Source organism: Ranitomeya imitator, chromosome 1 (genome assembly GCF_032444005.1).
Source record: "Ranitomeya imitator isolate aRanImi1 chromosome 1, aRanImi1.pri, whole genome shotgun sequence".
NCBI lineage: Eukaryota > Metazoa > Chordata > Amphibia > Anura > Dendrobatidae > Ranitomeya > Ranitomeya imitator.
The window spans coordinates 1024517576-1024661754 of NC_091282.1; the positions used below are offsets into that span (position 1 = coordinate 1024517576).

Below are 144179 nucleotides of genomic sequence, written 5' to 3' on the forward strand. Positions count from 1 at the left end.
AAAAACCAGACGGACGCCAGAATAAGTACAGAGGCGCAAATATGACCGTCAGAGTGAACGGCACACCACAGATCAAGGACAATCCAAGGTACATGGAAACGAATAAGTACACCGCCTATATCTAAGCATATGCATATTGCTGAGGAGTGGCCTAATGGAAAAGCAAAAAACCTCCTCTTGCTAGTGAACTTATACAGCAAAGAAGAAATAAGCCCTAATTTGTGAAGTACATATAACATGCCAGTTGCACTGCCCACAATCCAACCTGAGTCATATCTACTATATAAAGCTGAATGTGTGTGTGTGTGTGTATGTGTGTGTGTGTGTATGTCCGGGATTGGCATCTGCACCGTCGCAGCTACAGCCACAAAATTTTGCACAGTCACACGTCTGGACCCCGAGAGCGTCATAGGCTATGTTGTGAGGCGAAATTTTAACCCCGCGCGTTCCAATTCACCAAACAATTTTGCCCCTATCTACATAATGGGGAAAAAAGTGAAAGGAAAAGTGTTGGAGGCGTCGCAGCTACAGCCACAAAATTTTGCACAGTCACATGTCTGGACCCCGAGAGCGTCATTGGCTATATTGTGAGGCAAAATTTTAACCCCGCGCATTCCAATTCACCAAACAATTTTGCCCCTATCTACATAATGGGGAAAAAAGTGAAAGGAAAAGTGTTGGAAGCGTCGCAGCTACAGCAACAAAATTTTGCACAGTCACACGTCTGGACCCGAGAGCGTCATAGGCTATGTTGTGAGGTGAAATATTAACCCCGCGCTTTCCAATTCACCAAACAATTTTGCCCCTATCTACATAATGGGGAAAAAAGTGAAAGGAAAAGTGTTGGAGGCGTCGCAGCTACAGAAACAAAATTTTGCACAGTCACACGTCGGGACCCTGAGAGCGTCATAGGCTTCGTTGTGAGGTGAAATTTTAACCCCGCGCGTTCCAATTCACCAAACAATTTTGCCCCTATCTACATAATGGGGAAAAAGTGAAAGGAAAAGTGTTGGAAGCGTCGCAGCTACAGCAACAAAATTTTGCACAGTCACACGTCTGGACCCCGAGAGCGTCATAGGCTATGTTGTGAGGTGAAATTTTAACCCCGCGCTTTCCAATTCACCAAACAATTTTGCCCCTATCTACATAATGGGAAAAAATGAAAGGAAAAGTGTAGGAGGCAAATTGACAGCTGCCAGATGTGAACAAGGGGGACTTAAAGAATGAGAGCGATGGCGCCAAAGAGTATATACCGTACAGTTGCTAAGGTGGGGCCTCGACATGGGATACTCACCACACACGGGGATATGAACACACACAAAATGCGCCACACACTACCACGTGCTTGAACACATATTACCCTCAGCACACATTTCACCACAAATACACCAACCTCGCCACATAAAAGTCAAAACACAAAAGTCGCCACTCAAAACTCGCCACGCGCAGAACTCGCCACATGCAAAAACTAGGCTCTTGCAAAACTCGCCACAAGTGCAAAATTCTCCTCATGAAAAACTCGCCACACGCAAAACTTGCACACGCGGAAAAATTGCCACATGCACAAAAGTTGCAACACATGCAAAAGTTGCCTCACACAAAACTTGCACATACTCAAAAGGCACCACACATAATACTCGCAACGCGCAAAACTCGCCATGCGCAAAACTTGCTGCACACAACTTGCTACACTAACCTGTCACATGCAACTCGACACACAAAAAGTTGCTACACGCATGTTGCTACACAAAACTCATCTCACAAAAGTCGCTACATGCATGTCGCCACACGCAAATCAACACACACAACTTGACAAACGAAACTCGCCCTAAAGCACACACAAGTCTGGTATTATCCTTCAAAAATAAAAATCTGATTAATAAGCAGACAAACTACAACAATTGCACCATATAGGAAATACGGCAGCTGTCAGTCACATGACCTGTCTATTATGTGTATGTGTGAGCTAATATATACTGCCAGGGGGAGGGCTTCCTGTTGGCTGGGGATTTATCAGGCTGCCAATTTAGCTTACAAATACTGAGGTAAAAATACTGAGCAAATAACGTGTGAACGAGGTCTAATACAGGAGGAGATGACACACAGGTATATACTATATACAGGGGAGATGACACACAGATATATACTATATACAGGAGAGATGACACACAGGTATATACTATATAGAGGAGGAGATGACATATAGGTATATACTATATACAGGAGGAGATGACATACAGGTATATGCTATATATAGAAGATGACATGCAGGTATATACTATATGCAGGAGGAGATGACACTCAGATATATACTATATACAGGGGAGATGACACACAGGTATATACTATATACAGGAGGAGATGACATACAGGTATATGCTATATATAGAAGATGACATGCAGGTATATACTATATGCAGGAGGAGATGACACTCAGATATATACTATATACAGGGGAGATGACACACAGGTATATACTATATACAGGAGGAGATGACATACAGGTATATACTATATATAGAAGGAGATGACATTCAGGTATATACTATATATAGGGGAGATGACACACAGCAGGTATATACTATATACAGGGGAGATGACATACAGGTATATACTATATACAGGAGATGACATACAGATGTATACTATATATAAGGGAGATGACAAACATGTATATACTGAGGTGAAAATGAGAGGTGTGAGGTGAAAATGAAAAGGTGTGAGTGCAAAATGAGAGGAGTGAGGAAAAATAGTGGAGTGATCAGAAAATGACAGATGTGAGGTTGAAATGACAAGTGTTAGGGGGGAATGAGAGGAGTGAGAGAGAAAATGAGAGATGTGAGGGGGAAAATGAAAGATGTGATTGGGAAAATGAGAGGCGTGATGGGAAAATAAGAGAAGTGAGGTGCTATAACTAACCACAGATATTTACTATGCCCAGGCAACGCCGGGCTCTTCAGCTAGTAATAAAATAAACGTAATGTTATTAATAAAACACCTAGTGGTCAGATATGATAATGGCAACATGGTCACAACAGGCAAAAGCAGGGGCATGTGAAAACAAGACAAAATATAAGTACAACATAATATGGACATCCAAATTAATTATGCCACAAAGGTACGAGTTCCTGTAGAATTTTTCATGTCCACTTGTGGTGCCGCACTTCTTTCTTCATACTGCCGATATAATGCGAACCACCAGTATTCAAGATATAAATATATGAGACTACGGATCCTAAACAACAGAGAATAAAAAAAGTGTTAAAATCAGATAAGAAAACATGATGCGGAAAGGCAAGACAAGGCGCAGCAGTGCGACGACTACAGATAAGGGGCATAACTAATATTCTCGTTCAAGCCAAATGGGCACACTGTATTTAATAACCAAATCCAGCATGTCTCTAATTGGCCGAGGCGCTTAAATAAATTCCCCCCGCGGATATTGACATTCAATATGTCAATACCGCGGACCCTAAGGAGCGAGCTATTACTTTGATGTAGGGCTAAGAAATGCCTAGGGATGGTCTTCAATAAAGATGTATCATTCTGGGTAGCAGCTGCCTCGATCCCTAGGACATGCTCCCTAATTCTGACCTTCAACTGCCTAGTGGTCATCCCGACATAAATCAATCCGCACGGGCAGGTAGCGTAATAGATTACATATCGGGAGGTGCATGTAATGCATCTCCTGATAGTATACTCTTTGGACCCATTAGAGTTCAGAAATTTGTCACATCTCTCCATGTTCGGGCATGCGACGTAACGGCCACATGGTGCAGAGCCCCCCGGGGCCGGTATGTCGTCTAGGAAAGTTCTAAGACCCTGCCCATCATAGTGACTCTTAGTTAAGAGGTCTCTAAGGTTCCTCGCCCGCCTAAAAGTGAGGTCTCTTTGGAAGAAATTTTCCAATGATGGGGTCGGTTTGCAAGATAGGCCAAGCTTTGGTCAGTGCCGATCTTACTCTGTCAGCCTGGGGGTTATAGGTTATAATAAACCGAAGTTGGTCACCACCATTAGTTCAATCCTCACCCTGTGGTCTATATACGGACCAAGATGGGGTTGTAAGTTTGGGTGAGACCCTCGATCAGCCCGGGCATTTGGGGTCTATATACGGACCATGATGGGGCGGTAGGTTTGGGTGAGACCCTAGCTCAGTCCGGGCACTGGGGGGTCTATATACGGACCATGATCGGGTGGTAAGTTTGTGTGAGACCCTCGCTCAGTTCAGGCATTGGGGTCTATGTACAGACCATGATGGGGCGGTAGGTTTGGGTGGAGACCCTCGCTCAGTCCGGGCACTGGGGGTCTATATACGGTCCATGATGAGGCGGTAAGTTTGGTTGAGACCCTCGCTCAGTCCAGGCACTGGGGTCTATATACGGACCATGATGGGTGTGTACGTTTGGGTGAGACCCTCGCTCAGTCCGGGCACTGGGGGTCTACATACGGACCATGATGGGGCAGGTTTGGGTGGAGACCCTCGCTCAGTCCGGGCATTGGGGGCTATATACGGACCATGATAGGGTGGTAAGTTTGGGTGAGACCCTCGCTCAGTCCGGGCATTTGGGTCTATATATGGACCATGATGGGGTTGTAAGTTTGGGTGAGACCCTTGCTCAGTCCGGGTACTGGGGGTCTATATACGGACCATGATGGGGCGGTAGGTTTGGGTGAGAGCCTCACTCAGTCCGGGCACTGGGGGTCTATATACGGACCATGATGGGGTGGAAAGTTTGGGTGAGACCCTCGCTCAGTCCGGGCATTGGGGTCTATATACAGACCATGGTGGGGCGGTAGGTTTGGGTGGAGACCCTCGCTCAGTCCGGGCACTGGGGGTCTATATACGGACCGTGATGGGGCGGTAAGTTTGGGTGAGACCCTCGCTCAGTCCGGGCACTGGGGATCTACATACGGACCATGATGGGGTGGTAGGTTTGGGTGGAGACCCTCGCTCAGTCCGGGCACTGGGGGTCTATATACGGACCAAGATGGGGTTGTAAGTTTGGGTGAGACCCTCGATCAGTCCGGGCACTGGGAGTCTATATACAGACCATGATGGGGCGGTAGGTTTGGGTGAGACCCTCGCTCAGTCTGGGCACTGGGGGGTCTATATACGGACCATGATGGGGTGGTAAGTTTGGGTGAGACCCTCGATCAGTTCAGGCATTGGGGTCTATGTACAGACCATGATGGGGTGGTAGGTTTGGGTGGAAACCCTCACTCAGTCTGGGCATTGGGGGTCTATATACGGACCATGATGGGGTGGTAAGTTTGGGTGAGACCCTCGCTCAGTCCAGGCACTGGGGGTCTACATACGGACCATGATGGGGCGGTAGGTTTGGGTGAGACCCTCGCTCAGTCCGGGCACTGAGGGTCTATATACGGACTATGATGGGGTGGTGAGTTTGGGTAAGACTCTCGCTCAGTCCGGGCATTGGGGTCTATATACGGACCATGATGGGGTGGTAGGTTTGGGTGGAGATGCTCGCTCAGTCTGGGCACTGGGGGTCTATATATGGACCATGATGGAGTGGTAAGTTTGGGTGAGACACTCGCTCAGTCCGGGCATTGGGGTCTATATGCGGACCATGATGGGGTGGTAAGTTAGGGCGAGACCCTCGCTCAGTCTGAACATTGGGGTCTATATACAGACCATGATGGGGCGGAAGGATTGGGTGAGACCCTCGCTCAGTCCGGGCATTGGGGTCTATATACAAACCATGATGGGGTGGTAAGTTTGGGTGGAGACCCTCGCTCAGTCCGGGCACTGGGGGTCTATATACGGATCATGATGGGGTGGTAAGTTTGGGTGGAGACCCTCGCTCAGTCCGGGCATTGGGGTTTAAATATGAGCCATGATGGAGTGGTAAGTGTGGGTGAGACCCTCGCTCAGTCTGAGCATTGGGGTCTATATACAGACCATGATGGGGTGGTAGGTTTGGGTGGAGACCCTCGCTCAGTCTGAGCATTGGGGTCTATATACAGACCATGATGGGGTGGTAGGTTTGGGTGGAGACCCTCGCTCAGTCTGGGCTTTGGGGTCTATATACGGACCAAGATGGGGCGGTAAGTTTGGGTGAGACCCTCGTTCAGTCTGGGCTTTGGGGTCTATATACGGACCATGATGGGGCGGTAGGTTTGGGTGGAGACCCTCGCTCAGTCTGGGCTTTGGGGTCTATATACGGACCATGATGGGGTGGTAAGTTTGGGTGGAGACCCTCTCTCAGTCCGGGCATTGGGGTCTATATACAGACCATGATGGGGTGGTTAGTTTGGGTGGAGACCCTCGCTCAGTCTGAGCATTGGGGTCTATATACAGACCATGATGGGGTAGTAGGTTTGGGTGGAGACCCTTGCTCAGTCTGAGCATTGGGGTCTATATACAGACCATGATGGGGTGGTAGGTTTGGGTGGAGACCCTCGCTCAGTCTGGGCTTTGGGGTCTATATACGGACCATGATGGGGCGGTAAGTTTGGGTAAGACCCTCGTTCAGTCTGGGCTTTGGGGTCTATATATGAACCATGATGGGGCGGTAGGTTTGGGTGGAGACCCTCACTCAGTCTGGGCATTGGGGTCTATATACGGACCATGATGGGGCGGTAAGTTTGGGTGGAGACCCTCGCTCAGTCCGGGCATTGAGGTCTATATACGGACCATGATGGGGCGCTAAGTTTGGGTGGAGACCCTCGCTCAGTCCGGGCATTGGGGTCTATATACAGACCATGATAGGGTGGTAAGTTTGGGTGGAGACCCTCGCTCAGTCTGGGCTTTGGGGTCTATATACGGACCATGATGGGGTGGTAGGTTTGGGTGGAGACCCTCACTCAGTCTGGGCTTTGGGGTCTATATACGGACCATGATGGGGTGGTAGGTTTGGGTGGAGACCCTCGCTCAGTCCGGGCATTGGGGTCTATATACAGACCATGATGGGGCGGTAGGTTTGGGTGGAGACCCTCGCTCAGTCTGGGCTTTGGGGTCTATATACGGACCATGATGGGGTGGTAGGTTTGGGTGGAGACCCTCGCTCAGTCCGGGCATTGGGGTCTATATACAGACCATGATGGGGCGGTAGGTTTGGGTGGAGACCCTCGCTCAGTCTGGGCTTTGGGGTCTCTATACGGACCATGATGGGGTGGTAGGTTTGGGTGGAAACCCTCGCTCAGTCCGGGCATTGGGGTCTATATACAGACCATGATGGGGTGGTAGGTTTGGGTGGAGACCCTCGCTCAGTCTGGGCTTTGGGGTCTATATACGGACCATGATGGGGTGGTAGGTTTGGGTGGAGACCCTCGTTCAGTCTGGACTTTGGGGTCTATATACGGACCATGATGGGGCGGTAGGTTTGGGTGGAGACCCTCGCTCAGTCTGGGCTTTGGGGTATATATACGGACCATGATGGGGTGGTAGGTTTGGGTGGAGACCCTTGCTCAGTCCGGGCATTGGGGTCTATATACAGACCATGATGGGGTGGTAGGTTTGGGTGGAGACCCTCGCTCAGTCTGGGCTTTGGGGTCTATATACGGACCATGATGGGGTGGTAGGTTTGGGTGGAGACCCTCGCTCAGTCCGGGCATTGGGGTCTATATACAGACCATGATGGGGCGGTAGGTTTGGGTGGAGACCCTCGCTCAGTCTGGGCTTTGGGGTCTATATACGGACCATGATGGGGTGGTAGGTTTGGGTGGAGACCCTCGCTCAGTCCGGGCATTGGGGTCTATATACAGACCATGATGGGGCGGTAGGTTTGGGTGGAGACCCTCGCTCAGTCTGGGCTTTGGGGTCTATATACGGACCATGATGGGGTGGTAGGTTTGGGTGGAGACCCTCGCTCAGTCCGGGCATTGGGGTCTATATACAGACCATGATGGGGTGGTAGGTTTGGGTGGAGACCCTCGCTCAGTCTGGGCTTTGGGGTCTATATACGGACCATGATGGGGTGGTAGGTTTGGGTGGAGACCCTCGCTCAGTCTGGGCTTTGGGGTCTATATACGGACCATGATGGGGTGGTAGGTTTGGGTGGAGACCCTCGCTCAGTCCGGGCATTGGGGTCTATATACAGACCATGATGGGGCGGTAGGTTTGGGTGGAGACCCTCGCTCAGTCTGGGCTTTGGGGTCTATATACGGACTATGATGGGGCGGTAGGTTTGGCTGGAGACCCTCGCTCAGTCTGGGCTTTGGGGTCTATATACGGACCATGATGGGGTGGTAGGTTTGGGTGGAGACCCTCGCTCAGTCTGGGCTTTGGGGTCTATATACAGACCATGATGGGGTGGTAGGTTTGGGTGGAGACCCTCGCTCAGTCCGGGCATTGGTGTCTATATACAGACCATGATGGGGCGGTAGGTTTGGGTGGAGACCCTCGCTCAGTCCGGGCATTGGGGTCTATATACAGACCATGATGGGGTGGTAGGTTTGGGTGGAGACCCTCGCTCAGTCTGGGCTTTGGGGTCTATATACGGACCATGATGGGGTGGTAGGTTTGGGTGGAGACCCTCGTTCAGTCTGGACTTTGGGGTCTATATACGGACCATGATGGGGCGGTAGGTTTGGGTGGAGACCCTCGCTCAGTCTGGGCTTTGGGGTCTATATACGGACCATGATGGGGTGGTAGGTTTGGGTGGAGACCCTCGCTCAGTCCGGGCATTGGGGTCTATATACAGACCATGATGGGGTGGTAGGTTTGGGTGGAGACCCTCGCTCAGTCTGGGCTTTGGGGTCTATATACGGACCATGATGGGGTGGTAGGTTTGGGTGGAGACCCTCGCTCAGTCCGGGCATTGGGGTCTATATACAGACCATGATGGGGCGGTAGGTTTGGGTGGAGACCCTCGCTCAGTCTGGGCTTTGGGGTCTATATACGGACCATGATGGGGTGGTAGGTTTGGGTGGAGACCCTCGCTCAGTCCGGGCATTGGGGTCTATATACAGACCATGATGGGGCGGTAGATTTGGGTGGAGACCCTCGCTCAGTCTGGGCTTTGGGGTCTATATACGGACCATGATGGGGTGGTAGGTTTGGGTGGAGACCCTCGCTCAGTCCGGGCATTGGGGTCTATATACGGACCATGATGGGGTGGTAGGTTTGGGTGGAGATCCTCGCTCAGTCCGGGCATTGGGGTCTATATACGGACCATGATGGGGTGGTAGGTTTGGGTGGAGACCCTCGCTCAGTCCGGGCATTGGGGTCTATATACAGACCATGATGGGGCGGTAGGTTTGGGTGGAGACCCTCGCTCAGTCTGGGCTTTGGGGTCTATATACGGACCATGATGGGGTGGTAGGTTTGGGTGGAGACCCTCGCTCAGTCTGGGCTTTGGGGTCTATATACGGACCATGATGGGGTGTTAGGTTTGGGTGGAGACCCTCGCTCAGTCCGGGCATTGGGGTCTATATACAGACCATGATGGGGCGGTAGGTTTGGGTGGAGACCCTCGCTCAGTCTGGGCTTTGGGGTCTATATACGGACCATGATGGGATGGTAGGTTTGGGTGGAGACCCTCGCTCAGTCCGGGCATTGGGGTCTCTATACAGACCATGATGGGGTGGTAGGTTTGGGTGGAGACCCTCGCTCAGTCCGGGCATTGGGGTCTATATACAGACCATGATGGGGTGGTAGGTTTGGGTGGAGACCCTCGCTCAGTCTGGGCATTGGGGTCTATATACAGACCATGATGGGGTGGTAGGTTTGGGTGGAGACCCTCGCTCAGTCCGGGCATTGGGGTCTATATACAGACCATGATGGGGTGGTAGGTTTGGGTGGAGACCCTCGCTCAGTCCGGGCATTGGGGTCTATATACAGACCATGATGGGGTGGTAGGTTTGGGTGGAGACCCTCGCTCAGTCCGGGCATTGGTGTCTATATACAGACCATGATGGGGTGGTAGGTTTGGGTGGAGACCCTCGCTCAGTCCGGGCATTGGGGTCTATATACAGACCATGATGGGGTGGTAGGTTTGGGTGGAGACCCTCGCTCAGTCTGGGCATTGGGGTCTATATACAGACCATGATGGGGTGGTAGGTTTGGGTGGAGACCCTCGCTCAGTCTGGGCATTGGGGTCTATATACGGACCATGATGGGGTGGTAAGTTTGGGTGGAGACCCTCTCTCAGTCCGGGCATTGGGGTCTATATACAGACCATGATGGGGTGGTTAGTTTGGGTGGAGACCCTCGCTCAGTCTGAGCATTGGGGTCTATATACAGACCATGATGGGGTAGTAGGTTTGGGTGGAGACCCTCGCTCAGTCTGAGCATTGGGGTCTATATACAGACCATGATGGGGTGGTAGGTTTGGGTGGAGACCCTCGCTCAGTCAGGGCTTTGGGGTCTATATACGGACCATGATGGGGCGGTAAGTTTGGGTAAGACCCTCGTTCAGTCTGGGCTTTGGGGTCTATATATGAACCATGATGGGGCGGTAGGTTTGGGTGGAGACCCTCACTCAGTCTGGGCATTGGGGTCTATATACGGACCATGATGGGGCGGTAAGTTTGGGTGGAGACCCTCGCTCAGTCCGGGCATTGAGGTCTATATACGGACCATGATGGGGCGGTAAGTTTGGGTGGAGACCCTCGCTCAGTCCGGGCATTGGGGTCTATATACGGACCATGATAGGGTGGTAAGTTTGGGTGGAGACCCTCGCTCAGTCTGGGCTTTGGGGTCTATATACGGACCATGATGGGGTGGTAGGTTTGGGTGGAGACCCTCGTTCAGTCTGGGCTTTGGGGTATATATACGGACCATGATGGGGTGGTAGGTTTGGGTGGAGACCCTCGCTCAGTCCGGGCATTGGGGTCTATATACAGACCATGATGGGGCGGTAGGTTTGGGTGGAGAACCTCGCTCAGTCTGGGCTTTGGGGTCTATATACGGACCATGATGGGGTGGTAGGTTTGGGTGGAGACCCTCGCTCAGTCCGGGCATTGGGGTCTATATACAGACCATGATGGGGCGGTAGGTTTGGGTGGAGACCCTCGCTCAGTCTGGGCATTGGGGTCTATATACGGACCATGATGGGGTGGTAGGTTTGGGTGGAGACCCTCGCTCAGTCTGGGCATTGGGGTCTATATACGGACCATGATGGGGTGGTAAGTTTGGGTGGAGACCCTCTCTCAGTCCGGGCATTGGGGTCTATATACAGACCATGATGGGGTGGTTAGTTTGGGTGGAGACCCTCGCTCAGTCTGAGCATTGGGGTCTATATACAGACCATGATGGGGTAGTAGGTTTGGGTGGAGACCCTCGCTCAGTCTGAGCATTGGGGTCTATATACAGACCATGATGGGGTGGTAGGTTTGGGTGGAGACCCTCGCTCAGTCTGGGCTTTGGGGTCTATATACGGACCATGATGGGGCGGTAAGTTTGGGTAAGACCCTCGTTCAGTCTGGGCTTTGGGGTCTATATATGAACCATGATGGGGCGGTAGGTTTGGGTGGAGACCCTCACTCAGTCTGGGCATTGGGGTCTATATACGGACCATGATGGGGCGGTAAGTTTGGGTGGAGACCCTCGCTCAGTCCGGGCATTGAGGTCTATATACGGACCATGATGGGGCGGTAAGTTTGGGTGGAGACCCTCGCTCAGTCTGGGCTTTGGGGTCTATATACGGACCATGATGGGATGGTAGGTTTGGGTGGAGACCCTCGCTCAGTCCGGGCATTGGGGTCTCTATACAGACCATGATGGGGTGGTAGGTTTGGGTGGAGACCCTCGCTCAGTCCGGGCATTGGGGTCTATATACAGACCATGATGGGGTGGTAGGTTTGGGTGGAGACCCTCGCTCAGTCTGGGCATTGGGGTCTATATACAGACCATGATGGGGTGGTAGGTTTGGGTGGAGACCCTCGCTCAGTCCGGGCATTGGGGTCTATATACAGACCATGATGGGGTGGTAGGTTTGGGTGGAGACCCTCGCTCAGTCCGGGCATTGGGGTCTATATACAGACCATGATGGGGTGGTAGGTTTGGGTGGAGACCCTCGCTCAGTCCGGGCATTGGTGTCTATATACAGACCATGATGGGGTGGTAGGTTTGGGTGGAGACCCTCGCTCAGTCCGGGCATTGGGGTCTATATACAGACCATGATGGGGTGGTAGGTTTGGGTGGAGACCCTCGCTCAGTCTGGGCATTGGGGTCTATATACAGACCATGATGGGGTGGTAGGTTTGGGTGGAGACCCTCGCTCAGTCTGGGCATTGGGGTCTATATACGGACCATGATGGGGTGGTAAGTTTGGGTGGAGACCCTCTCTCAGTCCGGGCATTGGGGTCTATATACAGACCATGATGGGGTGGTTAGTTTGGGTGGAGACCCTCGCTCAGTCTGAGCATTGGGGTCTATATACAGACCATGATGGGGTAGTAGGTTTGGGTGGAGACCCTCGCTCAGTCTGAGCATTGGGGTCTATATACAGACCATGATGGGGTGGTAGGTTTGGGTGGAGACCCTCGCTCAGTCAGGGCTTTGGGGTCTATATACGGACCATGATGGGGCGGTAAGTTTGGGTAAGACCCTCGTTCAGTCTGGGCTTTGGGGTCTATATATGAACCATGATGGGGCGGTAGGTTTGGGTGGAGACCCTCACTCAGTCTGGGCATTGGGGTCTATATACGGACCATGATGGGGCGGTAAGTTTGGGTGGAGACCCTCGCTCAGTCCGGGCATTGAGGTCTATATACGGACCATGATGGGGCGGTAAGTTTGGGTGGAGACCCTCGCTCAGTCCGGGCATTGGGGTCTATATACGGACCATGATAGGGTGGTAAGTTTGGGTGGAGACCCTCGCTCAGTCTGGGCTTTGGGGTCTATATACGGACCATGATGGGGTGGTAGGTTTGGGTGGAGACCCTCGTTCAGTCTGGGCTTTGGGGTATATATACGGACCATGATGGGGTGGTAGGTTTGGGTGGAGACCCTCGCTCAGTCCGGGCATTGGGGTCTATATACAGACCATGATGGGGCGGTAGGTTTGGGTGGAGAACCTCGCTCAGTCTGGGCTTTGGGGTCTATATACGGACCATGATGGGGTGGTAGGTTTGGGTGGAGACCCTCGCTCAGTCCGGGCATTGGGGTCTATATACAGACCATGATGGGGCGGTAGGTTTGGGTGGAGACCCTCGCTCAGTCTGGGCATTGGGGTCTATATACGGACCATGATGGGGTGGTAGGTTTGGGTGGAGACCCTCGCTCAGTCTGGGCATTGGGGTCTATATACGGACCATGATGGGGTGGTAAGTTTGGGTGGAGACCCTCTCTCAGTCCGGGCATTGGGGTCTATATACAGACCATGATGGGGTGGTTAGTTTGGGTGGAGACCCTCGCTCAGTCTGAGCATTGGGGTCTATATACAGACCATGATGGGGTAGTAGGTTTGGGTGGAGACCCTCGCTCAGTCTGAGCATTGGGGTCTATATACAGACCATGATGGGGTGGTAGGTTTGGGTGGAGACCCTCGCTCAGTCTGGGCTTTGGGGTCTATATACGGACCATGATGGGGCGGTAAGTTTGGGTAAGACCCTCGTTCAGTCTGGGCTTTGGGGTCTATATATGAACCATGATGGGGCGGTAGGTTTGGGTGGAGACCCTCACTCAGTCTGGGCATTGGGGTCTATATACGGACCATGATGGGGCGGTAAGTTTGGGTGGAGACCCTCGCTCAGTCCGGGCATTGAGGTCTATATACGGACCATGATGGGGCGGTAAGTTTGGGTGGAGACCCTCGCTCAGTCCGGGCATTGGGGTCTATATACGGACCATGATAGGGTGGTAAGTTTGGGTGGAGACCCTCGCTCAGTCTGGGCTTTGGGGTCTATATACGGACCATGATGGGGTGGTAGGTTTGGGTGGAGACCCTCGTTCAGTCTGGGCTTTGGGGTATATATACGGACCATGATGGGGTGGTAGGTTTGGGTGGAGACCCTCGCTCAGTCCGGGCATTGGGGTCTATATACAGACCATGATGGGGCGGTAGGTTTGGGTGGAGACCCTCGCTCAGTCTGGGCTTTGGGGTCTATATACGGACCATGATGGGGTGGTAGGTTTGGGTGGAGACCCTCGCTCAGTCCGGGCATTGGGGTCTATATACAGACCATGATGGGGCGGTAGGTTTGGGTGGAGACCCTCGCTCAGTCTGGGCATTGGGGTCTATATACGGACCATGATGGGGTGGTAAGTTTGGGTGGAGACCCTCTCTCAGTCCCGGCATTGGGGTCTATATACAGACCATGATGGGGTGGTTAGTTTGGGTGGAGACCCTCGCTCAGTCTGAGCATTGGGGTCTATATACAGACCATGATGGGGTAGTAGGTTTGGGTGGAGACCCTCGCTCAGTCTGAGCATTGGGGTCTATATACAGACCATGATGGGGTGGTAGGTTTGGGTGGAGACCCTCGCTCAGTCTGGGCTTTGGGGTCTATATACGGACCATGATGGGGCGGTAAGTTTGGGTAAGACCCTCGTTCAGTCTGGGCTTTGGGGTCTATATATGAACCATGATGGGGCGGTAGGTTTGGGTGGAGACCCTCACTCAGTCTGGGCATTGGGGTCTATATACGGACCATGATGGGGCGGTAAGTTTGGGTGGAGACCCTCGCTCAGTCCGGGCATTGAGGTCTATATACGGACCATGATGGGGCGGTAAGTTTGGGTGGAGACCCTCGCTCAGTCCGGGCATTGGGGTCTATATACGGACCATGATAGGGTGGTAAGTTTGGGTGGAGACCCTCGCTCAGTCTGGGCTTTGGGGTCTATATACGGACCATGATGGGGTGGTAGGTTTGGGTGGAGACCCTCGTTCAGTCTGGGCTTTGGGGTATATATACGGACCATGATGGGGTGGTAGGTTTGGGTGGAGACCCTCGCTCAGTCCGGGCATTGGGGTCTATATACAGACCATGATGGGGCGGTAGGTTTGGGTGGAGACCCTCGCTCAGTCTGGGCTTTGGGGTCTATATACGGACCATGATGGGGTGGTAGGTTTGGGTGGAGACCCTCGCTCAGTCTGGGCATTGGGGTCTATATACAGACCATGATGGGGCGGTAGGTTTGGGTGGAGACCCTCGCTCAGTCCGGGCATTGGGGTCTATATACAGACCATGATGGGGCGGTAGGTTTGGGTGGAGACCCTCGCTCAGTCTGGGCTTTGGGGTCTATATACGGACCATGATGGGGTGGTAGGTTTGGGTGGAGACCCTCGCTCAGTCCGGGCATTGGGGTCTATATACAGACCATGATGGGGCGGTAGGTTTGGGTGGAGACCCTCGCTCAGTCTGGGCATTGGGGTCTATATACGGACCATGATGGGGTGGTAGGTTTGGGTGGAGACCCTCGCTCAGTCCGGCCCCTATACAGACTGTGGAACAGGTGCACGTGAACTTGGCCTCAGACGCCATGCTCTGGTTTCCTTGTTGCTGCATGTCTTTCAGGTTGCCGTCTCCTCACTGTGGCTAGTATCATTCTGTGGGTGACATTATCATGTTAGAAACGTGAAAGAACTAATGATCCGTGTGACTGACGGCGCTCTGTATACGGCCGTATAACATCAGGGCGTCACAGGGTGAAAGCTGCGCCCGCCCGCACCGGGGAACAGACCCGACGTCCTGCATCAATACAGTCAGTCATGGCGCCAAACTAGTTAGAACAATGGATGAGGAAACACAATAATAAAGAGCGTCGGCCGGCCGCCTCCTCCCGCGAGAGTTGGTGGTGCTGAGCTCCCTCCGGAGCCGCTTCCTGGTCTCCTCCTCTCATTCATCATCTGCCTGCTCTCATCACTCAGCACGATTATTAGTACAAGCTGGAAATGAAACTACAGATCCCAGAATGCCGTGCAGATAAAACCACTGCCCCAGTACGAGCGTCTGCACGAATTGCACTCTGGGAATTATAGTCCCACTGTGACAGGATGCCAGAGAATCACTCCGCTTCCATGTAGACTCCTATGATCACAGCAGCTGTATCTGATCGATGTCATTACACAAACCCTGGAGTCAGAGAGCCACTCACTTATAGATCTCGCGAGATCAGTGCAGGCCACGCCCACTTTACAACCTTTTGATTGAAAGGAAAAAAAAGCCGGCAGCAGCAGTAGGAGACTAGGAGCAGTAGCGCGCGCCTCCTCCCGGAGCGACTCCCGCCAGCCTCGTGCAGCAGCGCGCCGCCCCCTCCTGAGCCGGCACCGCTCTAGTATCACTCGTGGCCGTGTACTGAGGAGACATGTCTGAGGGAAGTGCCGAGCAACCGGCGTGCCCGGCCCGAGAGGCTGAGGACAAGATGACGGTAGAGGAGGCGGGGGATGCCGGCGGGAACAAGACGCAGCCCAGCACAGCTGAAGCCGCGGTGCAGGTGAGTGCACGGCCTCCATATCACCGGGCACTGGGGGCACGGTCCTCGCCTCCCCTGAGTACCGCGCTGCCATGGCTGCAGATGCCGCAGACGTGTGTACATGCCGCCAGGTGGGGGACAATGGGACCGGCTGCGCGGAGAGCGCCCACCTGCGGGCACCGCGGAGAATGCCGGGCCGCTGTGGTCCTGTCAGTGCCAGGCCGGTGCCATAATTCCCGGAGGTGTTACTATGACTGGCCCAGAGATCCCAGCTGTCCCTTGTTACACAGGTTCCAGGTGACTCTCCCTATTCCTGTGTCCGCCATTGTCAGGATCTCTGCTTCCTGTCAGTGCCAGGCCGGTGCCATTATTACCGGAGGTGTCACTATGACTGGCCCAGAGATCCCAGCTGCCCCTTGTTACACAGGTTCCAGGTGACTCTCCCTATTCCTGTGTCCGCCATTGTCAGGATCTCTGCTTCCTGTCAGTGCCAGGCCGGTGCCATTGTTCCCGGAGGTGTCACTATGACTGGCCCAGAGATCCCAGCTGCCCCTTGTTACACAGGTGACTCTCCCTATTCCTGTGTCCGCCATTGTCAGGATCTCTGCTTCCTGTCAGTGCCAGGCCGGTGCCATTGTAACCGGAGGTGTCACTATGACTGGCCCAGAGATCCCAGCTGCCCCTTGTTACACAGGTTCCAGGCGACTCCCTATTCCTGTGTCCGCCATTGTCAGGATCTCTGCTTCCTGTCAGTGCCAGGCCGGTGCCATTGTAACCGGAGGTGTCACTATGACTGGCCCAGAGATCCCAGCTGCCCCTTGTTACACAGGTTCCAGGTGACTCTCCCTATTCCTGTGTCCGCCATTGTCAGGATCTCTGCTTCCTGTCAGTGCCAGGCCGGTGCCATTATTCCCGGAGGTGTCACTATGACTGGCCCAGAGATCCCAGCTGCCCCTTGTTACACAGGTTCCAGGTGACTCCCTATTCCTGTGTCCGCCATTGTCAGGATCTCTGCTTCCAGTCAGTGCCAGGCCGGTGCCATTATTCCCGGAGGTGTCAGTATGACTGGCCCAGAGATCCCAGCTGCCCCTTGTTACACAGGTTCCAGGTGACTCTCCCTATTCCTGTGTCCGCCATTGTCAGGATCTCTGCTTCCTGTCAGTGCCGGGCCGGTGCCATAATTCCCGGAGGTGTCACTATGACTGGCCCAGAGATCCCAGCTGCCCCTTGTTACACAGGTTCCAGGTGACTCTCCCTATTCCTGTGTCCGCCATTGTCAGGATCTCTGCTTCCTGTCAGTGCCAGGCCGGTGCCATTGTTCCCGGAGGTGTCACTATGACTGGCCCAGAGATCCCAGCTGCCCCTTGTTACACAGGTGACTCTCCCTATTCCTGTGTCCGCCATTGTCAGGATCTCTGCTTCCTGTCAGTGCCAGGCCGGTGCCATTGTAACCGGAGGTGTCACTATGACTGGCCCAGAGATCCCAGCTGCCCCTTGTTACACAGGTTCCAGGCGACTCCCTATTCCTGTGTCCGCCATTGTCAGGATCTCTGCTTCCTGTCAGTGCCAGGCCGGTGCCATTGTAACCGGAGGTGTCACTATGACTGGCCCAGAGATCCCAGCTGCCCCTTGTTACACAGGTTCCAGGTGACTCTCCCTATTCCTGTGTCCGCCATTGTCAGGATCTCTGCTTCCTGTCAGTGCCAGGCCGGTGCCATTATTCCCGGAGGTGTCACTATGACTGGCCCAGAGATCCCAGCTGCCCCTTGTTACACAGGTTCCAGGTGACTCCCTATTCCTGTGTCCGCCATTGTCAGGATCTCTGCTTCCTGTCAGTGCCAGGCCGGTGCCATTATTCCCGGAGGTGTCAGTATGACTGGCCCAGAGATCCCAGCTGCCCCTTGTTACACAGGTTCCAGGTGACTCCCTATTCCTGTGTCCGCCATTGTCAGGATCTCTGCTTCCTGTCAGTGCCAGGCCGGTGCCATTGTTACCGGAGGTGTCACTATGACTGGCCCAGAGATCACAGCTGCCCCTTGTTACACAGGTTCCTGGTGACTCTCCCTATTCCTGTGTCCGCCATTGTCAGGATCTCTGCTTCCTGTCAGTGGAAATACTGTTGTTGAGGGCTCAGTTACCCATCTGACTTTTCCCGTGTTGTCAGTGGTTCTCGCAGATGGCGCTCCTACTTGTTGTGGTCTATGCCGCCATTCACAGGTCTATGACTTTGTTGTGGAGACAGGTCTGATTTTGACTGTCAGTGTAAGACTATGGGTCTGTGAAAATATTGGATAACACTTAGATGACATCCGAGTGCAGTCTGATTTTTCACCAACTATCAAAGGAGAAGGCGGAGACATTTTTTTTTTCCTCTCTTTTTTTATTTTTATATAAATTTCTCCTCCTACAAGAACTGACACTGGTCAGAATGAGTCTTTCCCCCCCCTCCCCTAACAATTGTGTCCAGTCCTGGCAAATCTATCCATGCCTCATAAGAAGACAAAACCCTTTTTTTTTTTTTTTTTGGGGGGGTTTTTGCTTGCGCTTTTTTCATTAACTTTAATGGGTGGTACACGCAGCCAAAAGGCTGAGAGAATTGCCGTACAGCAGATGTGTTAAAAAAACGCTGTTATAGTTCAGATCTGCAAGGAAATAAGCAGCATGAAACTATAGATATCTTTCAGTGTTGGTTTTCTAAAACGCTGCGTTCTTCTCAGTGGCAAAAACAAAGCATGTGGACAAGCACTGAAATAATGTCGCACAGGTCCTGCCCTACCATTACCTGCCACTCTCCTGCCAAGCTTGGGGATCTCTGAGCAGAACACGAACTTGGCCTATGTATATCCAACGCCATGTGGACATGTGACCACAGCGCTGAAACCTTCAGGCCATGTTCACACTTTGCGGTGGAACCGTGGCGGTTTTGCAGCTGCGGGTCCGCTGCAGTTTCCATTGCGTTTACAGTAACATGTAAACCCTATGGAAACCGCAAACCGCTGTGCACATGCTGCGGGAAAAACCGTGCGGGAACGCAGCGATTTACAACCCGCAGCATGTCACTTCTTTGTGCAGAATCGCGGCGGTTCTGCACCCATAGAAATAATAATAATAATAATAATAATAATTTTTATTTATATAGCGCCAACATATTCCGCAGCGCTTTACAAATTATAGAGGGGACTTGTACATACAATAGACATTACAGCATAACAGAAATACAGTTCAAAACAGATACCAGGAGGAGTGAGGGCCCTGCTCGTAAGCTTACAAACTATGAGGAAAAGGGGAGACACGAGAGGTGGATGGTAACAATTGCTATAGTTATTCGGACCAGCCATAGTGTAAGGCTTGGGTGTTCATGTAAAGCTGCATGAACCAGTTAATTAATTTTTTTTTTTTTTTTTTAAATATAGGCCACACAGGGATCGTTAGGTTAATGCATTGAGGCGGTAGGCCAGTCTGAACAAATGAGTTTTTAGGGCACGCTTAAAACTGTGGGGATTGGGGATTAATCGTATTATCCTAGGTAGTGCATTCCAAAGAATCGGCGCAGCACGTGTAAAGTCTTGGAGACGGGAGTGGGAGGTTCTGATTATTGAGGATGCTAACCTGAGGTCATTAGCGGAGCGGAGGGCACGGGTAGGGTGGTAGACTGATACCAGGGAGGAGATGTAGGGTGGTGCTGAGCCATGGAGTGCTTTGTGGATGAGGGTAGTAGTTTTGTACTGGATTCTGGAGTGGATGGGTAACCAGTGTAATGACTGGCACAAGGTAGAGGCATCGGTGTAACGGTTGGTGAGGAATATGATCCTGGCAGCAGCATTCAGGACAGATTGGAGCGGGGAGAGTTTGGTAAGAGGGAGGCCGATTAGTAGAGAGTTACAATAGTCCAGACGAGAATGAATAAGTGAAACAGTAAGAGTTTTTGCAGAGTCGAAAGTAAGAAAAGGGCGAATTCTAGAAATGTTTTTGAGATGCAGGTAAGAAGAGCGAGCCAGTGATCGGATGTGGGGGGTGAATGAAAGGTCAGAATCAAGGATGACCCCAAGGCAGTGGGCATGTTGCTTTGGAGTAATGGTGGAACCGCAAACGGAGATGGCAATGTCAGGCAAAGGTAGGTTAGTAGAGGGAGAGAACACGAGGAGTTCAGTTTTTGACAGGTTTAGTTTCAGATAGAGGGAGGACATGATGCTAGAGACAGCGGTAAGACAATCACTGGTGTTTTCTAATAAGGCAGGCGTGAGATCAGGAGAAGAAGTGTATAGTTGGGTGTCGTCAGCATAGAGATGGTACTGGAAGCCAAATCTACTGATTGTTTGTCCAATAGGGGCAGTATACAACGAGAAGAGGAGGGGGCCTAGGACTGATCCTTGAGGAACCCCAACAGTAAGGGGAAGGTGAGAGGAGGAGGAACCAGCGAAACATACAGTGAAGGATCGGTCAGAGAGATAGGAGGAGAACCAGGAGAGAACGGTGTCCTTGAGGCCGATGGAGCGGAGCATAGTGAGGAGGAGCATTGATGCATTGATCCGCTTACTTCCTGCATGGGGCTGTGCCCACCATGCGGGAAGTAAGTGGATAATGTGCGGGTGGTACCCGGGGTGGAGGAGAGGAGACTCTCCTCCAGGCCCCGGGAACCATATTTGTGTAAAAAAAAAAATTAAAATTAAAAATGCTATACTCACCTCCCAGCGCTGCACGCGGCCGTCCGGTTTCAAGTTTGCTATGCGAGCAGGACCTGCGGTGACGTCGTGGTCACATGACAGTGATGTCACGAAGGTCCTTCTCGCATAGCATCTCTGGAACCGGACCGCCGCCTGCAGCGCCGAGGAGATCGGGACGTCAGAGGGTGAGTATATCATTATTTTTATTTTTAACATTACTATTGATGCTGCTTATGCAGCATTAATAGTAAAACAAGTGCAGGATAAACCCGCAGCGGAACCCGCAACACAAACCGCGATAAATCTGCAGGGATAACCGCAGCGGGTTTGCCCTGCAGATTAATCAAATCCGCTGCGGGAAAACCCGTGGGAGAACCCGCAGCCCCCTTCCTACATGTGAACATAGCCTCAGGATTCCCTCCCACCACTGAGTATTAGGCCACGTTCTGTATCTTTACCTCAGTATTTGTAAGCCAAAACCAGGAGTGGGTGATAAATGTAGAAGTGGTGCATATGTTTCTATTATACTTTTCTTCTAATTGTTCCACTCCTGGTTTTGAGTTAGATACTGAGGTAAATACTGACCAAATACTGAGCATGTGAAGGTGGCCTAAAAGTGAGTTTATTAATTTGGTGCATTCTGTTTCACCACTGGGCAGCACGGTGGCTCAGTGGGTAGCACTAGAGCCTTGCAGCGCTGGGGTCCTGGGTCCCACTAAGGACAACATCTGCAAGGAGTTAGTATGTTCTCCCCTTGTTTGCGTGGGTTTCCTCCCACATTCCAAAGACATACTGATAGGGAGTTTAATGTGTTCAAACTGTAAAGAGCTGTGAAATATGTTGGCACTATATAAATAAAATATTATGTGATATGGATGGGTCATCATAGTTAGATTGTTGGAGGTCTGACACCCGCCCACACTGATCAGCTGTTTGCACCACCTTCTTGATTAAGAGGTGAACTGCAGTCACTGGGGTGCAGGGCTGTGCTGTTTTGCTCTAACAGCTGGTTGGTGGATGTGCTGGGCATTGGACCCTTCCTGATCTGATATTGGTAACCTATCCTAAATATTGATCAGTATGAATGATGAAGAATAGGCCATCTGCACCCAGTGGTCATTTTGCAGTGGTCGATGAGCATCAGAATAGACCCCTACTGACTGCAGCATCGCAGGATATGTGCACACGGTCAGTAAATGCTACGGGTTGGAAGCTGCGAACTTGTGCATTGTCGAACCCGCAGCATCTAGATGTTACCGCATAGTGTATGGGATTTCTCCAAATTCTGTGTTCACTATGCGTTCAGAGACTCCCGCGGCTCACATGCCGAGATGGACATGCAGCGTCTTTCCAGACCGCAGCTTGTCTATTTATCTTGTGAAGACGTGAAGCTCTGCGAGATGAATCTCACCCGTACATTATATTGGACACGGTGATTCCGCACGGTTCAATGAACACATGTGAATTCACCTGCGCTCAGTAGCCGACAGCGCTTTGGTCGCAGCAGACATGTGCTACTTCCAAAGCACTACCAATTACCGAACGTCTGCACATACCTCAAGAGGTTAAACTGCTGAGATCGGCACGAACTCCACTCATAGCAGTTACTCAGGTGGCGACTGTTTAACGCGGCATGTGAGCCCGCCCCGTATGAAGTGCTGAGGCCTGAGCAGAGTGTGCCTCACCTGTTCCCGGGCACCATGGTTCCCATCACTTGCCTGCATTTGCCAGGTACTTTTGCCACCTCTGCTCACACCTCACTGATTATTTCTACACTCACAGGAACACCCAAATGTCTCGGCGGGGTAAAGATGGAGAAGTCATGGTGGCAACACTGATGGAGCCTGTATGCATTACAGCGTAGTCTGGCCATGGCATCAGGGACTCTTTTCTGGGTGACAGTAAAATCATATTACCTGTGACACTAGTAAACTATAAGCCATCTAGTGATCACTGTAGAAAAAAAATCTTATAGACCGGATCTTTAAACTGGCGGGCTGCGGCTGTTAAATGGCCACTGATCGGCTACATTTAAGGTGGTTTATATAATAGCCTGTTTAGATAGGCTGACTGCGCTTCCATGCCCACCGAACAGTCGTTAATGTGATCTTTCTGTCCTCATAGAATATTATTGTTCTCAGTAGCACGTGCAGGACGATTTTTAAGCAAGCTTTAAATTAATTTAATCTCACAAAGAAGCGTTTTGCTCATCAGTTAATTGCCAGCCTGTCCTAGCTCGTTCCTGATCGGTGATTGTACATGGGCTGTTAGCCCAATACATCTTAGGCTACTTTCACACTTGCGTCAGTATGGGGCCGTCGGCCCGACGGACAGTGTGTTAAATGTAGCACAACGTGGCCACCGGATGCAGTTTTACAACGCATCCGCTGCCCATTGTGAGTACCGGGGAAGAGGGGGTGGAGTTTCGCATATGCAGTCGAAAGTGGTGGACTCGACGCACAAAACTTTACATTAAACATTTTTTTTGTGCGTCGCGGAGCCAAAACACGATGCTTCTGTCGCACGATGGATGTGACGTGTCGGTAATACAAGTCTATGGAGAAAAAACGCATCCTGCAGGCACATTTGCAGGATTCGTTTTTTCTTCAAAACGATGCATTGAGACATACGCCAAACAATGTAAGTGTGAAAGTAGCCTTATCACACCGGCAGTGCTTCTCTCTGTGCTACATTGTATCAGTGTGTGTGTAAAACGTACCAGCTGCTGCTGGGCTGCTCCCAAAAATTGTGGCGAGAGAATACAATTCTAGAAAAGTCAGTTGAGTAGTATGTGGTCTGTACTTATAATATCTGGGTGTAGTGACCATTGTGTACTTGCTGTTTGATTGCTAAAAACACACATTTTGCTGCCTAAAATCTGGTACTTCAGTCACATTGTTGTTAAAGCATAACGTTTTCTGTATATTTGCTATTTGACAAATAAGAGTGATCATTGCAAGTTTACACATCTGCAGAGAGAAGGAAGATCTAATTTGTAGGTGTGATGCAATACTGTACAATAGAGACCCCAAACACCTGCTAAGGAGGGGACGTACGTGTAACAAGGGCTATGGTTAGATGCTGATGTTGGGGGCTGTGGGTACCAGGGCACCCTTGGCAATTGGCTGGAATGACCATGCATTGAATGTCAGACAACTTGTCTTGTCAGACTTGTCTTGGTTTATTTCACGTTTTCTAAACCTGTTGGTTCATTGTTTTATGTAACAAATTACTGCAAGGTTAAACTGATGCAAATCTTGAAATTCAATTTAAGCAATGTTTAGTTGTGTGAAATTAAAACATTGTCCACAAAACAATGTCAACATATTTTTCCACAGGAGCAGGAGTCTGGAAAAGATGAGAATGAGTCCCCTAATAAAACAAAAGAAAGCACTGAAATGGACCCTGGTGGTTATGAAGAGAAAAGGGTAACTTGTATTTCAGCATTACATGAAGACTGTCTTTTTTTTCTAAAGAATATGTGTGCAGTGGAGTTTATAGATACATTTACTTCCTGAGTTTGCCTAACTCAACATGGATTACTTCTGTAAATCCCCTTGTAAAATCTTAAGGCTGACCCTCCAGTGTCAGCTGCAGATCGTGTAAGGATTGGCCCCATTCAATAGAACGTAAAATGTATGTATGATGGTGGCCCGATTCTAACACATCGGGTATGCTAGAATATGTATGTAGCTTATTTATGAAGATTTCAGAATAATGCAATGAATATACAGGATTTGCCCGGCCAGGCGCGACCTAACCGTGAAGCCAGGGCCAGCTGCCACGTAGTATATGGCACAGCCTGCACCACATCGCTGTGTAAAAAAAAAAAAAAAAAAAAAAAAATTAAAATGGTTATATACTCGCCTTCTGGCGGCCCTCGGATCCAGCCCAGGCCTTCAGGTATGCTCCTTTCCCAGTAATGCCTTGCGACAATAACCCGTGATCATGTAGCACGTGATCTGGGATCATTGCCGCAGTGCATTCTTGGGAGCGTCGCAAGGAGTGGGAAAGGGTGCCGTGGAAGGTGAAATTTTTTTTTTTTTTAATTTTTATTATTTTTAACATTATCTTTTTACCATTGATGCTGCATAGCCAGCATCAATAGTAAAAATTGAAGTGGTGTTTAAATCCCGTCCCAATATCGCTGATTGGTCGTGGCCGTCCGCAACCAATCAGCGACCCGGGATTTCCGTTACAGACACACAAGTGGACTTTAGGCAATTATATAGATACTAGATGTTGGCCCGATTCTAATGCATCGGGTATTCTAGAATATGTATGTCAGCCACATAGTTTATACAGTTAGGTCCATATATATATTTGGACAGACAACCTTTTTCTAATTGTGGTTATAGACATTACCACAATGAATTTTAAACAAAACCATTCAGATGCAGTTGAAGGTCAGACTTTCAGCTTTCATTTGAGGGTATCCACATTAAGGCTGCCATCACACTAGCAGTATTTGGTCAGTATTTTACATCAGTATTTGTAGCCAAAACCAGGAGTGGGTGATAAATGCAGAAGTGGTGCATGTGTTTCTGTTATACTTTTCCTCTAATTGTTCCACTCCTGGTTTTGGCTTACAAATACTGATGTAAAATACTGTCCAAATACTGATAGTGTGGCGGCAGCCTAAAATTGGATGAAGGGTTTAAGAGTTTCAGCTCCTTAACATGTGCCACCCTGTTTTTAAAGGGACCAAAAGTAATTGGACAATTGACTCCAAGGCTATTTCATGGACAGGTGTGGGCAATCCCTTCATTATGTCATTCTCAATTAAGCAGATAAAAGGCCTGGAGTTGATTTGAGGTGTGGTGCTTGCATTTGGAAGGTTTTGCTGTGAAGTAAATATGTGGTCAAATGAGTTCTCCATGCAGGTGGAACAAGCCATCCTTAAGCTGCGAAAACAGAAAAAACCCATCCAAGAAATTGCTACAATATTAGGAGTGGCAAAATCTACAGTTTGTTACATCCTGAGAAAGAAAGAAAGCACTGGGGAACTCATCAATGCAAAAAGACCTGGGCGCCCACGGAAGACAACAGTGGTGGATGATCGCAGAATAATCTCCACGGTGAAGAGAAACCCCTTCACAACAGCCAACCAAGAGATCAACATTCTCCAGGAGGTCGGCGTATCAATATCCAAATCTACCATAAAGAGAAAACTACATGAAAGTAAATGCAGAGGGATCACTGCATGGTGCAAGCCACTCATAAGCATCAAGAATAAAAAGGCTAGACTGGACTTTGCTAAAAAAACATCTAAAAAAGCCAGCACAGTTCTGGAAGAACATTCTTTGGACAGATGAAACCAAGATCAACCTCTACCAGAATGATGGAAAGAGAAGTATGGTGAAGGCGTGGTACAGCTCATGATCCAAAGCATACCACCTCATCTGTAAAACACGGCGGAGGCAGTGTGATGGCTTGGGCATGCATGGCTGCCAGTGGCACTGGGTCACTAGTGTTTATTGATGATGTGACACAGGACAGAAGCAGCCGAATGAATTCTGAGGTATTCAGATACATACTGTGTGCTCAGATCCAGCCAAATGCAGCCAAACTGATTGGTCGTTGTTTCATACTACAGATGGACAATGACCCAAAACATAAAGCCAAAGCAACCCAGGAGTTTATTAAAGCAAAGAAGTGGAATATTCTTGAGTGGCCAAGTCAGTCACTTGATCTCAACCTAATTGAGCATGCATTTCACTTGTTAAAGCCTAAACTTCAGACAGAAAGGCCCAAAAGCAAACGGCAACTGAAAACCACCGCAATGAAGGCCTGGCAGAGCATCAAAAAGGAGGAAACACAGCGTCTGGTGATGTCCATGAGTTCAAGACTTCAGGCAGTCATTGCCAACAAAGGGTTTTCAACCAAGTACTAGAAATGAACATTTTATTTAAAATTATTGAATCTGTCCAATTACTTTTGGTCCCTTTAAAAACGGTGGCACATGTTAAGGAGCTTCATCCAATTTTAATCTGGATACCCTCAAAGGAAAGCTGAAAGTCTGAACTTCAACTGAATCTGAATTGTTTTGTTTAAAATTCACTGTGGTAATGCCTATAACCAAAATTAGAAAAATGTTGTCTCTGTCCAAATATATATGGACTTAACTAGCAGAGGCCACGTAACACAGACAGCCACGTAGTATATAGCCCAGCCGCGCAGTGTATATAGGAGCCCACGCGACCGCTAAGTCATCTGGGTAATTTCGCAATGCATCCCTGGGAACGGAAGCTGGCGGTAGCCTCGCGCGCATCGGTGGACGGCGGAAGGTGAGAATAGCACTTTTATTTTTTTTTAAATTATTTTTAAGATTAGATCTTTTTACTATTGATGCTGCATAGGCAGTATCAATAGTAAAAAGTTGGTCACACAGGGTTAATGGCAGCGTTAACAGAGTGCGTTACACAGCGGCATAACGCGATCCTTTAACGCTGCCATTAACCCTGTGTGAGCGTTGACTGGAGGGGAGTATGGAGCGGGCACTGACTGGACGGAAGTAGGGAGGGGCGAATTCGCGGCCGGACTGTGCACGTCGCTGATTGGTCACAGCCGATCAGCGGCGCAGGATTTCTGTTACAGACAGACCGACGGAAGTTCCCCTTAGACGATTATATAGATAGATGTGTGTGTATATATAATATATTATATTATATATTCCAAACCCCCATTACTATAAATTGGATGCTCAATGTTTGTTGATTTGATGGTTTAAAGGGACACTGTCACCTGAATTTGGAGGGAACAATCTTCAGCCATGGAGGCGGGGTTTTGGGGTTTTTGGTTCACCCTTTCCTTACCCGCTGGCTGCATGCTGGCTGCAATATTGGATTGAAGTTCATTCTCTGTCCTCCGTAGTACATGCCTGCACAAGGTAATCTTGCCTTGCGCAGGCATGTACTATGGAGGACAGAGAATGAACTTCAATCCAATATTGCAGCGAGCGGGTAAGGAAAGGGTGAATCAAAAACCCCGCCTCCATGGCTGAAGATTGTTCCCTCCAAATTCAGGTGACAGTGTCCCTTTAAGCAATCTTCCCACAATGAATTTAAGATTTTCTGCACCCATTAGTTATAGGGAACGTGTCATATTAAAATAAATAAATGCTGTTAATAGCGTTCTCAAGCTGCATGGTGTACACACTGAGCGCCCCACTGCTGAGAGGAAATTAACTTTATTCCTCCTGGCAGCCTAGGGCTTTCAGTCATGTGGAATGTGCCAGTGTGGTTTCAGTCACCGCTCGGCGCATAGTTGGCGGTGGCTGTAATCGCACCCTGACACTAACAGCCGGGAATTTGTCTTGCTTAAGTCAAATTTTGATGAAGATTTATCTGTTTCTAATGTGTAAATCTTCATTTATTTACAGATGTGTTTTGTCTTTTAAATTTCTTTGCTTACAGAGCGTAGACAGATCCAACAGATTTGATTACCTTTTGAAACAAACGGAGTTGTTCGCACACTTCATTCAACCAGCAGCACAGAAAACGCCAACATCGCCATTAAAAATGAAGCCTGGTCGTCCTAGGTTAAAGAAAGACGAGAAGCAGAATCTGATATCCGCAGGAGAGTACGTTGTATACACTTATATACAGGTGTCTGCTATGTAGGAATGACTCTGAAATCTAGATGTTTATGTAGACTGTATCCTTATCCATACTAAAGGGAATCTGACAGTAGGATCAATCCTTCTAAACCATCTATATGGGCACTTAACCCCTTAATGACCGCCAATACGTCTTTTAACTGACCTGAGATATAAGAGAATAGCCTCCCCATACAGATGACAATCCAGCATCTGTCGGTTGTACACTATAGCTGACAACTTGCTGTACCAGCCACGATCAGTATTTGCACCATCTAAATCTGTTTAACCCCTTAGATGCTGCTGTCAATAGTGACTACATCATTATAAATGGTTAACAGAGTGTGGGGGCTTCTTCTTTGTCACAATTGGCGCCCTCAGATCATGATTTTGTTGACCTGATGTTTGCCATGGCAATTCATGACCAAATAGCGGCCTTAGAGTCTGACAGCTGTAGTAATCTGTTTAGAAGTTAGCAACATTTAGGTGGTAAAAATACACATTTTCATTTCTGTCATACCACTTTGCTTTAATTCCTGTAAAGCACCTGAAGGGTTAATAAACTACCTGACAGCAGTTTTCAATATGTTTAGGGGTGCTGTTTTTAAAATGGTATCACGTTTGTGGGTTTCCCAATATATGGGACCCCTAAAGTCCCTTCAAACATGGATAAGTCCCTAAAAAAATAAATTTTGTAAATTTCTTTGAAAAAATGAAAAATTGCTGCTACATTTTTAAACCTCCTAAAATGCTAACAAAATAAAATAACATTTTACAAATGGTGCTGATGTAAAGCAGACATGTGGGAAATGTTATTTATTAATGGTTTGCTGTTGTATGACTATCTGGATTAAAGGGATAATCATTCAAATTTAGAAAATTGCTAATTTTTTAACATTTTTCTCAAATTTTTGATATTTTTTATAAATAAACACAAAAAATGTTGAACAAAATTTACCATTATCATAAAGTATAATGTGTCACAAAAAAACAATCTCAAAATCACTGGGATTTGTTGAAGCGTTGCAGAGTTATTACCACATAAAGTGACACTGGTCAGATTTCAAAAATTTGGCTCGGTCACTAAGGGGTTAAATCATAGGAAGCTCAATAACATATCTTCATTTCTGCAATTTTGATGTTTTACTCCGGAGGAATCCTCATTTTCTTAGTGGATCACTTGCATATTAAGAAACATGTGGGATACTCTGGAATAAAACATTTGAACACAGATATCAAGGTATGACTTTATTCAGTTTCCTATGACCTACATGCCCATATAGACAGCTTAGGAGGGTTGTTCCTACTGACAGATTCTCTTTAAAGAATTCTAACTCTCGAAAGGGGTAAAATCTACTATATAAAGCTGTGTGTGTGTGTGTGTGTGTATGTCCGGGATTGGCATCTGCACAGTCGCAGCTAAAGCCACAAAATTTTGCACTCACACGCCTGGACCCCGAGAGCGTTATAGGCTATATTGTGAGGTGAAATTTTAACCCCGCGCTTTCCAATTCACCAAACAATTTTGCCCCTATCTACATAATGGAGAAAAAAGTGAAAGGAAAAGTGTTGGAGGCGTCGCAGCTACAGCCACAAAATTTTGCAGTCACACGTCTGGACCCTGAGAGCCTCATAGGCTATGTTGTGAGGTGAAATTTTAATTCCGCGCTTTCCAATTCACCAAACAATTTTTCCCCTATCTACATAATGGGGGAAAAGTGAAAGGAAAAGTGTAGGAGGCAAATTGACAGCTGCCAGATGTGAACAAGGGGGACTTAAAGAATGAGAGTGATGGCGCAAAAGAGTATATACCGTACAGTTGCTAAGGTGGGGCCCCGACATGGGATACTCACCACACACGGGGATATGAACACACACACAAAATGCGCCACACACTACCACGTGCTTGAACACATATACCACCCTCAGCACACATTTCACCACACATACACCAACCTCGCCACATAAGTCGAAACACAAAAGTCGCCGCTCAAAACTCGCCACGCGCAAAACTCGCCACATGCAAAAACTAGGCTCACGCAAAACTCGCCACAAGTGCAAAACTCACCTCATTGAAAACTCGCCACACGCAAAACTTGCACACGCGGAAAAATTGCCACATGCACAAAATTTGCAACACATGCAAAAGTTGCCTCACACAAAACTTGCACATACTCAAAAGGCACCAGACATAAAACTCACCACGCGCAAAACTCGCCATGCGCAAAACTTGCTGCACACAACTTGCTACACTAACCTGTTACATGCAACTCGACACACAAAAAGTTGCTACATGCATGTTGCCACACAACTCAACACACACAACTTGACAAACGAAACTCGCCCTAAAACACACACAAGTCTGGTATTAGCCTTCAAAAATAAAAATCTGATTAATAAGCAGACAAACTACAAGAGCAACAAATGTACCATATATGAAATACAGCAGCTGTCAGTCACATGACCTGTCTATTATGTGTATGTGTGAGCTAATATATACTGCCAGGGGGAGGGCTTCCTGTTGGCTGGGGATTTATCAGGCTGCCAATTTATCTTACAAATACTGAGGTAAAAATACTGAGCAAATAATGTGTTAACGAGGTCTAATACAGGAGATCACACAGGTATATACTATATACAGGGGAGATGACACACAGATATATACTATATACAGGAGAGAACACACAGGTATATATTACCGTATATAGAGGAGGAGATGACATACAGGTACATACTATATACAGGAGGAGATGACATGCAGGTATATACTAAATACAGGAGGAGATGACACACAGGTATATACTATATACAGGAGCAGATTACCTACAGGTATATACTATATACAGGAGGAGATGACATACAGGTATATGCTATATATAGAAGATGACATACAGGTATATACTATATACAGGAGGAGATGACACACAGATATATACTATATACAGGGGAGATGACACACAGGTATATACTATATATAGGAGGAGATGACATACAGGTATATTCTATATACAGGGGAGATGACACACAGCAGGTATATACTATATACAGGGGAGATGACATACAGGTATATACTATATACAGGAGATGACATACAGGTGTATACTATATATAAGGGAAATGACAAACATGTATATACTGAGGTGAAAATGAGAGGTGTGAGGTGAAAATGAAAAGGTGTGAGTGCAAAATGAGAGGAGTGAGGGAAAATAGTGTAGTGATCGGAAAATGACAGATGTGAGGTCGAAATGACAAGTGTTAGGGGGGAATGAGAGGAGTGAGGGAGAAAATGAGGTGTGAGGGAGAAAATGAGAGATGTGAGGGGAAAATAAGAGAAGTGACGTGCTATAACTAACCACAGATATTTACTATGCCCAGGCAACGCCGGGCTCTTCAGCTAGTATGTTAATATAATGGCACGGCTGCAGTGTTGATATTTGCATAAGGCTTCTTTGCGCCACTGAATTCACTTAATCACTTAATGTTTTGCTGCCCTGTTATAGGATTGAGTCCAGTTATGGCCACAAAGGGTCTCCAAACCCCCTCTCTCTCCCCTCTCCTGTTCAGGGAGCCTGATCATATTACATTAATGGACCACAATATGAGAGCTGTATGCAGTTGCACTGATGTGTGCGACATCCGACATCCGTTGCTGTAGAATGGCGCCTTTCCACAGCAGCAGACGTCATACACACCAGCGCGACTTCATACAGCTGTCTGATTAACAACTGGTAATCAGTTCTGATGAAGGTCTGAATGTAAGGCCAAAAACGCTTAACATCTTTTGACTGCCTAAATAAGAGACTGTATTTACTGCAAACCTACTTGAGATCAAAAGTTTTTCCTCTATTATATATGGGCTGGATACCCTACGTGAGCACCACTTTTCATACTAGGAGTGCTGTATACTACTCAACATTCAAGGATACTGGCATGCATCTTTTAGCTGCAGTCCCAGTTGCAAAACTGTACCAGTTTCTATATTACTGTGTATACTGCTTAAAGCCTTTTAGAATCTACTTTAGAACTCGCTAACAGTAAGCTCACATCTCTGATTTGCCTGTCAATAATCCTATGAATGTTACAAGAAAGACTCCAACACAAGTCAATGTCACTCTTGTAGTGTCATGCTGATTATTCTCAATGCTGTTGCTTAATGCAGGATTCACTAAACCATCTCAGAAAAATGGCTGTTCAGCCTCTGTTTGAAGACTTTCTTTGAAGGAGAACTTGCCACCTCTCATTGATCACCCTCACTGTCAGTTATTTTCTATATCTACTCTGTACCTTCTCCCTTTCAGTTTCATTCCATTGCTTCTCTTGTTTCCATATGCAAATGAGAATAACGATGATCCCTCTATACTGTGACATCCATTCAGATATTAAGTCTCCTCTTAACTTTCTTTTTTGCAAGCTAAACTTTCCAAGATCTTTTAAGCGTTCCTCATAGGACCTACTATGCAGTCCATCCCGGTAGCTCTTCTCTGAACTTGCTCCAGTTTTTCAATGTCTTTTAAAATGTGGTGCCCAGAACTAGACACAATATTCCAAATGCGGCCTGACCAAGGAGGAGTAAAGGGTGATAATTACTTAACGAGGTTTAGACCCTATGCTTCCCTTAATACATCCCAGAAATGTTTGCCTCTTTGCTGCTGCATCACGTTGACTAGTGTGCAGTCTGTGATCTTAGTGTACCCAAGTCTTTTTCACACGTGTTGTTGCTTAGTTCTTTTCCTATCTTTCTACAGGTTTAATTTTATTTTTTCCTGCCCGGATGCAGAATCTTGAATTTCTCCTTGTTAAATACCATTCTATTAAGGTACCTTCACACATAACGATATCGTTGCTTTTTGTGACGTAGCAACGATATCGTTAAGGAAATCGTTCTGTGTGACAGCGACCAACGATCAGGCCCCTGCTGGGAGATCGTTGGTTGCTGAGGAAAGTCCAGAACTTTATTTCGTCGCTGGACTCCCTGCAGACATCGCTGGATCGGCGTGTGTGACACCGATCCAGCGATGTCTTCACTGGTAACCAGGGTAAACATTGGGTTACTAAGCGCAGGGCCGCGCTTAGTAACCCGATGTTTACCCTGGTTACCAGCATAAAAGTAAAAAAAAAACAAACACTACATACTTACCTACCGCTGTCTGTCCCCGGCGCTCAGCTTCTCTGCACTCCTCCTGCACTGGCTGTGAGCGTCGGTCAGCCGGAAAGCAGAGCGGTGACGTCACCGCTCTGCTTTCCGGCCGCTGTGCTCAGTCAGTGCAGGAGGAGTGCAGAGAAGCTGAGCGCCGGGGACAGACAGCGGTAGGTAAGTATGTAGTGTTTGTTTTTTTACTTTTACGCTGGTAACCAGGGTAAACATCGGGTTACTAAGCGCGGCCCTGCGCTTAGTAACCCGATGTTTTCCCTGGTTACCTGGGGACCTCGGGATCGTTGGTCGCTGGAGAGCTGTCTGTGTGACAGCTCTCCAGCGACCACAGCGACGCTGCAGTGATCGACATCGTTGTCAGTATCGCTGCAGCGTCGCTGAGTGTGAAGGTACCTTTAGTCACTGCCCATTGTTCAAGCTTATCTAGATCCTTCTGAATCGTTTGTCTTCTCTATTGTTCGCTATCTCTCCTAGCTTTGCATGTCTGCAAAATTGATCCGTTTACATTCAATTCCCTTATCTTGATCATTTGTCAATGTCGAACATTGAGGCTACAGAGCATTGTAGTACCCTACTTGAAGCACCATTCCAATTGGATGTGCAACCAACCGTTACCACTCTGAGTACGATCATGGAGTCGGTTATGAATCCGCTTAACTTGTAGCCTTGCTGATCCCATACTTGGTCATTTTTTCAATTCGAATACTATTACTGTATATACTCGAGTATAAGTCGACCCGAGTATAAGCCAACCCTCCCTCCCCCCCCCCCCCCCCCTAATTTTGCCACAAAAAACTGGGAAAACTTATTGACTCGAGTATAAGCCTAGGGTGGAAAATGCAGCAGCTACCGGTAAATGTCAAAAATAAAAATAGAAACCAATAAAAGTAAAATTGAGACATCAGTAGGTTGTGTTTTTTGAATATCCATATTGAATCAGGAGCCCCATATAATGCTCCATACAGTTCATCATGGGCCCCATAAGATGCTCCATACAAAATACGCCCCATATAATGCTCCATAAAGTTTATGATGGGCCCCATAAGATGCTCCATATTAAAATATGCCCCATATAATGCTGATTATGGCCCCATAAGATGCTCCATATAACAATGTGCCACATATGCTGCTGCAATAAAAAAAAAATAAATACATGCCTCTCATCGCTGCTCCTCAGCGTCCCATCTCTCCGCAGTGACTGTTCACACGAATACGTCATCGCACCTCTGACCTGAACAGTCACAGCAAGAGGACGGAGCGACGGTGGATTGGGGAAAGGTGAATATGAAAAACTTACCTTCTCCCGGCGCGGTCCCTGGCAGCTTGTCCTGGACAGAAGGTCTCTGCCACCCGCAGCTTCTTCCTCTGTTCAGCGGTCACTGGTACCGCTCATTACAGTAATGAATATGCGGCTCCACCCCTATGGGAGTGGAGTGCATATTCATTACTTTAATAAGCTGTACCACGTGACCGCTGAACAGGGGAAGAAGCTGCCAGCGTCGGAGACCATGGGACATGCAGGGACCACGTCAGGAGCACCTGGAGCAGGTGAGTATGTGACAGTCGTTTCTCCCCCTCACCATCACTCGAGTATAAGCCGAGAGGGGCACTTTTAGCCCATTTTTTGGGGGGCTGAAAATCTCAGCTTATACTCCTCAAGTATATATGGTAGTTACTTTATCAAATGCTCTGCTGAAGTCGAGATATACTATATCCACAGTGTTTCCCTAATCCACCCAGTCAGTGATTCTATCATAGAAGGAAATTAGATAAGTCTGGCATGACTTGTGTGCTACAAACCTATGCTGGCTCTGTTTATTTACTGTATTCTTATTCAAGAACTTGCATAGATGTTTAATTTGTTCAAAGATCTTTCCTGGTATAGAAGTAAGGCTCACTGACTTGTAATTTCCTGGCTCCATCTTCTTTCCTTTTTTGAAGATGGGGACAACATTTGCTCTTCTCCAATCTTCTGGGACTTCTTTCGTCCAAGTTTTTTAAGATTCTAGCTAGTGGTTTTGCAATTTCCTCTAACTTTCTGTACACTAGGATGTAATTCATCTTAAAGACCTGAATGTGTGACTTTCCCCTAAATGCCATATTTATGCTATGTAAATCACACAAGTTTTACTGTATTCCACACTAGTTCACTTTTTGCCCAGATACGCAATTTACGTATAGACATTAAGGCTAAGTGCAGACGTTGCAGATTATTTGCGTATTTTTGCACTATGAAAACGCTATAAAACCGCAAATAATCTGCATACATTAAGCATCCTATCATTTTTAATAAAATCCGCAATTTCTGTGCACATGATGTGCGTTTTTCCGCATGAAAAACGCATTACGGAAAAATAATGAACCTGCTCATGAATTTTGCGTTTTTTTTGCGGTTTTCCCACGGTCTAGTGCATTGGGAAATGTCTGGGGAAAAAACGTGCAAAAAAAAAAAAAGCATGCAGATTTCATGCGGAAGCCTGGCAGAAATGTCCGGATTTCCACAGGAATTTTCTGCATGAATTCCTGAACGTGTGCACATAGCCTAAAACTTCAATTGATTGAAATCTTTATTAGGGTTTTCCAACATCATTTTATTTTTTAAATCAGGTAATTATTATTGAAGAAAAACATTGCATAACCTTTTCCAAAACCTAACAAAACATAAAAAAATACAATACTTTAATATACAATTTTCAAATTACGTTATATGGATAGTGTATTATGTGAACAGTCAAGCCTATTGTCAAACTCTAGTTACAATATTTTCTTTTAGGCAAAGGAAAATTTTCAATCTAACCCCCTGTTCCCACCACTCCTCCCATGTTTTTGTTCAAGTCATATGCAACCTCTATCAGTTTTCCGACATCATTTTTAGTTTAGGCTGTGAATGTTGCCCTAGTTTGATCATGTATGCATAATGTTTCAGTAACCGACACAGAAGGACGGAGCAGGAGGAGGATGAAGAACTTCTAACTGAAAACGCCAAGACTACAAATGTCTGCACCAGATTTGAAGACTCCCCATCATGTGAGTACAATGATATGAAGTTGAACAGTGCTTTCAAGATCGGGGTAATCCATCCTTGTGACATTTTAGTCTGCCTTTTTGCTGTTTTGGGGTATCTTTAGTGACAGGCAAATATTACACTGCTCAAAAAAATAAAGGTAACACTTAAACACATTGTAACTCAAAGTAAATCACACTTCTGTGAAATCAACCTGCCCAGTTATGAAGCAACACTGATTGTGAATCAATTTCTCCTTCTGTTGTGCAAATGGAAAAGCAGGTAGAAATGATGGCAATTAGCAAGAACTCCCCTATAAAGGAGCGGTTCTGCAGGGGGTGACCACAGAACATTTATCTGTTATCCATTTTTGCTGTTTTGGTCACTTTTTGCATTTTGTCAGTGCTCACCCCTAGAGCTACTGTACAGTAGCATGAGGCGGTGTCTACAACCCACAGAAGTTGCTCAGGTAGTGAAGCTTATCCAGCTACTAATGTGAGCTGTGCTTGATGGGTATCTGTATCTGGCAGCAGTGTCCAAAGCATGGAGCAGATAGCAGGACATGGGCCAGTACACAAGGAGACGTGGAGGGGGCCGTAGGAGGGCTACAACCCAGCAGCACGACCGCTACCTCCTTTGTAGAAGGAGTAACAGGAAGAGCAGTGCCAGAGCCCTGCAAACTGACCTCCAGCAGGCCACTAACATCCATGTCTGCTCAGTGTCAGAAATAGACTCCGAGGGTGGTATGAGGTCCTGATGTCCAAGTGGATGTTCTTACAGCCTCACACCCTTTAATGTGGTTGGCATTTGCCAGAGAACACCAATATTATCAGATTCAACACTGGCGCCCTGTTCTCTTCATGGATGAGAGCAGGTTCACACTGGGCAGATGTGACAGTCTATAGATGTTGTGGAGACCATTCTACTGCCTGCAGCATCCTCCAGCATGACAGTTTTGGCAGTGGGTCAGTAATGGTGTGGGGAAGCATTTCTTTGTATTGGCAGCACAGTGATACATGTGCTAGCCAGATGTACCCTGACTGCCATTAGGTACTGGGATGTGGTCCTCAGACCCATTGTGAGACCCTATGCAGTGGACCCTGGGTTCCTTCTAATGCATGGCAATGCCTCATGTGGCTGAAGTGTCAGCAGTTCCTGCATGATGAAAGCATTTATACTATGCAATGGCCTGCCCGTTCCCCAGACCTAAATCCAATCGAGCACATCTGGGACGACATATCTTGTTCCATACACCAGCGCCATGTTTCACCACAGATTGTCTAGGAGTAGTGATGAGCGAGTATACTCGTTACTCGAGTTTCTCCGAGCATGCTCAGGTGGTCTCCTCTGAGTATTTGGATGTGCTCGGAGATTTAGTTTTCGTCGTTGCAGCTGCATGATTTGCGGCTGCTAGCAAGCTTGAGTACATATGGGGGTTGCATGTTAGGGAATTCCCACATGTATTCAGCCTGTCTAGCAGCCCTAAATCATGCAGCTGCGCCAACAAAAACGAAATCTCCGAGCACATCCAAATACCCGGAGACCACCTGAGCATGCTCCGGGGAAACCCTAGTACCGAGTATACTCGCTCATCACTATCTAGGAATTGACTGATGCTTTAATCCTGGTCTCGGAGGAGAACCCTTAGGACATCCACAACCCCATCAGGACCAGACGTTGTAGGAAGTTCATACACACACGGAGGCCACACACTACTAGGCATCATTTTCTTGTTTTGAGGCATTTACACTGAATTTGGATCAGCCTCTAATTTGATTTTCCACTTTGATTTTGGGTACCATTCCAAATCCAGGAAAGATATACATCTTGTACCGTGTTAGCCAGTAGATAGAAAAATATTTAGAAAGGAGTCCTCAGGTAAAAGGCATCAACCACTGGGACTCTCAATTCTAAATATCTTTAATTCCAAATCCAGACATCCATGGGATATTAATTTTGATTTACATAATTTTTTTTAGTGTTCTCAACGCATTCAACTAAATAATGATTAAGGATTTGCAACTGGGATATTTAATTCGGTGATATCTATGATGTGGTATCTTGGTGTTCCCTTTAATTTTTGAGCAGTGTACATGCAGATCTGCTGCAGAGAATCCACAGCACATTTGCTACATGTGCAGGTATGTAAAGGTGAGCAATTCAGTAAGTGATATGTTGGAACAGTTAAAGGCTATGGAGAACAAATTAGTTCCCTTAAGTTATGTATGCTGGAATTTTTAATTCCTTCACACAAACCAAACTCTCTTAAATTTCATCCCCGTCCTCTCTAATCTTCATTTTTGCAAACTGCTTTTATTACCAAGCTATACAGAGATCACTCTTCTCAGCAGTCTATAACCTGTATTACCATATTAATAGCTTAGGTCAGATGTGGTGACAGGTTCCCCTTTAAGGTATCTTCCATTTAAAGCCTATACAGATTTAAGAAATGTATTCTGCTTCAAAACCTCACTAAAAGACATCAATATACAGTGGCATGTGAAAGTTTAGGTACCCCTTGTCAAAATTACTGTTTTGAACAGTTAAGCAAGTTGAAGATGAAATATTCTCTAAAAGGCCTAAAGTTAAAGATGACACATTTAATTTGTATTTTCTGCAAATAAAATTAATCTTTTACATTTTAAAAAATTACAAAAAGGAAAAAAAACTGATGAAATAATTTGGGCACCCTGCATAGTCATTACCTGTAACCTACCAATAGTCTTTCAAGTCTTGTTTGAGGGATTTTCATCCATTCTTTCTTCGAAAATTCTTCCAGTCTGTGAGAATCCTGGGTTGTCTTGCATGCATCGTTTTTGTTGTAGCCACAGATTTTCAATAATATTCAGATCAGGGGACTTTCAGCGCCATTGTAAAACCTTCAGCTTGCACATTTTGAGTTAATATATTGTGGATTTTGACTTGTTTTTAGGATCATTATCCATTTGTAGAAGACATCTTTTCAACTTTAAGCTTTTTAACTAATGTTATGTTTGCTTCAAGAACTTCTTGAAATTTCATTGAATCCATTCTACCCTCTACCTGAGATATGTTCCCCCTGCCATTGGCTGCAACACCACTTCAAATCATGATTGATCCACCCCCTTGCTTAACCTCTTCATGACCTTGTGATTTTTCGTTTTTCAGTGTTCGTTTTTCACTCCCCTCCTTCCCAGAGCCATAACTTTTTTATTTTTCTGTCAATTTGACCATGTGCGGGCTTATTTTTTGCGGGACGAGTTGTACTTTTGAACGACATCATAGGTTTTAGCATGTCGTGTACTGGAAAACGGGAAAAAAATTCCAAGTGCGGTGAAATTGCAAAAAAAATGCAAACCCACACTTGTTTTTTGTTTGGCTTTTTTGCTAGGTTCACTAAATGCTAAAACTAACCTGCCATTATGATTCTCCAGGTCAGTACGAGTTCATAGACACCTAACATGACTAGGTTATTTTTTATCTAAGTGGTGAAAAAAATTCCAAACTTTGCTAAAAAAAAAATAAAAAATTGCGCCATTTTCCGATACTCGTAGCGTCTCCATTTTTCGTGATCTGGGGTCGGTTGAGGGCTTATTTTTTGCGTGCCGAGATGACGTTTTTAATGATAGCATCTTGGTGCAGATACGTTCGTTTGATCGCCCGTTATTGCATTTTAATGCAATTTCGCGGCGACCTAAACGTAATTCTGGCGTTTCTAATTTTTTTCTCGCTACGCCGTTTAGCGATCAGGTTAATGCTTTTTTTTAATTGATAGATCGGGCGATTCTGAGCACGGCGATACCAAATATGTGTAGATTTGATTTTTTTTTTAATTTTTTTTTTTATGGATTTATTTTGATTGGGGCAAAAAAGGGTGATTTAAACTTTTATATATATATTTTTTTTTTCAACTTTTTTTTTTACTTTTGCCATGCTTCAATAGCCTCCATGGGAGGCTAGAAGCAGGCACAACTCGATCGCCTCTGCTACATAGCAGCGATCTGCTGATCGCTGCTATGTAGCAGAAATGGAGGTGTGCTGTGAGCGCCGACCACAGGGTGGCGCTCACAGCCACCGGTGATCAGTAACCATAGAGGTCTCTAGGACCTCTATGGTTACCATCCTGACGCATCGCCGACCCCCGATCATGTGACGGTCGGCGATGACGTCATTTCCGGCCGCCCGGCCGGAAGCGGTAGTTAAATGCCGCTGTCTGCGTTTGACAGCGGCATTTAACTAGTTAATAGGTGCGGGCAGATCGCGATTCTGCCCGCGCCTATTACGGGCACATGTCAGCTGTTCAAAACAGCTGACATGTCCCAGCTTTGATGCGGGCTCACCGTGGAGCCCTGCATCAAAGCAAGGGATCTGACCTCGGACGTACTATCCCGTCTGCGGTCAGAAAGGGGTTAATGGTAGGCAAGATGAATTTTTTTTTTTTTTTTTTTTTTTCCTGAAATTGTTTTTTTTCTTTTTCTGGACACATACCTTTGATCATTGTGGCCAAACAATTCTTTTTTAACCCCTTAGCGACCGCCGATACGCCTTTTAACGGCGGCCGCTAAGGGTACTTAAACCACAGCGCCGTTGTGGAAAAAGTCCATAGCGCCCCCAGAGGCCGATTTTCTCCGGGGTCTCGGCTGCCGAGGGTAGCCGAGACCCCAGAGAACATGATTCGGGGGGTTTTTAACCCACCCCGCATTTGCGATCGCCGGTAATTAACCGTTTACCGGCGATGGCAAAAAAAAAAAAGCGATCTTTTTAATTTCTCTGTCCTCCGATGTGATCGCACATCGGAGGACAGAGAAAAGGGGTCCCAGGTGGCCCCCCCAATACTCACCTAGCTCCCCCGATGCTCCTCGTGTCTCCCGGTGGGCGCCGCCATCTTCAAAATGGCGGGCGCATGCGCAGTGCGCCCGCCGGCCGGCATCGGGAGAATCTTTGGGGTCTCGGCTGCCAGGGGTAGCCGAGACCCCAAAGAGCATGATCGGGGTCGGTATTACCGACCCCTGTTTTGCGATCGCCGGTAATTAACTGTTTACCGACGACCGCAAAAAAAAAAGTAAAGTGTAATTCTCTGTCCTCTGATGTGATCGCACATCAGAGGACAGAGAAATAGGGGGATTCGGGGACCCTAGCATACTCACCTAGGTCCCTGGATCCTCTTGCTGCTCCTCCTCGCCGCTGGCAGAAGAACATGGCGGACACATGCCCAGTGCGCCCGCCATCTGTCTCCATCTGCCGGCCGGCAGGAGAACAGCAGTTGGGGCTAAAATTAGGGGTAGGGTTAGGGCTAGGGTTAGGGCTAGGGTTGGGGCTAAATTTAGGGTTAGGGTTGGGGCTAAATTTAGGGTTAGGGTTGGGGCTAAATTTAGGGTTAGGCTTCTTTCACACTTACGTCGGTACGGGGCCGTCGCAATGCGTCGGCCCGACATACCGACGCACGTTGTGAAAATTGTGCACAACGTGGGCAGCAGCTGTAGTTTTTCAACGCATCCGCTGCCCAATCTGTCCTGGGGAGGAGGGGGTGGAGTTACGGCCACGCATGCGCGGTCAGAAATGGCGGATGCGACGTACAAAAAAGTTTCATTGAACTTTTTTTGTGCCGACGCTCCGCCAAAACACAACTGATCCAGTGCACGACGGACGCGACGTGTGGCCATCCGTCACGATCCGTCGGCAATACAAGTCTATGGGCAAAAAACGCATCCTGCGGGCACATTTGCAGGATCCGTTTCTTGTCCAAAACGACGGATTGCGACGGAGTGCCAAACGACGCAAGTGTGAAAGTAACCTTAGGGCTAGGGTTAGGGTTGGGGCTAAAGTTAGGGCTAGGGTTGGGGCTAAAGTTAGGGTTAGAGCTGGGATTAGGGTTAGGGTTTGGATTAGGGTTGGTATTAGGGTTAGGGTTGGCATTAGGGTTACGCTTGGGATTAGGGTTAGGTTTGGGATTAGGGTTAAGGTTAGGGTTGTGATTAGGGGTGTATTGGGATTAGGGTTAGGTTTGACGTTGGGGTTGAGATTAGGATTAGGGGTGTGTTGGATTTAGGGTTTTGATTAGGGTTATGGTTGGGGTTGACATTAGGGTTGTTTTGGGGTAAGGGTTGTGATTATGGTTAGGGTTAGTGATTAGGATTATGGATCAGGTTGGGATTAGGGTTAGGGGTGTGTTGGGGTTAGGGTTGGAGCTATTATTGGGGGGTTTCCACTGTTTAGGTACATCAGGGGGTCTCCAAACACGACAGCCAATTTTGCGCTCAAAAAGTCAAATGGTGCTCCCTCCCTTCTGAGCTCTGCCGTGCGCCCAAACAGTGGGTTACCCCCACATATGGGGCATCAGCGTACTCGGGATAAATTGGACAACAACTTCTGGGGTCCAATTTCTCTTGTTACCCTTGTGAAAATAAAAACTTGGGGGCTACAAAATCTTTTTTGTGAAAAAAAAAATATTTTTTTATTTTCACGACTCTGCATTCTAAACTTCTGTGAAGCACTTGGGCATTCAAAGTTCTCACCACACATCTAGATAAGTTCCTTGGGGGATCTAGTTTCCAAAATGGGGTCACTTGTGGGCGGTTACTACAGTTTAGGTATATCAGGGGCTGTGCAATCGCAACATAATGCCCACAGACCATTCTATCAAAGTCTGCATTCCAAAAAGGCGCTCCTTCCCTTCCGAGCTCTGCCGTGCGCCCAAACAGTGGTTTACCCCCACATATGGCGCATCAGCGTACTCGGGATAAATTGGACAACAACTATTGCAGTCCAATTTCTCCTGTTAACCTTGTGAAAATAAAAACTTGGGGGCTACAATATCTTTTTTGTGGAAAAAATTTTTTTTTTTTTAATTTTCACGGCTCTGCATTATAAACTTCTGTGAAGCACATGGGGGTTCAAAGTGCTCACCACACATCTAGATATGTTCCTTAAGGGGTCTAGTTTCCAAAATGGGGTCACTTGTGTGGGGTTTCCACTGTTTAGGCACATCAGAGGCTCTCCAAACGTGACATGGCGTCCAATCTCAATTCCAGCCAATTCTACATTGAAAAAGTAAAACGGCGCTCCTTCACTTCCAAGCTCTGCGGTGCGCCCAAACAGTGGTTTACCCCCACATATGGGGTATCGACGTATTCAGGAGAAATCGCACAACAACTTTTGTGGTCTAATTTCTCCTGTTACCCTTGTGAAAATAAGAATTTGTGGGCGAAAAGATCATTTTTGTGTAAACAAAAGCGATTTTTTTATTTTCACGGCTCTACGTTATAAACTTCTGTGAAGCACTTGGGGGTTCAAAGTGCTCACCACACATCTACATAAGTTCCTTAAGGGGTCTAGTTTCCAAAATGGTGTCACTTGTGGGGGGTTTCCACTGTTTAGGCACATCAGGGGCTCTCCAAACGTGACATGGCGTCCGATCTCAATTCCAGCCAATTCTGCATTGAAAAAGTCAAACGGCGCTCCTTCACTTCTAAGTTCTGCGGTGCGCCCTAACAGTGGTTTACCCCCACATATGGGGTATTGGCGTATTCAGGAGAAATTGCATAACAAAATTTATGGTTACATTTCTGTTTTTACACTTGTGAAAATAAAAAAAATGGTTCTGAATTAAGATGTTTGCAAAAAAAGTTAAATGTTCATTTTTTTCCTTCCACATTGTTTCAGTTCCTGTGAAGCACGTAAAGGGTTAATAAACTTCTTGAATGTGGTTTTGAGAACCTTGAGGGGTTTAGTTTTTAGAATGGTGTCACACTTCATTATTTTCTATCATATAGACCCCTCAAAATGACTTCAAATGTGATGTGGTCCCTAAAAAAAAAAAATGGTGTTGTAAAAATGAGAAATTGCTGGTCAACTTTTAACCCTTATTACTCCCTAACAAAAAAAAAATTGTTTCCAAAATTGTGCTGATGTAAAGTAGACATGTGGGAAATGTTATTTATTAACTATTTTTCGTGACATATCTCTCTGATTTAAGGGCATAAAAATACAAAGTTTGAAAATTGCAAAATTGTAAAAATTTTCGCCATATTTCCGTTTTTTTTCATAAATAATCGCAAGTAATATCGAAGAAATGTTACCACTAACATGAAGTACAATATGTCACGAAAAAACAATCTCACAATCAGCGGGATCCGTTGAAGCGTTCCAGAGTTATAACCTCATAAAGTGACAGTGGTCAGAATTGCAAAAATTGGCCTGGTCATTAAGTACCAAATTGGCTCTGTCACTAAGGGGTTAACCTAATCGGTCCACAGGACTTGTTTCCAAAATACATCAGGCTTGTTTAGATGTTTTTTTATACTTCTAACCCTGAATTTTATGGTAAGTACTCTTCCATGAAGGCCATATTTATGCAAGTGTCTCTGAACAGTGGAACAATATACCACTATACTACAACTCCAGAGTCTGCTAAATCTTTCTGAAAGTCTTTTGCCGTCAAGGGGGCGTTCTGATTTGTCTCTCTTGCAATCCTGAGAGCACCTCTCGCTGAAATTTTGCTTTGTTTTCCAGACTTTATCTTGACCTCCACTGTTTCTGTTAACTGGGATTTCTTAAAGAGTTTTTAAGTTGCCCTTTCCTCAGCTCTAAATGTAATTGCCATCTTATTGCCTTCTCCTGCTTTGTGAGCATCCACCATTTTCAGAGTGATAGACAGCTGCTTATGGTGAACAAGCCATAACACTAACAAAAGTCTGAAACATTGGTCAAAGTTATCTGAGCACACAACTATCCAAGGGTGCGCAAACTTTTACATCGGCTCATTTCCTGTTTTTCTAATTTTAAAGTGTGTTATATTCTGTTTAAGTGTCCCCTTTATTTTTTTTGTGCAGTATGTATGTATGTATGTATGTATGTATGTATAGTGGCAAGAAGGTTTGCGGTGTCTGTCAGCGTAGGGTCTAGAGGCTGGAGGCGCTACCAGGAGACAGGCCAGTACACCAGGAGACGTGGAGGGGGCCGTAGGAGGCCAACAACCCAGCAGCAGGACCGCTACTTCAGCCTTTGTTCAAAGAGGGAGAGGAGGAGCACTGCCTGAGGTCCACAGATGGGAAGGGGGGGGGGATCACAGCTCAACACCATGCATTATGCTTGGCATTTGCCACAGAACACCAGGATTGGCAAATTCGCCACTAGCACACTGTGCTCTTCACAGATGAAAGAAGGTTCACACTGAGCACGTGACAGTCTGGAGACTCCGTGGAGAGCGATCTGCTGCCTGCAACATCCTTCAGCATGACTGCCATTAGGTACTGGGATGAGATCCTCAGACCCATTGTGAGACCATATGCTGTTGCGGCTGGCCCTGGGTTTCTTCTGATGCAGGACAATGCCAGACCTCATGTAGCTGGAGTGTCAGCAGTTCCTGTATGATGAAGGCATTGATGCTATGGACTGGCCCGCCCGTTCCCCAAACCTGAATCCAATAGAGCACATATGAAAGACCATATCTCATTCATTCCAATGCCACGTTGCACCACAGACTGGCCAAGACTTCTCTGATGTTTTAAGGAGATCCCTCAGGAGACATCCGCCATCTCTTCAGGAGCGTGCCCAGGCATTGTACAGAGGCCATATAGGCACGTGGAGGCCGCACACACTACTGAATATCATTTCCTTATCTTGAGGCAATTCCACTGAAGTTGGATCGGCCTGTAATTTGAATTTCCACTTTGATTTTGAGCATCATTCCAAATCCAGACCTCCATGGGATATTAATTTTGATTTCCATTGATCCTTTTTATGTTTTAGGGTATGTGCACACGTTGTGGAGTCTCTGCGGTTCGGCATCGTTTTTTGCAGTGCAGAAATGCTGCAGATCCGCAATTGATTTACACAGTACAATGTAAATCAATGAGCAAAAAATGCTGTGCGGAAACGCTGCGGATTAAAAGTAGCATGTCACACTACTTTTTTTGCCGATCTGCAGCGTTTTTGTACCCATTCCATTATAGAAATCCGCAGGGGTAAAAAACGCTAAAAATCCGCAGCAAAACCGCTGCTGATCCACACAAAAAACACGACAAATCTGCCGCTGCGTTCTCTGCCAAGAGATGCAGAATCCGCACCAGAAATTCCTAAGGCTAATCCGCAACGTGAGCACATAACCTTATTATTCTCAACGCATTACACGTGGAATTAATAAATTATTGCAACTGGAATATTTCATTCAGTGACACCTAGGATGTGGTATTTACTGTATATATATATATATGTGTATATATATTTTTGTGTGCATGTATAATTTTTTTTTTGGGGGGGGCCTAAAATACAAGGGAAATTTTTAACTTGCATGCCACTGTACCCTAACACTTAGTGAATGAAGGAAAAGTAGAGTCCCAGAAGCAGCTAGTTTGAAAATTGCTCAGTTTTGCATTCAGGATGCAAATAAAAAAAATAAAAAAATTCAGAACACCGCTCATGCAGCCTGTGTACCTGTCATCTTCTCTAATCAAAAAGTAGTTTAGTTGCCAATCATATTATCACGAAGATACAATTTTACGAATTCCTATTTGATATTGTCAACATTGAGTACGTTACGTTAGGATTTATTCTGATGGTATAACTATTATGTTTCTACAGATGTGAAAGGTGGAACTTTGAGGGACTATCAAGTCAGAGGCTTGAACTGGCTGATATCGTTGTATGAGAACGGCATTAATGGCATACTGGCTGATGAAATGGTATGTGATCAAAATGCTTGTTTTTTTATTCAATTTGGATGGCAGGAGTTTTCCTCAAGAAGGCTTCTGTGCTGTAATTACAACTGTCAGGTCTTTATTTGAAGCCCCACTTAACCAACCCACATGTCCTGGGAGAGCAGACGATGATATTGAGAGAATGGTGTCCACATCAGAGAAGAGTATTGGTTATTATTTTACAGGAAGGAATCTAGTGTTTAAGAAGGGGTTGTCTGAGTAGTGGACCACCCCTTTAAACTGTTATCCTAACTATATTCATAGTCCATTGTTTGTGTAGTAACTTACTGATGTGTAGGATACTAGAGTTGATTGCAAGTGAGAAAATTAATTCTGAGTTCACATTTGCAAATGCAATAGTAATTGAAAAAATTACACCCCATATATTGCAAGATGTGGTGTTAAAATGACAGACATCTTAGTGGGTCCAATGGAGCCCACAAAGTGCAAAGAATGGCATTGGGTATCCGTTACACAGGTCTGGGAAAAAATAACATTTCAAGAGCTGCTTTGGCTATTCCACGTAATCTTTGTTTTTTCGTGTGCTGAATTTGAAAATGACCTCTGTTGTGTCATAGGATATCACGTTTCCTGACGATTCAGGTAACTATGTTAAATAAGGCAATGCCGCAAAATAAATGAAAATTGACTTATAAAATTTTTCTTGCAAATTTTTTTATGAAATTAACTTTTGAGCTGAAATGGGCTTACTAACACTCACTAAAATCGATTTTTTTTTTTTTAATTTTTTTTTTAAATTGTATATAATTTATCCCCCACAGAGGGTCTCCTCTTGATACATTCATGCTTGCGAGTAGCATCTGGAATGACTCTCTGAAGCATCCGACAGAAGTCTGCCATAATTGTAATGCTCCAGTTTCCCTGCTATCTTTTTTTCCATCTCTTTAATGTCCTGGTGGAATAGTTCGGGAATGGAGGAAATGCACTTTCAAACTAATCAGGCAACCTAAAGCTTGAAATGCTTTTAGCATTCGTCCGAAAAATTTTTATTTTTTTTTCCCCTAAATTTTCTACAACCTCTTAAAATGCAATCGACCCTTCTTTTTGAGGATCTGCCATGGTATTGACACTGTCTATCAACTATAAGCCGTCTAATGTCTGTTCCGACAAACACACCTTCCTTCAATTTTGCCTCCGAGAGGCTTGGAAACTTGGTGACCAAGGATTTGAAGCATTCCCCATCTCTTGGAAGTGATTTTAGGAATTCTTCATCAAGGCCAATTTTATGTGGACAGGGAGATAGAAGATCTTTATAGGGAGATACCAAAGTTTAACGAAGGACATTTTTTTTTTTTTTTCCACTGACTGTGCACTTCTTCGGCTGCCAACTCTTGAACCAGTGATTCTGTCATTCTCGACTGTCCCACAGACTGAGAAATCAATGGTATGTGGTATTTGTTTCCCGAGCAGCATGCACAAGACCTTCAAATTCTCACACTTGCCAACCGTGGTCTTAATATTTAAGTTTACGGAGAACCAATTCCAAGTTCTCATAGGTTTCCTTCAAGTGAAGGGAATGACCTGCATAGATGGAAGCGTAAAAACCGCCGTTGTGGAATAAAAGTGCGTTGAGAATCTATAAAAAGATGCCATTGCTCTGAATTATATTGGATTTTGAATTGACCCATTAAACCTTCGACATTGATGCAATGAACCAACTTGTCTTCCTGGGCAAAGTAAGGAACAAACTCCTTCTCGCTATGTCTGAACCTTGAAAAAGACACTCCTGGTAACCATTAAATTCCTGCTTTCGAACCTTGATCTGAGTAACATCTTTGGGAAGATTGAAGTCTCACTAAATCCTTCATCTCCTCCTGGGAAAAATTTTTTGGTCTTTTATCTTCAAAGTCAGACCTTGATTAGTCATCTGGTTCAGGTATGATTCCACCTTCATCGGAGCTAGGTATCTCTTCCAAGGTAGCAGGGGTCTTGTGTACTGGTATATCTGTGCCATGGGGGGTGGGAAGAATTGCTGAGTGAAGATTGGGGTATGAAATGGAATTCTTCCATTTGAAATTTTACCCTTTCACATTCCATGAACAAAAGTAACAGTTGTAACTATGGTTCTTTTGCTCTGGCCATACCATAGGAATCCCATAACTGAGATTTTTTTTTTTTTTCTTCTTACCCTTGAACCAATTTCAGTGGTCCTCAACACACCGATTGCACACTTTGAGGTGCCCACACCTTATCTTGATCTTCAAGTTTTAGTCCGAAGTATACTTTTTTTCACAAAGTCTAATATTCACTGTATATTCGCCACTAATGAAACAAACGCTCGGGCAAATTAACTTCCGCAAAGCTATAACGCTAATTTGGGGACATGCGGTTGATGAATGAAATTCCATTGCAAGTTTCTTGAAAGCATAAGGACCTTTCATTATGTCACTAACCATCTGACTGCCACCTGTCAATCTTGCAGTTCCTATTGATGTTAATGGAGAAAGAAAATAAGCTGCCTGATTCAATTCACACCAGAGCTTGCAGAAGAACCTATAAGTTTGTGGCAAATTCTGACATTTACCATTTTCTTCAATGTTTTTTTTTTCGTTATCAAAACACATAAAAATTATGTGAAAATAATCAAATAGCTTTTTAATTGCAGACCTGTTATGTTCTGATGCTATGCAGATGTGAACAGAGCTTAACCCAATGCATTAGGCCAGTGAGGAGAGCATTTCCATCACTGACTTTTACTGTTATATAATAAGTGTTATTAAAGGGGTAATCCTGCCCTGCTCATTATGCATCGGCTGGTGAGTGGGGCCGATAATGTCACATCTACAAATGTCGCTGGCTCGCATGTGAAAGTGGCAGGTATTCCCCTAATGGAAAAGATAAGTGCAAAATCCCTGTTCCTTGTGCAGCAAGCTGATCAACAGACATGTAAGATGTGACACCCCTAACACACCAATCCCTCTCCACAGATTTGAAGTGAGTGGCTCTGGATTAGACTTATAAGACCGAATTGTTAAAACATGGGTCATACGAGTCAATCTCCCAAATGAATATATCTTATGGATAAAGAGCACCATACACATTAGAGTTTCAACATACTGACTGATTTCAGTTTGACAAGCCCACTACTTCATGTGTATGGGTCTGAGAATTAGGCGTGTTACAGAATGTTCTAGTTATCGAAGGTGGATATATATATTTTTCGAAGGTGGATATATAGATAGACATATATGTATGTGTGTGTATATGTGTGTGTGTAGATAGATAGATAGAGAGAGAGAATTAGTATTTTTCAGAACCTAAGATGCACTTTTTTCCCCCTCGTTTTGGGGGGAAATGGGGGTGCCTCATATGCTCGCAATATACTTACAAATGCTGTGGTGGGGCTCTGTGGCAGGTTGTGCTCCGGGGCAGCGGCTCTGTGCTCCGCCAGCATTTCGTCAAAGCCCCGAGGCCCCTGCACATCCGTTGCTGCCATGATGCGGTAGCCTCTAGGAAGATGGCTGCCGGGCCGGGGGTGGCACATGCTCAGATTCAGATCCCATTGTCGAGATTTGAATCTGAGCATGCGGCGGCCATGTTCCCGGCGGCCACCGCAACATGGCAGCAATGGATGTGCAGGGGCCTCGGGGCTTTGACGAAATGCCGTTGGAGCCCACCACTCAGCACAGAGCTGCTGACCCTGCCCCGGAGCACAGCGCTGCCACCACAGCTTGGGTTGCGATTTCCCAGAGGCCACCGCACCAGTCTGCACCACCAAACGACTCCTGTGACCACTCCTTCACCTGTGCTGAACTCGGACTGTCTGTAAGACGGACCCCCATTTGACACTCTTCTCCCCCCCATTTTCCTTATGAAAATTTGGGGTGCGTCTTATGGTCTGGTGTGTCTTATACTCCGAAGAATAGTGTGTGTGTGTAATATGTATGCTTGTGGGATAGGGAGTGAAATCCTGCTGACAACTTCTCTATAAATTTCATTAGACATTGAGGGAATAATGTGATATATTTTAGGTCGATATCAAATATATTTATTTTTTTTCCTACTTAGGGTCTTGGTAAGACTCTGCAGACCATTAGTCTTCTTGGCTATATGAAACATTACAGGAATATTCCTGGACCACATATGGTATTGGTTCCTAAGTCTACCTTGCACAATTGGATGGCTGAATTCAAAAGATGGGTACCCTCTCTATGTGCAGTTTGCCTAATTGGTGACAAGGATCAAAGAGTAAGTCTCTCATTTGATTTTCATCACAATGATTGCTAGAAATCGATTTGTAAATTATACTATTTTATGTGGTGCTGTATGAAGTTTTCCTAAAATTTGGTAATTCACCTGCTATTATTTTTTATTATGGTTATTGTTATTTATTTTTATCATAGGCTGCCTTTGTTCGAGATGTTCTTTTGCCAGGAGAATGGGATGTTTGTGTGACATCATATGAAATGCTCATCAAGGAGAAATCTGTATTCAAGAAGTTTAACTGGCGTTACTTGGTTATTGATGAAGCTCACAGAATCAAGAATGAAAAATCCAAGGTTAATAATTTCTCAGAATGTTATAAATAAAACTGAGGTGCACTGTATTCTTCATCGATTTTATTTTTATGTTTATATAATTTTTTTTTTTGTACAGCTTTCTGAAATTGTGAGAGAATTTAAGACTACAAATCGTCTCCTACTAACAGGAACTCCCCTTCAGAACAATTTACATGAACTTTGGGCACTTCTGAATTTTCTGCTTCCAGATGTATTTAACTCTTCAGAGGTAAGTGGCATACAGGTGGTTAGCTTTCTGAAAGGATTATCCAGAGTAAAGTACTTTCTCTATCGCCTTTCATTGGGGGACACAGAAACCATGGGTGTATGCTGCTGCCACTAGGAGGCTGACACTATGCAAATAAAAAAGTTAGCTCCTCCTCTGCAGTGTACACCCTACCGACAGGAAGTAGGATATTCAGTTTAGCTTAGTGTCAGTAGGAGGTGGACACGGGTCTTTCATTAGACCCTTATCTACCTCAATGTGCGTCGTTTCTTTTCAGATTTTTCCGGAGGGATACAGGGTGAACAGTCACACCTGTAGTCCCACTATGCGGACTATGAGTACGGTGTGTACTGCCACCCCGTATCCTCATAGATCCCTCTCCAGGACCAAGATCCTAGCACACCAGCGTGCTCAGAAGTCCGGTCCTGGCTCCGTCCCCCACCCACTCGCCCACCAGAGCCTGTCGGTTGGAGGAGACGAGGACGTCCTTCACAACTCCGTGGACGTCTGATACCTTCAGGTTAGTAACTGCGTGGGATGTTTAGGTGAGTATTTCCCCTAAATTTCCAGATCTTCCCCTTACTCTCTCACGGTGTGGGGGAGTAGTTGGCCCTAAATACGCTGCACTATCTTCTATGGCGGCGCTGATTTTATTTTAAAAGGGATCCTAGGGGCACCAAGACGAGCAGTGGCTCTGCACTACGGGCTATCCCCTTCATCGGGGCCGCAGTGCCCTCCCTGCGGCCGCACTGCGCAGCGGCCGCAATGTCACTTTTGTGGCGACGCCGGCACCGCTCCCCCCTGCGGCCGCCCTGCGGGCTTCGGCGCCGCGATCCCCTTTCCAGCGGCGCCGGCCTCTAATTTAGGTCCCGGCTTCTGCCGGGGCCTACTTCGGCGCCACGTCCCGTTCTCCCTGCGGCTCTGGCAGGCTGCCGCGCTGCTCTGCGGCGCACTGTTCCGGGGCCGCGGTTTCTTTTCCAGCGGCGCCGGCCTCTCCTTTAGGTCCCGGCTTCAGCTGGGGCCTACTTCAGCGCCGCGTCCCGTCCCTGCGGTCCTGGCAGGCTGCCGCGCTGCTCTGCGGTGCACTGTTCCGGGGCCGCGGTCTCTTTTCCAGCGGCACCGGCCTTTTCCTTTAGGTCCCGGCTTCTGCCGGGGCCTACTTCGGCGCCGCGTCCCGTCCCTGCGGTCCTGGCAGGCTGCCGCGCTGCTCTGCGGTGCACTGTTCCGGGGCCGCGGTCTCTTTTCCAGCGGCACCGGCCTCTAATTTAGGTCCCGGCTCCCGCCGGGGCCTACTTCCGGTACCGCGCTCCTTCACTTCCGCTTTCTTCGGGCGGGCTTTCTCCCGCCCGACAAACTGTGCCCTGCAAACTCCGCCCACCGGCGCCATGTGGGCTGTCTCCGCCCCTTCCCCCACGTCGCTGCTGAGCCAGGGCAGGAGATTCCAACGTGCCTGCATTTTCTCCTGGGGGCACAGCACATCATCTGCGCGGATCACACCAGAGGCTGCAGGGCAGCAGCTCCATCTTTCTGTTCCACTGCTGTTCTTCTCTTCAGGCCTGCAGTAAGTTCCGGACAAGAGTGCCCCAGATGTGTCTACCTGTTCTCCTAGGGGCTATTGTTCCTGAGGAGCATCTTCCAAGCCGTGCAGCTTTCCATCTGGACACCGCAGCGCCTGCCGTGAGTACCTCTGCACCGCAGTTTGACTCAAACCCCTAATCTTCTGACATTTCCCTTAGGGGCCCGTTCGGTCTAATTTTAAGGGAGGTCGCTCCCGGCCTCCTACCTTTTCCTGTGTCTTGGTGAAACACTTTCAGGGTTCGCCTTGTAACCACAAGCTCCCTTCAGGCAGGCCTGCAGCAACCCACATTTTGTTCCTGCTGCTCCGCCTCAGAGCGAAGTCCCCACCCCAGGTTGGGCCTCCCCTCTGTCTCTATCAGTAGCGGATCTCACACGGGTGTCCCAGACCCTTGTGTCCGTGCTCGATCGTTTGCCCCTGCAGCCTTCCGTAGTAGCCAGCAGGTCGCAGGAAGCCCTGTCCGAGTTTTCCAATACAGGCCGCGAAAGATTCAGTCGGGAACGCCAGTCTGAGTTATCTTCTCGGTCCATCTCGCCCCACGGTCTTTCTCTGTGGTCCCCCCCCCGGAGTCAGGCGAGGCTTTCTCTGATGTGCCTTCGGAGGATAATTTGGGGCCGGAGTCGAACCATATCTTATCATGAGGGATATGGTTCAAAGCCTCATTGGAGCGTCCAATCTGACTTGTGGCTACAAAGATTCCTCTACGAAACCCGCAGATCAGGCGGTTTCGTTTAGACGGTCTAAACTACCTCCCAAGGGATTCGCTCCTCATCCTGAATCGAGGAGCTTCTGGCCAGAGAGAGAGCGAATTCGACCAGACGTTCTCAAAGAGGAAAGCGTCTTGGAGTCTCATATCTCTTTCCTCCGAATCTCATCGCCAATAGACTTGCCACCAACACAGTCCTCACGCTGTCCGATGGGGCGACTCTGACAGGTTCCATCGATAGGATCATGGAATCCTTTGTGAATTCGGCTCTCGAACCTGCCGCATCATCCCTATGCCCGCTTGCACTTGGGTTTCTATCCGAAGGGGCTAAAACAACTCCGTTGGGGCATTCTAGCTGGAGCTCCACCAGACTGGCTGGCGGAAGTTACCACCCAGATTACTCATGCCGGGGAGTAATGTGTTCTCTGGACGTCGCGTCTTCTGCCGCTCAGACACCCGGTAATGTTGTTGCCAGCCGTCGTTCTGTTTGGCTCAAGAGTCATCAAAGAAGTCCCTTACGAGCCTGGTTTTTTCAAGGATCACGTCCTTTCGGTTCCAAGCTGGACCAAATTAATAAGGACGCCACTGGCGGCACCAGTTCTCTTAGGCGGCAACTTCGGTCCTTTTCGGCCTTTTTTGCGTCATTTCGCGGCATCAGATTCCTTTTCGCAACAGAGGCCACAGGCACGTTAAGAAAAGAAGGTATTCTTCGACTCACTCCTTCCTGGCGTCCCCGCTACTCCTAAGGTGGATTCTCCAGGTCCAGGACTGGAAGTTCCACCTAGGCATGACCCACGACTAGACTCTAGCCCGTTTCTCCTGTTCCTCAGGGACGTCTGGGTCTCCTCAGTAGAGGACGCATGGGCCAGGGCACTTGTATCCTCTAGATACAAAATCTTCATTTCACGGCCCTGGGATCGTTTTCTTCGAATCCCAACCTCCAAGAGACCCCGCTCTAGTCCCGGGTTTCTTTACAGCCATTGTTTTCCCTCCTTAGATCCGGGGTAATCGTTCCCGTCCCAGAACAGGAACGGTTCAACGGTTCACAGGCTTCTCTTCGAATCAGAGGACGACAAGGTTCGTCCCAGTCCGGATCTCAATTTGCTGAACAGGAGGTTTCGTCGGAGACACTTCAGGATGATATTCCCTCGTTCAGTAGTCGCTTCCATGGAGGCTCAGGAATTTCGGTTTCAGGCTCCCGAAAGTCTATCCATCTTCCCGACACTCTAGCCGTTGCGGGTGGCTCGTCAACAGGAAGAAGTTCCGTCTTGTTCAGCGCCTCGTATCTCCGGGCATGTTCTTCGACACTTGTCGGACCAGAGTCTTCCTTCCCGAAGACAGGATATCCCTCCTTTCTCAGGAAGTTTGCTTGCTCCAGGGTTTTCGGCTCCCCTCCTTTCCGATGGGCCTTAAAGGTCCTAAGGAGGTTGGTTGCAACATCGGGAGCAATTTCCCCTTCGCCCGTTTCATTTAAGACTTCTTCAGCAGGCTATTCTATCACAGGGGACAGGTCTGTCTTCTCCCTGCATCGTCCGATCCGGCTTTCCCCCGGGTCAAACGGTTCCCCAACTGGTGGCCGAGGTCACTTCTCTTATCCCAGAGTAGATCCTTCACAGCATATCTTTCCTTTCAGTTCCCTGGCAGGTGGTGACGACGGACGTCAGCCCGCTCGGCGGAGGCGCGGGGCTTTGTCACCTGTTCTTTTCAGGGTTGTTGGTTGGTGCAGGAGTCCTCCTTGTCGATCAATGTCCTCGAGTTCCGGATCATCTTTCTGTCTTTCCTTCACTGGGTAAGGATTCTCAGCAGCCTAGACAGACAATGACACAGCAGTGGCATATATCTACCACCAGGGGTGGACTCGGCGGTCTCTGGCCTCGGCCGAGTTTCCAGGATCCTCCTTTGGACAAAGGTAACGGTCCTGGTGAGCTCCGCAGTGCATGTCCCCAGCGTGGACATTTAGGCCGCCGACTTCCTCGGCCGCGAGGGCCTTGTGGCAGGGGACTGGTACTTCAGGAGGTTTCCTATCGGATTGCTCTTCGATTGGGGGACTCCAGATGTGGACCTCATGGCGTCCCGATTGAATAGGAAGGTCCCTTGGGTCGGTCCAAGGTCCCGCGATCCTCTCACAGTAGTGTTAACACTCTGGCCATTCCTTGGTTGCAGTTCGCGCTCCCCTATCGGTTCCCACTCCTTTCCCTTGCTTTCCAAGCTGTCGAAAAGATCAAGGCGGGATGGGTGTCGGTCATTCTGATCGTCCCGGATTGGCCCAGGAGGTCTTGGTTTGCGGACATCATCAATCTTCTCCCGGTCACCCCTGGTGCCTTCCAAACAGACCCGATCTGCTGTCTCAGGGTCCGATCTGCCACCCGAATTATCGGTCGCTCAGTTTAACGGCGTGGCTGTGGACTCCACAGTTCTAAGAGCGTCCGGTCTTTCGGCCCGGATGGGTCACGCTATAATCCAGGCTAGGAAGCCTTCGTCTTCTTTCAGGATCTACTATCGTACCTGAAAGGCTTACTTTCGTTGATGCGAGTCCAACCGCTTTTCACCTATGTCCTTTCCCTGCCTTCCATTTGGTTTTCCTTCAGGCAGGACTGGATTTGGGCTTCGCTCTCAGTTCCATAAAGGGCCAGGTTCCTGCGCTCTTCTTCCCTTTAAGAAGACGTTATCTTCTCAGCCACAGGTTAAGACCTTGCTTCAAGGAGTAGCCCACGCTGTCCCTCTGTACAGGGCCTCTGTGGATTCATGGGATTTAAAGGTTGTGCTGGTTATTCTCAGGGGTTCCCCCCTTTTGAGCCTCTCAGGGAGTTTTCCCTGTCAGTTCTATCTCGGAAGGTGGCTTTTCTCAAGCCCATCTCTTCGATCCGCCGCGTGTTTGAGTTGGCGGCCATTTCTTGCCGACCTCCTTTATGGTTTTTCCACCAGGACAAGGTGGTCCCAGGCCTCCGCCTTCTTTCTTTTCACGAGGTGGTTTTCATCTTTCCACCTCAGCGAGGACATCGTTCTACCTTCCTTTTGTCCAGCTCCGACTCATCCTCTGGAGCGATCGTTGTACAGGCTGGACCCCGTCAGGGCAGTGAGGATCTCCCTGGCTAGCACGGCCGCTTTCCGAAAGATGGATTCTCTTTTCGTCATCCTTGATGGCGTGCGTAGTGACCTGCTGGCTTCCAAGGCGACTATTGTTCGCTCGATCAGAACGGCAATTTTGGAAGCTTACCGGGTCAAGAACAGAGTGCCCCTCCTGAGATAAAGGCTCACTCTACCCGGGCAGTCGGCGCTTCCAGTGTGGTACGTCACAGGGGTTTTCGCCGACGGCTTTGCAAAGCGGCAACCTGGTCTTCCATCCACACGTTTCGCCGGACTACGGCGGACTCCAGCCTGGGCAGAAGGATCCTGCAGGCGGCAGTGGTGAGTCCTCGTACTTGATGGAAGTCTGTTTTTTCCCACCCCAGGGACTGCTTTGGGACGTCCCATGGTTTCTGTGTCCCCCAATGAAAGGCGATAGAGAAAACAGGATTTTTGGTTGCTTACCGTAAAATCTGTTTCTCGGAGCCTTCATTGGGGGACACAGCTCCCTCCCAAGTTGAACAGCTGTTTACTGTATACGTTTGAGTTCTTTGAATACTCTTTGAGTGCTTGAAACTGTTAATCTATGGAGCGCCGTGGAATTTGTTGGCGCTATGTGGATAAAGTTTATGTTATTATTATTCTTTCTCTTTTACACGTTGCTTCTCCTACTGCTTTCTCACTAACTGAATATCCTACTTCCTGTCGGTAGGGTGTACACTGCAGAGGAGGAGCTAACTTTTTTATTTGCATAGTGTCAGCCTCCTAGTGGCAGCAGCATACACCCCCATGGTTCCTGTCCCCCAATGAAGGCTCCGAGAAACAGATTTTACGGTAAGCAACCAAAAATCCTGTTTTCTTTTATTGCAATTTTTTTTATTATAGGATTTTGACTCTTGGTTTGATACCAACAATTGTCTTGGGGATCAAAAACTGGTGGAGCGTCTTCATTTGGCAAGTATTACTCACTCCACTTGGCATTAATCTGAAATAAAATCTGTGCCTTTTTTTAATATGTGCCTTTTATAATATGTAGGTGTTGAGGCCCTTCCTGTTACGACGTATAAAAGCTGATGTGGAAAAGAGTCTACCCCCAAAGAAGGAAGTTAAAATCTATGTCGGTCTTAGTAAGATGCAAAGAGAATGGTAACTGTTTCCTGTTTTCTCTTAGAAAAAAGTATTAAAGAATACCTTTTCTCTAAATCTGTAATTATTCCTTTCTTCATAATGAAGAACTCCTATCCGCAATCATTAAAGGGGTTGTGCCAAGTTTAAAAGTTGTTGTGCTTCCTTACCAAGTAATGGGGAATAATGCCTGATTGCTGAGTATCTGAGGACTAGGGCTCTCACTAATCTTGATAAGAGGGCTCTGATGAGATTAATGGAGCAAAGGACGAGTACGTGTACTTGTGTGCTCCATTCATTCCTAATGCCAGTGCTAGAAACCAGCTCAGCAGAGCGCTCTTCTATCTCTAGCGGTTCCATTGAGAATGAGTGGCGCAGATATGCACATGCTCAATTTCTGCTGGATTCAGATTATGCTCTGAATAGCATCATTCTCAGTATCCGTTGATATCCCAGTGATCAGCAGGTATCCCTTATCCTCTGGATAAGGGATGAGGGCCAGACTTGGCACAACTCGCTTAAAGCAGGAGTCAAGTTGAACCTTCTGTTCAGTGACTTTACAAATTCCTCTGCTCTCACTATTGCACTGGTTGCCATGTATTTTGTGTAGTTAAAGTCCCCGCTCTTAAATTGGTGTGCAAAGCTTTTTGCAATGGTGCACGGTAGTGATAAGCGAACGTGCTCTGGTAAGGTGTTAGCGCACAAGTGTGCTCAGATGATAGAGTATTTTTAGCATGCTCAAATACTATGCTTGAATCACCGCTGCTGCATGTCTCATGGCTGTTTGACAGCTGCAACACATGCAGAGATCGAGTATTGTATTCGAGCATGCCTAAGGCTATGTGCCCACGTTGTGGAATTGCCTGTGGAATTTTTTGTGCGGATTCTGCTTTTCTTGGCAGAAAACGCAGGTGCGGATTTTGTGCACATTTGCTGCCGATTTACTGCGGACTTCTTGCATTTTTTTTACCCCTGTGGATTTCTATAGTGGAATGAGTACAAAAACGCTGAAGATCTGCAAAAAAGTGACATGCAGCGTTTCTGCGCGGAATTTTCTGCACCATTAGCACTGCTTTTTTTTTTTTTTTCTCATTGATTTACATTGTACTGTAAATCACTTGCGGATCTGCAGCGTTTATGCACGGTAAACGCTGCGGAGCCGCAGGAAATCTGCAACGTGTGCACATAGCCTAAGAAACTGATAGCGCTCGAGCATGCTTGGATAACACCTTATCCGATCATATTCACTCATCACTAGTGCGCATTCATTATTACATAGGTTTTGGTTATGAAGGCCTGTGTACATGGTCCATGACTCATACACAACCTGACCTTTTATCACAGATCTTTCCACTCTATCCTTTCTTCAGCTATCTAATGCTGTTTTACCATTCTGACAGTATTTAATCCTGAAATGAAATGCAAAGTGGCTCATGCAGATTTTTATTTTTTTTTGTATTTCCCCTATCCAAAGGGGTTGAGTGCCCTACGAAATGTTAGTTCAAAGTCAATTGTATAATGAAAATATTGGTTTAAGATTTTTTTTCTTTTTTCTTTTAGGTATACAAAGATTTTAATGAAGGACATTGACATCTTGAACTCATCGGGAAAGACTGATAAAATGAGGCTGTTGAACATCCTGATGCAGTTGAGGAAGTGTTGCAATCATCCTTACCTTTTTGATGGAGCCGAGCCCGGCCCTCCGTATACCACAGATATGCACTTAGCAACAAATAGTGGTAAAATGGTCGTGCTAGATAAGCTTCTCCCCAAGCTAAAGGAGCAAGGTAAAGAAACTTTGTGTGTGTGTATATACACATATACTAGCTATTGAACCCGTTCTACGCCCCGGGTGGCGAGCATTTATATTGGTATATGGTCTCCATCCTGGTATGTGCTGCTCCATCCTGCGTCCCCATCCTGTCATGTGCTGCTCCATCCTGCGTCCCCATTCTGACATGTGCTACACCCATCCTGCGCCCCCGTTCTGACATGTGCTACACCCATCCTGCGCCTCTATTCTGACATGTGCTGCTCCCATCCTGCGCCCCAGTTCTGTCATGTGCTGCCCTATTCTGTCATGTGCTGCTCCCATCCTGCACCACCGTTCTTTCATTTGCTGCTCCCATCCATATGCCCCATACGCTGCTCCATAAAGGTTTATGGCCCCCATAAGATGCTCCATAGTATATGCCCAGTACACTGCTCCATTATGGTTGATGGCCCCCCACAAGATGCTCCATAGTATATGCCCCGTATGCTGCTGATATATATATATATATATCTATCATACTCTCCTATCGTCGCTGGGTGCCGAGTGCTGGGGGGCCTGAGCAGGCGGGGACATCGGTGCGCTGTGGGGGGGTCAGGTGCCGGTTTCGCCGCTAGCTCAGGCCCCCGACACTTGCTATATTCACCAGTCTGTCCCGTTCCAGCGCTGTATTCTGCTTCTTCCGGGTCCTCTGTCTGTGACTGTTCAGTCAGAGAGCATCATAGGCAGAGGACCTGGAACACGGAGCTGCACGCAGCGCTGGAACGGGACAGGTGAATATAGCTTATACTCCCCCTCCTGGCGTGTCCCTGCCTCTCCGTTGGAGATAGCGGTGTGCGTTCAGTGTTTACGTATGCCGCGATCTCCTGGGAGCGTCACTCTGTGGGGTCCATACTGCGCCGGTGCTTGCGCAGTCTATAAGGGCTTCGGACAGAGTGACGCTCCCAGCGAGATAGATAGATATAGATAGATATAGATAGATATAGATAGATATAGATAGATATAGATAGATATAGATAGATATAGATAGATATAGATAGATATAGATAGATATAGATAGATATAGATAGATATAGATAGATATAGATAGATATAGATAGATATAGATAGATATAAATAGATATCACATATATAGTACTGTACATATATATATGTGTATATATATAGTACTGACAAAAAGTTTAAACACACTTTCTCATTTAAAGATTTTCTTTATCGCCTCTCATTGGGGGACACAGGAACCATGGGTGTATGCTGCTGCCACTAGGAGGCTGACACTATGCAAATAAAAAAGTTAGCTCCTCCTCTGCAGTGTACACCCCACCGACTGGCATTATACTCTTCAGTTTAGCTTAGTGTGAGTAGGAGGTGGACACGGGTCTTTCATTAGACCCTTATCTACCTCAATGTGCGTCGTTTTCTTTCAGTTTCCTCGGAGGGATACAGGGTGAACAGTCACACCTGTATTCCCACAAACGGACTATGAGTACGGTGTGTACTGCCACCCCGTATCCTCATAGATCCCTCACCAGGACCAAGATCCTGGCACACCAGCGTGCTCAGAAGTCCGGTCCTGGCTCCGTCCCCCACCCACTCGCCCACCAGAGCCTGTCGGTTGGAGGAGACGAGGACGTCCATCAGCCCTGGATGTCTCACCCTCTTTTAAGGTTAGTACGGCGTGGGATGTTTTTTAGGTGAGTATTTCCCCTATCCCATCCCAGATCCTTGTTAGGGGGGGGATTCTTGTTAAGGGCTCCCAGACGGTGACCCTCTCTTACCCGGTCATCGCCTGTATCCTTGCGGCGCGGTCGATATTTTATCGGTTCCTGGAGTTCCAGCATTTTCCCCATTCTGCAAGGGCCTTCTGCTCCAGCGCGGGGCCCTTTTCTGGCCGCAGCGCTCTCACCCGTGACCAGCACCTTCTTTCTTGGCAGCTTTTGGCTGCTGTTCGCTCCTTTCCGCGGCGCACTATCAGCGCTGCGGTTTTTCACTGGGCACAGTCCTCGGCGCAGCAGCCCTGCAGTCTATCGCGCTGCTTATCGCTGCAGCGCATTGCTCCGGCGCCGCAGGAGGTGGATCTGCGGCGCCCTTCAGCGGCGCAGCCTGGCAGGCTGCGGCGTCTGTGCCGCCAGCCTCCCGTCGCGGCGCACTGCTCCGGCGCCGCAGGAGGTGGATCTGCGGCGCCCTTCAGCGGCGCAGCCTAGCAGGCTGCGGCGCCTGTGCCGCCAGCCTCCCGTCGCGGCGCATAGCTCCGGCGCTCTATACCGGCGCCGCGGCTCGTTTCCCGGCCGCCGGTTCCTAATTTAGGCCCCGGCTTCAGCCGGGGCCTACTTCCGGTCTTCGGATCTGTCACTTCCGCTTCTGCGGGCGGGCTTTTTCCCGCCCGACATACTATGACCTGCCAACCGGCGCCTCTGCGTCTAGCTCCGCCCCCTTCCTCGTGGGACACTCGTCTGGTGTGAGCATCGCTTCACACCACAGCAGCAGCCCTTGCAGTGCCTCACGCAGCGCGCCACGCTCCTTCGCCCGCATCTTCTGTGAGCTCGGCACCAGGGGATTTCTCCACCAAGGACAAGTGGGACATCTTCCAGGACCGGGTCCGTGAGTAGCTGCACTGCAGTCTGACACCCCCCTCTGCCCACTGTCCCCTAACCAACTGGCATCTTCAGGGTCCCTCAAAATGTCTTCCTCTAAAGGGGGCCGCTCTCGCCCCCCTACTTCTTCATCTACTACCTTAGTCACGTACTTTGCATGTTCGTCCTGTAACAGCAAACTTCCCTCAGGTCAGTCCTCCCCGCTGTGTCAGTCCTGCAGCAACCCGATTGCTCCCACCGCCCAGGATCCCCCGGCTGTTCCGCCCGAGAGTGATCCCCCCCATCCCAGGCTGGGCCGCTTCTCTGTCACAATCGGTGGCCGATTTAACACGGGTGTCTCAAACCCTGGTGTCCGCGCTGGATCGGTTACCCCTGCAGACCCCTGCAGTGGCCAGCGGGTCGCAGGAACCGCCGCCCGAGCCCTCCTTGATTAGCCACAAAAGGTCCAGACAGGAACGTCGGTCTGAGTCCTCTTCGCGTTCCATCTCGCCGCACGGCCCTCCCCCGCGGTTGGTGTCGCACCGTTCCTCCTCCCCTGAGTCAGGCGAGGCTTTATCTGATGCGCCCTCAGAGGAGATGTCGGAGTTGGATCCTAGCCAAATCGCCACCATGAGTGAGTCGGTCCAGAACCTCATTCGGGCTATAAACCAAACCTGTGGCATTAAGGATCCCTCTACGGAACCCGCAGATTAGGCGGTTTCGTTTAGACGGGCCAAACCACCTTCAAAATTTTTTGCCCCTCATCCTGAATTCGAGGAAATCCTGGCCAGAGAGAGAGAGAATCCGACCAGACGTTTTCAGAGGGGAAAACGCCTGGGGGTGTTATATCCTTTTTCACCAGATCTTACCGCCAATTGGACGGTCTCTCCCTCGGTGGATCCACCTGTGTCCAGGCTGTCCACCAACACGGTGCTCCCACTGTCCGGCGGAGCGTCTCTGAAGGATTCTAACGACAGAGTTATAGAATCCTTCGCAAAATCTGCCTTCGAAGCGGCTTCAGCAGCGCTATGCCCGGCCTTTGCTTCCACTTGGGCCTCAAAATCCATCTCAAAATGGGCCAAGGATATGCGGCGAGGTATCCTGGACGGGGCTCCTCCGCGCAATTAGCGGAACTTGCCAACCAGATTTCCCACGCTGGTGAATACCTGGTTTCCGCCTCCCTGGATGTCGCCTCTTGTGCGGCTCAGGCTTCCAGCAATGCCGTTGCCATCCGCCGGACCGTTTGGCTCAAGGCCTGGCAGGCGGACTTGTCCTCCAAAAAGTCCCTCACTAGTCTGCCCTTCCAGGGCTCTCGTCTCTTTGGTTCCCAGCTGGACCAGATCATTAAGGACGCCACTGGGGGCACAAGTTCCCTTCTCCCCCAGGCTAAACCTCGTCGCCCTCCTCCTAGACGGCAGTTTCGCTCGTTCCGGCCTTTTCGTCGCTTCGCTGCGTCAAACTCCTTTTCCCAGCAGCAACAGAGGCCACAGGCACGTCAAGAGAAGAAGGCGGTGTCCTTCAGGCCCACTCCGTCCTGGCGTCCTCGCTATTCCCAGGGTAGATCGTCCAGGCCCAGGACTGGAAGATCCACTTCCGCATGACTCTCGGCAAGACTCCAGCCCAACTCCCAGGTTGGGGGGCCGTCTTCTCCGTTTCAGGGACGTCTGGATTTCCGCAGTAGAGGATGCATGGGTCAGGGAAGTTGTGTCTTCGGGATACAAAATAGAGTTCGCCTCCCGACCCAGAGATCGTTTCTTCCAATCTCGTCCTCCAAAAGATCCCGCTTTGGTTCCGGGCTTCTTCGCAGCCATCGCTTCTCTGCTCAAATCCGGGGTAATCATTCCCGTCCCAGAAAAGGAACGGTACACGGGTTTCTACTCGAACCTCTTTGTGGTACCGAAAAAAGACGGCAAGGTTCGTCCCATTCTGGACCTCAAATTGTTGAACAGGAGGGTTCGCCTGAGACACTTCAGGATGGAATCCCTTCGTTCAGTAATTGCTTCCATGGAGGCTCAGGAATTTCTATGCTCTATAGATATCCAGGACGCCTACCTACATGTTCCAATATTTCCCGGACATCACCGTTTCCTGCGCTTCGCAGTGCAACAAGATCATTTTCAGTTCGTCGCCCTGCCGTTCGGTCTCGCAATCGCGCCAAGGGTGTTCACGAAAATCATGGCGGCGCTGATGGCCATTTTGAGAGTCAGAGGCTTGGTTCTGTTTCCATACCTCGACGACATCCTCATCAAGGCTCCGTCCTTTGCTCAGGCCCACGAAAGCTTGTCCATTGTTCTCGACACCTTATCCCGTTTCGGATGGCTGGTCAACCGGAAGAAGTCCTGCCTTATTCCTTCTCAGCGCATCATCTTTCTGGGCATGCTCTTCGACACTCGTCAGTCCAGAGTCTTCCTTCCCAAGGACAAGAGATCCACCCTTTGTCGGGACATTCTCTTGCTCCAGGGTCCTCGGCCTCCCTCCCTCCGATCGGCCATGAAGGTTCTGGGGAGGATGGTAGCTACCTTGGAAGCGATTCCCTTCGCCCAATTCCATTCTCGACCCCTTCAGCAAGCCATTCTGTCTCAGTGGGACAGGTCGGTCTTCTCCCTGGATCGGCCGATCAGACTCTCCTTTCGGGTCAAGCGGTCTCTCAACTGGTGGCTGACGTCTCCTCTCATCTCCCAGGGCAGGTCCTTCCTTCCGGTTCACTGGCAGGTGGTGACAACGGATGCCAGCCTGATCGGCTGGGGTGCGGTTTTTCGCCACCTGACGGTTCAGGGCCGTTGGTCGCTGCAGGAGTCCGCGCTGCCGATCAACGTCCTCGAAATTCGGGCCATCTTTCTGTCCCTCCGCCATTGGGAAAGGATCCTCAGGGGCCTTCCAGTCCGGATCCAGACGGACAATGCCACGGCTCTGGCATATGTCAACCATCAGGGGGGGACTCGGAGCTCCTTGGCCCTTGCCGAGGTGTCCAAGATCCTCCTTTGGGCAGAGGCAACGGTTCCGGTGATATCCGCGGTGCATATCCCCGGCGTAGAAAACTGGGCCGCCGACTTCCTCAGCCGCGAGGGTCTCGCGGCAGGGGAATGGTCCCTGCATCCGGAGGTCTTCCATCAGATTTGTCTTCGATGGGGAACTCCGGATGTGGATCTCACGGCGTCTCGGATCAACAGGAAGGTTCCACAATTCGTCTCCAGGTCACGCGATCCTCTCGCAGTGGGCGTCGATGCTCTGGCCATTCCTTGGTCACAGTTCGAGCTGCCCTATCTGTTCCCACCCCTTCCATTACTTCCCAAACTGTTGAAGAAGATCAAAGCGGAAGGGGTGCCGGTCATCCTGATCGCCCCGGATTGGCCCAGGAGAGCTTGGTTCGCGGAGCTCGTCAACCTTCTCGCGGACGCTCCCTGGTGCCTTCCAGACAGGCCCGATCTGCTGTCCCAGGGTCCGATCTGCCACCCGAATTCTCGGTCGCTCAGTTTAACGGCGTGGCTGTTGAGACCGCGGTTCTAAGAGCGTCCGGCCTTTCGGACCGGGTGATTCACACCATGATTCAGGCTCGGAAGCCTTCGTCTTCCAGGATCTACTACCGCACCTGGAAGGCCTACTTCCGTTGGTGCGAGTCCAACCGCGTGCCGCCTATGGTTTTTTCCCTGCCTTCTCTTTTGGCCTTCCTTCAGGCAGGACTGGATTCGGGCCTGGCTCTTAGTTCCCTGAAGGGTCAGGTCTCTGCGCTTTCCATCCTCTTTCAGAAGACCTTGGCCTCTCGGCCACAGATTAAGACCTTCTTTCAGGGGGTAGCCCACGCCGTCCCGCCGTACAGGGCCCCTGTGGAGGCATGGGACCTAAACCTGGTACTGGACGTTTTGAAGGTTTCTCCCTTTGAACCTCTTAGGGAGATTCCTCTATCAGTTTTATCTTGGAAGGTGGCCTTTCTTGTGGCCATCACGTCCATTCGCCGCGTTTCCGAGCTGGCGGCACTGTCTTGCCGCCCTCCGTTTTTGGTTATTCACCAGGACAAGGTGGTCTTCCGACCTCCACCTTCTTTTCTTCCTAAGGTGGTTTCAACGAGGACATCGTTCTACCTTCCTTTTGTCCAGCTCCGACTCATCCTCTGGAGCGATCGTTGAACAAGCTGGACCTAGTCAGGGCAGTGAGGATTTATCTGGATAGAACATCCTCTTTCCGGAAGACGGATTCATTTTTCGTCATTCCTGATGGCACGCGCAGAGGCCAGCCGGCTTCTAAAGCGACTATTGCTCGCTGGATCAGAACGGCAATTTTGGAGGCTTACCGGGTCAAGAACAGAGTGCCCCCTCCTGGGATTAAGGCTCACTCTACCCGGGCAGTCGGCGCCTCCTGGGCGGTGCACCACAGGGCTTCCGCCCTACAGCTTTGCAAAGCGGCAACTTGGTCTTCCATCCACACGTTCGCCAAATTTTACAAGGTCCATACCTACGCATCGGCGGACGCCAGCCTAGGCAGAAGGATCCTGCAGGCGGCAGTGGTGAGTCCTCTGACCTGATGGAAGTCTGTTTTCCCGCCCTTGGGACTGCTTTGGGACGTCCCATGGTTCCTGTGTCCCCCAATGAGAGGCGATAAAGAAAACAGGATTTTTGGTTGCTTACCGTAAAATCTGTTTCTTGAAGCCTCCATTGGGGGACACAGCTCCCTCCCAATGTTTTCTGTTGTTATCTGTTCTATGACTGTTCTCACGTTACAGTTCTCAAGTTTGTGGTTATGGTTTTTCAACCTTGTTTCATTATCTCCTACTGCTTTCTCACTAACTGAAGAGTATAATGCCAGTCGGTGGGGTGTACACTGCAGAGGAGGAGCTAACTTTTTTATTTGCATAGTGTCAGCCTCCTAGTGGCAGCAGCATACACCCATGGTTCCTGTGTCCCCCAATGGAGGCTTCAAGAAACAGATTTTACGGTAAGCAACCAAAAATCCTGTTCTGTATTTTCATAACTATGAAAATTGTACATCCACACTAAAGGCATCAAAACTATGAATTAACACATGTGGAATTATATACTTAACAAAAGTGTGAAACAACTGAAATTATGTCTTATATTCTAGGTTCTTCAAAGTAGCCACCTTTTGCTTTGATTGCTTTGCACACTCTTGGCATTCTCTTGATGACCTTCAAGAGGTAGTCACCGGGAATGGTTTTCACTTCACAGGTGTGCCCTGTCAGGTTTTAATAAGTGGGAATTCTTGCCTTATAAATAGGGTTGGGACCATCAGTTGTGTTGTGCAGAAGTCTGGTGGATACACAGCTGATAGTCCTACTGAATAGACTGTTAGAATTTGTATTATGGCAAGAAAAAAGCAGCTAAGTAAAGAAAAACGAGTGGCCATCATTACTTTAAGAAATGAAGGTCAGTCAGCCCTAAAAATTGGGAAAACTTTGAAAGTGTCCCAAAGTGCAGTTGCAAAAACCATCAAGCGCTACAAAGAAACTGTCTCACATGAGGACCGCTCCAGGAAAGGAAGAACAAGTCACCTCTGCTTCTGAGGATAAGTTTATCCGAATCACCAGCCTCAGAAATCGCAGGTTAACAGCAGCTCAGATTAGAGACCAGGTCAATGCCACAGAGTTCTAGCAGCAGACCCATCTCTACAACAATTGTTAAGAGGAGACTTTGTGCAGCAGGCCTTCATGGTAAAATAGCTGCTAGGAAACCACTGTTACGGACAGGTAACAAGCAGAAGAGACTTGTTTGGGCTAAAGAACACAAGGAATGGACATTAGAACAGTGGAAATCTGCGCTTTGGTCTGATGAGTCCAAATTTGAGATCTTTGGTTCCAACCACCGTGTCTTTGTGCGACGCAGAAAAGGTGAACGGATGGACTCTACATGTCTGGTTCCCACCGTGAAGCATGGAGGAGGAGGAGGTGTGATGGTGTGGGGGGGGGGGGCTTTGCTGGTGACACTGTTGGGGATTTATTCAAAATTGAAGGCATACTGAACCAGCATGGCTACCACAGCATCTTGTAGTGGCATGCTATTCCATCCGGTTTGCGTTTAGTTGGACCATCATTTATTTTTCAACAGGACAATGACCCCAAACACACCTCCAGGCGGTGTAAGGGCTATTTGACCAAGAAGGAGAGTGATGGGGTGCTACGCCAGATGACCTGGCCTCCGCAGTCACCAGACCAGAACCCAAGCGAGATGGTTTAAGGGGAGCTGGACCGCAGAATGAAGGCAAAAGGGCCAACAAGTGCTAAGCATCTCTGGGAACTCCTTCAAGATTGTTGAAAGATCATTCCCAGTGACTACCTCTTAAAGCTCATCAAGAGAATGCCAAGAGTGTGCAAAGCAGTCATCAAAGCAAAAGGTGGCTACTTTGAAGAACCTAGAATATAAGACATATTTTCAGTGGTATCACACTTTTTTAGGTATATAATTCCACATGTGTTAATTCATAGTTTTGATGCCTTCAGTGTGAATGTATAATTTTCATAGTCATGAAAATATAAAAAAACCTTTAAATGAGAAGGTGTCCAAACTTTTGGTCTGTGATAGATAGATATATATATATATATATATATATATATATATATATATATATATATATATATATATATATATATATATATATATATATTTTCAATAAAATAAAGTGAGCACGTAAACAGAATATAACTCTAAGTAAATCAAACATCTGTAAAATCAAACTGTCCACTTAAAATGCAACACTGTTTGACAATCAATTTCACATGCTGTTCTGCAAGTTTAATCGACAACTGATAGAAATTGTTGGCAATTATCAAGACACTCAATGAAGGAGTGGTTCTGCAGGTGTGGGGCCACAGACCACATCTCAGTACCAATGCTTTCTGACTGATGTTTTGGTCACTTTTGAATGTTGGTTGTGCTTTCACACTCGTGGTATCATGAGACTGACTCTACAACCCACATAAGTGGCTCAGGTAGTGCAGCTCATCCAGGATGGCACATCAATGCGAGCTGTGGCAAGAAGGTTTGCTGTGTCTGTCAGCGTAGTGTCCAGAGGCTGGAGGCGCTATCAGGATACAGGCCAGTAGACCAGGAGATGTGGAGGGGGCCATAGGAGGGCAACAATCCAGCAGCAGGACCGGTACCTCAGCCTTTGTCCAGGATTTGGCGGATGCTTTAGTCCAGGTCTGGGAGGAGATCCCTCAGGAGACCATCCGCAGCCTCATCAGGAGCATGCCCAGGCATTGTATGGAGGTCATACAGGCACATGGAGGCAACACACACAACTGAACATAATTTCTTTGTCTTGAGGCATTTCCACTGAAGTTGGATCAGCCTGTAACTTCATTTTTCCACTTTGATTTTGAGCATCATTCCACCTCCAGACCTCTGTGGGATATTAGTTATGATTCACATTGATCACTTTTATGTTTTAATGTTCTCATTTTTTTTTTTTTTTCACTCTTTGCAGAGCTAAAAAGTTAGACTCATTACATATGGCACAGTTTACATTATAATGGGTTAATTTCTTTCATGCTAGGTTCTCGTGTGCTGATATTCAGCCAAATGACAAGAGTCTTAGATATCTTAGAAGATTATTGCATGTGGAGAAATTATGAATACTGCCGCCTGGATGGACAAACGCCACATGATGAAAGACAAGTGAGTATTTGTCTGTTTCAGCTAATATTACAATAATAGAACCGAGCTCTAATGTATGTATTTCACAGGAATCTATCTTGGCTTACAATGCTCCCGGTAGTTCTAAATTCATTTTTATGTTGAGCACACGTGCTGGAGGACTTGGAATCAACCTTGCTACAGCTGATGTTGTTATCATATATGATTCTGACTGGAACCCCCAAGTTGATCTTCAGGCTATGGTATGTGTATCCAATTTATTGTAGACTGTTTTTCATTTTGGCTTGGTGGTAGTAAATAATTCTCATGTGTGAGTGGATGGTCCTCAAAACCAGTGTTCCCCCACCTTCGTTCCTCAAGTCCCACCAGCAGATCATGTTTTCTGGATTGCCTTAGTATTCCTGATCTGTTGGTTGGCCCTAAGGACTCTTCCACCATTAGCAGACTCATATTCTGAGTGTCGACTGTGAATGATGTGCTTGTATCACTATTCCTCCCCATTCATGAATATAGAATAAGTCAACTATACTCCTAGCCAGCTGTTACAGAACATGCACAGTTTGGCAGATTATTTCAGCAAGCAGAATAGATATGGGGATGTGGTGGTTTTGATTTTGAGCGCTCCCAATGATCAGCTGCTCGGCGCCGCAGCTGCTTGTTGCATGTGCATGGAGAGCCTGTGTGTTGACTGCCACACAGCCGTGTCACAGGCATCTGCGGTGCCGAACAGCTGCTCATCGGGAGCGCGCCAGGTAACCAATGCAGCTATTCGGGAAGCGCTATAGCTATTCAGATAAGGACTTATCCAAAGCTATTCGATCAATCCTACTGCCTGTACTCATTTATAGCTGACATCTAAACAAAAGCAAGATTCAAATTACAACAGTTTAACCATTAAGGCCTCTTTCACAATTCCATCTTTCAGCTCCCATCACAATCCGTCTTTTTTTGAGAATGCAGGGTCCTGCATTTTCTCAGACTTGTATTAGCGACAGATTGTGACGGATTGCCATCCGTTTCATCCGTCTTTCACTGGATCCTGCATAAAAAACGGTCCGTCGGGCAGAGAAAACGTTCAGAGGAACGTTTTTTCTGCACGTCGGAAAATCGGTCAGCGACGCATCCTGCACTGCCCGTCACTGGCTACAATAGAAGCCTATGGGCGCAGGATGCGTCACTGCCTGTGGAAAGCAGGAATCCAGCGACTGGTACCGCCTTTTCAAAGAGAGCATGCGTGGAAGAATTTCCCGTCAGGGAAATTCTCGCTCGCTCTTTCTCTTTTTTACTATTGATGCTGCCTATGCAGCATCAATAATAACAAGATATAATGTTAAAAAAAAATGAAAAAAAAAAAAAAAAATCGCAATATTCTCACATACCGGTGTTATCGCGCAGCGTCACCGATGTTCCCGGCAGCTAGCGTTACTTCCTAGTAATACATTGCAAAATCTCGTGAGAAGTCGCAATGTGTTACTAGGAACGCTAGCTGCCGGGAGCATCACTGCGTGGGAACGCCAGTAGGTGAGAATACTGCAGGGTTTGTTTTTTTTTTTTTTTAAAACCTGGTTTGTGTTGTGTGCATTTTCGCAGTGGAAAACTGCTGCGAAGACGCATACACAACAGGTGCACATAGGCTCGACGGGTCCGTCAGAAAGATGGGCCCAGTGCACACGTTTTCCACAATCTGCACAGGATCTGTCATTTCAACGTCTTGACGGATCCTGTGCTGATTTGGAAGACGGAAGTGTGAAAAGCCTAAAGCCGATGCTAGTTGTGACAGCGATATGTAACCCCTTAATCCCATATGACGTTCTATCCCATCGAGGTGACCTGGGACTTAATTCCCAGTGACGGGATAGTTAACGTCATATGCAATCGGCCGCGCTCATGGGGGGGAGCGTGGCCGGGTGTCAGCTGACTATCGCAGCTGACATCCGGCACTATGTGCCAGGAGCAGTGCCGACACATTAACCCCCGGCACACTGCGATAAAACATGATTGCAGCATTCCAGGGGCATAGGGAAGCATCGCGCAGGGAGGGGGCTCCCTGCAGGCTTCCCTGAGACCCTCGGTACAAGGCGATGTGCTCACCTTGTACCGAGCGTAACCTCCCTGCAGACCCTGATCCAAAATGGTCGCGGGGCTGCATTCGGGTCCTGCAGGGAGGTGGCTTACCAAGCGCCTGCTCAGAGCAAGCGCTGGTAAGCCTGCAGCCCTGCATGTCAGATCGCTGATCTGACACAGTGATGTGCAGAGTGTCAGATCACCGATCTGTCACTATATAGTGATGTCCCCTCCTGGGACAATGTGGTGATTAAAAAAAAAAAAAAAAATCCTAAATAAAGAGAAGAAAATATATTGTTTCCATAAATACATTTCCTTAAATAAAAAAAAATAAAAGCACACATTTAGTATCTCAGCGTCTGTAACAACCCAACCTATAAAACTGTCCCACTAATTAACCCATTCAGTGAACACCGTAAAAAGAGGCAAAAAACGCTTTATCATACCGGCGAACAAAAAGTGAAAACATGCAATCAAAAAGACGGATATAAATAACCATGGTACCGCTGAAAACGTCATCCTGTCCCGCAAAAAATGAACTGCCATACAGCATCATCAGCAAAAAAATAAGTTATAGTCCTCAGAATAAAGCGATGCCAAAATAATAATTTTTATATAATATAGTTTTTATCGTATAAAAGCGCCAAAACCTAAAAAATGATATAAATGAGGTATCGCTGTAATCGTTCTGACCCGAAGAATAAAAGTGCTTTATCCATTTTACCAAACATAAAACAGTATAAAGGCCCCCCACAAAAGAAATTCATGAATATCTGGTTTTTGGTCATTCTGCCTCACAAAAATCAGATTAAAAAGTGATCAAAAAATGTCACGTGCCCGAAAATGATACCAATAAAAACGTCAACTTGTCCCGCAAAAAACAAGACCTCACATGACTCTGTGGACCAAAATGTGGAAAAACTATAGCTCACAAAATGTGGAGACGGAAAAACTATTTTGCAATAAAAAGCGTCTTTTAGTGTGTGACAACTGCCAATCATGAAAAAAAAAAACCCCCATAAAAGTAAATCAACCCCCCCTCACCCCCCCTTTCATCGCCCCCTTTGTTAGGGAAAAATAGTAAAATTAAAAAAAAAATGTATTTTTATTTTCCCATTAGGGTTGGGGGTGTGTTGGAATTGGGGGTGTGGCTAGGTTGGGATTAGGGTTAGGGGTGTGTTTGGGTTAGAAGTGTGGTTAGGGTTACCGTTGAGATTAGGGTTAGGGGTGTGTTTGGATTAGGGTTTCAGTTATAATTTTGGGGTTTCCACTGTTTAGGCACATCAGGGGCTCTCCAAACACGACATGGCGTCCGATCTCAATTGCAGCCAATTCTGTGTTGAAAAAGTAACAGTGCTCCTTCCCTTCCGAGCTTTCCCGTGCGCCCAAACAGGGGTTTACCCCAATAATATGAGGTATCGGCGTACTCAGGAAAAATTGGACAACAACTTTTGGGGTCCAATTTCTCTGGTTACCCTTGGGAAAATAAAAATTTGAAATGTTACTTAAGTATTTTGTGACATCTCTGTGATTTTAAGGGCATAAAAATTCAAAGTTGGAAAATTGCGAAATTTTTCAAAGTTTCCGCCAAACTTCCGTTTTTTTTTTCCACAAACGCAGGTAATATCAAAGAAATTTTACCACTATCATGAAGTACAATATGTCACAAGAAAACAGTGTCAGAATCACCGGGATCCATTGAAGCGTTCCAGAGTTATAACCTCATAAAGGGACAGTGGTCAGAATTGTAAAAATTGGCCTGGTCACTAATGTGCAAACCACCCTTAAGGCTTAAGGGGTTAAAAGAAAGCTATTAACCTGCAAATATGGGGTTAATACTCAGTTTAGTAGAGTTCTAAATTTTACCCGTGCTGGCACTTAAACCCCCACTGTGGGAGGAAATAAACTATATGCATCCCGGCCGTGTTTGGGTGTCATCATTCTGTATAGAGAGCAATGCCTGTAACAGCGACCGACAGCCGCTCAGCTTTGGGGTCGGCTGTCAGTCAGTCCCAGGGGTTAGGCTACCGCTGCTGATATCTTTACAAAATGAACCTGAATGCTGCCAGGAATAAAGGTGATTAGCTTCTTCGGGGGTAGGGTGGGGCTAGTTGCCAGCACGTACTCATAGCATATTTGCAGGTTAATGGTGTCTCTTCACATGACTGGTTACCTTTTTAAGAGGTTTGAAGGAGTCGGCTTCAGAGGCCCAATCTCCTACACTCCTGTCCTCCAACCCCTTACCCCTGCAGTGTGATAGCTGGGTACTGATGGGTTGTCGTGGCAACCAGGAACCCACCGCCATTCACTGTAGACTACAATAATCTAGAAAAGGCAATTAAGTGATTGCAGTTTACTTAGAAAAAAAAGTCTACCGGTAGACATGGAAGTTTTGCCACCCTTTTCCCTCTTTAAAAGTATTAAACGTATACATTTCATATTGAGGCATCCATCAGTCTGATCAAAATATAAAGGTATTAATGCTGACAGTAAACTGTAAAGCCGAGCATAGCCACAGAAATGCAGTTTTTGTATTTTGGTCTCTGCACCTCCACAAATACAACAAAAAGTGCTCAAAACATTTCATTAGATGAATTCCGAACTGTATCAATAAAAATGTCACTTCGCAAAACTGCAGTTGACAGAAAAATAATGTTGCGGAAGTGAATTGTTGTCATTTTATTTATTTTTTTGCTTGTACTGGAGTTTTTGTGCGATGCGATCACAATTGGAATATTTTGGTGTCATTGAAAAGGCCAACTCGTCCTGCACATAAAGACTCTCATACGGCTATGTGGACAGAAAAAGCTTTGTCTATTAGTTAACCTTCCAACTGCAGATAATTTTCACTGGTTTTTCCTCCTACTTAGAGCTGTTACATAGTTTACAAAATGTGTCACCCAAATGTGAAATATGTGAAAAAGATCTAAATTGTGTGAACCCCAAATGGCACCAATAAGCTACAACTTCGCTCGGGGAAAACCAGGCCTCATACAGCGGTCAACTTAAAATTATGGCTCTCGGCATATGGCACCCGAAGTCCTCATCCCAAGTCACCAATGGGTTAACTGTTTGAGTCTTTCATACATGAAAACATGTTTCACATTTGGTTTTCCTACCACATTTTTTAGGATAGAGCACACAGAATTGGGCAGACGAAAACCGTGAGGGTGTTCAGGTACATAACGGACAACACTGTTGAAGAACGTATTGTGGAGCGAGCAGAGATGAAGCTGCGTTTGGACTCCATAGTTATTCAACAAGGTAAGTCTCTTGTGTTTTGTCTGATTTCGCAGGAAGCACACACATGGCACTGCTATAACTTCAGATTGTTTGTGTGCTATTAGATGGCAGGTTACAGGGGACCGGACAGATCCACGGGCATAATGTATCACACTGGCTGTATGATTTCTGTTATATGTTTAATAGTGATGAGCAAATATACTCGTTACTCGGGATTTCCGGAGCATGCTTGGGGGTCCTCCGTGTATTTTTTTTAATGCTCGGAGATTGTTTCTTTCTCGCCTCATTGGGGGACATGGGTAACGATGGGTGTATGCTGCTGTCACTAGTAGGCTGACACTATGCAAATAAAGAAGTAGCTCCTCCCCGGCACTATACACCCTCCGACAGGCACCAGGCAACTTTGTTTTTGCTTAGTGTCTGTAGGAGACGGACCTGGATCTAACCCCAGATCCGCATTTCTTTTTACAGGGATTTGTTTTGTTTATTAACCTTTTCCCTTTTTTTCAAACTCTTCTCCTTCGCCTCATTGGGGGACACAGACCATGGGTGTATGCTGCTGCCACCAGGAGGCTGACACTAAGTAATACAAAGAAAGTGATCTCCTCCCCTGCAGTATACACCCTCCTGCTGGCTCTCAGCTAACCAGTTCTTGCTTAGTGTCCGTAGGAGGCACACGGACGGGTCTGCTATTCAGACCCAAAGAACTTTTTACTTTTACCTTTTACAATGGACGAATGGGGCGACGGATTCTTTCATGTTCCACTCTCCCCGAACCAACAACAGGCGAGCACGGGAGTTTTATCTCTCCGTATCCTCTCCTGCGACGTGGGAAGCCACTGCCTGAGCTGATTCTAGGGGCGACGGGCCCCTTCAAGGGCACCGAGCTCCCCCCTCCCTTATCAGACGAGCACTGGAATGTCACCTCCAGTATCCTCTTCTGCAGCCAGGCCTATTGCCGGACATTCAGCCCTGCCCACCATGTCTTGCCCTCGGCTGTTCAGAGGCACCTTCCAGCGTGGCGTCCGAGCAGCCCCCACAGCACCACCACTATTAAAAGCGGATGGTACAGGGAGGCGGACGGTTCCTCTCCACCTCCCTGCTAGGGGGACGATGGATTGAGGACTTTTCTTATCCCTGCACCGTCCAAACAGCAGCAACAGCACAGGATCTTTTCTACCTTCTGACCTGCTGAACAAAGCTGCATACTGGGGTAAGTGCCGGGACTCGAGCAGTTGGAGGGCTCTGCGCATCCGGCGTTTTTTTCCCTCGTTCGGCGCCGGCTGGCTGCAAAAATTTAGCCCCCGGCTTCGGGTTTTGTGTAGGCCGCAACCTGGAACTCCGCCCATGCTAGGCCGCGTTTTAGGCTCCCCCCCCCCCCCGCTCTATTCAGGTGCCTCTCATTCAGGACGAGAGCTCTATTCTCGGCGGCCATCTTCATCCTCCTGCCATTTCCGGACACAAGCTCATCCGGAAGTGGCTGCTGCATCATCGCACCGGCGGTACACAGCACTGAAGACCACGCTATTCCAGAAGGGGGACTCAGAATCTCGGTAAGGAGAATCCTCCCTCCGCACTGCATAAAGGGACTACCGTTCCCTATTTTTAATACTTAAAACCTGCAATCTCTGGTTGTCCTGCAAGCTCCGGTCTTAAAGGCACGGGTCTTAAGGGTACATGTCTGCCTTTAAAGACGCATGCCCAGTAGTCGCTGGGCTTATAGGTATATTTCCAGCTTTCCCCGGCTTCGTAAAAACACATGACCAGCATTCCCTGGTCTTAAAGGTTCCCTACTTTTAAAAGGGGCACGTTACCAGCATTCTCTGCTCTTTAAGTCATGACCAGCCAGAAGTCGGTCACCTTTCCCAGAGTCCTTCGTTCAAATGAGCTCAGGAGCCCGCCTCAGATCCCGGCTCTTCCCAGAGTACCTAGTTCCCCTCAAGGGGCTTCACCTCTGGCGTAATCCTTGAAAAATGCCCCAGTCTTAAAGGCATATGACCAGCATGCCCTGGTCTTACGCACATGGCCAGTATGCCCTGGTCTTAAAGGCACATGACTAGTAGGCCCTGGTTCTTAGAGGCACATGACCATTTAAAGGCACATAAACAGTATGCCCCCCTAAAGGCGCATGACCAGTATTCTCTGGTCTTAAGGGCACATGTTCTTTCCAAAGCTGGTCACCCTATCTGAGCTCTGGAGCCCTCCACCGCTGATCCCAGTTATCTCAGAGTACCTAGTCACCCTCAGTGGACTTTGTCACTAACTGCAACCCATGGTTTCTCTGACAAAGAGATTGAATCCCTCTGTGAACCCTCTGTGGCTCGTAGTGCTCGCAGGACCGATATACATGGTCCCTCTCCTACAATGGGAGCCGTCGGCTAGCAGAGGGCCGCAAGTATTCTAGAAAAATGTACAGGCGTCTAGAAAACGGAAGTTTTCATTTCCTGATCTCTCCCCTAGGATTTGTTGAGAACAACGCTCTGAATATGGATATGGATCAGATATTGCCTTGGATCGCCAGAGCTTCAAAAAAAAAAAAAAGAGGGACTTGCCTACTTATATCAACAAATTGACGAGCGGTTCCCTGGACAGAAGCCGCTACATGGGATGCCATACCTGGTCTGATTTTTTTTTTTTTTTTTTTTTAAAAGGGCGACGGGTCCTTTTAAAGGGCTCCGTTCCACCCCACCCCCCCACCCACCCCAAAACACACGCACACAATCAACAGACGAGCACATGCAGTGTCTCCTCCATGTATCCTCTTCTGCATCCAGGCCTATCGCCAGACAACCTGCCCTGGCGTCCGAGCACCCCCCTTTGTATCACCACTATTTAGCGGCTGATGCAAGAAAGCGGACGATTCCTCCCTGTTAAGAGGATGGTGGATCGAGGGTTCCTTAATTTCTACTCTGCACGACGATGGCAAGAGACTACAGACCCAACCAGCAGTGGAAGCGTTGTCCAGGACAGTCTACATCTAAGTGATTTTGGTTCCAAAAAGGGGGAATCAAAAGTTAAGACCGATCCTGGACCTCAAACTTCTAACAACCTTTGACGAGGTCCTCCTTTTTCAAATGGAGTTCCTCCGCTCAGCCATAACTTCAACAGAAAAATGTGGAGTTTCTGGCATCCATCGAAATTCAGGATTTTTACTCTCACATTCCTATTTTTCCCCTCTACAATAATCTTTCGCCTTCCATTCGCGAACAGCATTTTCAAGTCACGACCTTGCCCTTCGGCCTGGCTACGGCACCAGAGTGGTTGCAAGGGTCATGGCGGCTGTCATGTGCCTCTTGCACCCTAGAAGCATGGTCATCCTGCCCTATTTGGTCGACTTTCTAGCCGCTCTTCCAGGACTACGCTGAGGCGTCTATATCAGGGGTCCCCAACTCCAGTCCTCAAGGCCCACCAACAGGTCATGTTTTCAGGATTTCCTTTGCATAGCACAGGTGATTTATACATATTAGTCCAAACTTAATTTATACAGAACACATAAATACTGAATACAGAGACCTGCCAGATAGTAAGAACAGGCCACAAAAAATGTTCAGTTCAAAGAATTTTTATTTTTACAAAAAGGTGGATAAAACACATCCAAGAGATAAACAAAATACAATACAACGAAAAGTGCCTCTCAACCAATAACTGGTTTAAAGTGCGGTGCATAACTTTTAGGCGATACCCACTTTCAGCTAAATTTAGGAGGTAAGTATTAATTAACTTATATTAGGTATTTCTGACTAAATTTATGTATCCATTGGTCAGCCTAAACCAAACAATCTATTAGGGTGCCAATATGTCACAGCAATATATCCACAAACAGCCATTAAGGCTTGTATGGGATATTGTGTTAGTGCAGATATACCAGACTCATTGTGTAGAAAGCAGCCTATAAGGCTTGTAAGACCTAATAACACATCCAGCTAACTGCATTATAAATGCGGTAACACACAGTGGATAGAATGGCACCCTGTGGCAAACAGACAATCCTGCCAAATGTATGGCTAGCCAAAGATCATAATTACCTGTATGCACCCACGCTAAAGACCAGTGTTCACTGGTGTTACCGCATTTATAATGCAGTTAGCTGGATGTGTTATTAGGTCTTACAAGCCTTATAGGCTGCTTTCTACACAATGAGATCATAATTACCTGTATGCACCCACGCTAAAGACCAGTGTTCACACTGGTCTTTAGCGTGGGTGCATACAGGTAATTATGATCTTTGGCTAGCCATACATTTGGCAGGATTGTCTGTTTGCCACAGGGTGCCATTCTATCCACTGTGTTACCGCATTTATAATGCAGTTAGCTGGATGTGTTATTAGGTCTTACAAGCCTTATAGGCTGCTTTCTACACAATGAGTCTGGTATATCTGCACTAACACAATATCCCATACAAGCCTTAATGGCTGTTTGTGGATATATTGCTGTGACATATTGGCACCCTAATAGATTGTTTGGTTTAGGCTGACCAATGGATACATAAATTTAGTCAGAAATACCTAATAAGTTGATTAATACTTACCTCCTAAATTTAGCTGAAAGTGGGTATCACCTAAAAGTTATGCACCGCACTTTAAACCAGTTATTGGTTGAGAGGCACTTTTCGTTGTATTGTATTTTGTTTATCTCTTGGATGTGTTTTATCCACCTTTTTGTAAAAATAAAAATTCTTTGAACTGAACATTTTTTGTGGCCTGTTCTTGCTATCTGGCAGGTCTCTGTGTATATAGCACAGGTGATGCAATTATTACCTGGGCAAGACTAAGGAAATCCTGAAAACATGACATGTTAATGGGCCTTGAGGACTGGAGTTGGGGACCCCTGGTCTATATCACTTGCAATACCCTCTCACTTGGGCTAGCAGCTAAACTTAGACAAGGCCTTCCTCATTCCCTGCCTAGCAGTTCCTTTTTGAGGATGATCCTGCACAAGAAGGATGGTAATCCTCTCTCGAGTCAAGGTCGTGGCCCTTCAACAGGGAGCTCGTGCACTTGATCACTCATTCACTCGGTTCATTCAATTTGCTAGCAGGGTTCTGGGGAAAAAGACGACAATGGAAGCGGTTTTCTTTCGCTCCGCTCGTTTTCTGCAAGTCAATCAGGCTTTCAAAGGGCAGTCTCTGAGCTCCTTCCTCATCCAGAGCCTTCTCCTGGTCCAATGGCTATTAGGGAATACCAATGCCAGTCTTCTCCCGATCATTGCTCTGGGGATCCGAACGGTACGGCTAATCCTACAGCAGGTCCACTGCCTTCAGGCGGGTCAACCATCCGTCCTCAATGGAATAATACCACGGCTGCGCCATACGTCAACAATCTAGCAGGTACCCACAGTCAAGCGCCATGGCCGAGGTACCTCGCACTCTCTGATGGGCCGAGATCTATCACGGTGATCTCAGCAGTACATATCCCTGGAGTAGAACACTGGGCGGCAGACATTCAGCAGTCAGGGTTTTCTCCTCAAGTGAGTGGGAACTTCTCTCGGAAGTCTTCCATCAGATCTGCCTTCACTGGAGTACTCCAGATGTAGGTCGGATGGCGTCCAAAATTGAACTCCAATGTACTCCAGTTCATGGTTTGACCTCGATCCAAGACCATCGCAGTGATGCTCTGTTCTTCCATGGTACCAATTTCCATAACCCCTCTTCCACTACTTCTGAGATCTTTTTGGAAGCAGGAAGGGCCCCAGTGATCCCGGGACACCCGCACTGACAATGTCAGGTTCTCTCGCTTGCCGTACTAGTATTTTTCCGTCTTATTGTGACACAACTGCAAATATGGAATTTCTAGCAGGGGGTCTTCACCTGTAGTTCTTCCCTACCGTGTACCGTTAGATCTGTGGGACCCTAATGGTCCTGGGGATCTTACAGTAGACTCCTTTTTTTGATCCGGACAGACTTTACTATCAGGGAAGGTCGCTCCCCTTTTTTCTCTGCGCTCCTATCATCCTGATGAGTCTTCAGAGCTTTCCGCTCTGTTCTTTCAGACTTTTTTCCTTATTACCATCAAAGCAAGGTCTCCCTCAGGCCATCTCCTTCCCTCTTTACCAAGGTGGTATTGTATTCCCACTGTCGCAGGGGCATCGTCCTTCTCTTTCGGCTCCAGTCCGCAAAACGGTATGGGTTCTCCATAATCTGGAAGAAGTGAGTGCTCCGAGTGGGTATGTATCGAGGACGGCGTCCTTCCGTAGGTTGGACACTTTACTTGGGCTTCTCGATGGTAAGATGACTTCTTGACGGTCACAGGAAGGGTTTAGCCGTTTCATCAGCCATGTTAGCCTGGTGGATTCTTTTCACCATCCAGGAGTCCTTCCGTGCTAGATGTCCGCCTATCTCCCTGTCTGAGGGCTCTAGACACCAGACGTCGGCAAGCACGGCCGCAAGCTTGCAAATTCCTCCAGCCCGCATGCATTCTTGAAGCACTATAATTCCCACACTTCCACAGATGTGAGTCTGGGCAGGCGGTAACGCACTTGTAAGTAGCGGTTACACCGGCCTGATCTGATGTTGCCCCCACCCAGGGACTGCTTTGGGACGTCCCACGGTCTGTGTCCCCCAATGAGGCGAAGGAGAAATGGGGATTTTTGTGTACTCACCGTAAAATCCTTTTCTCCGAGCCATTCATTGGGGGACACAGCTCCCTCCCTATTATTAGTTTGTGCTTGTTTTATAATTTGACATGCTATTCTCTCATATGTAATGTGACATGCTATACGCTCATATGTTATTGATCTCCTACTGCTTTTGCACCGAACTGGTTAGCTGAGAGCCAGCAGGAGGGTATATACTGCAGGGGATGAGCTAACTTTCTTTGTTTCACTTAGTGTCAGCCTTCTAGTGGCAGCAGCATACACCCACGGTCTGTGTCCCCCAATGAATGGCTTGGAGAAAAGGATTTTACGGTGAGTACACAAAAATCCCTATTTCTTCAGGGTAACAGGGTGCAGTTTTTTCTCACCCTGTTTTCCCCACTTTGAGCGACAGAGCAGTGTGGTATTACCCACATCGCACCCGCTCGGACCCGCTGGGCAGGACTTGTCCCCTGTCACCCTTTCAGGTGTTCAGGGTGACCTTTTTCCTCGGTGGCCAGTCCTGCCCATTCCCCTCCTCATCCCTCTCGGAGTTGGCTGAGAGGAAGACGGCGGTCACTTCCAGTGACGCTCTAACCCGGTTAGGGGTCGACGCCGTCTTTTGTGCGGGAAGGAGGACTTCTTCCAGGACCCTCTACTCTACAAGGGATCCTGATGCGTTCCTCAACCCCAGGTAGGGGATCTTCAAGCAACAGTACGAAACATCTAACCCCCCACCACCGCCAGCCTGCACACCGCCCGGCAAGCGATCTTTCAATATGGGGGGGGGGGGGGTTTGCGCATCACATGGGGGTACATCTCCAGCCAGCTCTTTATTAGGGGAGTGGGCTGCATCAGGGAAGAAGGGTCGCTACCTTTTGTTTCTGGCGCCGGGTTTTTTCTATTTCTACACACCGGCATTTCTCCTTCCCTCCTCGGGATTCAAACAGCGCGCTCCCGCCATTTTTTTTTTTTTTTTCTTTTCCTCCCCAGCTTTTCCTCACCTTCTTTCGGCGCTTACGCGCCCCCTTGTGGCGGACGGCATTACTGCAGCCAGGAGTTTTTCAGCGCTGTTGGGGGCGTTTTTCCTGCTTCCCCCTTCAGCGCTTGTGCCCGCCCACAGCGTCGCGCTCTTTCTGGGACTTCCTGCTCCCTGTCAGCTCAGCTCACCGCGTGGGCTGTCGCTGTTTTCAGCTGGCTCAGCGCTTCTGCTCTCTCGGGTTCAACTCCTCCTGGCAGTACTTCTCCACTCCAGGACAAGGTAATATCCACCTATGTCCGGCCTTTGCCACTACGGCCATCCATTACGCCTGCCATCACTGTAAGAAAAAATGGGCCTCAGGTCAGCCTTCACCTTTCTGCTCGTCCTGCGTTCCTCCCACCATGTCAGTCCCTCTGGAAGCTCCTAGTTCCCGGGATGAGTACACCCACACCCCTCCCCTCCCCCGGAGTGGGCTGTTGCTATGTCTCAATCAGTGTTTGACCTGACTAAGGTTTCTCAGTCCCTGGTCCAGGCACTTGAACGTATCCCGCTTCTCTCTAATGCCACCAGTGCCACGATCACCTCACACGGCGATTCGCTCGCACGTCGATGATGCCTGGGTCAGGGAGATCGTCACTTCAGGATACAAGATAGAATTTTCTTCGCCCCCAGGAGAACGTTTCCTGCTCTCTCGTCCTCCCAAACGGCCCTCCCACCTCTGTCGTAGTTCCGATGCCTTATCGCGAGCGGTTTTCGGGTTTTTACTCAAACCTGTTCGTGTTTCCAAAAAAGGACTGCTCTCTCCGTCCAATTTTGGATCTCAAGCAGCTGAACCGCCATCTGCGGATTCGGCGCTTCAGGATGGAATCTCTACGCTCGGTGGTCGCGTCCATGGAACAGGGAGAGTTTGTGTTCCGTGGATATCCGAGATGCGTACCTTCACGTTTCTATCTGCGTACGGCATCAGAGATTCCTCTGGTTCGCGATCCAGGTTCATCATTATCAGTTCACGGCCCTCCCCTTCGGTCTGGCGTCTGCGCCCAGGGTCTTCATGAAGGTCATGGCCATTCTTCGTTCGAAGGTGATTCTGGTAATCCCATACCTCGACGACCTCTTGATCAAAGGTCCATCCCGTCAGGATTGCAGCCAGAGCCTCCAACTTACTCTGGACACGCTTCTTCGCCTCGGCTGGTTAATCAATTATCAGAAGTCTTCCCTGATTCCAACTCGGCGCCTGGAGTTCCTGGGCATGGAATTCGATACCTCTCACTCAGGTCTTTCTCCCCAAAGAGAAGTTCCTTTCTCTTCGCCAGGTGGTCAGAGCTCTAAAGAGCCCGAATCCTGTCTCTCTCTGCCTCGCCATGAGGGTTCTGGGGAAAATGGTCGCTTCCATGGAAGCGGTCCCCTCTAGCTGGCCCTTCTGTCTGCCTGGGATAGGAACCCACTTTCCCTGGATCATCTGTTTCGCCTCTCGCCCAGGGTGAAACGGTCTCTCTTGGTGGACGCTGTCCACCTCCATTCTGCGCGGGAGGTCATTTCTCCCTCCCCGCTGGCAGGTGATCACCACCGACACCAGCCTCCAAGGCTGGGGAGCAGTTTTTCTCCACCTCACGGCCCAGGGCCGCTGGACTGCTCAGAAGGCGTGCCTCCCTATCAACCTCTTGGAAATCAGAGCCATCTTCCTAGCCCTCATCTGCTGGGAGTCTGTCCTTTCAGGGAAACCGGTCCGCATTGTCGGTCAAGGCCACAGCCTTACATAAACCATCAGGGAGGGACTCGCAGCAGGCAAGTCATGGTGGAAGTGGCAAAAATTCTGCGTTGGACGGAGGGTCACGTTTCCTCTGTCAGCCATCCACATCCCAGGAGTGGACAATTGGGAAGCCGACTTTGAGTCACCAGGGCATCATGGCGGGCGAGTGGTCTCTTCTTCCCGCAGTCTTCAGCCAGATTTGCCAGCGGTGGGGCGTTCCAGACGTCGACTTGACGGCTTCCCGGGCAAACCACAAGGTTCCCCAGTATGTCTCCAGATCTCGTGAACCGATGGCCGACGGATGCAACACTCTCGTGATCTCGTGGATCCAGTTCCAGATGCCCTATCTGTTTCCACCCCTACCCTTGATCCCGAGGGTCGATAAAAAGATCAATACAGAAGGGGTTCCCATGCTCTTAGCTCCAGATTGGCCTCGCAGGGCCTGGTATGCGGAACTGGTGAACATGCTTTCGGACGTTCCGTGGAGGCTTCCGTATCATCCGGACCTTCTTTCGCAGGGCCCCCTATTCCACCCGAATGCTCGGTCTCTGAATTTAACGGTATGGCTGTTGAGGCCGCGGTCCTGAAGGACGCAGGTTTTTCTCATAGCGTCATCCAGACTATGATAAGGGCGAGAAAACGGCTTCCTCGCGTATTTACCACAGGTGTTGAAGGCTTTTTTTTTTTTCCGGGGGTGTCAGGACAACAATCTGTTTCCTATGAACTTTTCCCTTCCATCCCTTCTCAGTTTCCTTCAGGCGGGTCTAGATTCGGGTCTTTCCCTTAGCACCTTGAAGAGTCAGATTTCCGCTCTGTCCATTCTTTTTCAGAGACCTGGCCTCCCTGCCTCAGGTGAGGACCTTCATCCAGGGGGTCGCTCATACAGCTCCCCCTTATCGTCCTCCTGTCGAGCCTGGGGACCTCAACCTCATTTTGGACGTCCTCCAGCGTACGCCCTTTGACCCGATTCAGGACATTTCCTTCTCGCTTCTATCCTGGAAGGTAGCCTTTTTGGTCGCCATCACCTCCATTAGAAGAGTGTCGGAATTGGTGGCATTATCCTGTCGTTCTCCCTTTCTAGTCCTGCATCAGGACAAAGTGGTTCTTCATCCGGTTCCTTCCTTTCTACCAAAGGTGGTTTCGGCTTTTCACATCAATGAGGACATTGATCTCCCTTCCTTGTGCCCTTCCCTGGTTCATCCCTTGGAGAAATCTCTTCACAAGTTGGATGTGGTCAGGGCTATCCGTATTTATCTCGCCAGAACTGCCTCTTTTTGTTAGGCCGATTTCTCTGTTCGTCGTCTCAGAAGGGCGGCGAAATGGGCTCCCCGCCTCCAAGTCCACAATTGTTCGTTGGATCCGTTTGGCAGTTCTGGAGGCATACAGTGTTCAAGACAAACTGCCTCCGTCGGGGGTGAAGGCTCACTCTACACAGGCTGTGGGAGCTTCCTGGGCAGTTCGTCACAAAGCGTCGGCCTCGCAGGTTTGCAAGGCCGCAACGTGGTCATCCATTCACACCTTTGTCAAATTCTACAAGGTGCATACTCGGGCTTCTGCGGACGCGAGCCTTGGTAGGAGGATACTGCAGGCGGCGGTTTCTGACCGGCCGACCTAACTCCGCTTTTTCTGCAGAATATCCCGCCCTAGGGACTGCTTTTGGACGTCCCATGGTTACCTGTGTCCCCCAATGAGGCGAAAGAGAGGGATTTTTTGGTTCTTACCGTAAAATCTTTCTTGGAGCCTTCATTGGGGGACACAGCACCCTCCCTTGAAGTAGTACAGTCTTGGCCAACGTCCGTTGTTGTGGGTTGGTACATGGGTTGAGTTTTATATTACCTGTTCCTACTACTGCTTTTGCACTAACTGAATTGCCTGGTGCCTGTCGGAGGCTGTATACTGCCGGGGAGGAGTTACTTCTTTATTTGCATAGTGTCAGCCTCCTAGTGACAGCAGCATACACCCATGGTTACCTGTGTCCCCCAATCAAGGCTCCAAGAAAGATTTTACGGTAAGAACCAAAAATCCCTCTTTTTCTTGCTGCAGCTGAATGATTTACATCTGTTAGCCAACTTGATAACATGTGGGGATTCCCTTGCAACCAGGCAACCCCCACATGTGCTTTTGCTGGCTTACAAATGTAAATCATTCAGCTGCGGCAATGAAAATTAAATCTCCGAGCACTAAAAAATACTTTGAGGATCCCCGAGCGTGCTCGGGAAATCTCGAGTAACGAGTATATTCGCTCATCACTGTTTAACGCTGTTTTTCTCTGAAAAGCTGCAGCATTTCATAGTTTAAAAGCTGCATCGGACCAAGCTACATAAGAAATTAGTCAAATTGCTAGATCCCTGAAAGATTCTCTCCACCTGCTGCCAGTGACTGACAGGTCCCTTGTAGGAAGAGACCAGACACTCCAGGGCAGCGGTGTTTCACAGTTGAAGATAGATTAGATCGCAACCATACGTGTTGCCCATGAATTGGGTAGTGCATATCCGCTGTCAGCTTCCCTTTAAAGCACCACTCCAGCAGTCGTGGTTTTTTAATATTTCAGCACTGGAGTGTTTCTAATATTGGGTCATTCCCGTAATCTTATACATACCCACTGCAGTCTTCACCTTCTGTCGACGCTGTTCCGGTCCTGCGGATCCTTCTTGTGACCGCAGCTACTTGCTGACCGGAAGTCAGAAGTAACAGTCACAAGCTTTCAATGCAAGCCAGAGTAAGAAGGAGGCTCTCATAGACTTGCATTGAAAAGTGACTTCTGGCTCAGTCCAGCACGTCACAAACTGCTCAACATTTGAGAGTGGGGGTGATAGGAGGTAAAGGTGGCTGTTGGTAATTATCAGACCAGGGGCAGGAAACTTGGAAGCAGCACTTGAGCACTGCAATAAAAATAACTTACTGAAGTGGTGTTAGAACTCTGTGCGTTAAATGGGTTTTTCTACAAACAAAAGTTCATTTTAATCAATAGATATTGGAATAACAGATTCCACAACTGGATGTGTTTTAAATAAAATGTTCAAGTGCTGAGAATCTTATAAATGTGCCCCTGCTGAGCAGGTTCAGGAACAAGGTGTGATCATACCACAGCTCCTGGGCTGTCTACAGACATTAGTATAGTGGATTGCAAATGATTCTTTATTTGAAGTAAAACCTTGTTTAAAAACAGGCAAGGAAATGTTTTACCTCTCAGAATCAGCTGTGATCCCCTTCTGTAATGTCTGTATCCTCTTTTGCTTCCTCCCCTGCCCAGGAGTTGTGATCAGACCATGTTCCTGCACAACAGGGGCACATTTATAAGATTCTCAGCACGGGAACCTTTTTATTTAAACAAAATTGTGGAAATTATTATTATTTTAAGATGTATTTTTTAAAATGAACTTTTGTTTGTGGGAAAACCCCTTTAAGTGGATGAGAGAAATGGCCATTTTAAAGCTCCGTTCTATCTAGAAAATCATGGATGATCACATCTACTAATGATACACAGTAATATATACAATATTGTATCATACAATTATTAGGTTCTGTAGAAGGACGTAGATCTGGGGATTTATTATGATGGAATATAGGCTGAACTGGATGGACAAATGTCTTTTTTCGGCCTTACTAACTATGTTACTATGTTACTATGTTACTATATCAAATGGTGAAAATTGAGTCAGGGGTAGTAACATCCGCTAAAAAAAAAAAAAATATATATATATATTATATTATTCTTCATATGTTAAACAGGAAGGCTGGTGGATCAAAATCTAAATAAGCTTGGAAAGGATGAAATGCTTCAGATGATCCGACATGGGGCTACCCACGTGTTTGCCTCAAAGGACAGTGAAATCACAGACGAAGATATTGATGCCATCCTAGAAAGGGGTGAAAGAAAGGTACGTGTGCCTTCACTGTGGACATTTCTTAAAAGTATTTTAATTTCTTTAGTGTATTAATGCCTGTTTTTAATTTGAACATTCCCAACCTAGACTGCAGAGCTGAAGGAGAAGTTATCAAACATGGGTGAAAGCTCACTGAGAAATTTCAGTATGGACACAGATTCCAGTGTATACAACTTTGAAGGAGAAGATTACAGAGAGAAGCAGAAGGTGTTATTCTTTTTCTTATTTTGTGTATCTATGTGAACACTTAGTTTTGTACACATTAAATGGTCTGGCAACTTAGGTTTTAAATTCAAATCCCATACTCAACATATTTTCTGAAAGTCGTCATCTGGTGCATTTTCTATACGAAACTCAGCACTTTATACCCACTGGTGCCTTATGCATTTTTGGAATTAAAAATCTTCACGCAAAATTGCATTCAGACTCAATATTGGTTGCTAAAAGTGTGTGACAGACAGAAAACTAGATACACCGCAGCCCCTCAAAAGTAAACTTTTAAGATGCAGAGCTTATACATGGCATTTAGGGTCATGTCTCCCTTGAAAGACCTCAAATATGGTCCAAATTTTCAAAAAATAACATGTATCACTTTTTTTTTTTCCCTAGATGGCATTTACAGAATGGATCGAACCTCCAAAACGCGAAAGAAAAGCCAACTATGCTGTGGACGCCTATTTTAGGGATGCGCTTCGTGTCAGTGAGCCTAAAATACCAAAAGTGAGTAGGAATAGTTGGTGTTTTTCTTTCTTTGTGGAAAAATATCCTGATTAATTTTTTTTATGGATTTTGTTAATAATTTTTAGGCTCCAAGGCCCCCAAAGCAGCCCAATGTTCAGGACTTCCAGTTTTTTCCTCCACGATTGTTTGAATTGCTGGAAAAAGAAATTCTGTATTATAGGAAAACCATTGGGTATAAGGTACCACTTTATATATTTACACTGTGTTTTGGTGAAAAATTAAATGTAAGTTCTTTGTAATATTGTGTTGTGCTTACTCAGGTACCTCGCAATCCAGATTTGCCCAATGCAGCCCAGGTACAAAAGGAGGAACAGTTAAAAATTGATGAAGCAGAGCAACTTAACGATGAAGAGCTAGACGAAAAGGAAAAGTTGCTAACACAGGTGTGAGGAAGTGATGGTCACCTATGCAAAATGGATGATTACTGCATGTGCCATATGCACTGTTGCCTTTTAATGGATGCAAACAGTTTCATTGCTGTATAACAGACCTGTGGTGTTTATTTTATTTTTTTTATTTCAGGGTTTCACTAACTGGAACAAAAGAGATTTCAATCAATTTATCAAAGCCAATGAAAAATGGGGAAGGGATGACATTGAAAATATTGCCCGTGAAGTGGAAGGAAAGACTCCAGATGATGTAATGGAGTATTCAGGTAAATATTCCTTCTCGTATTTTAGGCGGAGGAGATAAGCTTTGGCAATAACATTTATTTCCCCAAAAGTGGACCTGTTTGGATATACTGTCCTATCTAGGGGCAGCAAAGTATGACCAATCCACTGCACTAAAATGACATTCCTCTTTGGCCTGTAGCCAGAAGTCAGATCATCCCATTAGTTTTTAGTATGTAATATTGGGTTACTTCTCTTCCTGCTACCCTTCTTTCCCTCAACAATATTTGACATCTGCAATTTATATAGAATCCACTGCAACAGTCATTGGAGAGTGGGTTGAGGGGAAGCTTGTCTCCTTCTTAAAGGGGGTTATCCAGGGTAAACCTGCATTTCTGCATATAGTCTGACTTCAGTTTGCGAAGTCCAGACTGTGTAATATGCATTCTGTAAAGATTTTGCACAGTCGCTAGCATGTATGGTCACGCAATGTGCCTACTGGTGGTCACGTGTCGACTTTTAGCTCTTCCTACTTCTCTCAATGTTCTCTTGAGAAGCCGGAAATCTTTCTTGCCAGCATATGACCCCCAGTATTCACTTCTAATAAGAATAGTAATGTGGTGACTGCTCGAGCAGACACGAATAGAGTCCTGACTGTGTCTATTACTTTGTTGGCATTCTGCAGTCAGGGTAGCTGCAGAAAATTATTTTACTTGTAAAAAATTAGTATCTCAGTCCATCTTTTACTCTCCCCCCTCGCCTCCATTTTTAATGGGAAAAAAAGTTTTACCCATATACACGGGCTTTGTAAGCATTTAATTTACACCTTTCTCAATATTTAATATCTTGATACAAAAAATAAGATTTGTAACTTCTTAATGATTGCTTTAACATTGGCATTATCTGGCTTTCAGAAATCTGAATAACATTAGATGTGAAAATAGAATATGTATTCTAAATCTGTAAAAATAAAAAAAATTTTTTTTATTTTTTCCCATTTGTAAGCTGTGTTTTGGGAAAGATGTAATGAACTTCAAGACATTGAGAAAATCATGGCTCAGATTGAAAGGGGCGAAGCGAGGATACAGAGGAGAATAAGCATAAAGAAAGCATTGGACACAAAGGTAATTGGAACATTTTCCTGCTTCTGTGGTTTCAGACATTCGGGCATTGTTTTTCTTTTAGTGGCGAGAATACTGTTTTGTTTTTGTTTTTTTTATATAGATTGGTCGATACAAGGCATCTTTTCATCAGCTGAGAATATCTTACGGCACCAACAAGGGGAAAAATTATACTGAGGAAGAAGACCGTTTTCTTATCTGCATGTTGCACAAACTTGGTTTTGATAAAGAAAATGTGTATGATGAACTCCGGCAGTGCATTAGGAACTCTCCTCAGTTCAGGTTTGACTGGTTCCTGAAGTCAAGGACAGCGATGGTGAGCAGATTTTGTCAGGCTGTAATTTCTACTTGGTGCATAGTGCGAGCATGTTACCTGCATGCCAAAAGATGAAGGACACTAACTTACACCTTTTTATGTCATGAATATGTTTGTAATTTCCCGATATACTCATTTTATCTAGTAAGGTAGTAAATTTGAGAAACCTGCTTGCCTCTAGAAGAAGTCATCTTATTTCACTGCATAAAAGGTCTAAACTTTTTGAAGTTGTAAACATCCTCTTTATATATTGTCTCCATATCTAGGAACTACAAAGAAGATGTAATACTCTGATCACTTTGATTGAAAGGGAAAACCTTGAATTGGAGGAGAAGGAAAAAGCTGAGAAAAAGAAACGTGGACCAAAACTACCCTCTGTAAGGGTTTTTTTTCCCTTTAACAAAGCAAATTTTTTCATGAAAGAGCGCAGCTTTGTTAGTGTTTTTTTTTTTTTTTTCTTTTTTTTGGTAACACTTCAAATTTTCCTCTTCTGTTAGGTGGACAGGTTATAATCATTAGATGTGCAAGTCCGATAGCTGGCATCTTGCAAAATAAGGCCACATTAAGTATTTGGTCAGTATTTTACATCAATATTTGTAAGCCAAAACCAGGAGTGGGTGATAAATGCAGAAGTGGTGACTTGTTTCTATTATACTTTTCCTCAGATTGTTCCTTTCCTGGTTTTGGCTTACAAATACTGATCCGTATTGTTACGTGTGAACATGGCCTCAAAGTGCTCTGCTTGTACCCACCTGGTAATGCTTATTGCTCGGGACAGAGTTTTTTGACACTTGTGTCAAATTTTCAAATTGTAATGTTGCAAGCGTCTGTTATAATAGTTGGCCATCTTTTACGGTGTCTGTCACTTAGCGCTAAAGGAGACTGGTGCTACGATTTTACGTTCATGTTTAATTATAGTATTAAATCAAAACCTTTTTATTTTTTTTTTGCAGGCTCAAAAACGGAAGATGGATGGTGCACCGGATGGCAGAGGAAGGAGAAAGAAGCTTAAACTTTGAGTGTATATTCTGTATTTAATAAGCTTCGGAAGTAGTTCTTTGCGTTACGGGTCTTCATAAGATGTACTGTACACTGATCGACTGTCATTCAACGACATCAGGTTCAGCTTTTTCTTATACTAGGGATGTACTTATTGTAGTTAACTCTCCTTTTTTAAATAAGACAGCTGTGCTGGACATTTTTTTTACCATTAACATTTGAAGTAATAAAATAGACTTCGTGAAATGTGTTATTGTTAATGTGTGCTTATTTCCTTTATTGCTAGCAAGTATTCTGTAATTGTACAAAAAGTTTTTGTATACATTTGTTTACTTTCATTGTTCAGAAAATTACTTTTTTGTTTTGTCTGCTGAATTCCTAAATGATTGCTGTAGTGTAAATAAAAAAAAAAAAATTGTACATATAATATAAAGACATAATTAATAGTGATTGAGTATACTCGTTACTCGGGTTTCCATGAGCACGCTCGGGTGGTTTCGAGTATTTGGATGTGCTCGGAGATTGTTTTGATCGCCGCAGCTGCATAATTTCCAACTGCTAAACAGGCTGAACACTTAAATTTCTTAACAAACAGGCAACCCCTACATGTATTCAGGCTGTCTAGCAGTCGCAAATCATGCAGCTGTGGCGATGAAAACTAAATCTCCAAGCACATCCAAATACTCAGACCACCCGAGCATGCTCATCATTATTCATTAAGTACTGAAAAATATGATCACTTAAGGCAGGAGTGCACAACCTTCTCTGCTCCAGGTGCTTCATTGTCGGATTGCGCAACTCCCAAGAGCAGCAATAAAATTGAGGAATTAACCTCTGAATTTATAGCGTATTAACAGTACAGTCATGGCCAAAAGTATTGACACCCCTGCAATTCTGTCAGATAATACTGATTTTCTTCCTGAAAATGATTGCAAACATAAATTCTTTGGTATTATCTTCATTTAATTTGTATTAAATGAAAAAAACACAAAAGAGAATGAAGCAAAAAGCAAAATATTGATCATTTCACACAACTCTCAAAATGGGCCAGACAAAAGTATTGGCACCCTCAGCCTAATACTTGGTTGCACAACCGTTAGCCAAAATAACTGCGACCAACCGCTTCCGGTAACCATCAATGAGTTTCTTACAATGCTCTACTGGAATTTTAGACCATTCTTCTTTGGCAAACTGCTCCAGGTCCCTGATATTTGAATGGTCCTTCTCCAAACTGCCATTTTTAGATCTCTCCACATGTGTTCTATGGGATTCAGGTCTGGACTCATTGCTGGCCATCTTGGAAGTCTCCAGTGGTTTCTCTCAAACCATTTTCAAGTGCTTTTTGAAGTGTTTTGGGTCATTGTCATGCTGGAAGACTCATGACCTCTGAGGGAGACCCAGATTTCTCACACTGGGCCCTACATTATGCTGCAAAATTTGTTGGTAGTCTTCAGACTTCATAATGCCAAGCACACGGTCAAGCAGTCCAGTGCCAGAAGCGGCAAAGCAACCCCAAAACATCAGGGAACCTCCGCCATGTTTGACTGTAGGGACCATGTTCTTTTCTTTGAATGCCTTTTTTGTTTTTTTTCCCTGTAAACTCTATGTTGATGCCTTTGCCCAAAAAGCTCTACTTTTGTCTCATCTGACCAGAGAACATTCTTCCAAAATGTTTTACGCTTTTTCAGGTAAGTTTTGGCAAACTCCAGCCTGTCATTTTTATGTCTCGGGGTAAGAAGTGGGGTCTTCCTGGGTCTCCTAGCTTACAGTCCCTTTTCATTCAGACACCGACGGATAGTACAGGTTGACACTTGTACCCTCCGACCGCAGGGCAGCTTGAACTGGTTTCGATGATAGTCGAGGTTCTTTATCCAACATCCGCACAATCTTGCGTTGAAATCTCTTGTCAATTTTTCTTTTCCGTCCGCATCTAGGGAGGTTGGCCACAGTGCCATGGGCTTTAAACTTCTTGATGACACTGCGCACGGTAGACACAGGAACATTCAGGTCTTTGGAGATGGACTTGTAGCCTTGAGATTGCTCATTCTTCCTCACAATTTGGTTTCTCAAGCCCTCAGACAGTTCTTTGGTCTTCTTTCTTTTCTCCATGCTCAATGTGGTACATATAAGGACACAGGACAGAGGTTGAGTTAACTTTAATCCATGTCAACAGGATGCAAGTGTGATTTAGTTATTGCCAACACCTGTTAGGTGCCACAGGTAAGTTACAGGTGCTGTTAATTACACAAATTAGAGAAGCATCACATGATTTTTCTAACGGTGCCAATACTTTTGTCCACCCCCTTTTTTATGTTTGGTGTGGAATTATATCCAATTTGGCCTTAGGACAATTAATTTTGTGTTTTTTCATTTAAGACAAATTAAATGAAGATAATAACAAAAAATTTGTGTTTGCAATCATTTTCAGGAAGAAACGGAGTATTATCTCAGACTTGCAGGGGTGTTAATACTTTTGGCCACAACTGTATATATGTGTGTGAATGGATATGTGTATATATATGTATATAGATATGTGTATATATATATATATATGTGTGTATATATATATGTATATATATGTATATATGTATATGTGTATGTGTATGTGTGTGTGTGTGTGTGTGTGTGTGTGTGTGTGTGTGTGTGTGTGTGTCACTAGGAGGCTGACACTATGCAAATAAGTTAGCTCCTCCTCTGCAGTGTACACCCCACCGACAGGAAGTAGGATATTCAGTTTAGCCCCCCCCCCCCCTTCCCCGGAGTCAGGCGAGGCTTTATCTGATGCGCCTTCGGAGGATAATTTGGGGCTGGATTCGAACCAAATCGCTAACATGAAGGGATATGGTTCAAAGCCACATTGGAGCGACCAATCAGACCTGTGGCATCAAAGATTCCTCTACGGAACCCGCAGATCAGGCGGTTTCGTTTAGACTGTATAAACTACCTCCCAAGGTATTCGCTCCTTATCCTGAATTCGAAGAGCTTCTGGCCAGAGAGAGAGCGAATTCAACCAGACGTTCTCAAAGAGGCAAGCGTCTTGGAATCTCATATCTCTTTCCTCCGGATCTCCTCGCCAACCGGAATGAGAGGCGATAGAGAACGACCTCTCCCTCTGTGGATCTGCCGGCTGCTAGACTTGCCACCAACACAGTCCTCACACTGTCCGGTGGGGCAGATCTGAAAGATTCCATCGATAGGATCATGGAATCCTTCGTGAAGTCTGCTTTTGAAGCTGCCGCATCATCCCTATGCCCGGCTTCCACTTGGGTTTCGAAGTCTGTATCTGAAGGGGCTAAACAGCTCCATTGGGACTTTCAAGCCCGGAGCTCCACCAGACCGACTGGCGGAACTTGCCACCCAGATTACTCACGCCGGGGAATAATTTGTTCCCTGGACTTCGCGTCTTCTGCTGCTCAGTCGCCCAGTAATGTTGCCAGCCGTCGCACTGTTTGGCTCAAGAGTCATCAAAGAAGTCCCTTACCAGCCTGCCTTTTCAAGGATCACGTCTTTTTGGTTCCAAGCTGGACCAAATTATTAAGGACGCCACTGGCGGCACCAGTTCCCTTCTCCAGACCTCGCCTACTTACCTTTATGTGGCAACTTCGGTCTTTTCAGCCTTTTTCGTCGTTTTGCGGCATCAAATTCCTCTTCGCAACAGCAGAGGCCAAAGGCACGTTAAGAGAAGGTATTCTTCGGACTCACTCCTTCCTGGCGTTTCCGCTACTCCTAAGGTAGATTCTCCAGGTCTAGGACTGGAAGTTCCACCTAGGCATGACTCACGACTAGACCCCGGCCCGTTTCCCAGGCTGGGCAGCCGTCTCCTCTTCCTCAGGGACGTCTGGGTCTCCTCAGTAGAGGACGCATGGGTCAGGGAACTTGTATCCTCTGGATACAAAATAGATTCATTTCACGGCCCCGGGATCGTTTTCTTCGAATCCCAACTTCCAAGAGACCCCGCTCTAGTCTCGGGTTTCTTTACAGCCATTGTTTCCCTGCTTTAATCTGGGGTAATCGTTTCCGTTCCAGAACAGGAATGGTTCACAGGCTTCTCTTCGAATCTTTGTAGCCAAGAAGGACGACAAGGTTCGTCCCAGTCTGGATCTCAAATTGCTGAACAAGAAGTTTCGTCTAAGACACTCCAGGATGAAATCCCCTCGTTAAGTAATCGCTTCCATGGAGGCTCAGGAATTTCGGTTTCAGGCTCCCGAAAGTCTATCCATCTTCCCCGGCTCTCTAGCCGTTGCGGGTGGCTCGTCAACAGGAAGAAGTCTCGTCTTGTTCTTTCTCAGCACCTCGTATTTCTGGGCATGTTCTTCGACACTTGTCGGACCAGAGTCTTCCTTCCCGAAGACAAGATATTCCTCCTTCTTTGTCGGGAAGTTCGCTTGCTCCAGGGTTCTCGGCTTCCCTCCTTTCCGATGGCCATGAAGGTTCTGGGGAGGTCGGTTGCAACATCAGAAGCGATTTCCCTTCGCCCATTTCATTCAAGACTTCTTCAGCAGGCAATTCTATCACAGGGGAACAGGTCTGTCTTCTCCCTGCATCGTCCGATCCAGGTCAAACGGTTCCTCGACTGGTGGCCGAGGTTACTTCTCATATCCCAGAGCAGATCCTTCCTTCCAGTTCTCTGACAGGTGGTGATGACTGACGCCAGCTTGCTCGGCTGAGGCGTGGGGTTTTCTCACCTGTTTTTTTTCAGGGTTGTTGGTCGGCGCAGAAGTCCTCACTGCAGATCAATGTCCTCGAGTTCCAGATCATCTTTCTGTCTTTCCTTCACTGGGTAAGGATTCTCAGGAGCCTGGCAATTCGAATCCAGACCGACAATGCCACAGCAGTGGCATGTCAACCACCAGGGGTGGCCTCTGAGTTCTCTGGCCTCGGCCAAGGTTTCCAGGATCCTCCTTTGGGCAGAGGCAATGGTCCTGGTGAGATCCGCAGTGCATGTCGCCGGCGTGGACATTTAGGCCACCGACTTCCTCAGCCGCGAGGGCCTCATGGCAGGGCAATGGTCCTTACTTCAGGAGGTCTATCGGATTGCTCTTCAATGGGGGACTCCGGAAGTGGACCTCATGGCGTCCCGATTGAACAGGAAGGTCTCTCGGGTCGTCCCAAGGTCCCGCGATCCTCTCGCAGTGGTGTTGACGCTCTGGCCATTCCTTCGTCGCAGTTCGTGCTCCCCTATCGGTTCCCACCCCTTCTCTTGCTTTCCAAGCTGTTGAAAAAGATCAAGGCGGAAGGGGTGCCGGTCATTCTGATCACCCCCGTATTGGCCCAGGAGTTCTTGGTTTGCGGAGATCGTCAATCTTCTCACGGACGCCCCCTGACGCCTTCCAGACAGACCCGATCTGCTGTTTCAGGGTCCGATCTGCCACCCAAATTATCGGTCGCTCAGTTAAACGGCTTGGCTGTGGACACCACAGTTCTAAGAGCATCCGGCCTTTCGGCCCGGATGAGTCACACTGTAATCCAGGCTAGGAAGCCTTCGTCTTCCAGGATCTACTGTCGTACCTGGAAGGCTTACTTTCGTTGGTGCGAGTTCAACTGCTTTTCCCCTATGTCCTTTTCCCTGCCTTCCATTTTGGCTTTCCTTCAGGCAGGACTGGATTTGGGATTCGCTCTTAGTTCCCTAAATGGCCAGGTTTCTGCGCTCTTCTTCCCTTTTTCAGAAGACGTCATCTCAGCCACAGGTTAAGACCTTCCTTCAAGGAGTAGCCCACGCTGTCCCTCCGTACAGGGCCTCTGTGGATTCATGGGATTTAAAGCTTGTGCTGGACATTCTTAGGGGTTCCCCCCTTTGAGCCTCTCGGGGAGTTAGAACTGACAGGGATATCTCGAAAGGTGGCTTTTCTTGTGTCCATCACTTCAATCCATCACGTTTCCCAGTTGGTGGCCATTTCTTGCTGACCTCCTTTCTTGATTTTCCACCAGGACAAGGTGGTCCCAGGCCTCCGCCTTTCTTCCTTCCCGAGGTGGTTTTCACCTTTCCACCTCCACGAGGACATCGTTCTACCTTCCTTTTGTCCAGCTCTGACTCATCCGCTGGAGCGATCGTTGAATAGGCTGGACCTCGTCAGGACAGTGAGGATCTGCCTGGCTAGCACGGCCACTTTCCGAAAGATGGATTCTCTTTTCGCCATCCCTGATGGTGCGCATAGAGGCCTGCCGGCTTCCAAGGCGACTATTGCTCGCTGGATCAGAACGGCAATTTTGGAGGCTTACCAGGTCAAGAGCAGAGTGCCCCCTCCTGAGATAAAGGCTCACTCTACCCGGGCAGTTGGCGCTTCCTGTGCGGTACGCCACAGGGATTCCACCCTACGGCTTTGCAAAGCGGCAACCTGGTCTTCCATCCACACGTTCGCCGAACTTTACAAGGTCCATACCTATGCTTCGGCGGATGCCAGCCTGGGCAGAAGGATCCTGCAGGTGGCAGTGGTGAGTCCTCTGACCTGATGGAAGTCTGTTTTTGCCATCCCAGGGACTGCTTTAGGACGTCCCATGGTTTCTGTGTCCCCCAATGAAAGGCGATAGAGAAAACTGGATTTTTGGTTGCTTACTGTAAAATCTGTTTCTCGGAGCCTTCATTGGGGGACACAGCACCCTCCCAAGTTGAACAGCTGTTTATTGTGTTATACTGTTTATGGGTGAGCTTTTTGAACACTCTTTGAGTGTTTAACAGTTTCAATCTGTGGAGCGCTGCAGAATTTGTTGGCGCTATATAGATGAAGTTTATTATATTATTATTCTTTCTCTTTTACACGTTGCTTCTCCTACTGCTTTCTCACTAACTGAATATCCTACTTCCTGTCGGTGGGGTGTACACTGCAGAGGAGGAGCTATCTTTTTTTTTTTTTGCATAGTGTCACCCTCCTAGTGGCAGCAGCATAAACCCATGGTTCCTGTGTCCCCTAATGAAGGCTCCGAGAAACAGATTTTATGGTAAGCAACCAAAAATCCTGTTTTTGTCTACTTCCACTTCCATCTCTTTGTCACAGAAATTCCGTGTTGCTGATTGGTCGCGCCCAGCCGGCCACGACCAATCAGCGACAGGCACAGTCCGGCCATGAATTGGCCCCTCCCTACTCCCCTCCAGTCAGTGCCCACATAGCTTTATTACGGACTGCTAAAACGCTAACACGGTGTAAGCAGTCCGTTAACGCTGCCATTAACCCTGTAAGTGTGACCAACTTTTTACTATTGATGCTGCCTATGCAGCATCAATAATAAAAACATATAATGTTAAAAATAATAATAAAAAAATCATCATATTCTCACCTTCTGGCTTCCGCAGCAGCCTTTCCTGCTTCTCGTGACTCTCCAGTCCCAAGAATACATTGCGGCAACGACCTGGGATGACGTAGCGGTCTCACGAGACCGCTACATCATCACGAGTTATTGCTGCAAGGCAGTACTGAGAACGGAGCACCGCTAAAGGCTGGATTCGGGGGCCGCCGGAAGGTGAGTGTATAACTTTTTTTTATTGTAATTTTTTAACAGAGATATGGTGCCCACATTGCTATATACTACATGGGCTGTTACATACTGCGTGGGCTTGTGCTATGTACTGCGTGGGCTTGTGCTATGTACTGCGTGGGCTGTCATATGCTACGTGAGCTGTGAGACTCTTTCGCCCGGGGCCCTCAAAAACCTGCAGCTGGCCCTGGCTTCACTGATTGTTCCCGGCTGGCCACAACCAATCAGCGACAGGCGCAGTCCAGCCATGAATTACCTCGGGATTTGAACCACTCTTCGCTAATTGGTCACACCCGGCTGGCCGAATCCTGTGTATTCATTGCATTATTCTGAAATCTTCATAAATAAGCTACATATATATTCTAGAATACCCGATGCGTTAGAATCGGGCCGCAGTCTAGTTTAATAAAAAATATGGCTGTTTTCTGAGACTTGGTTGCACCTACTTTGACCTTGTGTTGGTATATAATCTATGCAGATGTTGCCTTACTGGGCAGAATGCAGATTCTATGCAGATGGCAGCTGTTTGGGTAATGCCATAACAATGTTGATGTTTGGCACAATTACTCTGCCTAGTTAACCCCTTAACGACCCACGAAACGCCTTGTAACTGTGGCAGTTAAAGGGCCTTACTCCTCAGCGCCGTTTTTTAACAGCACTGAGAAATAAGGATATAGCGCCCCCAAGCGTCAGAAAATCTCTGGGGTCTCGGCTATCGGAGATTCATGATTCGGGTCGTTTTTTTTATCGCCCCCAGTCTCGTGATCGCCGTTATTCACCTAATCACGTTCATTGCAAAAAAAAAAAGGGACCAATTTCCCATTCATTTCTCTCTCCTTTGATATGATCTATGATCATGTCGGGGCTGGGAAAATATTCTGAAAAGTTCCCACCCTCGAGTTCATATGAGGACAACCAGCAGAGGGCGCATCACCGCGAATGAAGGTAACTACAGGTCATTGACCTACTTTCCATTCATTCGCTGGGGTTTTACAGGCAGGAGCACAGCTGCATTATAGCAGAGCTCCTGCCTGTAAAATAATTTAACCCCTTCAGATGGATTTACATCGTGGGATGTGACAGATCATCGGAAGGTATGAGATATTGTTTTTTTTATTTTTCCTTTGTTACAGAGCGAGGGTCTTCAGGTGGATTACCAGGATAATAAAATATATATTCCAACAACCTGTGTTTTTATTTCATTAAAAGACTTTGTAATAATGTGTGTTTTTAACCATTTCCTACAGTTGGATTAATAATGGATAGGTGTCATAATAGACGCCTCTCCATTATTAATCTGGCTGAATGTCACCTTACAATAGCAAGGTGACATTAACCCTTCATTACCCCATATCCCAGGGCTACACGGGAATGGGAAGAGAGTGGCCAAGTGCCAGAATAGGTGCATCTTCCAGATGTGCCTTTTCTGGGGTGGCTGGGGGGCGGCAATAACCATGGACCCTCTCCAGGCTATTAATATCTGCCCTCAGTCACTGGCTTTACTACTCTGGCGGAGAAAATTGTGCGGGAGCCCACGCCAATTTTTTCTGCCATTTAACCCTTTAATTTAATAGCTACAGAGCCCAAATTTTGCACATTCACACTACTAACAGTAGTGTGGAATATGCCAAAAAAATGGGGATATGAGATGGTTCACTGTATGTAAACCATGTCTCATATCATGTCGGGTTTGTGAAGGAGATAGCAAAAGCCGGCAATTGAATTACCGGCTTTAAAGCTATCTAGCGCTGTATGAAATATTAATCTATATACATATGTCTTAATGAGATATATATATATATATATATACACCTATTCTATTGTAAGCTGTCAGTGTGATTTTACTGTACACCGCACTGAATTGCCGGCTTTTCTCTAACACCGCTGCGTATTTCTCGCAAGTCACACTGCTGGTCTGTGTGTAATCTGTATTTTTCTCGTCCCCATAGACTTTCATTGGCGATTTTTTTTTTGTGCAACACGGTGACAAACGCAGCATGCTGCGATTTTCTACAGCCGTAGAAGACCGCATAATACGGATCTGTTAAATACGGCTGATAGGAGCTGGGCCATAGAGAATCATTGGGCCGTGTGTTATGCGTATTTAATTAACAGATGTATTTTCTGTGCTCATGCGTCTGTAAAACTCGCCAGTGTGACGCCGGCCTGAGACCTCAGGAGTGGACATGGATGTCAGACATATGTGCCATCCTCAAAAACTTTAAGGACTGCACCAAGATGGTGAGTGGCGATGATGACGTAATTAGCATCACCATTCCGCTTCTCTGCATTCTGAAAACCTCTCTTCTCACAATTAAATAGGATGCATTGCAGGCGGAGCACAAGGACATGGATCAAGGAACCATACAGGGTGATTACACTCAGCCCAGCCTCATGTCATCTCAATGTGGATTGGTGGAAGAGGAGGAAGAGCAGGAGCTACTTTCACGGTACTACAAGCACAACTGTCATACCGTCTGTTCAGCGTAGATGGCCGGAGGACAGCATGGTCAGTCATCCGGTTGGTGAGGACACGGTAGTCTTGCATGTTAGCAGTCTGGTACGCATGGCTGACTTTATGTTGCGCTGCGTTTCCCGTGACCGTCGCATTTTTTAAAGTTTTCGGTGACAATCATTACTGGTTGTAATAATAAAACTTGGCACTCAACTTAATAGATCTTTGTTCAGAAAATGTTATTTTGCAGTCTGTATAAATGTTTCGGTCTGTCATGGACCTTCGGCAGTCTGCTATGTGAGATCAATAAAGAAAAAATAAAATGAAAAATCAATAAATAAAAATCAATAAAGAAAAAATAAAATACATGTCCATTTATAATACAGCACACAGTGGAACTAAATGAAGAACGAACAACATAATCACCAATGTGTAATAATAAATATATACAATTAGTGATGAGCGAGTGTACTCGTTGCTCGGGTTTTCCTGAGCTCGCTCGGGTGATCGAGTATTTGTTAGTGTTCGGAGATTTAGTTTTCATCGCTGCAGCTGAATAATTTACAGCTACTAGCCAGGCTGAGTGCATGTGGGGGTTGCCTGGTTGCTAGGGAATCCCCACATGTAATCAAGCTGGCTAATAGCTGTAAATCATTCAGCCGTGGCGATGAAAACTAAATCTCCGAGCAGTCACAAATACTCGGAGACCACCCGAGCGTGCTCGCTCATCACTATATACAATACCATAGAAGTACAATAGACAATTCAATTATACCAAATAATCGTGAGTGAGAAACGGAGGTTCAGGGATGAGGGTACCTACCCGACTGCTGCAGAAGAAGAGGAAATGGTTTAATGTAACCAAATTTGGAATTCCTGTGATAAAATGAGATGAAATAAAATAAACAGACCCAAAAGATAATAAGGTTTTCTTTATCGCCTCTCATTGGGGGACACAGGAACCACGGGTGTATGCTGCTGCCACTAGGAGGCTGACACTATGCAAATAAAAAAAGTTAGCTCCTCCTCTGCAGTGTACACCCCACCCACTGGCATTATACTCTTCAGTTTAGCTTAGTGTCAGTAGGAGGTGGACACGGGTCTTTCATTAGACCCTTATCTACCTCAATGTGCGTCGTTTCTTTTCAGGTTTCCGGAGGGATACAGGGTGAGCAGTCACACCTGTAGTCCCACAATGCAGACTATGAGTACGGCGTGTACTGCCACCCCGTATCCTCATAGATCCCTCTCCAGGACCAAGAGCCTAGCACACAAGCGTGCTTAGAAGTCCGGTCCTGGCTCCGTCCCCCACCCACTCGCCTTCCAGAGCCTGTCGGTTGGAGGAGACGAGGACGTCCGTCTCCAGCTCCACGGACGTCTAATACTTTCTACGCTTTAAGGTTAGTACCGGACGGCGTGGGATTTTAGGTGAGTATTTTTTTCCCCTAATCAGCTCTCCCACGGCGCCTTACAAGCGGATTCCTTCCTTTCCTGCGGCTGCATCTTTACGGTGCGGTGCCTTACAGGTAGCCGCGCTGCTATTTCTGCGGCCGCACTTCTATTACTGCGGGCACTTTTCCTGGCATATCGTTTGCCCTGATGTCCGGCAGCTTCCCCTCGGTGGCCGCACTTTTACAGGCAGTCACACTGCCTTGTCTGCGGCCGCACCCTTTCACCCTGCGGCGCGGCTATCTGGGGGGGCCGTACCTTTTAGGAGCCTGCTCGCGGCCCGCCGTTCTCTCCAGCGGCCGCCGCCGCCTTCTAATATAGACCCCGGCGGCAGCGCTCCCCTTTCTATGCGGCGGCTGCCGTGCATCTTAGCCGGGCAGCGCCCGCCCCGCTGTTTACCTCCAGCGGCCGCCGGCTTCTAATCTAGGCCCCGGCTTTTCCGGGGCCTGCTTCCGGCGTCGGCGGCAGCGCTCCCCTTTCCATGCGGCGGCTGCCGCGCCTCTTAGCCGGGCTGTGCCCGCACCGCTGATTACTTCCGGCGGTCGCCGGCTTATAATTTAGGCCCCGGCGCTTCCCGGGGCCTACCTCCGGTGCCGCGCTCCGCCCACTTCCGTTTTAATCGGGCGGGCTTTCTCCCGCCCGACAATCTGTCCGGCGCTATCTCAGCTGACTCCTCCCCTTCCTCTACGCCGCTGCTCGGCATCTGGATTTTAACTCATCGCGCTCCGCACCTTCCTGAGCGCACATCATGCCCGCCCTTCCAGCGGTCACCATCTGCGCGAATTGCAGCAGGGGCTCGTCTTCTCTCCGGAGATCCACCGCAGCTGGACAGCTTCCTCTACCTGGTATCCGTTTTCTCATCTGCCGTGAGTATCTGCACTGCAGACTGACACCCCCCTTTGCTCCGCTGTCCCCTAACCCTCTGGCTTTTCTTCAGATCTCCGCTCTGTCAGGCCTGCAGCAACACAATTATTCCTACCGTCCGAGAGTGATATGCCTCCTCTCTGTCACAATCGGTGGCCGATCTAACACGGGTGTCTCAAATTTTGGTGTCCGTGCTGGATTGATTACCTCTGCAGACCCCCGCAGTAGCCAGCGGGTCACAGGAGCCTCCGTCGGAGCCCTTCTTGATAAGCCACAAAAGGTCCAGACAGGAACGTCGGTCTGAGTCCTCTTCTCGCTCCATCTCGCCACACGGTTCTCCTCTGCGTTAGGCGTCTCCCTCCCCTGAGTCAGGCAAGGCGTTCTCTGAGAAGGTGCCCTTTCTTATGCGCCCTCGGATGATATTTCGGAGCTGGATTCTAACCAAATCGCCACTATGAGGGATATGGTTCAGAATCATTGGAGCTATAAACCAAACCTGTGGCATCAAGGATCCCTCTACGGAACCCGCAGATCAGGCGGTTTCGTTTAGACGGGCTAAACCACCTTCCAAGTTTTTTGCTCCTCATCCTGAATTCGAGAAAATCATGAACAGAGAAAGAGCAAACGCGACCAGTCGTTTTCAGAGTGGAAAACGCCTTGGTGTTTTGTATCCTTTTTCTCCAGAACCTACCGCCAATTGGACGGTCTCGGTGGATCCCCCGGTTTCCAGGGTGTTCACAAACACGGTGCCTCCACTGTCCGGCGGAGCATCTCTGAAGGATTCTAACGACAGAGTTATAGAATCCTTCGCGAAATCTGCCTTGGAAGCGGCTTCAGCGGCTCTATGTCAAGCTTTTGCTTCCACTTGGGCCTCAAAATCCATCTGAAAATGGGCCAAGAATCTACGGCGAGGTATCCTGGACGGGGCGCCTCCCGCGCAATTAGCGGAAGTTGCCAACCAGATTTCCCACGCCGGTGAATACCTGGTCTCCGCCTCCCTGGATGTCGCGTCTTGTGCGGCTCAGGCTTCCAGCAATGCCGTTGCCATCCGCCGGACTGTTTGGCTCAAGGCCTGGCAGGCGGACTTGTCTTCCAAAAGTCCCTCACTAGTCTGCCCTTCCAGGGCTCTCGTCTCTTTGGTTCCCAGCTGGACCAAATCATTAAGGACGCCACCGGGGGTACAAGTTCTCTTCTCCCCCAGGCTAAGCCTCGTCGCCCTCCTCCTAGATGGCACTTTTGCTCTTTTCGGCCTTTTCGTCGCTTCGCTGCGTCAAGCTCCCATTCCCAGCAGCAACAGAGGCCACAGGCACGTCAAGAGAAGAATGCGGTGGCCTTTAGGCCCACTCCGTCCTGGCGTCCTCGCTACTCCCAGGGTAGATCCTCCAGACCCAGGACTGGAAGATCCACCTCCGCATGACTCTTGGCAAGACTCCAGCCCAACTCCCAGGTTGGGCGGCCGTCTTCTCCTTTTCAGGGACGTCTGGTTTTCCGCAGTAGAGGACGCAGGGGTCATTGAAGTTGTATCCTCGGGATACAAGATAGAGTTCACCTCCCGACCCAGGGATCGTTTCTTCCAATCCCGTCCTCCAAGAGATCCCGCTCTAGTTCCGGGCTTCTTCGCAGCCATCGCTTCTCTGCTCAAATCCGGGGTAATCGTTCCCGTCCCAGAGAAAGAACGGTTCACGGGTTTCTACTCGAACCTTTTTGTGGTACCGAAAAAAAAAAAAAAAAAAAAAAGACGGCAAGGTTCGCCCCATTCTGGACCTCAAATTGCTGAACAGGAGAGTTCGCCTGAGACACTTCAAGATGGAATCCCTTCGTTCGATAATTGCTTCCATGGAGGCCCAGGAATTTCTAGGCTCAATGGATATCCAGGACGCCTACCTCCATGTCCCGATATTTCCCGGACATCACCGTCTCCTGCGCTTCGCAGTGCAACGAGAACACTTTCAATTCGTCGCCCTGCCGTTCGGTCTCGCAACAGCGCCAAGGGTGTTCACGAAGATCATGGCGGCGCTGATGGCCATCTTGAGAGTCAGAGGCTTGGTCCTATGTCCATACCTCGACGACATCCTCCTCAAGGCTCCGTCCTTTGCTCAGGCTCACGAAAGCCTGTCTATTGTTCTCGACACCTTAGCCCGTTTCGGGTGGCTGGTCAACCGGAAGAAGTCCTGCCTTATTCCTTCTCAGCGCATCATCTTTCTAAGCATGCTTTTCGACACTCGTCAGACCAGAGTCTTCCTTCCCAAAGACAAGAGATCCACTCTTTGTCGGGACATACGCTTGCTCCAGGGTCCTCGGCCTCCCTCCCTCCGATCGGCCATGAAGGTTCTGGGGAGGATGGTAGCTACATTGGAAGCGATTTCTTCGCCCAATTTCATTCGCGACCTTTTCAGCAAGCCATTCTGTCTCAGTGGGACAGGTCTGTCTTCTCCCTGGATCGGCCAAACAGACTCTTTTCTCGGGTCTAGCGGTCCCTCAACTGGTGGCTGACGTCACCTCTCATCTCCCAGGGCAGGTCCTTCCTTCCAGTTCTCTGGCAGGTGGTGACAACGGACGCCAGCCTGTTCGGCTGGGGTGCAGTTTTTCGCCACCTGACGGTTCAGGGCCGTTGGTCGTCGCAGGAGTCATCTCTGCCAATCAATGTCCTCGAAATTCGGGCCATCTTTCTGTCCCTCCGCCACTGGGAAAGGATCCTCAGTGGCCTTCCAGTCCGGATCCAGACGGACAACGCCACGGCTGTGGCATATGTCAACCATCAGGGGGGGACCCGGAGCTCCTTGGCCCTTGCCGAGGTATCCAAGATCCTCCTCTGGGCAGAGGCAACGGTTCCGGTGATATCCGCGGTGCATATCCCCGGCGTGGACAACTGGGCCGCCGACTTCCTCAGCCGCAAGGGCCTCGCGGCAGGGGAATGGTCCTTGCATCCGGAGGTCTTCCATCAGATTTGTCTTTGATGGGGCACTCCGGACGTGGATCTCACGGCATCTCGAATCAACAGGAAGGTTCCGCAGTTCGTCTCCAGGTCCTGTGATCCTCTCGCAGTGGGCGTCGATGCTCTGGCCATTCCTTGGTCTCAGTTCGAGCTGCCCTACCTGTTCCCACCCCTTCCATTTCTTCCCAAACGGTTGAAGATCAAAGCGGAAGGGGTGCCGGTCATCCTGATCGCCCCGGATTGGCCCAGGAGAGCTTGGTTCGCGGAGCTCGTCAACCTTCTCGCGGACACTCCCTGGCGCCTTCCAGACAGGCTCGATCTGCTGTCCCAGGGTCCGATCTGCCACCCGAATTCTCGGTCGCTCAGTTTAACGGCGTGGCTGTTGAGACCGCGGTTCTAAGAGCGTCCGGCCTTTCAGTCCGGGTGATTCACACCATGATTTAGGCTCGGAAGCCTTCGTCTTCCAGGATCTACTACCGTACCTGGAAGGCTTACTTCCGTTGGTGCGAATCCAACCGCGTTCCGCCTATGGTTTTTTCCCTGCCTTCTCTTTTGGCCTTCCTTCAGGCAGGACTGGATTCGGGCCTGGCTCTTAGCTCTCTAAAGGGCCAGGTTTCTGCGCTTGCCATCCGCTTTCAGAAGAACTTGGCCTCTCGGCCACAGGTTAAGACCTTCTTTCCAGGAGTAGCCCACGCTGTCCCGCCGTACAGAGCCCTTGTGGACGCAGAGGACTTAAACCTGGTACTGGACGTTCTGAGGGTTTCCCCCTTTGAACCTCTTAGGGAGATTCCTCTATCGGTTTTATCTTGGAAGGTGCCCTTTCTTGTGGCCATCACGTCTATTCACGGCGTTTCCGTGCTGGCGGCCCTGTCTTGCCGTCCTCCGTTTTTGGTCATTCGCCAGGACAAGGTGGTCTTCCGGCCTCCACCTTCTTTTCTTCCTAAGGTGGTTTCCACCTTCCACCTCAACGAGGACATCGTTCTACCTTCCTTTTGTCCAGCTCCGACTCATCCTCTGGAGCGATCGTTGAACAAGCTGGACCTCGTCAGGGCAGTGAGGATCTATCTGGACAGAACGTCCACTTTCCGGAAGACGGATTCTTTTTTTTTTTTTTTTTCATCATTCCTGATGGCACGCGCAGAGGCCAACCGGCTTCTAAAGCGACTATTGCTCGCTGGATCAGAATGGCAAATTTGGAGGCTTACCGGGTCAAGAACAGAGTGCCCCCTCCTGGGATTAAGGCTCACTCTACCCGGGCAGTCGGCGCCTCCTGGGCGGTGCACCACAGGGCTTCCGCCCTACAGCTTTGCAAAGCGGCAACTTGGTGTTCCATCCACACGTTCGCCAAATTTTACAAGGGCCATACCTATGCTTCGGCGGACGCCGGCCTGGGCAGAAGGATCCTGCAGGCAGCAGGGGTGAGTCCTCTGGCCTGATGGAAGTCTGTTTTTCCCGCCCTAGGGACTGCTTTGGGACGTCCCATGGTTCCTGTGTCCCCCAATGAGAGGCGATAAAGAAAACAGGATTTTTGGTTGCTTACCGTAAAATCTGTTTCTTGGAGCCTCCATTGGGGGACACAGCTCCCGCCCAATGTTTCTCAATTTCTATGTTCTATGACTGTTCTCACGTTTACAGTTCTCAAGTTTCTGGTTATGGTTTTCAACCTTGTTATTTATCTCCTACTGCTTTCTCACTAACTGAAGAGTATAATGCCAGTGGGTGGGGTGTACACTGCAGAGGAGGAGCTAACTTTTTTTATTTGCATAGTGTCAGCCTCCTAGTGGCAGCAGCATACACCCATGGTTCCTGTGTCCCCCAATGGAGGCTCCAAGAAACAGATTTTACGGTAAACAACCAAAAATCCTGTTTTTTGTAAGAATTAATTGAAGAATAATGAATTTATTATATAAATATTAAAGACAGCTTGTAGCAAAAGTAAATCGAAAAAATGAACTAAACATAGTCCACCTTCATAGAGCTATAAAGAAGTACTATATGGAGTATGGTACCCATGATTTATATAGATACACATAGGGCAGTATGATTGGCTTTTTAAAATTTGAATTAATTTGTGGAGAAATAAATAAGTCAGGGAGGAGTACCTGTGCCAGGAGAAGAAGTGGCATGGAGTAATCCAGTGGAATGTTTGTTGGATCAGGTTATGTAGCTATTTAGATAGAGGGGAGGGCATGATCGGAAAACAAATAGGTTAATAATAGTGATGAGCGAGTGTACTCGTTGCTCGGGTTTTCCCGAACACGTCGGGTGGTCTCTAAGTATTTGTAACTGCTCGGAGATTTATTTTTTGTTGACCCAGCTGCATGATTTTCAGCTGTTTCAGCCTGAGTAAATGTGGGGGTTGCCTGGTTGTTAGAAATCCTCACACGTATTCAAGCTGTCTATCAGCTGTAAATCATGCAGCTGAGGCAACAAAAACTGAATATGCGAGCACTTACAAATACTCTGAGATCAACCGAGCAACGAGTATACTCGCTCATGACTAGTTAATAACTGAAGTTCATAGTATAGGGGGAGGAATAGTAAAAATCTACCTGCATAGTGATATACAGGAAGTAACGTCCCAAGTAGAGCTGTTGGGGAGATGTAAAGGATTACATAAAGGAAAGGGGGCAAAAGGGTAAAGGGTCCCATAAAGAGTTAAAGCTTACCATTGGTGGTTAGTGGGTATGCCTGGGGTGTAGAACTCGGCATCCACTGCTTGTCTCTTTCTCATATATTGTCATGTATGGGGCTTATATGTACAAAAGACGGGACCAATTACCGGCGCGTACGGTAAGTGACGTACCCCAACAGCTCTACTTGGGACGTTACTTCCTGTATATCACTATATAGGTAGATTTTTACTATTCCTCCCCCTATACTATGAACTTCAGTTATTAACCTCTTTGTTTTCCGATTATGCCCTCCCCTCTATCTATTTAGCTACATAACCCGATCCAACAAATATTCCACTGGATTACTCCATGCCACTTCTTCTCCTGGCACAGGTACTCCTCCCTGACTTATTTATTTCTCCACAAATTAATTCATATTTTACAAGCCAATCACACTGCCCTATTTGTATCTATATAAATCATGGGTACCATACTCCGTATAGTCTTTATAGCTCTATGAAGGTGGACTATGTTTAGTTCATTTTTTCGATTTCCTCTGCTACAAGTGATCTTTATTATTTATATAATAATTTCATTATTCGTCAATTAATTCTTACAAAAAACCTTATTATCTTTTGGGTCTGTTTATTTTATTTCATCTCATTTTATCACAGGAATTCCAAATTTGGTTACATTAAACCATTTCCTCTTCTTCTGCAGCAGTCGGGTAGGTACCCTCATCCCTGAACCTCCCTGTTTCTCACTCACGATTATTTGGTATAATTGAATTGTCTATTGTACTTTTATGGTATTGTATATAGTGATGAGCGAGCACGCTCGGGTGGTCTCCGAGTATTTGTGACTGCTCGGAGATTTAGTTTTCATCGCCACGGCTGAATGATTTACAGCTTTTAGCGAGCTTGATTACATGTGGGGATTCCCTAGCAACCAGGCAACCCCCACATGCACTCAGCCTGGCTAGTAGCTGTAAATCATTCAGCTGCAGCGATGAAAACTAAATTCATTATTCTTCAATTAATTCTTACAAAAACCCTTATTATCTTTTGGGTCTGTTTATTTCATCTCATTTTATCACAGGAATTCCAAATTAGGTTACATTAAACCATTTCCTCTTCTTCTGCAGCAGTCGGGTAGGTACCCTCATCCCTGAACCTCCCTGTCTCTCACTGACGATTATTTGGTATAATTGAATTGTCTACAGTATTGTACTAATATGGTATTGTATATATTTATTATTACACAATGGTGATTGTTATTCGTTCTTCATTTAGTTCCACTGCATGCTGTATTATACATGGACATGTATTTTATTTTTTCTTTATTGATCTCACATAGTAGACTGACGAAGGTCCATGACAGACCGAAACGTTTATACAGACTGCAAAATAAAATGTTCTGAACAAAGATCTATTAATTTGAGTGCCAAGTTTTATTATTACTATTTGTGGTTTGGGGAACCTACTTGAGCACCTTCACAGTAATGCCTCGGAATATTCTATAAGTCATTACTGGTTGGTGACACTTCTAGACCCATGCTACAAGGAGAACTTTTAATCTCTTCTTCCAGAGGCAGACAAGTGTACTAAGGTGATGCTGTACCAGAGGGCCCTTGTAGCGGAGTTACTAAAAAAATTCCCATCTGAGAACGCAGGCAGCGGACATCAGAGTTTGTTGTGCAACCAAGGAGTTGATGCCCATAAAATATTTTTTAAAAATGTTCCCCCCATGGGGAAATGTTTGTCAGCCCATGCACTTAGTGTATGGGCATTACAAGTCTAGGAGACCTACACCTTTTTAATGGGACAGTTTTTTTTATGAAGCCCTCCTCCATGTTTCTTCCAAGGGGGATTGTGTTGCGTGCAAATTTGGGTCAAGGCGGCCCTTGCATTCAATGCATAAGGAAACACTATGGCAGGACCATCTGAAGAATGTGAAGTGGATTTTCCTGTGGCCATCCAGTACCTGGGTCTTGGGGTGCATAAGACTTGATAGCAGGGCAGGCCTTGCATTCAATGCAACATTTTTTCCGGCGGTCCTCCTGTACCTCTCGTGAAAGGGGTATTGGGGTGCGTTGTAATTCTTGGCAGCCCAGCCACTCACTGCATGGGCAATAACAGCATAGGAGACCCACTGTTTAATAATGGCCCTTTAAGAAGATTAATGCCGCCTGATGCCCCTCTAAAAATAGGCTTTATGACTTTAAGAGTCCCTCCTTCAGAAATAATAATAATATAATAATAATAATTTTTATTTATATAGCGCCAACATATTTCGCAGCGCTTTACAAATTATAGAGGGGACTTGTACAGACAATAGACATTACAGCATAACAGAAATACAGTTCAAAACAGATACCAGGAGGAATGAGGGCCCTGCTCGCAAGCTTACAAACTATGAGGAAAAGGGGAGACACGAGAGGTGGATGGTAACAATTGCTTTAGTTATTCGGACCGGCCATAGTGTAAGGCTCGGGTGTTCATGTAAAGCTGCATGAACCAGTTAACTGCCTAAGTATGTAGCAGTACAGACACAGAGGGCCATTAACTGCATAAAGTGAATGAGAACATGATGCGAGGAACCCGATTGTTTTTTTGTTTTTTTTAAATAGGCAATAGGTTTTTTTTTAAATAGGCCACACAGGGATCGTTAGGTTAATACATTGAGGCGGTAGGCCAGTCTGAACAAATGAGTTTTTAGGGTACGCTTAAAACTGTGGGGATTGGGGATTAATCGTATTAACCTAGGTAGTGCATTCCAAAGAATCGGCGCAGCACGTGTAAAGTCTTGGAGATGGGAGTGGGAGGTTCTGATTATTGAGGATGCTAACCTGAGGTCATTAGCGGAGCGGAGGGCACGGGTAGGGTGGTAGCCTGAGACCAGAGAGGAGATGTAGGGTGGTGCTGAGCCATGGAGTGCTTTGTGGATGAGGGTAGTAGTTTTGTACTGGATTCTGGAGTGGATGGGTAGCCAGTGTAATGACTGGCACAGGGTAGAGGCATCGGTGTAACGGTTTCTTGAGGAATATGATCCTGGCAGCAGCATTCAGGACAGATTGGAGAGGGGAAAGTTTGGTAAGAGGGAGGCCGATTAGTAGAGAGTTACAATAGTCCAGACGAGAATGAATAAGTGAAACAGTAAGAGTTTTTGCAGAGTCGAAAGCAAGAAAAGGGCGAATTCTAGAAATGTTTTTGAGATGCAGGTAAGAAGAGCGAGCCAGTGATCGGATGTGGGGGGTGAATGAAAGGTCAGAATCAAGGATGACCCCAAGGCAGTGGGCATGTTGCTTTGGAGTAAAGGTGGAACCGCACACGGAGATGGCAATGTCAGGCAAAGGTAGGTTAGTAGAGGGAGAGAAGACGAGGAGTTCAGTTTTTGACAGGTTTAGTTTCAGATAGAGGGAGGACATGATGTTAGAGACAGCGGTAAGACAATCACTGGTGTTTTCTAAAAAGGTCGGCGTGACAACAGGAGAAGAAGTGTATAATTGGGTGTCGTCAGCATAGAGGTGGTACTGGAAACCAAATCTACTGATTGTTTGTCCAATAGGGGCAGTATACAATGAGAAGAGGAGGGGGCCTAGGACTGATCCTTGAGGAACCCCAACAGTAAGGGGAAGGTGAGAGGAGGAGGAACCAGCAAAACATACAGTGAAGGAGCGGTCAGAGAGATAGGAGGAGAACCAGGAGAGAACGGTGTCCTTGAGGCCGATGGAGCGGAGCATAGTGAGGAGGAGCTGATGATCCACAGTATCGAATGCTGCAGAGAGATCCAAGAGAATTAGCATGGAGTAGTGACCATTAGATTTAGCTGTTAGTAGGTCATTAGAGACTTTAGTGAGGGCAGTTTCAGTAGAGTGTAAAGAGCGGAAGCCAGATTGAAGAGGGTCGAGAAGAGAGTTATCTGAGAGATAGCGGGTAAGACGGGAGTGGACCAGGCGTTCGAGGAGTTTAGAGATGAAGGGAAGATTAGAGACAGGTCTATAGTTAGCGGCACAGTTTTGATCGAGGGATGGTTTTTTAAGTAATGGATGTATGATGGCATGCTTAAATGAGGAGGGAAAAATACCAGAATTGAGGGAAAGGTTGAATATTTTTGTTAGGTGAGAGGTGACATGAAATGAAACAAGATGGGTCTCCTTATGTGTCACACACCACATGGCCAGCTAGGGTTCTTAAATGTTACAATGGCATTTCCCAGTGAATGCATTTGTATTGGTTGAAAGCAATGTGAAGGTTGAAAAACGCATCAAAAGTGCAGCGTGTGAACATGGCCAAAGTGGTGGAGGAATATTTTGGTCTGGGGTTAAATATTTTACCTTATATACAAGTCATTACCCTGGAAAGGATGTGCCTTAACATATTTCCCAGCAAAATCCAATTTGGTTACTTTTTTGTATGTTTTTTGGTGCAGCTGTAAAAATGGCGTGAAACTCTGACAACATTGCTTACAGCTGTGACCTAGGAGTCAGTTATGCTTCCAGGGGTGATCTCCATGATGTTCCTGTGTCATTTGAGCAGTTTTCCATCATTTTCAGATGTTTTTAGATCTTAAAAGGACCCCCGGGGGGATTGCGGTAAAAATACTACCATAGACTTACATTGGGCTCGTTTTTCTGGCCAAGTACCCGAGTATTCCAATCAGCTCGACCCGAGCAACGAGCACCAGAGAATTTTAGTGCTCGCTCATCACTACATGGCACCTATCTCGTATTGTTGTGGCGTAGACCATGGAAAGCTGGGGTCTTGATTTGAGTGGCTGGCCAGGATGGGACGCTCACAGACTTGTTTCAGAGCCAGAATGAAGGAGCAGATGTCAGAAGTAGCGATATTAGGGTCCTGTAGATCCTGGGAGGCGAACGAGGCACCCCTAGAGGAGAGGTGAAGCCACAGTCTTCAGAGAAGGGAGTCAATATGGCCACTAGGACGTGTTTATCAGAGACATTGCTAGTGACAAGCAGCTTGGTGAGGGAGGGAAGTAAGGTCCTATAAACCCGCTATAGAAGGGCGGGAAGGAGAGAGGGATAGGCTCTGATTTATGGCTGCTCTGTTTCGCTTTGTCTTATTGACAGAGTGAGGAACAGTTTGATAATTCAGCACTGGTTTCTCTTCTCATTTAGGTATAAACAGGGAGGTTAAATCTTCTGTTTCCCAGCTGGGGGATAAGAAACTAAAAGAATAAAAGCAGGGAAGCCCTGCAAGAACAGGAAGGTTTGCCTCCTCCAAATACTATGCAAAACCTGATTCAGCTCCGTGTGTGCAGGAGAAGAGGTGAATAACTGGCAGGAGGAGCAAACATTTAAAGGGGTTGTACTATCTCCAAGATCCTATCCCAGTATTTATACGTGTAATAATAATAATAGCACATGCCTCCAATTAGAAATGTAGTATAGTTCTTCTGATAAGCTATGTCACTTACCCCATGTTCAAGGCATTGCATTAGCTTAGTATCCATGGTTACGACAACTAACAACTTGCTGTCAGAGTGTGAGTGTTCATAACCATGGATACCTACTGAATGTCCTGCGCATGGGATAAGCGACATTACGAATCAGAAGAACTATACTACATTAATATTTACAGCTACTACATTGAGATAGGATCCCGAGAATGCAAAGAGTGTGCAAAGCAGTCATCAAAGCAAAAGGTGGCTACTTTGAAGAACCTAGAATATAAGACATATTTTCAGTTGTTTCACACTTTTTTGTTAAGTATATAATTCCACATGTGTTAATTCATAGTTTTGATGCCTTCAGTGTGAATGTACAATTTTCATAGTCATGAAAATACAGAAAAATCTTTAAATGAGAAGGTGTGTCCAAACTTTGGTCTGTACTGTATGTAAATTAAATTATAGTTGTTTTTAAGAGTTTTCATGTTTGTACAAATGTCTAAAACCAGTACATACCATTGCATTTATTTTACATGTACTTAGCAGGAAAAAGAATATTTACATTTTACTTCTTGTTTTTCTAGTGTTATGCATTGCACAACCACACTACTGTATATAGTAATGGTGATGAAAATTGCATTGAAAAGACGTCTTCTAAAAGTAGGATCTTCTCAAAGAAGATGGCTAGTGTGGTGGAATTAAAAATATATATATATATATATATATATATATATATATATATATATATATATATATATAATATAGATATATAATATAGATATAGATATATAATATCAATTTTGAAATTTCGCATTACTGTCAGACTTTAGTGAGCAGGATTATTTCTAACAGGTCACATATGTAAAGTATTTGCATTGATTTTGTGCACACTCCTAAATATTGTTTAAAGGGAACCTGTCACCCCTCCAAATCGCGGCTGAGATTAGCCCACCAGCATCAGGGCCTTATTTACAGCATTCTGGAATGCTGTAGATAAGCCCCCGATGTATCCTAAAAGATGAGAAAAAGATGTTAGATTATACTCAGGGGCGTTCCCGCTGGTGGTCCATTCCGGCGCCTCCCATCTTCATCACATGACGTCCTCTTCTGGTCTTCACACTGCGGCTCCAGCGCAGGTGTACTTTGTTGAGGGCAGAGCAAAGTACTGCAGTGTGCAGGTGCTGGGCCTCTCTGACCTTTCCGGCGCCTGCGCACTGCAGTACTTTGCTCTGCCATCAACAGGGCAGACAAAGTACGCCTGTGCTGGAGCCGCAGCGTGAAGACCAGAAGAGGACGTCATCGTAAGAAGATGGGAGGCGCCGGACCCCGACCAACAGCGGGAACGCCCCTGGGTGAGTATAATCTAACATCTTTTTCTCATCTTTTAGAAAACATCGGGGCTTATCTACAGCATTCCAGAATGCTGTAGATAAGCCCCTGATGCCGGTGGGATTAAGTCACCCGCTATTTTGGGGGTGACAGGTTCCCTTTAAGAAAAAATCAAATGCTGCAGATATATTGCAGAAATTTCCTATTCGCCTGAATGGGAATGGAAGACTCACATCCTACAGAAACATCCCATTCAGATATATGTAATGGATTATCAGTAAAGTTCTGCTTGTGAACATTGCCTTATTCATCTTGATACTTTCAACCACTTCCTATTTAAAATAAATTGATATACTCAGTGTTTATAGGGGAAGGCAGGGTAGTATATTAAGAAATCCTGTGCTTTGTCTTAGACGAGTGTATAAATTGGACACGGGCTATCTGATTTTTTAGCACATTGACCCATGTTTAGGGCTGCCACCAGGAATTTCAGGGGCCCATACTGGCAAAATTTTCTGACTCTGCACAGGCTCCACCCCAGCTGTGCCTCCACTCCTCGAACTGCCACAGTCCCACCGCCCACTCTTGAAAAAAAAAAACTCCACTTCTGCACCACGCCCTCACCAATCACACATTACCAGTTCCCATCGAACGTCATTTCATATACATAGCCATCAGATTTTGTTTTGGCACAAAAGATTTTTTAAGCCTACAACCACGACAAGGTAGAGACTTCTGGCAGGGCCCAACTCTACTCTAACCTATTAAACACTTCTTCAAATATCTAATACTCTTTTTTTAGGTACAGTATATTTTTATTTATTTTTCTTTAAGGGAATGAGTCACGTACATTTTGTAAATGAATTGAAACAAGATGGTGATCATTTTTTTATAATCTGTATATTTCTGATTGCAGGTTATTGTATGCTGTTTTCTAAACATTTATGGAAGCGGTTCTCAACTGTCTGGAGATATGGACATTGGACATATGCATGTATATATGTCACAAGATATTATAGGGGAATCTATTTATCACCTAGGAAGAGTTTTCTATACATGTTCTTATGTTCAATGACATGTCACTATGCAGGAAGGGGGAAGAGGTGAGCTGTGACACTACCATCTATGAATGGTGGATTCTGTTATCTCTTTGTAATCCTATTTGTTATGATAATCATGTGACTGCTTAAAAGGGATCTCTAATTGATGCGCCTTTTCTGGGCAGCTGCAGGTTGCTGTTTTTAGACTGGGGGCAATATCCATGGCCCTTTACCAGCCCGAGAATACCAGCCCCCAGCTGTGAGCTTTAGCAAGGCTGGTTGTCAAAAATGGGGTGGACCCAACACCGTTTTTTTAAAATTTTATTTTAATTATTTCTTTAAATAATAAAAAAAGAGCATGGGGACCCCTCCATTCTTGATAACGTACCAAGCTGATAGCTGGGGGTTGCAGCCCCCAGCTGTGAGTTTTGCCTGGTTGGTTCAAGAAAGTAGGGAGCAACCCATGATTTTCATTAATTTATTTCATTAGATTGCAGGCGGTGGCTGAGGGATACCCCAATCATCCGCTCCTGCTGTCACTGCTATTAGCGTCAGCAGGTGTCGGATGATGGGGATAAGAGTCCCAAAAGCCCCCACCTGCTGTCATCACTTGGACTTTATAATAACTCTCATCATTCTCCTCTGCTCAGGCTGATCGCCGAAAGAGCAGGGCAGAATGATGAGAGCCGGCTTCAGCACCAGCCACCGGGGAACAGCGTTTACTGTAGCGCTTCTTCCCCAGTGGACGTCCGTGTGGTACTGATGCGGCACATGGGCAGCACATGGTTGCCACATGTGTGGCGCAAGTATTACACACACGGACATGGGTATCTCCGGTACCGTTTTCTTCAGTTACCAGAAATAAACGGCGTGTGAAAACGGCCTTAGGCTTCTTTCACACTAGCGTCGGAATCTCCCCGTCGCAATGCGTCGGGGAGAGATTCCGACGCTAGCGTTTGCTGCATTGCACAATGGGTGCAGCGGATGCATTTTTCCGGCGCATCCGCTGCCCCATTGTAAGGTGCGGGGAGGTGGGGGCGGAGTTTCGGCCGCGCATGCGCGGTCGGAAAAAGCGGTCCGTCAGGAGAAAAAAACGTTACATGTAGCGTTTTTTTCTCCCGACGGTCCGCCAAAGCAAGACGCATCCGTCGCAAGACAGATGCGAAGTGTGGCAATCTGTCGCAAATGCGTCGTCAATAGAAGTCTATGGGGAAAAAACGCATCCTGCAAGCACTTTTGCAGGATGCGTTTTTTCTGCAAAACGACGCATTGTGACGGATTAAAAAAAAAAGCTAGTGTGAAAGTACCCTTAGAGGAAAAGGAGTCACTGGTTACAAATGCCTATAACAGGTGTTTTTGCACTTCCATTTACCACCAGTGCATCTGCTGGACCCTTTATGATGCAGCGTTCATCTTAGGCCTCTTTCACACTTCCGGTTTTTACAATCAGTCACAATCCGTCAAAATATTGAAAAGACGTATCCTGTGCAGATTGTAAAAAAACGGATGCACTGGATCCATTTTTTTGACGGATCCGTAGCATTTTCCAAGCGATCTGTAGCATCGCTTGGAAAACTGATTAACAGGTTGGTCACACTTGTCAAACATAGTGTTTGACAAGTGTGACCAACTTTTTACTATTGATGCTGCCTATGCAGCATCAATAGTGAAAAGATATAATGTTCAAAATAATGTAAAAAATTAAAATTCTTGATATTCTCACCTTCCGGCGTCCCTCGCAGCCTTCCCGATGCATAGGCAGCATCAATAGTAAAAAGAGAGAGAGCGCGAGCGAGAATTTCCCTGACTGGAAATTCTTCCACGCATGCTCCGTTTCAAAAGACGGAACCCGTCACTGGATTCCTGCTTTTGAAACACCACGACGGATCCTGCGTCCATAGGCTTCCATTATAGCCAATGACGGTCAGCACAGGATCCGTCGCTGGGCGATTTTCCGACGTGCACAAAAACGTTCCTCTGTGCGTTGTTTCTGCCCCACGGACAGCGATTTTATGACGGATCCAGTGCACAACGGATGAAACGGAAGGCCATCCATCACAATGCATCGCTAATGCAAGTCTATGAAAAAAAACGGATCCAGCAGAAACATTTGCTGGATCCGTTTTTTTCACAAAACAACGCATTGTGAGCCTTGGGCTTCTTTCACACTTCTGTCGGTACGGGCCCGTCACGAAGCGTCGGCGCGATGTACCGATGGAACTGTTTGCTTTCATACTTCTGTCTGCGTTGCCGAGCAGGAAAGATCGTGAGAGTGATATTTCCTGCTGGGCATGCGCAGTCTGAAACACTGGCTGCGACGTACAGAAAAACGTTCCCTTGAACGTTTTTCTGTGACGACGGGCCGCCAAAACCCAACGCATCCAGTGCACGACGGGCGCAACGTGTGGCCATACGTCGCGATCCGTCGGCAATACAAGTCTATGGGAAAATGCAGGATCTTCCATTTTCAAAAATCGACGGATTGTGATGTAAGCAGAAAGATGGAAGTGTGAAAGAGGCCTTAGGCTGCTTTCACGCATCAATTTTTTGCCATCAGACACAATCTGTGGATTGTGAAAAACTGATGCAACGGATCCGTGTTTTTTTTTTTTGCTGGATCCGACTAGCTGATCCAGCTAGTTGGATCCTAAAAAAATCAGAGCATGGTCAGTTAAAAAAAAGTGACGGATCTGCTGGCATAGGCTGCCATTCTAGCAAACGACGGACGGCGACAAATCCATCACTGTCTGTTTTTTAGACGGATGCAAAAAACGTTACTATGTCCGTTTTCGACGGATCCGGCGAACGACGGATGAAATGTGAGGCCATCCGTCGCAATCCTTTGCTAATACAAGTCTATGAGAAAAAAACGAATCCGGTGGCAACATTCGGATCCGTTTTTTTCAAAATTCACCGGATTGTGACTGATGGCAAAAAAGTGATGTGTGAAAGCAGCCTTAATTTTTCCTAAAGTCATGGGGGTGTAATCCAGTATGGTGGTAATGGTTGTATTAATCACCTATGACCCAGGGCAGTGTCTGCCTCACAGTATATTCCTCATAGCTCATGTCATTACTTTCTTGAACATGAAGAATTGAAAATACATGTACATGGACATGCAGTAATAAAAAAAAAAAAATCCGGCCTCCTTCCACCCCTTGATAGCCGGCCAACTCACACCTTATTCCTCATAGCCCATGTCATTGCTGTCATGAACATGAGGAATTTCAATCACCGGTATATATAAAAATTGTAATAGGCATTAAAGAAAAAAAAAATAAGGCCTCTTTCTACCTCTTAATAGCCGGCCAACTCACACCTTATTCCTCATAGCCCATGTCATTGCTGTCATGAATATGAGGAATTTCAATTACCGCATATACTCAAGTATAAGCCGATCCGAGTATAAGCAGAGGCACCTAATTTTGCCACGGAAAACTGGGTACACTTATTGACTAGAGTATAAGCCGGGTATGTATTGTCCCCTCATCCCTGTCCTGCTCTGTGTGACTCCCCCCGTCCTGTCCTGCTCTGTGTGACTCCCCCTGTTGTATACATGGCTCCCCCCATACCATCTTGTATGCATGGCTCAGCTCCCCCCGTCCCATCCTTGTATGAATGGCTGGGCTCCCCCTTCCTTGTATGCTTGGCTCGGCTCGACTCCCCCCCGTCATTCTCGCCCGCCTTGCGCCATCACTGCACATCCCTACATCTCCATTGTCCAGGTGTGGCAGCTCTTCCTGTGCTGAGTGGTCACATGGTACCACTCATTAAGATAATGAATATGCGCTTCACGCCTATGGGAGTGGAGACGCATGCATATTTATTACCTTAATGAGCGGTATCATGTGACCGCTCAGCACAGGAAGCGCTGCTGCATCGGGACAACTGAGAAGCAGGGACGTTTAGCGACGGCGCAAAGAGGGTGAGTATGATGTCACAGCCGCTGGCTTCTGCTGTTGCTCTGCCACTCCCCTCCCCTGCTGGCTTTCTGGACAATGGCTTGTGTGTAAGCTCAAGGGGGCGTTTTCAGTACAAAACAATGTGCTGCAAATCTCAGTTTATACATGAGTATATACGGTACCTGTATATTTAAAAATGGTCACAGGCATTTAAAAAACAAAATCCGGCCTCCTTCCACCCCTTAATAGCCAGCCAACTCACACCTTATTCCTCATAGGCCATGTATTTGCTGTCATGAATATGAGGAATTTCAATTACCTATATATTTAAAAATTGTTACAGGCATTAAAAAAAAAAAAATCTGCCCTCCTTCCACCCCTTAATAGCCAGCCTACTCACACCTTATTCCTCATAGCCCATGTCATTGCTGTCATGAATATGAGGAATTTCAATTACCATATATACTCATGTTTAAGCCGATGCGAGTATAAGCTGAGGCACCTAATTTTGTCACGGAAAACTGGGTACACTTATTGACTCGAGTATAAGCCGGGTATGTATTGTCCCCTCATCGCTGTCCTACGCTGTGTGGCTTCCCCCATCCTGTCCTGCTCTGTGTGGCTCCCCCTGACGCATACATGGCCCCCCAATCCCCTCATTGTAGGCATGGCTCCCCCTGTCCCATCTTGTATGCATGGCTCGGATCGGCTCCCCCCGTTCTCCCCTGTCCTCCCTCGTCCTCTCCCTTCATAATCACCCTCCTCGCTGCATGTCTCTGTATCTCCATTGTCCAGGTGTGGCAGCTCTTCCTGTGCTGAGTGGTCATGTGGTACCGCTCATTAAGGTAATGAGTATGCGCTCCACGCCCATGGGAGTGGAGACCCGTGCATCTTCATTACCTTAATGAGCGGTAACACATGACTGCTCAGCACAAGAAGCGCTGCCGCACCTGGACAATGGAGATACAGGGACGTGCAGCGACGGCGCGAGGAGGGTGAGTATGATGTCACAGCCACCGGCTCCTGCCTCTGCTCCACCGCTCCCCTCCTTCTCCCCTGCTTGCTTTCTGGGCAATGACTTGTGTATAAGCCGAGGGGGGTGTTTTCAGCACACAAAAAAATGCTGAAAATCTCGGCTTATGCTCGAGTATATACGGTACCTGTATATTTAAAAATTGTCACAGGCTTTAAAAAAAAAAAAAATCCGGCCTCCTTCCGCCCCTTAATAGCCGGCCAACTCTCACCTTCTTCCTCATAGCCCATGTCATTGCTGTCATGAATATGAGGAATTGCAATTACCATATATACTCAAGTATAAGCTGATCCGAGTATAAGCCGAGGCACCTAATTTTGCCACGGAAAACTGGGTACGCTTATAGACTCGAGTATAATACAGGTATATATTGTCCCCTCATCCCTGTCCTGCTGTGTGACTCCCCCCGTCCTGTCCTGCTCTGTGTGACTCCCCCTGTTGTATACATGGCTCCCCCCATCCCATCTTGTATGCATGGCTCAGCTCCCCCCGTCCCATCCTTGTATGCATAGCTTGGCTCTCCCCGTCCCATCCTTGTATGAATGGCTGGGCTCCCCCTTCCTTGTATGCTTGGCTCGGCTCGACTCCCCCCATCCTCCCCGTCATACTCGCCCTCCTCGCGCCATCACTGCACATCCCTACATCTCCGTTGTCCAGGTGTGGCAGCTCTTCCTGTGCTGAGTGGTCACATGGTACCACTCATTAAGATAATGAATATGCGCTTCACGCCTATTGGAGTGGAGACGCATGCATATTTATTACCTTAATGAGCGGTATTATGTGACCGCTCAGCACAGGAAGCGCTGCTGCATCGGGACAACGGAGAAGCAGGGACGTTCAGCGACGGCGCAAAGTGGGTGAGTATGATGTCACAGCCGCTGGCTCCTGCTGTTGCTCTGCCACTCCCCTCCCCTGCTGGCTTTCTGGACAATGGCTTGTGTATAAGCTGAAGGGGGCGTTTTCAGTACAAAACAATGTGCTGCAAATCTCGGTTTATACATGAGTATATACGGTACCTGTATATTTAAAAATGGTCACAGGCATTTAAAAAAAAATCTGGCCTCCTTCCACCCCTTAATAGCCGGCCAACTCACACCTTATTCCTCATAGGCCATGTCATTGCTGTCATGAATATGAGGAATTTCAATTACCATATATACTCAAGTTTAAGCCGATGCGAGTATAAGCTGAGGCACCTAATTTTGCCACGGAAAACTGGGTACGCTTATTGACTCGAGTATAAGCCGGGTATGCTTTGTCCCCTCATCCCTGTCCTACGCTGTGTGGCTCCCCCCATCCTGTCCTGCTCTGTGTGGCTCCCCCTGTTGCATACAGGGCCCCCCAATCCCCTCATTGTAGGCATGGCTCCCCCTGTCCCATCTTGTATGCATGGCTCGGATCGGCTCCACCCGTTCTCCCCTGTCCTCCCTCGTCCTCTCCCTTCATAATCACCCTCCTCGCTGCATGTCTCTGTATCTCCATTGTCCAGGTGTGGCAGCTCTTCCTGTGCTGAGCGGTCATGTGGTACCGCTCATTAAGGTAATGAGTATGCGCTCCACGCCCATGGGAGTGGAGACCCGTGCATGTTCATTACCTTAATGAGCGGTAACACATGACTGCTCAGCACAAGAAGCGCTGCCGCACCTGGACAATGGAGATACAGGGACGTGCAGCGACGGCGCGAGGAGAGTGAGTATGATGTCACAGCCACCGGCTCCTGCCTCTGCTCCACCGCTCCCCTCCTTCTCCCCTGCTTGCTTTCTGGGCAATGACTTGTGTATAAGCCGAGGGGGGTGTTTTCAGCACACAATAAAATGCTGAAAATCTCGGCTTATGCTCGAGTATATACGGTACCTGTATATTTAAAAATTGCCACAGGCATTAAAAAAAAAAAAATCCGGCCTCCTTCCACCCCTTAATAGCCGGGCAACTCGCGCCTTCTTCCTCATAGCCCATGTCATGGCGGTCATGAATATGAGGAATTTCAATTATCTGTATAATTAAAAATTGTCACAGACATTAAAACAAACAAAAAAAACCAGGCCTCCTTCCATTCCTTAATCGCCAGCCTACTCACAACTTATTCCTCATAGCCCATGTCATTGCTGTCATGAATATGAGGAATTTCAATTACCATATATACTCAAGTATAAGCTGATCCGAGTATAAGCCGAGGCACCTAATTTTGCCACAGAAAACTGGGTATGCTTATAGACTCGAGTATAATACGGGTATGTATTGTCCCCTCATCCCTATCCTGCGCTGTGTGGCTCCCTCTGTCCTGTTCTGCTCTGTGTGGCTCCCCCTGTTGTATACATGGCTCCCCCGGTCCCCTTGTATGCATGGCTACACCCTGTCCCATCCTGTATGCATGGCTGGGCTCCCCCATCGTCCCATCTTGTATGCATAGCTTGGTTTGGCTCCCCCCGTTCTCCCCTGTCCTCCCTCGTCCTCTCCCTTCATACTCATCCTCCTCGCTGCATGTCTCTGTATCTCTATTGTCCAGGTGTGGCAGCTCTTCCTGTGCTGAGTGGTCATGTGGTACAGCTCATTAAGGTAATGAATATGTGCTCCACGCCCATGGGAGTGGAGACTCGTGCATATTCATTACCTTAATGAGCGGTACCACATGACTGCTCAGCACAAGAAGCGCTGCCCCACCTGGACAATGGAGATACAGGGACGTGCAGCGACGGCGCGAGGAGGGTGAGTATGATGTCACAGCCACCGGCTCCTGACGCTGCTCCACCGCTCCCCTCCCCTTCCCCTGCTTGCTTTCTGGGCAATGACTTGTGTATAAGCCGAGGGGTTGTTTTCAGCACCCAAAAAAATGCTGCAAATCTCAGCTTATACACGAGTATATACAGTACCTGTATATTTAAAAATTGTCACAGGCATTTAAAAAAAAAAATCCGGCCTCCTTCCGCCCCTTAATAGCCGGCCAACTCACACCTTATTCCTCATAGCCCATGTCATTGCTGTCATGAATATGAGGAATTTCAATTACCGGTATATATAAAAATTGTAATAGGCATTAAAGAAAAAAAAAAAATACGGCCTCCTTCCACCCCTTAATAGCCGGCCAACTCACACCTTATTCCTCATAGCCCATGTCATTGCTGTCATGAATATGAGGAATTTCAATTACCGGTATATATAAAAATTGTAATAGGCATTAAAGAAAAAAAAAATACGGCCTCCTTCCACCCCTTAATAGCCGGCCAACTCACACCTTATTCCTCATAGCCCATGTCATTGCTGTCATGAATATGAGGAATTTCAATTACCGCATATACTCAAGTATAAGCCGATCCGAGTATAAGCAGAGGCACCTAATTTTGCCACGGAAAACTGGGTACACTTATTGACTAGAGTATAAGCCGGGTATGTATTGTCCCCTCATCCCTGTCCTGCTCTGTGTGACTCCCCCCATCCTGTCCTGCTCTGTGTGACTCCCCCTGTTGTATACATGGCTCCCCCCATCCCATCTTGTATGCATGGCTCAGCTCCCCCCGTCCCATCCTTGTATGCATAGCTCGGCTCCCCCCGTCCCATCCTTGTATGAATGGCTGGGCTCCCCCTTCCTTGTATGCTTGGCTTGGCTCGACTCCCCCCGTCATACTCGCCCTCCTCACGCCACCACTGCACATCCCTACATCTCCGTTGTCCAGGTGTGGCAGCTCTTCCTGTGCTGAGTGGTCACATGGTACCACTCATTAATATAATAAATATGCGCTTCACGCCTATGGGAGTGGAGACGCATGCATATTTATTACCTTAATGAGCGGTATCATGTGACCGCTCAGCACAGGAAGCGCTGCTGCATCGGGACAACGGAGAAGCAGGGACGTTCAGCGACGGCGCAAAGAGGGTGAGTATGATGTCACAGCCGCTGGCTCCTGCTGTTGCTCTGCCACTCCCCTCCCCTGCTGGCTTTCTGGACAATGGCTTGTGTATAAGCTGAAGGGGGCGTTTTCAGTACAAAACAATGTGCTGAAAATCTCGGTTTATACATGAGTATATACGGTACCTGTATATTTAAAAATGGTCACAGGCATTTAAAAAAAAAATCCGGCTTCCTTCCACCCCTTAATAGCCGGCCAACTCACACCTTATTCGTCATAGGCCATGTCATTGCTGTCATGAATATGAGGAATTTCAATTACCTGTATATTTAAAAATTGTTACAGGCATTAAAAAAAAAAAAAAAATCCGGGCTCCTTCCACCCCATAATAAGCGGCCAACTCACACCTTATTCCTCATAGCCCATGTCATTGCTGTCATGAATATGAGGAATTTCAATTACCATATATACTCAAGTTTAAGCCGATCCGAGTATAAGCTGAGGCACCTAATTTTGCCATGGAAAACTGGGTACACTTATTGACTCGAGTATAAGCCGGGTATGTTTTGTCCCCTCATCCCGGTCCTACGCTGTGTGGCTCCCCCCATCCTGTCCTGCTCTGTGTGGCTCCCCCTGTTGCATACATGGCCCCCAAATCCCCTCATTGTAGGCATGGCTCCCCCTGTCCCATCTTGTATGCATGGCTCGGATCGGCTCCCCCCGTTCTCCCCTGTCCTCCCTAGTCCTCTCCCTTCATACTCACCCTCCCCGCTGCATGTCTCTGTATCTCCATTGTCCAGGTGTGGCAGCTCTTCCTGCGCTGAGCGGTCATGTGGTGCCGCTCATTAAGGTAATGAGTATGCGCTCCACGCCCATGGGAGTGGAGATCCGTGCATCTTCATTACCTTAATGAGCGGTAACACATGACTGCTCAGCACAAGAAGCGCTGCCGCACCTGGACAATGGAGATACAGGGACGTGCAGCCAGGGCGCGAGGAGGGTGAGTATGATGTCACAGCCACCGGCTCCTGCCTCTGCTCCACCGCTCCCCTCCTTCTCCCCTGCTTGCTTTCTGGGGAATGACTTGTGTATAAGTCGAGGGGGGTGTTTTCAGCACACAAAAAAATGCTGAAAATCTCGGCTTATGCTCAAGTATATACGGTACCTGTATATTTAAAAATTGCCACAGGCATTAAAAAAAAAAAAATCCGGCCTCCTTCCGCCCCTTAATAGCCAGCCAACTCACACCTTCTTCCTCATAGCCCATGTCATTGCTGTCATGAATATGAGGAATTGCAATTACCTGTATATTTAAAAATTGTCACAGACATTAAAAAAAAAAAAAACAGGCCTCCTTCCACCCCTTAATAGCCAGCCTACTAACACCTTATTCCTCATAGCCCATGTCATTGCTGTCATGAATATGAGGAATTTCAATTACCATATATACTCAAGTATAAGCTGATCCGAGTATAAGCTGAGGCACCTAATTTTGCCACGGAAAACTGGGTACACTTACAGACTCGAGTATAATACGGGTATGTATTGTCCCCTCATCCCTATCCTGCGCTGTGTGGCTCCCTCTGTCCTGTTCTGCTCTGTGTGGCTCCCCCTGTTGTATACATGGCTCCCCCGGTCCCCTCGTATGCATGGCTACACCCTGTCCCATCCTGTATGCATGTCTGGGCTCCTCCAACGTCCCATCTTGTATGCATGGCTCGGTTCGGCTCCCCCCGTTCTCCCCGCTCCTCCCTCGTCCTCTCCCTTCATACTCATCCTCCTCGCTGCATGTCTCTGTATCTCCATTGTCCTGGTGTGGCAGCTCTTCCTGTGCTGAGTGGTCATGTGGTACCGCTCATTAAGGTAATGAATATGTGCTCCACGCCCATGGGAGTGGAGACTCGTGCATATTCATTACCTTAATGAGCGGTACCACATGACTGCTCAGCACAAGAAGCGCTGCCGCACCTGGACAATGGAGATACAGGGATGTGCAGCGACGGCGCGAGGAGGGTGAGTATGATGTCACAGCCACCGGCTCCTGATGCTGCTCCACCGCTCCCCTCCCCTTCCCCTGCTTGCTTTCTGGGCAATGACTTGTGTATAAGCCGAGGGGGTTGTTTTCAGCACCCAAAAAAATGCTGCAAATCTCAGCTTATACACGAGTATATACAGTACCTGTATATTTAAAAATTGTCACAGGCATTTAAAAAAAAAAATCCGGCCTCCTTCCGCCCCTTAATAGCCGGCCAACTCACACCTTCTTCCTCAAAGCCCATGTCATTGCTGTCATGAATATGAGGAATTTCAATTACCATATACACTCAAGTATAAGCTGATCCGAGTATAAGCCGAGGCACCTAATTTTGCCACTGAAAACTGGGTAGGCTTATAGACTCGAGTATAATACAGGTATATATTGTCCCCTCATCCCTATCCTGCTCTGTGTGGCTCCCCCTGTCCTGTTCTGCTCTGTGTGGCTTCCCCTGTTGTATACATGGCTTCCCCGGTCCTCTTGTATGCTTTGCTACACCCTGTCCCATCCTGTATGCATGGCTGGGCTCCCCCAACGTCCCATCTTGTATGCATGGCTCGGTTCAGCTCCCCCCGTTCTCCCCCGTCCTCCCCCTTCATACTCACCCTCCTCGCTGCATGTCTCTGTATCTCCATTGTCCAGGTGTGGCAGCTCTTCCTGTGCTGAGTGGTCATGTGGTACCGCTCATTAAGGTAATGAATATGCGCTCCATGCCCATGGGAGTGGAGAATCGGGCATATTCATTACCTTCATGAGTGGTACCACATGACTGCTCAGCACAAGAAGCGCTGCCGCACCTGGACAATGGAGATACAGGGACTTGCAGTGACGGCGCGAGGAGGGTGAGTATGATGTCACAGCCACCGTCTCCTGCCTCTGCTCCACCGCTCCCCTCCCCTCCCCTGCTTGCTTTCTGGACAATGACTTGTGTATAAGCCGAGGGGGGTGTTTTCAGCACACAAAAAAATGTGCTGAAAATCTCGGCTTATACATGAGTATATACGGTACCTGCAGGGCCGTATTTAGAGTTTCTGCTGCCCTAGGCACTTTCATGCTGCCTCCCCCATTGGTGAGTATGACCAATGCAGACACTATCGGCAGTGACTTAGGCTACTTTCACATCATTGATTTTTTGACATTTGCGGCAGATCCGGCAGTTTTTCCGCATCCGTAACGGATCACTTACGGCAACACTGTGTTCGGCCTCATTCATTCCCTATGGGACTTGCGGCACTTGCGGTTTTGCTGCGATCCGGCAAATGCGGTACTTGCAGCAACAGGAAAAAAAATGCAGCAGTGTTTTTTTGTCTCACCTCAAGTGCCGCACATGTCCGCAAGTCCTATAGGGAATAAATGAGGCCGAACGCAGAGTTGCCGGCCTGTAAGTGATATGTTACGCGACAAATGCGGAAAAACTGCAGTATCTGCCGCGTACTGAGAAAATTGCTGATGTGAAAGTAGCCTTAGCAAACCTTTCCATTAGTTGTCATGTGAGAATCTGGTGGATCTCAGACACAGTACATGGTCAGTTGATTCTGCCACGGTTGCAAGGTTTGGCTGACAGGTTTTTAAGGGGAACCTGTCAGTCGATTCATACTACCAAAACCACGGGCAGCATCACTCAGACTGCAAACAGAGAAGTTTATCTCTGCAATGCTGGGACGTTTCAGACAGAATAGTTTGAAGAGCTGGATGGGTAATTTAGTGAGAGAAAGGACTAATCTGTTGCTATCGTCTGTGGGCTTCTCACTCCATGTCTCTAGATCAGGGGTGGGCAATTTATTTTGCCAAGGGGCCAGATGAAAGACCATGACTGTTGTGGAGGCTGAACCAATAGCATGAAAATAATTCTACTCAATATTAATTAATATTAATTGTATCACTTAATATTGAGCAGAATTAAGTATGCTGACACCCCCCTATATATCTTTAAACCCCCCACAGCCCCTTATATACAGCATGAGCCCCACACAGCCTCCCCATATACTGCATGAGCCCCACACAGCCTCCCCATATACAGCATGAGACCAGCCTCTCATCTCCTCTCCTCACCAGCCTCCCTTCTCCTCACCAGCCTCTCACATCCTCCCCTTAGCAGCCTCCCCTCTCATCACTCACATCAGCAGCCTCTCATCTCCTCTCCTCAGCAGCCTCCCCTCACCAGCCTCTCATCTCCTCAGCAGCCTCCCCTCTCCAGCCTGTCCTCTCCTCAGCAGCTTCCCCTCATCTCCTCAGCAGCCTCCCTCACCAGCCTCTCATCTCCTCAGCAGCCTCCCCTCACCAGCCTCTCATCTCCTCAGCAGCCTCCCCTCACCAGCCTCTCATCTCCTCAGCATCCTCCCCTCACAAGCCTCTCATCTCCTCAGCAGCCTCCCCTCACCAGCCTCTCATCTCCTCAGCAGCCTCCCCTCACCAGCATCTCAACTCCTCAGCAGCCTCCCCTCACCAGCCTCTCCTCAGCAGCCTCCCCTCACCAGCCTCTCATCTCCTATCCTCAGCAGCCTCCCCTCACCAGCCTCTCATCCCCTCTCCACAGCAACCTCCCCTCATCAGCCTCTCATCTCCTCTCCTCAGCAGCCTCCACTCACCAGCCTCTCGTCTCCTCTCCTCAGCAGCCTCCCTCACCAGCCTCTCATCTCCTCAGCAGCTTCGCCTCACCAGCCTCTCATCTCCTCAGCAGCCTCCCCTCACCAGCCTCTCATCTCCTCTCCTTTCCAACCTCTCATCTCCTCTCCAGCCTCTCATCTCATCTCTTTCCAGCCTCTCATCTCCTCTCCTCAGCAGCCTCCCTTCTCCTCACCAGCCTCTCACATCTTCCCCTTAGCAGCCTCTCCTCACTCACATCACCAGCCTCTCATCTCCTCACCAGCCTCTCATCGCCTCCTCAGCAACCTCCCCTCACCAGCCTCTCATCTCCTCAGCAGCCTCCCCTCACCAGCCTCTCCTCTCCTCAGCAGCGTCCCCTCACCAGCCTCTCCTCTCCTCAGCAGCGTCCCCTCACCAGCCTCTCCTCTCCTCAGCAGCCTACCCTCACCAGCCTCAAATCTCCTCTCCTCAGCAGCCTCCCCTCACCAGCCTCTCATCTCCTCCTCAGCAGCCTCTCATCTCCTCACGAGCCTCCCCTCACCAGCCTCTCATTTCCTCAGCAGCCTCCCCTCACCAGCCTCTCATCTCCTCAGCAGCCTCCCCTCACCAGCCTCTCATCTCTCCTCAGCAGCCTCCCCTCACCAGCCTCTCATCTCTCCTCAGCAGCCTCCCCTCACCAGCCTCTCATCTCCTCAGCAGCCTCTCCTCAGCAGCCTCTCATCTCCTCTCCTCAGCAGCCTCCCCTCACCAGCCTCTCATCTCTTCTCCTCAGCAGCCTCCCCTCACCAGCCTCTCCTCAGCAGCCTCCCCTCACCAGCCTCTCATCTCCTCTTCTCAGCAGCCTCCCCTCACCAGCCTTTCATCTCCTCAGCAGCCTCCCCTCACCAGCCTCTCATCTCCTCAGCAGCCTCCCCTCACCAGCCTCTCATCTCTCCTCAGCAGCCTCCCCTCACCAGCCTCTCATCTCCTCAGCAGCCTCCCCTCACCAGCCTCTCATCTCCTCAGCAGCCTCCCCTCACCAGCCTCTCATCTCTTCTCAGCAGCCTCCCCTAACCAGCCTCTCATCTCCTCAGCAGCCTCCACTCACCAGCCTCTCATCTCCTCAGCAACCTCCCCTCACCAGCCTCTTATCTCTTCTCCTCAGCAGCCTCCCCTCACCAGCCTCTCATCTCTTCTCCTCAGCAGCCTCCCCTCACCAGCCTCATCTCCTCTCCTCAGCAGCCTCCCCTCAGCAGCCTCTCATCTCCTTCTCAGCAGCTTCCCTTCACCAGCCTATCATCTCCTCAGCAGCCTCCCCTCACCAGCCTATCATCTCCTCAGCAGCCTCCCCTCACCAGCCTCTCATCTCCTCTGCAGCCTCTCATCCCTCTCCTTTCCAGCCTCTCATCTCCTTTCCAGCCGCTCATCTCCTTTCCAGCCTCTCATCTCCTCTCCTTTCCAGCCTCTCATCTCATGTCCTTTCCAGCCTCTCATCTCATCTCCTTTCCAGCCTCTCATCTCTTTTCCAGCCTCTCATCTCCTTACCAGCCTCTCATCTCCTCTCCTTACCAGCCTCTCATCTCCTTTCCAGCCTCTCATCTCCTTACCAGCCTCTCATCTCCTTACCAGCCTCTCATCTCTTCTCCTTCCAGCCTCTCATCTCATCTCCTTTCCAACCTCTCATCTCTCCTTTCCAGCCACTCATCTCCTTTCCAGCCTCTCATCTACATTCCAGCCTCTCATCTACATTCCAGCCTCTCATCTCCTTTCCAGCCTCTCATCTCCTCTCCTTACCAGCCTCTCATTTCCTCTCCTTACCAGCCTCTCATCTTCTCTCCTTACCAGCCTCTCATCTCCTTTCCAGCCTCTCATCTCCTATCTTTTCCAGTCTCTTATCTCCTCTCCTCTCCAGCCTCTCATCTGCTCTCAAGCCTCTCATCTCCTCTCCAGCCTCTCATCTCCTCTCCTTCCCTGCCTCTCATCTCCTTTCCAGCCTCTCATCTACATTCCAGCCTCTCATCTCCATTCCAGCCTCTCATCTCCATTCCAGCCTCTCATCTCCATTCCAGACTCTCATCTCCTCTCCTTAACAGCCTATCATCTCCTCTCCTTCCCAGCCTCTCATCTCCTTTCCAGCCTCTCATCTACATTCCAGCCTCTCATCTCCATTCCAGACTCTCATCTCCTCTCCTTACCAGCCTATCATCTCCTCTCCTTTCCAGCCTCTCATCTGCTCTCATTACCAGCTTCTCATCTCTCCTTTCCAGCCTCTCATCTCCTCTCCTTTCCAGTCTCTTATCTCCTCTCCTCTCCAGCATCTCATCTCCTCTCCAGCCTCTCATCTACTCTCCAGCCTCTCATCTCTCGTTTCCAGCCTCTCATCTCCTTTCCAGCCTCTCATCTCCTCTCCTTTCCAGCCTCTCATCTCCTCTCCTTACCAGTCTCTCATCTCCTCACCAGCCTCTCCTCTCCTTACCAGCCTCTCATCTCCTCTCCTTACCAGCCTCTCATCTCCTCAGCAGCCTCCCCTCACCAGCCTCTCATCTCCTCAGCAGCCTCCCCTCACCAGCCTCTCATCTCCCCAGCAGCCTCCCCTCACCAGCCTCTCATCTCCTCAGCAGCCTCCCCTCACCAGCCTCTCATCTCCTCAGCAGCCTCCCCTAACCAGCCTCTCATCTCAGCAACCTCCCTTCACCAGCTTCTCATCTCCTCAGCAGCCTCCCCTCACCAGCCTCTCTTCTCCTCAGCAGCGTCCCCTCACCAGCCTCTCATCTCCTCTCCACAGCAGCCTCCCCTCACCAGCCTTTCATCTCCTCTCCTCAGCAGCCTCCCCTCACCAGCCTCTCATCTCCTCAGCAGCCTCCCCTCACCAGCCTCTCATCTACTCTCCTTTCCAGCCTCTCATCTCCTTTCCAGCCTCTCATCGCTTCTCCTCACCAGCCTCCCCTCTCCTCACCAGCCTCTCCTTTCCAGCCTCTCATCTCCATTCCAGCCTCTCATCTCCTTACCAGCCTCTCATGTCCTCTCCTTACCAGCCTCTCTTCTCCTCTCCTTACCAGCCTCTCATCTCCTCTCCTTACCAGCCTCTCATCTCCTCTCCAGCCTCTCATCTCCTTTCCAGCCTCTCATCTCCTTTCCAGCCTCTCTTCTCCTTTCCAGCCTCTCATCTCATCTCCTTTCCAACCTCTCATCTCTCCTTTCCAGCCACTCATCTCCTTTCCAGCCTCTCATCTACATTCCAGCCTCTCATCTACATTCCAGCCTCTCATCTCCTTACCAGCCTCTCATTTCCTCTCCTTACCAGCCTCTCATCTCCTTTCCAGCCTCTCATCTCCTATCCTTTCCAGTCTCTTATCTCCTCTCCTCTCCAGCCTCTCATCTCCTCTCCAGCCTCTCATCTCCTCTCCAGCCTCTCATCTCCTCTCCTTCCCTGCCTCTCATCTCCTTTCCAGCCTCTCATCTACATTCCAGCCTCTCATCTCCATTCCAGCCTCTCATCTCCATTCCAGACTCTCATCTCCTCTCCTTAACAGCCTATCATCTCCTCTCCTTTCCAGCCTCTCATCTCCTTTCCAGCCTCTCATCTACATTCCAGCCTCTCATCTACATTCCAGACTCTCATCTCCTCTCCTTACCAGCCTATCATCTCCTTTCCAGCTTCTCATCTCTCCTTTCCAGCCTCTCATCTCCTTTCCAGCCTCTCATCTCCTCTCCTTTCCAGTCTCTTATATCCTCTCCTCTCCAGCATCTCATCTCCTCTCCAGCCTCTCATCTACTCTCCAGCCTCTCATCTCTCGTTTCCAGCCTCTCATCTCCTTTCCAGCCTCTCATCTCCTCTCCTTTCCAGCCTCTCATCTCCTCTCCTTACCAGTCTCTCATCTCCTCTCCTTACCAGCCTCTCATCTCCTCACCAGCCTCTCCTCTCCTTACCAGCCTCTCATCTCCTCTCCTTACCAGCCTCTCATCTCCTCAGCAGCCTCCCCTCACCAGCCTCTCATCTCCTCAGCAGCCTCCCCTCACCAGCCTCTCATCTCCCCAGCAGCCTCCCCTCACCAGCCTCTCATCTCCTCAGCAGCCTCCCCTCACCAGCCTCTCATCTCCTCAGCAGCCTCCCCTAACCAGCCTCTCATCTCAGCAACCTCCCTTCACCAGCTTCTCATCTCCTCAGCAGCCTCCTCTCACCAGCCTCTCTTCTCCTCAGCAGCGTCCCCTCACCAGCCTCTCATCTCCTCTCCACAGCAGCCTCCCCTCACCAGCCTTTCATCTCCTCTCCTCAGCAGCCTCCCCTCACCAGCCTCTCATCTCCTCAGCAGCCTCCCCTCACCAGCCTCTCATCTGCTCTCCTTTCCAGCCTCTCATCTCCTTTCCAGCCTCTCATCGCTTCTCCTCAGCAGCCTCCCCTCTCCTCACCAGCCTCTCCTTTCCAGCCTCTCATCTCCATTCCAGCCTCTCATCTCCTTACCAGCCTCTCATGTCCTCTCCTTACCAGCCTCTCTTCTCCTCTCCTTACCAGCCTCTCATCTCCTCTCCTTACCAGCCTCTCATCTCCTCTCCAGCCTCTCATCTCCTTTCCAGCCTCTCATCTCCTTTCCAGCCTTCCATCTCCTCTCCAGCCTCTCATCTCCTCTCCTTACCAGCCTCTCATCTCCTCTCCTTACCAGCCTCTCATCTCCTCTCCTTACCAGCCTCTCATCTCCTCTCCTTACCAGCCTCTCATCTCCTCTCCTTACCAGCCTCTCATCTCCTCTCCTTTCCAGCATCTCATATCTTCTCCTTTCCAGCATCTCATCTCATTTCCAGCCTCTCATCTCCTCTCCTTTCCAGCCTCTCATCTCCTCTCCAGCCTCTCATCTCATCTCCTTACCAGCCCCTCATCTCCTCTCCTTATCAGTCTCTCATCTCCTCTCCTTTCCAGCCTCTCATATCTTCTTTCCAGCATCTCATCTCATTTCCAGCCTCTCATCTCCTCTCCTTTCCAGCCTCTCATCTCCTCTCCAGCCTCTCATCTCCTCTCCAGTCTCTCATTTCCTCTCCAGGCTCTCATCTCCTCTCCAGCCTCTCATCCCCTTTCCAGCCTCTCATCTCCTTTCCAGTCTCTCATCTCCTCTCCAGCCTCTCATCTCCTTTCCAGCCTCTCATCTCCTTTCCAGCCTCTCATCTCCTCTCCTTTCCAGCCTTTCATCTCCTTACCAGCCTCTCATCTCCCCAGCCTCTCATCTCCTCTTCATGCTCTCATCTCCTCACCAGCCTTTCCTCTCCTTACCAGCCTCTCATCTCCTCTCCTTACCAGCCTCTCATCTCCTCTCCTCAGCAGCCTCCCCTCACCAGCCTCTCCTCTCCTCAGCAGCCTCCCCTCACCAGCCTCTCATCTCCTCTCCTCAGCAGCCTCTCATCTAAGCAGCTTCCCCTCACCAGCCTCTCATCTCCTCAGCAGCCTCCCCTCAGCAGCCTCTCATCTCCTCAGCAGCCTCCTATCACCAGCCTCTCATCTCCTCTGCAGCCTCCCCTCACCAGCCTCTCCTCTCCTCAGCAGCCTCCCCTCACCAGCCTCTCATCTCCTCTCAGGCAGCCTCCCCTCACCAACCTCTCATCTCCTCTCCTCAGCAGCCTCCCCTAACCAGCATCTCATTTCCTCTCCACAGCAGCCTCCCCTCACCAGCGTCTCATCTCCTCAGCAGCCTCTCCTCACTAGCCTCTCATCTCCTCTCCTCAGCAGCCTCCCCTCACCAGCTTCTCCTCTCCTCAGCAGCCTCCGCTCACCAGCCTCTCATCTCCCCAGCAGCCTCCCCTCACCAGCCTCTCATCTCCTCAGCAGCCTCCCCTCACCAGCCTCTCATCTCCTCAGCAGCCTCCCCTAACCAGCCTCTCATCTCAGCAACCTCCCCTCACCAGCCTCTTATCTCTTCTCCTCAGCAGCGTCCCCTCACCAGCCTCTCATCTCCTCTCCTTACCAGCCTCTCATCTCCTCAGCAGCCTCCCCTCACCAGCCTCTCATCTCCTCAGCAGCCTCCCCTCACCAGCCTCTCATCTCCTCAGCAACCTCCCCTCACCAGCCTCTTATCTCTTCTCCTCAGCAGCGTCCCCTCACCAGCCTCTCATCTCCTCTCCACAGCAGCCTCCCCTCACCAGCCTTTCATCTCCTCTCCTCAGCAGCCTCCCCTCACCAGCCTCTCATCTCCTCAGCAGCCTCCCCTCACCAGCCTCTCATCTCCTCTCCTTTCCAGCCTCTCATCTCCTCTCCAGCCTCTTATCTCTCCTTTCCAGCCTCTCATCGCTTCTCCTCAGCAGCCTCCCCTCACCAGCCTCTCACATCCTCCCCTTAGCAGCCTCCCCTCACCAGCCTCTCATCTCCTCTCCACAGCAGCCTCCCCTCACCAGCCTCTCATCTCCTCAGCAGCCTCTCATCTCCTCTCCAGCCTATTTTCTCCTTTCCAGCCTCTCATCTCCTTTCCAGCCTCTCATCTCCTTTCCAGCCTCTCATCTCCTTTCCAGCCTCTCATCTCCTCTCCTTTCCAGCCTCTCATCTCCTCTCCTTTCCAGCGTCTTATCTCCTCTCCTTTCTAGCCTCTCATCTCCTTTCCAGCCTCTAATCTCATCTCCTTTCCAGCCTCTCCTCTCCTTAACAGCCTCTCCTTTCCAGCCTCTCATCTCCACTCCTTACCAGCCTCTCATCTCCCCTCCTTTCGGCCTCTCATCTCCTCACCAGCCTCTCCTTTCCAGCCTCTCATCTCCATTCCAGCCTCTCATCTCCTTACCAGCTTCTCATGTCCTCTCCTTACCAGCCTCTCATCTCCTCTCCTTACCAGCCTCTCATCTCCTCTCCTTACCAGCATCTCATCTCCTCTCCTTACCAGCCTCTCATCTCCTCTCCTTACCAGCCTCTCATCTCCTCTCCTTACCAGCCTCATCTCCTCTCCAGCCTCTCATTCCTCTCCAGCCTCTCATCTCCTTTCCAGCCTCTCATCTCCTTTCCAGCCTCTCATCTCCTTTCCAGCCTTCCATCTCCTCTCCAGCCTCTCATCTCCTCTCCAGCCTCTCATCTCCTCTCCTTACCAGCCTCTCATCTCCTCTCCTTACCAGCCTCTCATCTCCTCTCCTTTCCAGCATCTCATATCTTCTCCTTTCCAGCATCTCATTTCCAGCCTCTCATCTCCTCTCCTTTCCAGCCTCTCATCTCCTCTCCAGCCTCTCATCTCATCTCCTTACCAGCCTCTCATCTCCTCTCCTTACCAGCCTCTCATCTCCTCTCCTTACCAGCCTCTCATATCTTCTCCTTTCCAGCATCTCATCTCATTTCCAGCCTCTCATCTCCTCTCCTTTCCAGCCTCTCATCTCCTCTCCAGCCTCTCATCTCCTCTCCAGTCTCTCATTTCCTCTCCAGGCTCTCATCTCCTCTCCAGCCTCTCATCCCCTTTCCAGCCTCTCATCTCCTTTCCAGCCTCTCATCTCCTCTCCAGCCTCTCATCTCCTTTCCAGCCTCTCATCTCCTTTCCAGCCTCTCATCTCCTCTCCTTTCCAGCCTCTCATCTCCTTACCAGCCTCTCATCTCCCCAGCCTCTCATCTCCTCACCAGCCTTTCCTCTCCTTACCAGCCTCTCATCTCCTCTCCTTACCAGCCTCTCATCTCCTCTCCTCAGCAGCCTCCCCTCACCAGCCTCTCATCTCCTCAGCAGCCTCCCCTCACCAGCCTCTCCTCTCCTCAGCAGCCTCCCCTCACCAGCCTCTCATCAGCAGCCTCTCATCTAAGCAGCTTCCCCTCACCAGCCTCTCATCTCCTCAGCAGCCTCCCCTCACCAGCCTCTCATCTCCTCAGCAGCCTCCTATCACCAGCCTCTCATCTCCTCTGCAGCCTCCCCTCACCAGCCTCTCCTCTCCTCAGCAGCCTCCCCTCACCAGCCTCTCATCTCCTCTCAGGCAGCCTCCCCTCACCAGCCTCTCATCTCCTCTCCTCAGCAGCCTCCCCTAACCAGCGTCTCATTTCCTCTCCACAGCAGCCTCCCCTCACCAGCCTCTCATCTCCTCAGCAGCCTCTCCTCACTAGCCTCTCATCTCCTCTCCTCAGCAGCCTCCCCTCACCAGCTTCTCCTCTCCTCAGCAGCCTCCCCTCACCAGCCTCTCATCTCCTCAGCATCGTCCCCTCACCAGCCTCTCATCTCCTTTCCAGCCTCTCATCTCTTTTCCAGCCTCTCATCTCCTCTCCTCTCCAGTCTCTCATCTCCTTTCCAGCCTCTCATCTCCTTTCCAGCCTCTCATCTCCTTTCCAGCCTCTCCTCTCCTTACCAGCCTCTCATCTCTTTTCCAGCCTCTCATCTCCTCTCCAGCCTCTCATCTCCTCTCCAGCCTCTCATCTCCTCTCCTTACCAGCCTCTCATCTCCTCTCCAGCCTCTCATCTCCTCTCCAGCCTCTCATCTCGTCTCCATACCAGCCTCTCATCTCTCCTTTCAGCCTCTAATCTCCTCTCCAGCCTCTCATCTCCAGCCTCTCATCTCTCCTTTCCAGCCTCTCATCTCCTTTCCAGCCTTTCATCTCCTCTCCAGCCTCTCATCTCCTCTCCAGCCTCTCATCTCCTCTCTTTACCAGCCTCTCATCTCCTCTTTACCAGCCTCTCATCTCCTCTCCTTTCCAGCCTCTCATCTCCTCTCCTTTCCAGCCTCTCCTCTCCTTTCCAGCCTCTCATCTCCTTTCCAGCCTCTCATCTCCTCTCCAGCCTCTCATCTCCTCTCCAGCCTCTCATCTCCTTTCCAGCCTCTCATCTCCTTTCCAGCCTCTCATCTCCTCTCCTTTCCAGCCTCTCATCTCCTTACCAGCCTCTCATCTCCTCTCCATGCTCTCATCTCCTCACCAGCCTCTCCTCTCCTCTCCTTACCAGCCTCTCATCTCCTCTCCTCAGCAGCCTCCCCTCTCCAGCCTCTCATCTCCTCAGCAGCCTCCCCCCACCAGCCTCTCCTCTCCTCAGCAGTGTCCCCTCACCAGCCTCTCATCTCCTCTCCTTACCCTCCTCTCCTTTCCAGCCTCTCATCTAATCTCCTTTCCAGCATCTCATCTCATCTCCTTTCCAGCCTCTCCTCTCCAGCCTCTCATCTCCTTTCCAGCCTCTCATCTCATCTCCTTACCAGCCTATCATCTCCTCCCAAGCCTCTCATCTCCTCTCCAGCCTCTCATCTCATCTCCTTTCCAGCCTCTCATCTCATCTCCTTTCCAGCCTCTCATCTCCTCTCCTTACCAGCCTCTCCTTTCCAGCCTCTCATCTCCTCTCCAGCCTCTCATCTCCTTTCCAGCCTCTCATCTCCTCTCCAGCCTCTCATCTCCTCTCCTTTCCAGCCTCTCATCTCCTCTCCTTTCCAGCCTCTCATCTCATCTCCTTTCCAGCCTCTCATCTCATCTCCTTTCCAGCCTCTCATCTCATCTCCTTTCCAGCCTCTCATCTCATCTCCTTTGCAGCCTCTCATCTCATCTCCTTTGCAGCCTCTCATCTCATCTCCTTTGCATCCTCTCATCTCATCTCCTTTCCAGCCTCTCATCTCATCTCCTTTCCAGCCTCTCATCTCCTCTCCTTACCAGCCTCTCATCTCCATTCCAGCCTCTCATCTCCTCTCCAGCCTCTCATCTCCTCTCCAACCTCTCATCTCCTCTCCAGCCTCTCATTTCCTCTCCAGCCTCTCATCTCCTCTCCTTACCAGCCTCTCCTCTCCTTACCAGCCTATCATCTCCTCTCCAGCCTCTCATCTCCTCTCCAGCCTCTCATCTCCTCTCCAGCCTCTCATCTCCTCTCCAGCCTCTCATCTCCTCCTTTCCAGCCTCTCATCTCATCTCCTTTCCAGCCTCTCATCTCATCTCCTTTCCAACCTCTCATCTCCTCTCCAGCCTATCATCTCTTCTCCAGCCTCTCATCTCATCTCCTTTCCAGCCTCTCATCTCCTCTCCTTACCAGCCTCTCCTTTCCAGCCTCTCATCTCCATTCCAGCCTCTCATCTCCTTTCCAGCCTCTCATCTCCTTACCAGCATCTCCTCTCCTTACCAGCCTCTCATCTCCTCTCCTTACCAGCCTCTCATCTCCTCTCCAGCCTCTCATCTGCTCTCCAGCCTCTCATCTCCTCTCCAGCCTTTCATTTCCTTTCCAGCCTCTCATCTCCTTTCCAGCCTCTAATCTCCTTTCCAGCCTCTCATCTCTTCTCCTTTCCAGCCTCTCATCTACTCTCCTTTTCAGGGGGAGAGAGGGGGGTGGGCACATGGAGCTTTATTTTAAACACGATTATTCATATCTTCTCTACAGCAAACGCTGCTGCAGGGAAGATATGAATCGCGGCTTCAGCACCAGTGGGGGGGACAGCGCTTACAGTAGCGCTGTCTCCTGCACGGCACAGGGACTGCACACGGACAACGTCCGTGTGCGGTACGTATTTTACACGGACCCATTGACTTTAATGGGTCCGTGTAATCCGTGCGCTCCCACGAACACTGACATGTCTCCGTGTTTGGCACACGGAGACACGGTCCGCAAAAAAACAATGACATCTGCACAGATGCATTGATTTAACTGTGTCTACGTGTGTCAGTGGCTCCGGTACGTGAGGAAACTGTCACCTCACGTACCGGAGACACTGACGTGTGAAACCGGCCTAAGGTGAAGTGCGGGTGTTTTTGCACTTCTACTTACCCAGCATCTCCTGGCTCCTCCATCTTGCTGGGTCCATCTTCACTCCTGTCCTGTTGTTCTTCCAGGCTCAGGAGGACGCCATCTCTGATGACACATGAGCTGGTGTCTTATCGAGGGTTTTCTAGCTGATAAATGAAAACCCTCTAAATTTGGCCTGTTTGTCTGGGGGGATTGATGACATTGTGGCCTCTGCTGCTTCCAATTTGCCTAGATTGAACCTTTTGAGGCGGTGATGAGGTTTAGATGGCTGGATGAAACACAACAGAAGATTAGTACTTGAGGATGATGGCTTATCACGTTATATATAGTCACATAATCTTTACTTTTCATTTGTGTATATTTTATTCCCAAGTAATCTTACATATTGGTTTTCTGGTCAATGTACTGCAGTCAGCACGAGAATCAATGCAGCAATTTACTATATTTGGTTTATTACCTAATCATGACAAGGTGAATGGCCTTTAGAAAGATTTGGTGCTTGAATAGTTTTGAAAAGAGAAAAATAAATCTATCAATAGGATTTTGCTAGCTCATCTGAGAGTAGCCTGAGGTAGGCAAAGAGACCCTGAATCCAACGATGTATCACTCAGGCTATGTGCCCACGATCCGGAAGTAGCAGCGTTTTGGATGGATGCAGCGTCTTTTCATTGCTCCTATAACGCTGCGTTCTATTGTAAATCTGCACGTGTTCACTGAACACATAGCGTCTCCGCCAGAGAAATTCACATGCTGCAGTCCTGAAAGACGCACAACATGTCAGTTTCGCGGTTGATACGCAGGTGAACATACACGCATTTCTAGAAATCCCATCCACTATGCTGTAACTTCTGGCCACTGCGGTTTTGATGCTGCACAAATAAACAGCACTAAAACTGCAGCAATTCCTGATCGTGGGCACATACCCTAAATTCTGAGCCAGCGTCATTAGATTTAGCAATGCAGCAGAGCTGAAAATCTGCCCCCAACCACACCAGGCTCTGTATGTACATATTCTATTGACAGTGAGCTGCTTGTCACTGGAGGGGGTGGAGTAGGACTAGCAAGCATGTGCTGCTATGATCCAGGCAATGATAATCACCAGGTGATAAAACCTTCAGAGTAAGGTAACAGCACACAACCTTACATGTGACACATCGTTGACATCTGTGTTTAACCCCTTTCTCATGCTGTACTCAGATTGCATATAAAAAAACTTGGTGACAGAATCCCTTTAACCCCTTTCCGACTCCCCCTGTTTCCTTCAGGCTCCAGCGCTGAGCCAGCACTTTTCCGGGAACATGACAGATGTTTTGTTTTTTTTCTCCACCATTTAAATAAAAAAGATCCATGTTTGGTGTCAGAGAACTCGTAATGACCTGGAGAATCATAATGACAGGTCAGTTTTAGCATTTTGTAAACATGGTAAGAAAAAAAAAACACCGCACTTGAAATATTTTGGCCATTTTCTAGCATATGATATGTTAAAATCAATGGTGTCTTTCAAAAGTGTAACTTAAGAAGTATAAAACAAGTATAACACAAAATAAAGCCCTCACATGGCCATATTGACATAAAAATAAAAAGTTATGGCTCTGGGAAGAAAGTGACCTAAAAGGAAAATGCAAAAATGGAAAATGGCCCGGGAGCTAAGGGGTTAAAAAGTTGTCAGCTGCGCCTTTCCTGGTAAGCCCCTCCTACTTCTTCCAATTTTTGGAAAATTAGCTAATGGTG

The 144179-nt window shown here is 48.0% G+C and overlaps 1 protein-coding gene across 1 annotated transcript; it reads left to right on the forward strand.

Annotated features, from left to right (window-relative positions):
• Nucleotides 1-15894: 15894 nt before the first annotated feature.
• Nucleotides 15895-93111, forward strand: LOC138656772 (SWI/SNF-related matrix-associated actin-dependent regulator of chromatin subfamily A member 5). Its single transcript, XM_069744009.1, has 24 exons — nt 15895-16342; nt 24324-24413; nt 28401-28567; nt 36661-36761; nt 47299-47399; nt 51444-51623; nt 51779-51934; nt 52032-52163; nt 58394-58462; nt 58545-58654; nt 60194-60420; nt 70481-70602; nt 70671-70823; nt 75777-75909; nt 88923-89071; nt 89165-89284; nt 89687-89797; nt 89884-89997; nt 90079-90201; nt 90341-90473; nt 91435-91553; nt 91654-91866; nt 92133-92243; nt 92820-93111. The coding sequence occupies exons 1-24, from the start codon at nt 16214-16216 to the stop codon at nt 92883-92885; spliced, it is 3129 nt and encodes a 1042-aa protein (XP_069600110.1). The 5' UTR covers nt 15895-16213; the 3' UTR covers nt 92886-93111.
• Nucleotides 93112-144179: the final 51068 nt, after the last annotated feature.

Excerpts from the sequence above, each read along its gene's own strand:
- LOC138656772 (XM_069744009.1), top strand. The coding sequence starts at position 16,214 with ATGTCTGAGGGAAGTGCCGAGCAACCGGCGTGCCCGGCCCGAGAGGCT. Across the intron at positions 24,414-28,400 it reads GTGGTTATGAAGAGAAAAGG|AGCGTAGACAGATCCAACAG; the intron begins GTAACTTGTATT and ends CTTTGCTTACAG. Across the intron at positions 58,463-58,544 it reads TGGTGGAGCGTCTTCATTTG|GTGTTGAGGCCCTTCCTGTT; the intron begins GCAAGTATTACT and ends TATAATATGTAG.